This window comes from Marmota flaviventris, chromosome X (assembly GCF_047511675.1).
Source record: "Marmota flaviventris isolate mMarFla1 chromosome X, mMarFla1.hap1, whole genome shotgun sequence".
In the NCBI taxonomy this organism is placed as follows: domain Eukaryota; kingdom Metazoa; phylum Chordata; class Mammalia; order Rodentia; family Sciuridae; genus Marmota; species Marmota flaviventris.
Window position 1 is genome coordinate 46,324,224 of NC_092518.1, and position 144,179 is coordinate 46,468,402.

The following is a 144,179-nucleotide window of genomic DNA, read 5'->3' on the forward strand; positions in this document are numbered from 1 at the left end:
TCCGCAGCGGCGGGCGGGAAGAAGCCCTGGGAAGGGGGATGGGGAGGCGGGGGCCCGTCCCTGAGGCAGCCCAGCCGCAGCCACAGCGGCGCTGGGACCCAGTTACCGGGGCCCGCCCCCTCGCCCGGGATTTGCGCTTGACCACGCCCCCTCGTCGGTCCCGCCTCACTTCTCGCAGCGAATGCCTTCAAGGCCCTCCTCCTACCCCTTAAAATTTCTCCCTCAGTTTGCCTTCTCTATCCCTCAGTGTTTCCACACCGGCAAATCTCCTGGCACCATCCTCTAAATCTGTTCTTCCATCCCATGTCAAGTCTTCTTCCGCTCGCCTATCGCTCTCTTCCAGAAGCCTTTCCACATGTTCCAGAGTTTCCCTAGGGTTTGGTCATAGCTGGCCTGTACTCTTCACTTTGCTCAGACCAGATCTCATGGTCTTTTACTTTTCAGCTCTCTTACCAGTAGCCTCAGTTCCCTGATTTGTCGCATGGGCTTGGCAACATCCCAGTCTTGAATCCGTCCAACTGTCCGCCTTTTCCCAGGCAAGAAAACATTGCTGGCAAAAGCTATTCAACTTTACAGACGTGTGCCATTATAAACCCATATTTCCCAGCTTCTATGACGTCTTCAGTGCTGACCTATAACCCTACTAGTCAGCTCTCATGCGCCCGCCCGTCTCTCTCTCTCTTTCTCATTCTCCTCACCACTCCCTGATCATCCCTCTCTCCCATTCTTCACGACGGCCATTTCAAACCTCCTCTCACCTGGCCCCCTATTTCTCCATCAGCCTTCTAACCCTTAGCAGATGACCCCATCTCCTACTTCACAGAGTAAACAAAAGCCACCAAACATGAAGTTCTTGACTTTTGCCACCAAGCCTAGGAATCTGCCCCTTGCTCCTTCCCGTTTAAGCATACTCAGGTCTCATCCATCTAAAAATTAATAAATGACTACCAAAAATTCTTTCTCTCCAACCATCTCCTTATCTTCTCCTTTCTACAAACTTCTCAAGAGAGTTGCCTACCTCAACTGTCTTCATTTCCCCACTTTCCACGTATCTTTGAACCCACTCCAATCTGCTTCCGCTTCTTGCCTCTTACCAAGGTCTGCCATGGTTTAAGTCACTAACTCCAATAGAATCTTCATTTTCTTTCTTCCTCTCCCTCTCTTTCTCCTTCTCCTTCTCCTTCTTCTTTGTACCAGGAATTGAACCCAGGGGGACTTAACCACTGAGCCCATTTTGTTTTTTTAAATTTTGAGCCAGGGTCTTGCTAAGTTCCTTAGGGCCTCCCTAAATTGCCGAAGCTGGCTTTGAACTTGAGATCTTTCTGTCTCAGCTTCCCAAAATGCTGGGCAATAGAATCTTTTCAGAGGTGATCCTACTTGGCTTTTAGGTAGCATTTGGCACTGGGGACCACTCCCTCTTCCTTAAACCACTTTCATGACATCATATTCTCCTTATATTTCTCCTACTTCCTTGGTAATTCCTTTTTATTTTCTGAGCTCCTCCTTGTCCAACCCCTAATGTTGCTATTCTTTAGGGCTGTGATCTAAGCTCCTGTCTTTCTCTCTTCTTTCCTTCAGTTATCTCATTTGCACTCATGGCTTCAATTATTATCTCTGCTGATTACCCCTAAACTGGTAACCCCAAGTTCAAATGTTTCTTCTGACTCATGCATTCCATTGGCTATTAGACAGCTTTACCTGAATATCCCAGAGACACCTAAAACCTCAGCTTGTTTCCAACCCCAGGTATCCTCCTCCAAACTGTTTGTCCTTCTTGGCACCTTATATTAGTGAATGACCCCAGTGAAAGAAGAAACCTGAGGTATACCCCTGGCTCTGCTTTTTCTTCTAGCCCCCCATGTAATTATTAAATACTTGTCATTTAACTCCTTAATATCTCCCAAGTCTATTTATGTAGACTCTTCATTTTGAAAAAAAAAATTTTAGTTGTAATGGACACATACCTTTATCTTATTTATTTATTTTTTCACGTGGTGCTGAGGATCGAACCCAGTGCCTTACATGTGCTAGGCAAGTGCTTACCACAGAGCTACAACCCCAGCTCTAGGCTCTTAATTTCTGATGACACTATTCTGGTTTAGACCAGCACCATTTCTAACCTGCAATACTTCTGCAGCTGCCCTGGTTCATTTCTGTTCTTTGAAATCTATTCTCTACACTATAGGCAATGTGTATCTTTTGAAAAGGCAAATCAAATCATATTACTCCTATGTTTAGAATCTTTCAGCAAGTCCCAACTGACTCAAAAGAAAATCTACCTTCCTTAACTGGGAAGGTTAAGCTGATCCCTTCATCATCTGGCCCCCTGCCAGCCTTTCCAGACTACATGCTTGAGTCAAAGCTGAAATTCTTAGACTTTCCTTAGCCTTATAGCTTCTGAATCTTTGCATATGCTGTTGCCTCTGTGTGAAACTCTCTCCACATTTCCTTAATTCCCCTTCATTTGTTCTCCAAATCTCAGCTCATTCAATGAATGTCTTTTGAGCACACACTATGGGCCAGGCTCCATGTGAGACACTATGCAGTAGTAAGTCAGAGATGAACAAGACAGTGGTGAACAAACTCTTTCCTCAGAGTTTATAGCCCGGTATTGAAGAGAATGTGAAATATACAAACATAGTTATAACACATAAACACACATAATTACAAAATGTGATAAGGCTATAAAGGGACAAAACAGGGTGATAGGATAGAAAAAAGAATAATGGGGTTGGGTGATTTAGTCTGAGGGGTCAGGCAAGGCCTGATGTTTAAGCTGAGACTGAAGGAATGGGAGTCAGCAGAGGAAGGGTGAAGGCAAAAATGTTCCAGGCAGTGGACGAAACAAGTAGGAAGGCCCTGGGGAGAAAGAGAAATGATATACAATTGCTCCTCTGTTGCATCCACTGATTCAACCAATTTCAGATCAAAAATATTTTGAACTGGGTGTGGTAGCACACACCTGGAATCCCAGTTACTTGGGAGGCTGAGGAAGGAGGATCACAAGTTCTAGGTCAGCCTGGGTAAACTAGTGAGCCCCTATTTCAAAATAAAAATTTAAAAAAGGGCTGCAGATGTATCTCAGTGGTGGAGCACTTGTCTAGCATGTGTGAAGCTCTGGGTTCACACTCCAGTCTCTCTCTCTCTCTCTCTCTCTCTCTCTCTCTCTCTCTCTCTCTCTCTCTGTCTATCTATATATATATATCCTGAGTGTGTGTGTGTATGAATGAAAAAATTGTGCCTGTACCAAATGTGTACAGATTTTTTATTGTTGTTATTCCTTAAACAGTACAGTATAACAATTATTTACATAGCATGATGTTGCATTAGCTGTTATAAGTAATCTAGAGATGATTTAAAGTATATAGGAGGATGTGCATAGGTTATTTGCAAATACTGTGCCATTCTTTTGTGATGGGGTCTGCTTTGTTAACCAGGCTATGCCATTTTGTAATAAGGGACTTGAGCATCTGCAGATTTTGGTATCCATGTGGTGAGGGTCCTGGAACCAATTGTCCAAGTATGCCAGTGGACAACTGTATTTAGGAGCTATAGGAAGGCTAGTATGATTGGAACATAGTCAATGGTGAGAGGGGTGGGATATGAGGTTAAAGGAGTCAAATTATTTAGAGCTTTATAGGACATGGTAAGGAGAATGGATTTGAGTCTACAAGCATTGGAAAGGTATTGAAGCAATGATTTTACATGCGGATCCCACTGAAGAAGGTACTGTAGTCAATTTGAGAAAAGAATAGAAAGTGTTAGAGTTTATCATAGAATTATGTAGGAAGGATAAGTATGTTCCATGAAATTCTTCACTTTGTGTCATATGTAAACAGAATCATAAGAAATTAGAATCCCTTTTGTAGGTATTTCATATCTAAAACCTGATGAGATACACTTAAAAATTAAGTTTTTAACTTGGGGTTGACATCGTTGCTGTGGACTGGATTGATGGTGGACAAGATTAGGAACTCATTGCAAATAAAGATAATGGTGAAAATAGTGGCATTTTAGATAGGGAGAGGTATACAAATTTAAGAGAGATTTAGAATTGAGAGGATATGGTGTAGAGGCTTGGAAAGGGAGGTGGGGAGGGAGAACTCAAGAATGATTCTCAGGGACTGCAGATGGTGGAGCCAGTCCCTCATTGAAGTGAGAAAAATAGAAAGAGGAACAGGTTTTCTGGGGAAGAGCAAGAATTAAGTTTTGGATATGTTAAATGGGACATACTCTTTTGACATCCGCATGGAAAAGTCAAGTATGTGGTGGTATATTCTAGGGAAGTGGTCTGGTTTTTGAATATAAAGGAGAGTCATCAGCATAAAGCCAGGCACAATTGCACACACCTGTAATCTTAGTGACTTGGGAAGCTGAGGCAGGAGGATTGCAAGTTCAAGACCAGCCTCAGCAACTTAGTGATGCCCTAAGCAACTTAGCAAGACTCTGTCTCAAAATTTAAGATAAAACATTCTAGAATATAGCTCAGTGGTAAAGTGCCCTGGGTTAAAACCCCACTATAAACAAGCAAACAAATAAATGCCATGAGAATAAAAAAGATCAGTAAAGATAGAGCAAAGAGTGAAAATGGAAGAGAATTTATGACTGAGCTCTACAGAGTTCCAACTTTACTTGTTGGGTGAAAAAGCAGGAGCTGGCAAAGAGACTGAGAGGTAGGGTCCTAAATAGGAGTGTGTCTGGGATCTTTTAAGAATGTTGAGAAGTCAAATAAGATGAGGAATGAAAAGAGTCCATTGGATATAGCAACATAGTTACTGTTGGTGACCTTGATAAGAGCTGTTTCGGAGTGGTTAGGATGAACACCAGAATGGATGAAGAGTGAATGGATACATCATTCATGGGAGTGTAAATTGATACAACTACTCTAGAAAAAGCTGGGCATTTTCTAGTAAAACTGAATGATACACATACTCTATTACCCAGCAGTTCTAGATATATATCCCAGAGTAGCAGTTCTCACAGTGTGGTCTGGGGATCCTGTGGAGTTGGGGGGAGCCAAAACCATAATACTAGTTATTTGCTTATTTTACTCTCATTCTCTCAAGAATGTAGGAGAGAGTTTTCCAGAGGCTACTTGACATGCGATATCACAACAGATTGAATGTAGAAGTGATATAAGAATCCAGCTGTCTTTTATTAAGCCATACAGTAGAGATTTATAAAAAATGGATAACAGGGTCACTTTTCTCACTAAATTGTTTTTGTTTTGGAAAACATATTCTTCATTAAAACCTTGTGTGAAATTAATATATTTATTATTGTTATTTTGAAATGGATATATTTAAACTTTTCCAGTTTTAATTTCTTTTTCTTTTTTGGTGGTACTAGGGACTGAACACAGGAACTAGCCCATGCTAGGCAAGTGTTCTACCAGTGAGCTACATCCCCAGCTTTTTTTAAAGTTTATTTTTAGACAGAATCTCACTAAGTTACTAGGTTGGCCTCAAACTTGCTATCCTCCTACCTCAGCCTCCTGAGCCCCTGAGCCAATGCACCCTGCTTCCTCAGTTTTAATTTCTAATATAGCAAATATCAATTGATATTTGATATTTAATATCAATTGATATTTGATATTTAATATCAATATTAAATATTGATATTAATATTAATTGATATTTGATAATATTTGATATTAGCCCACATAAACTAATGTTATTTGGGGTCTGCAATGCTTTTTAAGAATGCAATCTGGGCACAGTGGCATGGGTCTATTGTTCTAGCTATTCAGGAGACTGAGGCAGGAGGATTGCTTCAGCCCAGAAATTGGACGCCACCTGGGCAACATAGATGTGTCTCAATTAAAAAGGTGGAGACCTAAAAAAGGGGGACCTAAGACCAAAAAGTTTGGGAACTGCCCTTAGAGCAATCTTTGCATATGTGTACTGAGAAACACGACAAAAATATTCACAAAAGCCTATTTATGATAGCAAGAAACTGAAAACACAAACATAGGATGAATATGTTGAGATATATTTATATAATAGAATACTGTAAGGAAATAAAAAAATGACTGTACTGTAGCTACATGTATCAATGTTGATGAGACTCAGGAAACTAATGCTGATTCAAAATATTCACCAGAAATATATTTCTATAAAGCTGAAAAACATGAAAAAATTAAACAATATATGGATACAGTAATATGTTGTAAAATCATACAGAAAATGAATGAAAAAGGAAAAATTCTGGATAGCAGTTATCTCTTAGGGAGGAGAAAGAGATGTGACTAGGAAGGGTTCCATAGTGGGGGTTGTCACTAATGAATTATCTGTTTTTGAACCTGGGTGTTAGGGGAGTCTATAGGAACTTATTGTTTATTCAAATTTTACAGATAATGTATGTTTTAAATTTTATAATCTATATCATTAAAATCATTAATTTTTAATGTACAGGACTAATTGGTTAGAGTGTGATGGGTATATAGATTGTTACAGGACCCTCACTGACATCAAATGGAAGGGAACACCTACCTCTGCCCCACTGAAGTATGACTAGGTGTGTAGAAAATTCTCTTGAGCAACTTGGCTACAAAGAGGAACAGAGCCCTGGGAGTCAGGGTAATGGTAGTGTTAGGGTCAAAATATGATTTTTTAAAAGATGGGAGTTAGAGGACTATGCTTGCTGCTGGGAATGATCCAGTAGAGAGGGAGAAAGGGAATAATGCAAGGGAAAGGAGAGTTATGGGTCAAGATTTGGGGTACCACACCTCAGAGAGGAGGAGATATATCCTCGAACTTGTCCTGCCATAATTTCTTTATCATAACAGGAAGGAACAAGAAAATGATGAACACTGACACTGGTAGGTTTAGAGATTCAGTGGTGGGAAGATGAAGGACCTGTAACAATTCTCAATGTCTGATGGTTGGCTTCTATTTTGTCACTGAAGCATGAATAAAGGTCATTTTCTATAAAGAGAATAGAAATGTTAGTCTTTCTTAAAAGTATGGTTGATAGAATTTTTTTTTCTATTGATAGCTTAGAAAAGTTTCAGCTTCACAACAATAATATCTTACACTTGTTTGTGGTACTGAGGGTTGAACTCAGGGCCTTTTCCATGCTAGGCAAACACTTAACCACTGAGCTATCTTACCTCAGCCCTATCTTACACATATTTAGGACTGCTGTCAAACTTGGTAGAACCTCTGTTCATTTCTTTCAGATATGAGTTGAAGATTTGGGGACATTTCAATTTTCTTATAAAATGACAAACCTTCAGGATATTTTTGTTGCTCATTAAACAAGGACTTGAAGGGACCTGTGTAAATGAGGGGTCCTGAAACTTAAGCTTCATTGACTTCTATGTAAATCTACCTCTGGCCTCTTAAAACTTCCTCCCCTTCTAAGAATCTTACTTTATTTTCTTTGCTTTTTCCTCAGTTCCCCCACAGGACTTTCCAGTTTCTCTGAAATAGCTAGATTTGTCTCTCCTAGTAGATGGTTAGAGCTCCAGAGAATAAGGAATCTGGATACACTTACCCTAGAGGCTCTGCAGTTCTCCTTTAGCAAGCTGTCATGGAAGTGGTAAGGCATCATGGTCAAACATAAAGGCTTTAGAGACAGGCAGACTAGAATTTTTTGTGCCTCAGGTGCATGGAACAGGATTCATTCCAATCCTTGGTCTATGATATACTCTCACCATTGGTCCTGGCTCCTTTGTGTGACTTTGGACAAGTTACTTATCACTTGAAGTGTCACTTTCCTCATTTGTAAACTGTGGGTGCTAATAATAAAACCCACATTGGAGTTCTGAGGATTTGATGATATAATCCACACAAATGCATGCACAGTCTCCACTAACTAACACTTAATAAACAAGAACCCTCTCCATAAATGGCACTCTATTATGGGTGTAGGCTACAGTAGTGAATAACAAAGGCATGGGCCCTGCCTTTCTAAGTTCATAGTCCAGTGGGCCCCTTGCAGTCCAGTGCTGGCCCTAATATAGCCAAAAGATTTGTGAATAGTTATTGTATTGAACTGAATTTTTTTGTCTATATTTCTCTATCATTTGCCTGTCCCCCAGCCCAAGTTCTCCATCACTGTCACCATCTCTCAAACATTCCCCAATCTCTGTCTCTATTTTATTTTCTCTTGTCATTTTGTTTACATATGTTTGGCTGTTTCTTTTTCCTGTCCCTCCTATTCTCTCAAACTGCCTCCTTGCTCTTGCTTTCTCACTTTCTATATGTTAGTTATGTTGGGGTACACCTTGTCTCCCATCTTGCCCCTAATTCACGGTCCTCATCTTGGTCTTGGTCAATGTCTGTCCTTATATTTGTAACCCTGTTGCTCTATCTCATCTGTTTCTGAATTTCTGTCTTTTCTGTTTCTCTTTCAATTTCCTTGGCTCCTGTCCTCCTGACCCCTATCATTCTGTCCTTACTTATCTTATCTCGGCTGTCTTCCAGTCCTCATTTTTCTAATTGTGTTGCTGCATTCATCTGTCTGTTCTCCACCTGTCTTTCTCTGTTCTCACCTTTCTGTCCCAATTTCTATATCTCTGTCTTCATTTTTCTCTGCCCCCTTCACATTTTTTTTGCTTCTATCTCTTTGTCACTGATGGAATAATTAATCCTAATCCTTGGTTCATGACATATTCTCATTATTGGTCCAGGCTGGGGCTTCACTCCGAGCTCCTGTGTGTGACCTTGGGCAAGTTACTTATCACTTGAAGTGTTGCTTTCCCTATTTGTAAACTGTGGATGATAATAATAAAACCTACATCAGAGTTCTGAGGATTCAATGATATAATCTACACAAATACATTCACTGTCTGGTGCTAAACTGTTTGGATTCCAATGCTAGCAGTGCCACTGACTTGCTGTGCCTCAGTGTCCTCATCTGTAGAATATGAATGAGAATAGTACCTGTGCTTCATAGTATTACTATGAGGATTAAGTGAGTTTTAATATTAAGCACAGCTTGTAGAATGATGCCCCATATAGAACAAATGCTCAAAAATGTTAGCTGCAGTATCAGCATCTTCCTTCTTTTTGTCATCAACGTGTTTATTTCCATCTTTGTCTATCTAATCCCAGTTACTCCCTCACAATCTGTCTGGTTCTGTTATCATCTCTGTGTTTCTCTGTGTCCTCTTTTTGTATGTGTGTGTGGTACTGGGGATTGAACCCAGGGGTGCTCTATTACTGTGATACATCCCCAGTCCTTTTTAATTTTTGAGGCTTTTTAAGTTGCTTAAGACCTTGCCAGCTCAGGCTGGCCTCAAACTTGCAATCCTCCTGACTCAGCATCCGAAGTCACTGGGATTACAGTCCACTGAGCCAGGCATGTGCCCTCACTTTCAATGGAGTTGCTTCTGTGACCCCAATCTCTATCTCCTCCTATATTCTTACCTCATTTCAGTTAGACTCTCTTTCTTCACCCTGCTTACTTCGTTTCTCTGCATATCTTTACCCATCCATCTGTTTCTTTAATCTCCATTTTTTATAGTCTGCTTCTACCTATCAAACCCTATTTCTTGGTCTCTGTCTCTTTGTCTTTATCTATCTATTCCTGTTCCCATATCTATCTACACTTATCAATTTACTTTTAAAAATCTTATATTCTTTGTCCCCATCTCCCTGTGTCTTCCTTTGGCCACTCTGAACAATTAAATTGGAATTGGTCTGGTAGATAATGTAGAGCTATAAAAGGATTCAGAAGGAAGAGGTAGGCCTGGCAAGAGGCAAGTGGCAGGGTGTGGAATTTCATGGCTCTGCCAAAACCTCCTGAAAGATGTGGCCTCCGAGGTCAAGGTTAGCAAAACCCCCCTCAAATCAGCCTCTTGAAGAAAGACAAAGAATGCTGCATTTATTGGGAGGACCAGGAAGGGGTATTTTTCTGAGTGAAATTCCATCCGGAAGCTGGAATCCAGAGCATTTCCTGTTGTAATGTTTCTTCCAGACTTAGAGAGTCTGAACTTGCCACGTAGCATGTGCACTCCATATATATACTTCAACAGTGAAACAGAGATGCATACACCATCTACCACTGTTAGAGACCCAGGCACATGCAGAGACATACAGATACACATATGATCACAGATTCTCACAGATGCAGTCAGAGGCATGGAATAGCACACAGAATGAATCATCCACTTGCAGAGATACAGATGTACACCAGGACATTGAAGGACCCACGAAATTACCCCCTTGCAGCTCAGGGATCCATGTAGATACTGAAGAATAGCTACAGAGCGAATCATCCAGCCAATTTCCCGTAGAAAAACTGTTCTCTTTCAGTCTTATATTTTTGTATAAACAGAAGCACAGCAGAGCATCATGTATAAACACACACATTCATAGAAGAGTACACAATCATATACAGTCCCAAATATTCAAAGCCAGAGAATCACACATAGCCATTTTTTTTCTTTTTGCTCAAAGTGCAAAAGGAGCCAAACTTCCACTGGCCCCCAAATGACAGGCATGCTGCTCCTCTGGCGCTCCCCTCTCTGTGAAGGCACTGCCAAGGACTTGAGCCAGAAACCTGACTGTTAGGAACTAGACAGAAATAATCTGAAAAATCAGATAAGAATTTTTCCCTTGAGAAATAGAAAATGACAAAAATGATATAGAAAAAATACAGAAATTGAATAGACCACTAAGTATTAATGAAATTGAAATGGTAGTCAAGGAACTCCCATCCCACCTCCAATCCAAGCCCAGATGGTTTTATAGGTGCATTGTGCCAGACTCTCCAAGAAACTCTTTTATTTTTTATTTATTTTATAGGATGCTGGGGATCAAACCTAGGATCTCATGTATGCTAGGCAAGCACTAAGCTACATCCTCAGCCAACTCCCTTCTTATGGAAGTTATTCCAGAAAATAGAAGAGGAGAGAAAGCTGCCTGGCTCATTTTATTAGTCTAGTACAATCTTGGAATGTTGATTCTAAAACCAGATAAGGACAATAAAAGAAAATAAAATTATAGGTTCATTTCTCTTATAAATATAAATGTGAAAATCTCAAATGAAATATTAAATTATAGAACCCAACAGTATGTTAAAAATATAAGATGATCAAATGGAATTTAGTTCAAAAATTAAAGGAGAATTAGTTCAATCTTAGAAAATCTATCAGTGTAATTCATCACATTTTTGGTTATCTCAATTAATGTAGAAAAATCATGTCATACACCTATAAACAATAAAAATCATTAGTAAATTAGGAGGCCAATTTCATAAATTGGATAACGTTATGTACTCAAAATTTACATCATACTTCATATTAAATGAAGAAATGTTAGATGTATTTCCTTGAAGATCAAGAAAAAAACTAGATATTTACTTTCACCAGTAAAACTAGATATTTACTTTCAGTTTAATACAGAACTGAAAGTTTTGGTCAAGACTATATGGGGAGAGGTGGGAGGGAAAGGGAGAGAGAAGGGAAAACGCATGGAAATGGAAGGAGACCCTCAGAGTTATACAAAAGTACATACAAGAGGAAGTGAGGGGAAGGGGAAAAATAATACAAGGGGGACAAACGAATGTCAGTAGAGGGGGCAGAGAGAGAAGAGGGGAGGGGAGGGGAGGGGAGGGGGGATAGTAGAGGATAGGAAAGGCAGCAGAATACAACAGACACTAGTATGGCAATATGTAAATCAATGGATGTGTAACTGATGTGATTCTGCAATCTGTATATGGGGTAAAAATGGGAGCTCATAACCCACTTGAATCAAATTGTGAAATATGATATATCAAGAACTATGTAATGTTTTGAACAGCCAACAATAAAAAATTAAAAAAAAAAAAGACTATATGGGGAGAAGGGCTGGGGATGCGGCTCAAGCGATAACGTGCTCACCTGGCATGCACGGGGTGCTGGGTTCGATCCTCAGCACCACATAAAAATAAAATAAAGATGTTGTGTTCACCGAAAACTGAAAAATAAATATTTAAAAAAATTCTCTCTCTCTCTCTAAAAAAAAAAAAAAGACTATATGGGGAGAAAAAGAAATGAGAGATGTGAGGGCTAGAAGAAAATATATTAAAAATGACTCAACAGACATTATTAGAAGGTTGCCAGATATAAAATCAACTTATAAAAATCAATAATATGAGCCAGCATGGTATTGCCTGTAATCCCAGCTACTCAGGAGGCAAAAGCAGGAGAATTGCAAGTTTGAGGCCAGCTTTGGTAGCTTAGTGAGATCCTATCTCAAAATAAAATAAAAAGGTCTGGAGGTATAGCTTAGTTGTAGAGCACCCCTGGATTTAATCTCTAGCACCACCACCACCAAAAAAAAAATCAATAACATTTTTTTACTTTAGTAAAAAACAATTAGGAAAATGTAATAAAAAAGTAATACACTTAAGTAGGGAGTGGTGGTACATGCCTGTAATCTCAGCTACTTGGGAGACTGAAGCAGGATGATGGCAAACTCACAGCCAACTGTTTCAAAATGAAAAAAAAAAAAAGGCATAGTGATATAGCTCAGTGGTAGAGAGGCCCCAATTCAATCCCCAGTACTGCCAAAGGAAAGAAAAAGACACTTAAGATTAATCACGCTGGCATGGTGGCGCATGCCTGTAATCCTAGTGGCTTGGGAAGCTGAGACAGGAGGATCCTGAGTTCAAAGGCAGCCTCAGCAATGGCAAGGTACTAAGCAAGTCAGTGAGACCCTGTCTCTAAATAAAATACAAAGTAGGGCTGGGGATGTGGCTCAGTGGTTGAGTGCCCCTGAGTTCAATCCCTGGTACCAAAAAAAAAAAAAAAAAAGATTGATCACTAGTTCGAAATATGAACTTTTTTTTTTGGTTGTCCTGGGGATCAAATCCAGGCCTCTTACTTTACCACTGAGCCACAATCCTAGTCCTTAACTTTTCTGGATGTCAGGATAACTATAAAAACAAATGTGAGAAGAGGCTATGCAGCAAAAAGCTTTTAATATGTAATATGTATATATAAAGAAAATTTAAAAAAATAATATGACAAATCTTTCCTATCAATAAATACAAATGGTCTTAGCTCATGTTTAAAAATATTTTCTCATTGGATCACCAAGCAAAACCCAACTGCTATATTCAAGCATGTTAACTAGGGCCAAGGATGTGGCTCAATAGTAGACCACTTGCCTAGCATATGCAAGGCTCAGGATTTGATCTCTAGCAATATATCAATATCTATCTATCTATATAGAGATAATCAACTAAAATAAATTGATTCCAAAAGGTTAAAAATACAAGAATGGGTTGATACAATGGTGCACTGTAATCCCGGTTACTCAGGAGGCTGAGGCAGGAATATTGAAAATTTGAGTTCTGGACAAGTTAGCAAGATGCTGTCTCAAAATAAAAAAAAAGGGGGGCTGGAGATGTGGCTCAGTGATATAACACCTCTTGGTTCAATCCTCCATATCAGAAAAAAAAAAAAAAAAAAGAATGGGCACCAGGTACCATGGGGCAAGTACCAGCAGCTCTGGAGGCTGAAGCAGGAGGATTGCTAGTTCAAAGCCAGCCTCAACTACTTAGTGAAGCCCTAAGCAATTCAGTGAGACCCTGTCTCTAAATAAAATATAAAAAGGGATGGGGATGTGGCTTAGTGGTTAAGTGCCCCTGGATTCAGTCTCTGGTTTTAAAAGGGGAAAAAAATAATGGGCAAAGATGTACAAGACAAATGCAAATGAAGAAAGCAAATAATGCAATCTTAATATCAGACAAGTTAGGAACTCAGAAGAAAAAGCACTGATTTATTGTGAAACTCACAAAAAACAAGGAAAGACTGGGAAACTGTCACATATCGAAGCAGACATGATCATTAAATGCAATATGGTATCTTGAATTTGAGCCTGGGATAGAAAAAGAATGCAGTGGAATAACTGATGAAATCTGAAAAAATGTGGACATTTTAGTTAATAGCAATATACCAGTGTCAATATCTTAGTTTTTGACAAATGTAGTTATACGTGATGTTAACAGAAGGGAAAACTAGGTGAAGGGTATATGGAAATTCTGTATTGCCTCTGTAAGTTTCTTATGAATATATTTTTTTAAATAAAAGGTTATTTCAAAAAAACATTAATTGTGACAAAGAAGGCCAAAATTTACAATGAAGATATAAAATTTTGAATATTTTTGAACCAAATAACATAGCAACTGTCAACGAAATTAAAATGATGAGATACAGAGGCCAACAGATAGTAAATTGAAACACACTAAAACCAAGAGAAATTTAACTCACCTTTTTCATTCCAGGACAGATTAAAGGAATAGAAAATCCAGTAACAACATAGAAAACTTAAACAACAAAGTCAATATTAGGCCAAGAATAAAGATCTCAATAAATTCCAAAAAGTAAACAGAAAATATTTTTCTCTAATCACTAGTAGAAAAATAGAAGTTGATATAAATGGATCTTTTTTTTAGAGAGAGAGAGAGACAGAGAGAGAGAGAGAATTTTTAATATTTATTTATTTTTTTTAGTTTTCTGCGGACACATCTTTGTTTGTATCCGTGGTGTTGAGGATGGAACCCGAGCCGCATGCATGCCAGGCGAGCGCGCTACCGCTTGAGCCACATCTCCAGCAAGTGGATCTTATTTTGACTATGCAAAAACTCAAACAACTCTTGGATCAAAGGAGAAACTCAAGCCAAAATTGCTCAATTTTCAGACAATAGTGGTATTGAAAAACTACATATCCAGAATCTATGGTACAGTGAAAGCAGTGATCAGAGGAACGTTTATAGCCTTAAAATACTTATATGAAAAACATAGAAAAAAGTAAATGAAAAAATATTAGACTCAAAGAGTTAGACAAAAAAAAAAAAAACATCCTAGCAGCTTGGGAGGCTGAGGCAGGAGGATCATGAGTTCAAAGCCAGCCTCAGCAAAAGAGAAGTGCTAAGCAACTCAGTGAGACCCTGTCTCTAAATAAAATACAAAATAGGGCTGAGGATGTGGCTCAGTGCTTGATTGGCCCTGAATTCAATCCCTGTACCCAAAATTAATTAATTAATTCAAGGAGAGCAGAAGGAAAGAATTAACCAAGATAAAAACTTGAATCAAAGAGTTAGAAAACATCTAGATAACAGAGGATGAATGAATAAATGTACTGATTCTGTGAAAAAGAAATATATAAGCTCTTAGATAATGTAGTCCAGAAAAGAAAAAGAAAAGCACCAATATACAAAATAAGAAATTAATAGATGAACAGAACTATAGCAAGAGGACTTTTAAACATCAAAAAAGACTTCACACAACTCTATACAAATGGTTTTAAAGACCTAGGAGAAATGGATAATGTAGTAGAAAAATATAACTGACCCTAAAAGAGAAAATTCCAAACAGAACCAGTTCCTTGGAAGAAATAGAGAAAGCTTTAAGGAGCTGTGCACCTCCTAAAAGTATTAGACCAAGATCTTTTCACAAGGGGAAGTTCATTAATATCAAACAACAGATAATCCCAATGCTATTTTTAAATTTTTAGATCTCAATGCTATTTTTATTTTCTGAGCCTAAAGGAACATTTTGTGTAGTGCTGGGGACCAAACCCAGGACCTCATGCATGCTAGGAAAGCAATCTACTAGTGAGCTGCAACCCCAGCCCCCAAACATGTTAAAATCTTTTTATGAAGTGAGTATAATACTGATGCCAAGATCTGACACAGATTCTACAAGAAGCCAGGTACAATGGTACATGCCTGAGATCCCAGTAACTTGGGAGGCTAAATCACAGGTTCAAGGCCAGCTTCAGCAATTTAGCAAGACCCTAAGCTAGGGCTGGGGTTGTGACTCAGTGGTAGAGCGCTTGCCTTGCACATGTGGGGCCCTGGGTTCAATCCTCAGCACCACATAAAAATAATTGAAATAGAGGAATTGTGTCCAATTACAACTGAAAAAAAGACCCTCAGCAACTTAGCAAAAACCTGTCTCAAAATAAAAAGTAAAAAGGACTGGGTATTTAGCTCAGTGATAGAGTGCTCTTGGTTTCAATTACCACTACCAAGAGGAAAAAATAGAATATATCAGAAAAAGAAAACCATTTAAATTAATCCTTACTTATGAATCCTGATGTAAATCACAAAGATTTACATCAGGATTCATAAGTAAGGACTAAGGACTATGTGGAGTTTATTCCAAGAATGTAAGAATCACTCAATATTAGGAAATCCATTAATACATATTATTAAATCTAAGTAGAAAAATAATATCAGCATCTCTAGAGATGTCAAAGACTTGTTTGACAAAACTCAATATTATTATTTTTAAGGAACTTTCAATAAAAGAAATATATCGCTTCTTCTTTATATGATGTTTTATCTCTTTCTTTCTGTTGATAGATTCATAGATTTCCCAAATTCAGCATTTTACTTAAGCAGGAAATACTCCCAGCATTTATATGTTAAAATCAGAATTCAGGTAATGGTATTTACTTACTTTCTCTACTATAAATTTAACATTATATTGGAGATAGTAATCATTGCAATTAGAAAAAGAATAAATTAAAAGTATATAATTGGAATGGAGGAGACAAAGCTATTACTATTTATATGATAAGATTATAGAGCCAGAAAACTCAAATGAACCAATAGAAAAACTATTACAAATGAGAAAAAAAATCAATAAGGTAGCAAGATATAAAATTAATATATAGAAATCATCCATTTAGAAGATGTATAAAAGAAAAGGCTACATTTATTAAAGAAGAAAGATGTAATAACTAGAAACCTTAAAAAGAAATGTCTAGCTGGGTGTGGTAGAACACACCTGTAATCCAAGACTCTTAGGAGGATGAAGCAGGAGGATCACAAGTTTGAGACCAGCCTAGGCAACTTAGTGACACCCTGTCCAAAATAAAAAGGGATGGGGATGTGGCTCAATGGTAGGAGTGCTTGCCTAGTATGTGCAAGGTCCTAGGTTCAATCTCCAGCACTGTCAAAAGAAAAAAATAATGTCTCAAATCTTTGTGAGAAATATTTATATCACCCTAAAGAAAAATGTAGAGGTACTCGATGTTCTTATAAAAATTCAAAATCATAAAGATGTCAAATTAGTTGCTTTTTTTTTTTTTGAGATGGGATCTTACTATGTTGCCCAGGGTAGTCTCAAACTCCTGGGCTCAAGTGATGCTCCTAACTCAGCCTTCCAACTAGCTGGGACTACAGGTACATCACTGTGCCTGTTCAAATTAATTTATAAAATCAGTGTAAGCCCATTAAAAATATTTACTTTTTATGAAATTAGAAAAGCTAATTTTAATGTTGATAAGGGAAAATAATAAGGGGCTGGGGATGTAGCTCAGTGGTGGACTGCTTACTTAGAAATACATTACCCCAGTAATACATAACACACACACAAAGCAAGAATGGTCAGGATATCTCTGAAAGGAAGAACAATGATAGGGGATTCCTGCCATAATAATGATTCATTAAAAAAATAAACCTGTCTCTGTTGATTTCAACTGGGTTAGCTGGCATGTGCCTGCACTTGGTTGGTGGCTTGGCCAGAGTAGATTGCTATACGATGCATCAGCTGGGATGACCAAGTTCATTTTATTTATTTATTTTAGTTTTAGGTAGACACAATATCTTTATTTTTTATGTGGTGCTGAGGATTGAACCCAGTGCCTCATGCATACTAGGTGAGTACTCTACCACTGAGCCACAACCCCACCCCCCAAGTTCATCTTTATAAGTCTCTCACAGTCCTCCAGTAGGCTAGCGTGGGTATATATGGCTGTGGTGGAGGTCCAAGAGAGGAAGCAGAACATGTAAGAAGTTTTTTTCTAAGTCTGTGCTTATAGCAAGTTTTCTACTATCCTGTTAGTTAAAGCAAGTCACATGGCCAGACAGTGTGCAAGGGTACCATGAAAGGTTGTGGATACAGAGATAAATGAAAAACTGGGGTCATTAATGAAATATAAAAACTGTGACTAAAAATCTGGAGGTGGTATATGCCTGTAGCCTAATCTACTTGGGAGGATGAGGAAGGAGGGTTGCTGCTTGAGCCCAGGAGTTCAAGGTCAGCCTGGACTACATAGTAAGACCTAATTTTGAAGGGAGAAAGGAAGGAATGAAGGAAGAAGGAAAGAAGGATGAAAGGAAGGAAAGACTAAGAAAGAAAAAGAGAAAAATAAGAAAGGACAATAGAAAGGAAGAAATAAACTAAAAGAGAAAGAAAAATTGGAAAGGGCAAAAGAAAGAAAACATTTACATTTATTTAGATATAATTTACTTGGAAAAAAATCTATTAGCTAAGTCAAAATAATGACAAACTGGAAAAAATTCCGAAAACTGATACCGCTGACAAAGATGTGCTATCTTTAATTATACAATAAGGTTCTAGACATCAAAGAAAGGCCAACAATCCAACAGAAAAAGGAGAGATGATAAAAAGTTAATTCATAGTAAAAGATATAAAGATAATTCTTAAACAAATGGAAATATATTCAACTTTACTCATAATAAGAGAAATACAAGTTAAAACTACACTGAGATACCATTTCTCACTTATCACATTGTCAAAAACCTCAGTCTAACAATATACCTCGTTACTTGTAAGGCTGTGGTGAAACAGATACACCCACACATTGCTGGTAGAAATGCAAAAGGATACACCACCTATGGAGTTCAAATTTAGCAATATCTACTAAAATTATAAATGTAATTTTGGGGATTTATCCAATGAAATATCTGCATATGTATGCGATATCTATTCACTGTAATACCAAAAACTAAAAACACCCCAACCATGTATCAGTCAGGGACCACAGTCATTAAATAAGAGTGTACATTCACATAATTTAAGACTCTAAGGCAGTCATCTATGTACTGTTATAAGTGGCTTTCAAAATAGTGAAAATGCTCTAACGCTCTGATGTGGAAAAACCTCCAGGTGTATTATTAAGTAAAAAGGCAACATATATAACCATATGGAGAGTATGGTACTTTGTGTAAGGGGGCGGTAGAATAGCTATATACATTTATAGTGTTTGTAACTGAAGAAAGAAACATTGGAAAGAGAAAACAAATGAACAAAACTGATACCAAAGGGTGTTTTTTTTTTTGGGGGGGGTCAACTGAGTGGACAGGTGTAAGTGAAATGTTTCAAAGCACAACTTTATTTTTAATAGCATTCTTTATTGTTTAGACAAAAGCTAATTTTGGCTTCACCATTTATTTATTGCTAAAATAAATTCAAAGCAAGTATGCAGTCTCTTTTATACTAGAGCAAACCAGGAAATCAAGACACAATTGCCATCATGAATTTTTTTTTTTTTTTTGATACTGGGAAATGAAACTAGGGTGGCTTAAGCATTGAGCCACATCCCCAATCCTTCCTTTTGATCTTTTATTTTGAGAGGCAGTCTTGCTAAATACCTATGGCTTCACTAATTTGCTGAGAGAGGTCTCGAATTTACAATCCTCCTGCCTCAGCCTCCTGAGCCACTGGGATTATAGGCATGTGTCACCATACCTGGCTCTCCTATCATCTTCCATCTCTACCATCATCTTCTAGACAACAATATGTCCATAAGTTTGGCCTGAAAAAACTCAGATTCTACCAGTTTTTGAGGCATTCCATATTTAATTAGTGTAGGCACTGCAGGTACTTTCAATTGTTTTCTGAAATCATCATTTGGATCTCTCCAGTAAGATTTTTCTCTTGGCAGTGGGTGAAAATACATCCTTCATTAATATGCTTCAGCCCCTCTTGAACAACTGGTTCAGCCTGCACACAGTAGGGATACTAGCTTTTCCCTTCAGGGTCCTTAGTACTGGTAAAGTAGGAGAAAATGGTCTTGTCTGTTGTGCTGCTTCACAGCCTGATTGAATTCCTCAAAACGCAACATGCTCACTTCCTTGTAGGTAGACATGAGTACTGTGCTTTGCATGGTGCTGGAAGAGCCTTCTCTCAAAGCATAATTTTAAAATACTTTGATATTCAGTCCAGTTACTCAGGAGGCTGAGGCAGAAAGTTCACAAGTTTGAGGTCAGCCTGGGCAGTTTAGCAAGACCTGTCTCAAAATTAAAAAAAAAAAAAAAAAATGAAAACAGGAATGGGAATGTAGCTTAGTAGTAAAGTGCTCCTGAGTTCAAACTTCAGTACCTAAATAAATAAATATTGAATAGTTTTGATATTGAAAATATATGTATATTAGCTATAGAAAATATATAAAAACAAAACACAATAGTAACCAAAACTCTAAAGAAAATATAAATTAATATAAAATAATTCTAAAGAGAAAACCTTAAACTTAAAGAATACAGAAGAAGACATGCTGAACAAATTAGGAGATATTCCATGCTCTTGGATGGAATCAGTTAATTTTACAATGCTGTCAACTTCCCCAAATTAATTTATAAATTCAGTGTGATCCCCATCAAAATCTCACTTGCATTTTTTAAGACCTTGATAGATTTGATTTAAAACTTATGTGATGATATAATGAAGATAATCTTAAAAAAAGACTAAAGAGGAAAAAAAAACACCCTATCAGATGTTAAGATACTTTATAAAACATTAAAACCAATGTGGCATTAGTGCAAGACTAGACATAGACACACTTATACATATCATAATATGGATATGATAAAGTTGGCATGGCAAATCAATGGGAAAAGGAGGGATTTTTAGTATTTGATGATGGAAAATCTTGCTTACTGTGTGAAAAAAAAACTATCTTCACCTATCACCACTTGTAAGAATGAATTCTAGCTGGGTGTGGTGGTGCATGCCTGTAATCCCAGTGGCTTCAAAGGCTGAGGCAGTAGGATCAAGAGTTCAAAGCCAGCCTCAGCAATGGCTAGGCACTAAGAAACTCAGTGATACCTTGTATCTAAATAAAATACAAAAATAGGGATGGGGATGTGGCTCAGTGGTTGAGTGCCCCTGAGTTCAATCCCTGGTACAAAAAAAGTAAAAAAGAATGGATTATGGATTCTAGATGGATTAAGGCCTATATTTGAAAGGTGATACTATGAAATTAATGGAAAAAAAGGAGGAGAATATCTTTTTGAGTTAGGAAGAGTAAGTACTTTAAAAATAAAATCCCCAGGGCTGGTGATATGGCTCAGTAGTAGAGTGCTTGCCTAGCATGTGCAAGGCACTGGGTTCAATCTCCAGTGCCAAATAAATAAATAAATAAATAAAATCTCTAAACCTCAAACTACAAAGTGAAACTTGTAATCCCAGCTACTAAGGAAGCTCAACAGAAAGACTGTAAATTCAAGGCCAGACTAGACAACTTAGTGAGACGTGTCTCAAACTAAAAATTAAAAAAGCACTGGAGACATAGCTCAGTGGTTAAACACTCCTGGAGTCAATGCTCAGTAGTGTAAAAACAAGTAAACAAACAGCCAAACAAAACAAAAGAAAAAGCCCACGAAGAGAAAAAAACCTGATGAATTTTATTTCATCAAAATTAACAATTTCTGTTCAAAGAAGTCTAACATTTTCAAAGTTACAACAGAATATTTACAATGTCTGAATCTGACTAATAGCTAGACTCTGTTAGAAACTCCAGTAAATCAAAAGGAAATCCATAGGAAAGATAGGAACTTCAACATAAAATATGAGCTATTAAGCAAGCAATTTACAGAACAGGTGTTTAACACACATATGAAAGGATGCTAAAAATGCATTAGTATACAAAGAAATATAAGCTAAACCAAAATACTGAGTCACACCTGTTAGACTGGCAAATACTAGAAGGCTGGAAAACATCAAATCTTAATGAGGATGCAGGCATATAGAAATCCTTATATGTGGTCAAAGTATGGGACTGGTACAGCCATCCTGGAGAACCATTTAGAAGAATTGGTGTCCAATGTGAATCTAAATATATATGTACACTTTAGGATACAATCATTCTGCTCTTGGGTGTATGTTCCAAAACAAATTCTCTCTTGGCACAGTGACATTCACCTATAATCCCAGCTATTTATGAGGGTGAGGCAGGAGTATTCCAAGTTCAAGGCCACCTTTGTCAACACAGTGAGTCCTTGTCTCAAAACAAAATGAAAAAAAAAAGGAGAGGGGATTTGGGATGCAGCTTAGTGGTAGAGTGTTTGTCTAGTATGTATTAGGTCCTAGGCTCAAGTAAGCAAACAGACAAAAGAAAAAAAAAACCCTTATTGCAAAACAAATCCTCATACAGGTCAATAAGGGGACATGTACAAGGATGTTCATTGAAGTATTATTTGTACCATTGGGGAGCTAGAGACCATCATGCTGTCCATTGAATATTTATGGGAAATGCATCAAAAGTGCACTAGTTACCATGAGGAGGTAGAAGCAAGGGATTAGAAGTATACATAAAAACAGAAGAATGGATGAAAAAAGCAACAGAATGAGATATCATTACTTAAAATAAAATTACAAACACAAAGCATCATCAAGGAACAACTTGATATTATGTGCCTCCTGAGGTGATACAATATGAAATAAAGGATATTTTCTATGTACTCCTCTTGCTGAAAACATTTAATCTGAATCTAACCATATTGAAAGAAAGCATGATCCCAGAATGTGGGACATTATACATAACAATGAGCCTGCAAGATAATCTCAACTTGAGGCCAGCTTGAGCAACTCAATGAGACCCTCTTTCACAATGCAATAAAAAGGATTGGGGATGTAGTTTGTGGTAGAGCACTTGCATAGAGTGTGTAAGGCCCTGGGTTCAATTCCCATATTGAAGAAAAAGGAAAAGAAAAGTACAACTATCCTGGACTCCTCAAAAATATCAATGTCATTTGAAACACACAAAAAATATAGGGAGGAAAAAGCCAGGTGTGGTAGCACATGCCTGTAATCCCAGCAATTTATGAGTCTGAGGCAGGAGGATCACAAATTTGAGGTCAGCCTCAACAGCTTTAGCAAGATCCTCAGCAACTTGGTGAGACCTTGTCTCAAAATAAAAAATAAAAAGGGCTGAAGATGTAGCTCAATAGTAAAATGCCCATGAGTTCAATCCCCAGTATACTCCCTGAAATAGTGGGGAGGTACAATAAAAAACCCACAAAGATATAGGGGTCTGAGCTAAACTCTGAGCCCTTGGCCATATTTGATATTACTGAATAACTGCTAAATTTTCTTAAGTGTGATAGTGGTATTGTGATTATGTAGAATATTTGGCAAAATAGTATGGGCACATGGGCTTTCATTATACTTTTCTTCTAACTGTCCTGAATTTTGAAAAATTAAAAATTTGAGGAAATATATGCATCTAAAATAATACATCTATTGCAAGGTGGCAAATGTAAAGATATGCATAAAATATCTTAGATTGTGTAGAGGAGGGAAATGAAAGTGGGAAGTAGAGATGAAAGTGATTTTAAGTAAAAACAGAAACCTTTCATTAAAATAATACATATTCATCAAATAAATGGAAAACACAGAAAAGCACAAGGAAGAAAATTAAATTCACTGATAATCTCATTTTCTCCATCAGTAGTTCTCAAAATGTGGTATCTAGACTAGCAATAATAACAGCTTCTTCATCATCATCATCATCATCATCATCACTACCACCATGCTTGGGAACTTGTTAGAAACGCAAATTCCTGGGTCCTAAACCAGACTTACTGAACCAAAACTCTGGGCGTGGGGCCCAGTAATCAGTATTTTAACAAGACCTTCCAGTGATTCTGATTCTAGTCAAAGTTAGAGAAATAGTGATCTAGATTCAAACTATTATTAACACTTTGTTGTAGATCCTTTGAGTCATTTGAAAAAATATTATTTGAGGCATTCAAATAAGTATAGAGAATAATGCAACACACACCCATGTACCTACTACTCAGCTCAGAAGATAAAATATTAGACAAAACAGTTGAAGTCTCCTGTGCATCTCTCTCTCTTTCTGTTCCTATTTTCTTCTCCAGAAGTAATCACCATTGTGTTTTTGGTATTTCTATTTTAAAAATACCGTTTCAACAACTTGGGAGACTGAGGCACCAGAACTCCAAGTTTGAGGTCAGCCGGGGCAACTTAGTGAGACCATGCCTCAAAACAGAAAATAAGGTCTAGGGATGTAGTTCAGTGGTAGAGTACCCCTTGTTCAATCCCCTGTACCGCCCCCCCCGCCCCCCCCCCAAAAAAAATATGTGTCTACATAATCTATAAACAGCATAGTACATTATTTGAGATTTAAAACTCTATGTAAAGTAGTTTCATACTTTGTGTATTCTTCTGCAACTTGTATTTATCCTGGCATTATTTTTGAAATTTATCTGGGTTCATGCATGCAACTCTTACTCATTCTTTGTGTGTGTATGTATTTTTTTGAGACAGATTCTTTCTCTGTTGCCTATGCTGGCCTGGAACTGGTGATCCTCCTGCCTCAACCTGATTCATTCATTTTCAATGTTGTATAGTATTGTGTTATATGGCTATAGTACAATTTCTTTATTCATTCTCCTATTGGTGACATTCAAATTTTTTTCTCCACTACAACAGTTCTGCAAAGATTACTCTTGCACATGCCTTCTTGAGCATATGTATAAGAATTTCTTCAGGATTTAATGTGTAGGGGAGATCTTCTACCTATCTCCAACAGGAGAACTGTTGGATCCCAGAGCCATCTTCAACTATTCACGGCAATTTATAATTGTTTTCTGAAGCAATAGTACCAATTTTTATTCCTATCAAAGATTTGATTACATGTGTTCTCTACTGCATTTTCTGTGTACTAAGGATTTTGTTTAAAAAGTCCTTCCCCAAACCAGGTACAGTAGTGCAGGCCTATAATCACAGCTACTCAGGAGGCTGAAGCAGGAGGACCTATAAATCTGAGGTCAGCTTAGGCAACTTGGTGAGAACTTGGGTCAAAATAAAAATAAAAAGGGTTGGTGGTATTGCTCAGTAGTAGAGTGCCCCTGGGTTCCATTTCTAGTACCACTCCCCTCAAAAAACCCTTCCCCAGTTATAGGCCACAAAGGTATTTTCCTGCATATTTTATATTAGCTTTATAGTTTTACCTTCTTATTTGCAGTCCACATTCTTGTGTAGAATAAGTAGAGATCTAGGTTTTTTTTTTTTTGGTGAGTTAAATTTCCCAATGCTATCTATTAAATTGTTCATTTTCCAATGATTAGAGATATAGGCTTTAAATTCACCCGTTTTGTCAAATTTGCTGAAACCAACCTTGTACCCATTTTGTGCTAGGTATGACTGAGAACTGGAAGACATATGGTCCCTAATCTCAGGGAGTTCACTCTACTGTGGAGATATAGTCACATAAACAACTACAGTACAATATTCAGTGAGGTGTTAACAGTTATATACAAAGTGCTCCGGGTTTTTACTCAACTGTGAAAGTTCATAGCAACTTTACAGAAGTGATAGGAGTTAGGTCTTTCAAAAAACTGAATTTGCAAATGCGGGAGAAATGTGAAGGTGGCCAGGGTTAGTTTGGTGTCCAAAGGAATTTTTATGCCTCTATGGGGAGAGGTTAGAAGTCTTTCATGGATATAGGGCTAGTGAGTGAGATTAGCATGTGCTAAGGGATAGGAGGGCTGAGGAAGTCATTTTCAGCAGATGTGCTTAAAGTGGAGGAACATACCCTCCGGTTAAAGCCCCACCTACCCTCTGCCCCCTCCGGAGGTCTAGATTAGAGGAAGAGGAGGGGCTGGAATTAGATTACCAAGGAAAAGCCATTTTCAGACTATTTACTGTTTTTAGAGGTATACCCACTCTCTAACCACGTCGGGTGCTCCTCGAAATGGTTTCTGAAAAAACAAAACAAAACAAAAAAACCTTACTTGGTCCCACTTCAGAGACACAAATTCATTCCTTCCGCAAACGTTGCTCCGCAATTCAGGGAAGGAGGGAGGAGGGTCAGCATATGGGTGGGAGAAGCTTCCAAGTTATTCCTGGCTCCTTCTCGGGCAGAACCTGGCCACGGATGTGAGCTTCTGCAGAAAGTTCTGGGAGTGGCTGCCTCAGGGTTCATCTGGAGCCCTGTGAACTGGGAAGGTTGTTGGGAATTGCTAACCCAATTCATTTCAGGTGGGAAATTCTCGGCTAGACATGTGACCCAGGCGGCCATTTTCTCACACCCTGCCGGTCGCCATCTTCCAGGCAGACAAAGACAACCCCCTCCCCTGCCTACATCCGAGGCAGGCTGAGTTATTTCCTGATCACTAAGATTTGGGAACATGCTGATTTAATCCTAGAGAGAGTCCGGTATACAAGATTCTGTCTTACAAATAGGTTACATGACCGTAGGAGGAAATCCGATGATTCCCTTTACCATTTCCCCGCCTCCTTCCCCACCCCCGCTATTTCTTAACCTACGAGGCAGTCAGGAGGCGGGGCGGCGTGGGGGCGGGCAAGGCACCGGAAGGTGAGAGTAGATAATTTGAGACCCCGCCTCTGAAAAGGACGCGCAGCGGGTGGAGCCGAGCTCGGCGACGGAATCACGCCTCGCGAGGCTGAGATCCGGAAGTCGGAACCTAGCCGTACAAGCGCATGTCCTCCGTCCTGGTAGTTGTGCTACCCTCTCCTCTGTGATCCCCGCCGGAAGTGTAGGTAAGAGACTATTCTCCTCTTTTCTCTTGGTGAGCGCTCACCCAGCCGGCAGCGCCATAAGGATCGACTATTTGAGGTGAAACCAGAGATGCCTGCCAGCTTGGAATAGAGAGGTAAACGGCTGGCTCTCTTCCAGAGTAGAAAGGCCCGGAAGGAGGACAAGGATAGTTCCGCACGTGGACATGCGCCAAACTGAATTCTCGCGGGGTTGAGGCTTTGCTCCACCCCATCTAGAAAGGTGTAGACCCCGGACGCACGGCGGAGAGGCACAGACCTCACTTGTGTGGAAAATCGTTGATGGCCCTCCGCCCCTCGGGATAGTGAGGCTCCGTTTCGCATTACTCCCTTCGGTGTTTGGTGGACATCAACCCGCCAAAGGTGTGGCGACATCGTCCCCACCATATAGGGACACAGTGGCCAATACAGGGCTGAGTGGCATAGACCTCTCCTGGTTTAAGACACAGATCCTAATTGAGGCACCTCATTCCCCAGGACAGGCTTTGATGTATCTCCCAACCATTATTTCTGAGCTGAGAAACATGTGAAGAGTTAGGGAATCTCTTTTCCTGATGTAGACCCAGTGACCCACGCAAGTCTCCACTTCTGCTGAGTAACAAAAGCCCCGCCCCCACTGCACTGCTGCAGAACTGATAAGATCACCCCTTCCTGGAGTGGTTAGAGGCACAGGCCTCAGCAAAAGGAGAACCTTGCAAATTACTCCTCCTTCCTGTGCTAGAGGGAGTCCTAATTGTGGAGAATTAAACCCAACCTCTGCACCATATAGTAGTGCTGATTTACTGTATTGTAAAGGCCCACCCCAAAGTGCCTCACAGCAAATATGAACAGATGTTAATATATGAGGAGGTCATCAGTGGAGCCCCTCGAGGAATCCCCAGTTAGGAAGACTCAGATTTTTATCCCCTCCTTGTGAAATAGACACAGAGACCTCCTTCCAAGGACTTATAATTAAATGTAGCCAAGGGAGAGACCTCACTAGAGCAGAGGTGCAGTTCCCCCACCCTGTAATTGTAAGAGGTAGTGAAATCACCAATCACCCTATAGTGCAGGGCACATAGGCTTCCTCCTCCTTACCCAAGGTACAGGAACTCAGATTCGTTCTCCTCACCCAGGGTAAAATAACAAGACACCCCCTATCTGTCAATATATGAAGAGATAGATCCACATAAAAGTTCCACCATCCATGGAAGGTTTCAGAACAGCCCCCTGCAGGCAAGGTGTATATCCTACTCATTCAAAGCTGCACATTTTCCCTCTATTAGTTTGGTGCTAATGTCATCTCATGGTGAAATCAGGCATATCAGTGCTGCCCCACAGCCCTTTCCAGGGTAGAAAGACCTAGAACCCCTCCCCTCTCTTCCTAATAATTTGGAGATACATTCAATTGTACTTCTCTCCCATGTAGCAGAAGTGCATTCAGCCACTGATGGTTTCATATTTCTCTGCACCCCAGAGTAGAGGGACAGATGACAGCTCCCCTGAATTGACAAGGTGTACACCCTAGTCACACATGCAGGCACAGATTTCCCTGCTCTAAAATTTTGCACTGACCTCATTCTCATGGACACATAGGTAAGAGGCCCCTTTTCCTCAGAGTAGACTCCTGGAATCTGTCCCCACCATTACTTCTCCCAGGGTAGATGAGGGACAGGGCTTCCTTCTTGGGAAAAGAAATATCACCCCAATTCATGAAAAAAAAAAAAAAAACAGACATGCCTTCTCTCCCCTCAGTGAGAAGGGGTTTACTCTAGTCCCTTATTTAGGGTATAATATTACAAAATGGAGGAATAAGGATCGAGAACCCTATTCAATCCATTGAGATACCAGCTCCACTCAGGAAAAGGGTCTCAGATATACCCCTCCCTTTGGATAATGTGACACTGTGCGTACTCAGCCATATTAGAACCTAGTTCTAGGATAGCCCCTTCTCCCAGCATCTATAGTTGTTAGGGCTTTTAATCATGTTCTCTGACATTTAATTTTACTTTTAGGGGGCTTGGGGCATTGTGGTTCCCAGGTCTGTATAAATTGCTTCTTCTCCCATTCTGATAGGAAAAAAGTGGACATATTTGGAATTACCCATTTTCAAGCTGGACTGATACATCATGATGAAGCACAGACACAGTGAGTTTTTTTTAATTAACCCCTCCCAATCTTATGCTTTTAGTGAATATTCATAGAATTTCATAGTGACTTTTAAAAATTGCTCAGTATTTTCCAGATCATTCAGAATGTGTGTAAAATGTGGTATAATGGCTGCCCTCCTGACTTCCTTATAAGAAATGCTTCCCTTATCCACCATTTCCTTTTTACAGGTGAGAAAACTGAGGTTCAGCAAGGTTAAGTGACTTGAATGGCAGTAAATACTATATGGCACTGCCTAATATGCCTAATATTTTTCTTTATGAGTTATACCTTTAAGTTGGTACCATAAGTTGTACCAGTGGTTAAGAGCATAGACTCTGGAGCTAGACTGGGTTTGAATCTCAGCTTTCTCACTTACTAATTCTGTGACTGTGGGCAAGTTACTTAACTATATTCTCCTTATCTATAAAATAGAAGTAATTAATTATGGCATCTACCTAATTGCAATTATTGTGAGGATTTTTTTTTTTTTGAGACAGGATCTTGCCATGTTACCTAGCTCGCCTCAAACTTCTAGGGTCAAGTGATCCTCCTGCCTCATCCTCCCAAGTAGCTGGAAGCTTAGCATAGTGGCATATGCTTGTAATCCCAGTGACTCAGGAGGTGACTCAATGGTTAAGTGCCCTTTGGTTCAATCCCTAGTACCAAATATAAATAAATAAATAAGCAAATAGATAAATAAAATTTAGTCTTTTTGTTTCTCTTTGGAATTTGGCCTTTCAGAGGATGCATATACTATGTTACCCACAAATTGTTGTCTGGCTTCTCCTGACCTTTGGATTTTTCTTTTTATTTTTTTGGTGCTGGGGATTGAACTCAGGGGCACTTAAACACTGAGCTATATCCCCAATCCTTTTTTGTATTTTTTATTTTGAGATAGGAGTCTTGCTAAATTGCTGAGATTGGCCTTGAATTTGCAGTCTTCCTGCCTCAGCCTCCCCAGCTGATGGGATTACAGGTGTGTGCCACCACGCCTGGCTAGGGTTTTTCTTAACTCTAAAATAAGACATGTGGACAAATTGTTATTCTTTGTGCCTTAGGACTTTCTGCCTCCCCTCCCCTCACTCTTCAACTGAGTAACTATTGCATTTCAGATTTCAGCTTATGCATCACTTCCTCTGGGAATCCCTCTCTGTTAACTTCCTTCCTTGGTTTCCACTCTGTGCACCCAAAGAAACTGGGCCTATTGACCAGGGTTGTCTCCACCACTGTACTGTTGACTTCTCATCCTTGTCTGATTCATCATTGTATCCCAAGGGCCTAGCATGATGAGGCATAGTTTGTATAACACAGTGTATGCCAGGAAGTAGAGTGACTCAGTTTGTAGTGCTCATTCAGTTCCCTCTCCTACCATGATGTATGAAGCCTAGAAGGAGAAGACAAATATGTCACACAGACTCCTGCATAAAAGAGAAGAAAAGGACTTTTGAACAAGTGCACTTCTGGGCTTCTCTGCCTTTATCTTGCCATGGTCCACAAAGAAAATGACAACATTTGGATAACACACTTGGTGGACTGGACAAGAATTGTACAACCATTGTACAGTCTATTGATCCTATGCACCAGTGGTTCTCTATTCTGTGTGAATCATGGCCCTGCCTATGTAGAGCTTGGTGGAAAAAACAAATTTCAATATATTTTCTTTATAAGATAATAAAAATTTTATCAAAAATCAAACTGTTAATATCAAGAACAAATAATATTTATAAGTAGCACAAGAACAGTGAACAAAATTAATTATTCTTTTTTTTATTTTTTTTTTTAAATTTTTTATTGTTGGCTGTTCAAAACATTACATAGTTCTTGATATATCATATTTCACAATTTGATTCAAGTGGGTTATGAGCTCCCATTTTTACCCCATATACAGATTGCAGAATCACATCAGTTACACATCCATTGATTTACATATTGCCATACTAGTGTCTGTTGTATTCTGCTGCCTTTCCTATCCTCTACTATCCCCCCTCCCCTCCCCTCCCCTCTTCTCTCTCTGCCCCCTCTACTGACATTCGTTTACAAAATTAATTATTCTTTATTTAGCAACATCTACTACCAGATAATTAAAATATTGATAATGATGAAAAAAGACAATAATTAGGTGGTTACAATAAAGTCATATCTTATAAAATATGTACATGTAGAAATCTAGGCAGTTTAAAAAATGAGGAAATATTTTATGGAAAAATTATTTGGAACAAGAATGTTGTATGGAAAGACCATTAGATGGAAAGATTTTCAAGATTTGTTAAGTGGAAAAAAAAAAGCAACTTGTTGATAGAATAGAGTGTTAACTATTTTTTTAAAAAATTAACCACTGTTAAATTCTTTTTTTTTAAAGTTTTTAAATTATCAATGGGTCTTTATTTTATTTATTTCTGTGTGGTGCTGAGAATTGAACCCACTGCCTCACACATGTGAGGCAAGCACTCTGTTGCTGAGCTATAATCCCAGCCCCACAGTGTTACCTTTTATGGGAGAAAATAGAAATAAGAATATATGTGTATATTTGCATAAAGAAACTGAATAATGCCCAGTAAGATGGTTTCTTGTGACAGTGAAGGGACTGTAATGGATAGGAGCAAATGTGGGAGAGAAGTCTTTTAAACACATTTTTATTTTTGTGTTGCTGGGGATTGAACCCAGGACTTCATATATGCTAAGCAAATGCTCTACCACTGAGACATACCCCTTATCTGAAAATATACTTTTGATTTTGGAGCTATGTGACTATTGTTAAAAATAAAGAATGATGGGCTGGGATATAGCATGGTGATAGAATGCTTGCCTAACATTCATGATTCCCTGGGTTTGATTTCCAGCTCCAGAGAGAAAGAAAGAAAGAAGAAAAATAAAGCTATACAACTACATTAAATGGTAAAAGTTAAATTGAGTATAAAAATTTTATAGTGAACACAAAACAGGACTTTCACTGGTAAATTGCAACTAAAATTACCAGACTAATTGGGATGATTACTGGGAAAGATGAGGGGGAGGTGCTGTGTTCTGAACTGGGCATACATAGTTAGGACCCAAATAATAATAATAATGATTAAATCTGGAAAGGTAATTGAGGAGTCCTATAAGGAATGTTCAAATACATTTTTTCCCCTCTGGTACTTGGAATTGAACCCAGGGGTGCTCTGCCAATTAGCTACATCCCTGGCCATTTTTATTTTTTATTTTGAGATAGGGTCTTGCTAAGTTGTCATGTCAAGGCTGGCCTAAAACTTGGGATCCCCTGCTTCAGCAGCCTGAGTGACTGGGATTACATTCTTTTTCTGGAATTACATATCAAATCCAGGGTCTTATGTTTGGTAAGCAGGTGTGCTCCTGCTTAGCTACATCCCTAACTCAAATATAATTTTTTGTAGTATTTGAGATTGAACCCAGAGAGTCTATACCACTGAGCCACATCCCAGCCTTTTTTTTTTTTCTTTTTAAATTTTGAGACAGGATCTCACTAAGTTGCCCAGTCTGGCCTTGAACTTAAAATCCTCCTGCCTCAGCCTCTGGAGTAGTTGGGATTACTGGCGTGTACCACCATACACCATGAAATAAAATCATTTTTATTTTATTTTTTCTCTGTACATTTATTATTTTTATTATAGGGGTACATAATGATGGGATTTGTTTTTACCAATTTATACATTGACACAATGTAACAATGACTCGAACAAACTCCCCTCCCCTCCTCTCTCCTCTCCTTGCTCCCCTCCCTCCCCTCTTCGCTCCCCTCCTCCTATCCCCCTGGTCCCTTTCCTCTACTGATATCCCTTAGATTTTCATGAGACCCTTGATCCCCTCCCAGTGCAATTTTTTTTACATCCATCCATCCGTCTGTCTGTCTATCTATCTATCTATTTATTTATTTATTTTTATGTGGTGCTGAGGATCGAACCCAGGGCCTTGCACGTGCTAGCCAAGCACTCTACTGCTGAGCCACAACCCCAGCCCCTCCCAATACAATTATAGGTACATGTTTGAGTGGTTATTTAAAGGGGAAGTATAAACACACACAAACACACACACACACACACACACACACACACGGCATTGAACCTGGGATGCTTTTTGCACACTGAACTGCATTCCAAGTTTCCGATTTTGAGACAGGTTTTTAATATGTTGCTGAGGGTCTCACCAAGTTGCCGATACTGGCCACAAGCTTGAAATCTTCCTGCCTAAACCCTGCCCCCAGTCACCGAGATTACAGTTGTGCACCGCTGTGCCTGGCAAAAGGGGAGTGTTTCATTACGTTAAATGCTTATGACCATCAGTTTTATTACAGGTGTATAATGTTGACAGGTTGTTCAACAAACACTGGCAAATATATCCCAGTGAGGTGATGGAAGGGCAAGGGAATTGAGGCTTTGTGTGAGAGCATGATTATACTGATAGAATGTGGAATGTTAGTTGGACAGAGGTGGGGGTGACTGAAGAATAAAGAGCTAAACAGATGGTTCATTTCTGTAGAAAGTTATATGAATTTGAAGATAGGAGAGAGGGATATCTGTGACTGCTTGTAGAAGTCTGAGCAATTATAGGTGATGCCTCTATAGGTATAACCAAATGGATGGGTGGGTGAGTGACTGAGATGGAGTGGAGGTACCTAGAGGTGAGGATGTCAAGGAAATGGGAAAACCCAGGTTATTGGAATAGTTAATCCTCATCTTCAAAGTTATCCAGGTTGATGGTGACACAAATTGGGTTGAAAGTAAAGCAGTGATCCAGGTACTTTAATAAATCAGGAAAAGTGACAATTAGGTGACAGATACTGCAGCAATGTGGGGTCCTCAAAGAGCAGGGTTTAATCCTACTTTTTTCTTTTCCTTTTTAACAAGAAGTAATAGTTACAGACTGACAATTGTAAGTCTGGAGGACAGGTCTTTTACCTACTGGCCACAAAATAACTGTGTTCCAGACAGAAGCACCACTTTTTGAGAGGCCTGCAAGTGAAGCATTGTTATTGGGAAAGTGAAGTCTCAAGGCAGGAGGTTGAGGAATGTTCCCAAGGACAGGTTGAAGAATTAGGGTAGTGTTGATCCCTCCATGGGATTTTTACTCAATAATTTCCATCTGTCTAACTTCCCTGGAAACTGAGTGCCTGTGCTGGCTGGATACAGGCACACAATGAAAGAAAATACATCACACTGAAAAGAGAAAAGCATCTGCTCCAGAGGGAAGAAGTAAAGGGGGGAACAGTGAAGATGAAAAGGGAGCTGTGCTGTCTCATCACTCCCAGTACTGCAGCACTCATGAGCCTCTGTATATTGGTTTATTTTTATTATAGTGGTACATAATGATGTTTTTATATTGAATCATGTGGCGTTTGATGACAGGGTAGAGGGAGAATGGGATAGATGAAGTCAGTGCAGAGGTGGGTGTACAGGGTATAGGGGAAGTATAGGCACCTAGAGCGTGGGAAATGAGGGATGAGAGATGAATGAAGAGATCAGTTTTAGAATATCCATGTGAGAGTTGGTGGTTTTTGGCCTAGATGTTGGATATAGACATTGAGGCTCAGAGATTTTTTAAAAAAAATCTTCAGCCTGGTGCATTGGTGTACATTTATAGTCCCAGCTCCTTGGGAAGATTGCTTCAGTTCAGGGGTTTGAGACCAGCCTGGGCAACATAGCAGACACTTCATCTCAAAAACAAGCAAATAGAAACAAAATTGTTCAGGGTCATATAGCTATGTAGTTGGTGAGCCAGAATAAGTACTGCCATCTGCCAGCTGCAATATTGTAGCTGTTTTCTTTCTGAAGCTGTTGATAAACCAATATACAGAGGCTCCTGAGAGTGCTGCAGTAGTGGGAGTGATGAGATGGCACCCCTCCCCTTTTCTCTTCACTGTTCCCCCCTTCACTTCTTCCCTCTGAAGCAGATGCTTTTCTCTTTTCAGTGTGATGTATTTTCTTTCGTTGTGTGCCTGTATCCAGCCAGCACAGGCACTCAGTTTCCAGGGAAGTTAGACAGATGGAAATTATTGAGTAAAATGGCCAGACCTGGTTCATTCCAATCCTCACATTCTTTTTTGTTGCAACATGAGTACTTTGTAAGAAAAGCAGACATGGTTTCTGTTTTTGTTGTATATGTTTTTTTAATAGGGAAATTCAACATATATTCATTATGGTAACTAAATTATCTGGTCGAATTTCTACGTGTATTTGATCAAATTTCTACTATTTTATTTTTATTGTTGATTTCCTCTTATTGCTTCATTTGTTTATGTTTTGCTCAATTGATAAAGTTTTAAAATAATCCTTCACCATCAAATTATACAACTTTTGCACAGTAATGGAAATGATTAGGAATGTGAAGAGAGAACCTACAGAATGGGAAACATTTTTGATAACTACTCTTCTGACAGAGGATTAACGTCTATAATATATAAAGAACTCAAAGAGCTTTACAACAAAAAAATCAAATAACTAAAAATGAGCAGATGAATTAAACAGATACTTCTCAAGAGAAATAGTGATGGCCAACTATATATGAAAAAAATGCTCAACATCATTAGCAATTAAGGAAATGAAAATCAAAACTACACTTGAGATTTCATGTCATACCTGTCAGAATGGCAGTCATCAAGAATACAAATAATAATAAATGCTGGAGAGAATGTGGAGAAAAAGGAATACTTTTATGCTGTTGGTGGAATTGTAAATTACAGTCACTATGGAAATCAGTATGAGGTTCCTCCAAAGGCTAGGTATAGAACTGCCATATGACCCAGCTATACCACTCCTCAATATTTATCCTGAGTAATTAAACTTATCATACTATAGTGGTACATGCATATTCATGTTTAAATAGCATAATTCACATTAGCCAAACTGTGGAACCAACTCAGGTGTCCAGTGGTTGAATGAATAAAGAAAATGTGATATATACACACAATGGAAGCAAAATAAGTCAAACTGAGAAGGTTAAGTGTTGAATGTTTTCTTTCATATGTGGAAGCTCAGAAAAATAGCGGCAAATCTCATGAAAATCAAAAGGAGATCAGTAGAGGAAGGGGATTAAAGGATGAGAGGTGGGAAAAAAATAAATAATCCTACCCGAGTAATTAAAGTTATATTAGGAATTAACAAACATAATTAGGGCTGGGATGTGGGTCACTGGTAGAGTGCTTATCTAGCATGCATAAGGCACTGTGTTCAGTTCCCAGTATTGAAAAAAAGACAAAAGCATAATTAAAACTGTATTTCTCTATCATGTTAAAAAGTTAAATAATAGCTTTTTTTTTTTTTTTTTTGGTATTGAGGATTGAACTCAGAGGCACTGAACCACTGAGCCACATCCTCATCCCTATTTTGCATTTTATTTAGAGACAGGGTCTCACTGAGTTGCCTAGGCATCTTGCCATTGCTGAGGCTGGCTTTGAACTCGTGGTCCCCCTGCCTCATCCTCCCCAGCCATTGGGATTATAGGCATGTGCCACTGTGCCCAACAATAATAGCTGTTTTTTTTTTTTTTAAATATTTATTTATTTATTTATTTTTAGTTTTTCGGCAGACACAACATCTTTGTTTGTATGTGGTGCTAAGGATCGAACCCGGGCCGCACGCATGCCAGGCAGGCGTGCTACCGCTTGAGCCACATCCCCAGCCCAATAATAGCTGTTTTGATACTATCTTACAGAGTGAAGCTTTTAGTGTGATTTCATGTTTTTGCTTCTCTAAGCTAACCCCTAATTTTTATTTTCTTCAAGTAGTTTTACCAGAAGGGAAACAGATGGTAATCTTTGCATGTCTGAAAATGTCTTTTATTTTCACATAAGAGTCATCTGTTGGTCAGATAGAGGAATTTGGTTTGATATACAGTCCATTTTCTCAGATCTTTGTACAAATTCAGCATCCCTAATCCAGTATTCCAAAATCTGAAATGTATTTAGTGCTCACATGATGTAACAAATGGAAAATTCCACACTGAAATTTTGTTTCATACATGTTAATTTAAAAATATTGTATAAAATTATTTTCAGGATATGTTGTAAGGTATATGTGAAACATAAATAAATTGCATGTTTAGATTTGGGTCCCATCCCCAAGATATTTTATATGTATATGTAAATACTCCAGAATCCAAAATTCTTATTTATTATTATTTTTTCAGTACTGAGGATTGAACCTGGGGGCAATTTACCACTGAACTATATCCCCAGCTTTTTTATTTTTTGAGAACAAGGTCTCACTAAATTGTTAAGACTGGGCTAGAACCTGAGAGCTGCCTTCCTCAGCCTTCCCAGTAGCTAGGATTACATGCTTCGGGCACCATGTCCAGCTCCAAAACACTTCTGATCCCTTTTATTTTGGATAAGGGATACTCAACTTGAAATAGCTGTTGCAGATTTGGGAATGCTGTTTGCTTCTCTCTTATTTGTTAAAGGCTCCTGTTTGGAAGCTTATATGATTTTTCTCTTTAGCCATGGAGTTCAGAAATTTTATTTGAATATGCCTAGGATATGTTTGTTTGTTTGTTTGTTTGTTTGTTGTTTTGTTTTTGATTAGTCTTTTTTTTTTTAATTTTCTTTTGCCATGCTGGGGATTGAATCCAGGGCTTTACATGTGCTAAGCACATTCTTTGCTACTGAGCTACACTTCTAGCCCCCTTGTTGTAAATTTTATTTTATTTTTTTTTGTGCTGTAGATTGAGCCCAGGGGGTCCTTTACTACTGAGCTATATTCCCAGCCATTTTTATTTATTATTTTGAGACAGGGTCTTAGTAATTTGCTGAGGCTACCTTCAAACTTGCAACCCTCCTGCCTCAGCCCCCTAAGTAACTTAGATTACAGGCATGCACTACCACACTTGGATGCTTTTTTAAAGTATTTTTTAGTTGTTGATATACCTTTATTATTTATTTATTTATATGTGGTGCTGAGGATCGAATCCAGTGCCTTACAAATACTAGGCAAGTGCTTTGCCACTGAGCCACAACCCCAGCCTCAGGATGCTTTTTAATCTTGATCCTCCATGTGCCTTTTCAATCTGGATCCTCAAGCCTGTTTTTGATTTAAGGAACTTTCATATATTATTTAAGAAAGCTATTGTGTCTCCATTTGTACCTTTTTCTCTTCTATCTCCTTTTTTTTTTTTCATTATAATTTCCATTTCTTTTGGATTTTTTGTTTAAAGTAAGCTCTCTCCTTTAGTCCTCTAGCTTAATATTTTTTTCTCCCACATTTCTTATTGGTGTGTTATATATACTGATGGTATTTGTTGTTACATATTTGTGCATGCACACAATATACAATATAACTACATAATTTGGCCAATATCACCCCCAGCACTTCTCCCTTCCTCCCCATTCCCCACCCCTTGGACCCTTTCCTCTATTGATCTCCCTTTGATTTTCATGAGATTCACCCACATCTTTCTTTTCCTTTTCCTCTCTAGCTTCCACATATGAGAGAAAATATGACCCTTAATTTTATGAGTTTGATTTATTTCACCTAACATAATGATCTCTAGTTCCATCTATTTTCCTGCAGATGTAATGATTTCATTTTTATTTATTGCTGAATAAAATCCCATTGTGTATATATACCATGTTTTCTTTATCTGTTCATCCATTGATGGAAACCTAGGTTGGTTCCATAGTTTGGCTATTGTGAGTTGTGCTGCTGTAATCATGGGTATGCTTGTATCACTATAGTATGATGAATTTAATTCTTCAGGATAAATACTGAGGAGTGGTATAGATGGGTGGTTTATGCCTAGCCTTTGGAGGAACCTCATACTGATTTCCATAGTGGTTATAATAATTTATAATCCCACTAACAGTATAAAAATGTTCCTTTTTATCCACATCCTTTCCAGCATTTATCATTGTTTGTATTCTTGATGACTGCCATTCTGATAGGTGTGACATAAAATCTCAGTGTGGTTTTTTTAAAATAACTTTATTTATGTATGTATGTATGTATGTATGTGGTACAGAGGATCGAACTCAGTGCCTTACACATGCTAGACAAATGCCCTACCATTGAGCCACAACTTGAGCCTCTCAGTGTAGTTTTGATTTTCATTTCCCTAATTGCTAATGATTTTGAACGTTTTTTCATATATTTATTGGCCATCTCTATTTCTTCTTTTGAGAAGTCTGTTTAATTCATTTGCCCATTTATTAATTGGGTTATTTGATTTTTTGTTGTAAAGTTTTTGTGTTCTTTATATATTGTAGATATTAATTGTCTGTCAGAAGAGTATTCTAGGTTAATATTAATTTGATGGTTATTGATGTCCATTCTGTTTTCTACTACATCTATTACATTTCTATTCAATATCAACTTTTGGGAATCTTTTTTTCCCCCAAGACTTAGTCCTACATATTCAAGAAACTTCTCTAGTAACAGAAGTTCTTCAGTAATTATAGAAATGATCCCTTAAGTTTTAGGAATCTTTCTCACACAGTTCCTTTGAAGTATCTTCTTGAACTTCCTTACAGATTTGCAGTAATATTTAAGTTCTGTTTCCTGTATTAACTCTGCTTCAGTGTGAACCACCCCATATGATAGTGGAGCCTTTTTTTGTGTGTGGTAATCTCGAACTGCTCATACATTTGTATATATCTTGACCTTCCAGAACCTCCTCCCTCTCTAGGAATTCCTTTGACCCCCTTGAAAGTGGTGAGAATTAAGGGAAAACATTTTTCCCCAGGAGGCCAGCTGTGAAGGGGGTGACAGATGGGACTTCTCTTTGAAGTTGGGGAAAGGCCTCTTAAGTTCCTAAGGCATGGTTGGAGAAGTGGTAGCTCTCTCTTTCTTGGATCCAAGGGAGGCAGCAGTTTAGTGAGTAGGTCAAGTCTCTTAGAGGCGATGGCCAGAGCAGAGCCAGCAGGAAGGGGTAGTTCTCTCCTCACATGCTGAGGCCATTTTTGCAGGATTAGCCTGCTGGGCATCCTCAGATCACCTTACCTTGCTTCTTGCTCCCTGATCTCACCCTGACTCTGAAATTATTAAGGTGCCCCAAACAAGGAGATTGGCACTGGAGGCTTGTAGTCACAAGCACACATTTAGGTAACTACAGAATTCTCTGAAAATTTGTTTGAGTTTACATTGAAATAACTCTCAAAACATTATATCCTATATTTCTTTGATACTGTTGTTACTATCTGCATCTCTGTCTTACGCTGAATCTAGATAGACACAGTGTATGAGGGTTTTTAGGTTTCAGTGTGGCCTGACCTTGATTAAGGTGTGACCAAATTTGGATAGATGTATGATGATTCCTTCCTTTTTTTCTTTTTTTGCAGAAAATAAAAAGCCAGGTAAAGGTTCCAAAGGCTGTAAGAAGGTAAGTTGGCTCCACAATCATATGGGGTGGCTCACACTTAAGGTATGCCCATTATTGGAGATCAGGTCAGTAGATATTGGCTGACTCTGGACAGAGCACCACATTGGAATTAGTAGACCTGGCTTTTGGTAGCTGCAGCAGAGATTCAGCAGCATATATTAAGTTCCCACTATAAGCCATACATTGCTTTTTATGCTTGATTTACGTTGGTCGGGATTATTGTCATTCCCATTTTTAAAAATATAGTTTTAGTTGTAGATAGGCAGAATACCTTTATTTTATTTATTTATTATTGTGTGGTGCTGAGGGTCTCACCCAGTGCCTCACATGTGCTAGGCAAATGCTCTACCACTGAGCTACAACTCCATCTCACTCCCCATTTTTTTAAAAGTGCTGAGGATTAAACTCAGGGCATCAGTTCGTGCTGGGAAAGAGCTGTGTTGCTAAGCTATTATCCCCAGCCCTCACATCTGCTTTCTTTATTTATATTTTATGGTATTGGGGATAGAACCCAGGACCTTGTGCCATGATAGGCAAGAGTTCTACCACTGAGCTATACTGCTACCCCAGTTCCATTTAAAAAAACTTTTAATGTATTTTTTGTGGTACTGGGGATTGAAACCCAGGGACACTATATAACTGAGCCACATCCCAGCCCTTTCTTTTTTTAATATATTTTAGTTGTAGGCAAACACAATATCTTTATTTTATTTTTATGTGGTGCTGGAGATCAAACTCAGTGCCTCAAGCATGGTAGGCTAGCGCTCTACTTCTGAGCCACAACCCCAGCCCCCATCCCAGCCCTTTCTATTTTTTTTTTTTTTAAATTTTGAGACAGGATCTTGCTAAATTGCTGAGGGTTTCTGTAAGTTGTTGGCCTCAAACTTGTTATCTTCTTGCTTTGGCTATCTGAGTAACTGGGATTACAGACATGACCATGCCTGACTACAAACTTTAAACCACCCTCCAGAATCATTTAGGGTGGCTTTAAACAGAATGCTGGGTGCTGCCCCAAAGCTTCTTATTTAGTAGGTCTGGCATGGCATTTAATAATTTGTATTTCTACCAAGTCCCCTGGTGCTGCTGTGGTTGGCCCAGGGACCACATTTTGGGAACTACTTGTCTAGAAATCTTTTCCCTTGGCCTTGGTAAACCTTTCCAGCTGCCCCTGCCCCCACCACTTTCCTGGAGTTTTTAGTTAGTCCTTGCCTGGGTAAGTAAGGGAGGGTCTCTCCTCAGCCAAACAGGCAGTTCTCTAGGGATGAAGCCCTTTGGGCCTACTCCTTTCTTTCCCTCCAGAGCTACAGTCCTCTGAACAAGGTTTAACCTCTGTGGGTGATTTCTTTGGGTTTATTTTCTGTTTGATTTTTTTTTCTTGTGTGGCGACCAGCCTATAAAGCAAAATGGAAAGAAAGCAACTTCAAAAGTGCCCTCCGCTCCCCAGTTTGTTCATTGCAATGATCATGCCAGCCGGGAGGCAGAATTAAAGAAGAAGAGGGTGAGCCCTTCTTTACCTTGGGGGAGGGAGAGGGCCTGTTTTAAATGCTGGATCTGCAGAAGTATTGAGTGGAAGGGTAGAGGTGAGAGATGTTAGGATTCTTGAGGCTGTTTGTGGATGGGGAAAGTGAGGGAGGGAGGTTACCTTGATATAGGATTTAGTGTTTCTGTTTGCTGACTTCCCCCTCATGTCCCGATCCATTACTCTCTGGCTTACATTCCCACTTCTCCATGGAAACCACCCCTGTTGGCTTCTCCAGTGCCAACCTTCATGCCATATTCATGGATAGCTTTTTTCTCTCATCTTAGTAGAATTCTCAGCATTTGAGACCATGCTTTCCTTGAAGCATTCCCGATTTTGACTTTGACATTGCACTCGCCTGAATGTTTCCTTCCTCTTGACCAACCTTTTGCATTTCTCTCTTGCTGCTCTTCTTCCTGCTTTTTTGTTTGCTTGCTTGCTTGTGTGATTTTTGAGACTGGATATCTATGTTGCCCAGAGTATCCTTGAAATCCTGGGCTGAAGGGATCTACCTCCTTTATCCTCCTGAATAGTTGGGAATACAGGCCAGCACCATGGCATCCAGCTTTTACTTCCAACTTTTAAAATGAGGTTATATCCCAGGACCTTGTCCTTTTTTCTTGTCTGGTCTTAAGTGCTTCCTCTCTGCTTATAATGCAGTCTCTTAGCTTCGCATACCCTCTTTTTCTTTTTCTTATTTATTTATTTATTTATTTTTGTGATACTGGGGATTGAACCTAGGGGTATTCTATGCAATGAGCTACATCCTCAGCCCTTTTTATTTATTTTTAAAAGTATTTTTCTAGTTGTAAATGGGCATAATACCTTTATTTTATTTATTTTTATGTGGTGCTTGGGGATTGAGCCTAGTATCTCACGCATGCTAGGCAGGCACTCTACCACTGAGCTACAATCCCAGCCTTAACCCTTTTTATTTTTGAGACAAGGTCTTTCTAAGTCACCTAGGCTGGGTTCAATACTTCTGATCCTCCTGTCAGCCTCATGAGTCTCTGGGATTACATGTGTGTGCCACTGTGTCCACTCTCTTTTTTCTCTACCACTATCTCCTTCCCTTCATTTCTCCAATTTCTTCCTCTCAAGTACTCTATTTCCTGCTGTTCTGTCTGCCCTCACTCTGTATCCCAGTTTCTCTTACCTCTGCCATGTAGCACTATTTACTCTGTCATCCATTTCTTAGTATGTAGATCTAGTCAGCTCTAGTCCTAGCAATCTGTTCACTTGGTAGGTTGAGGAGATGAGGGAGAAGCAGCAGGCTGCCCGGGAGCAAGAGAGACACAGACGCAGGACCATTGAGAGCTACTGTCAGGATGTCCTGAGACGCCAGGAGGAGTTTGAACGCAAGGTAAGAGAGCAGCCTGTGCCCCTGGGTGGGATTAGTGTGGGTTTGCTGTCACACTGCAAAAGGGACAGGAAGGGTGTGAGGTTGTTGGAGGGGAAGAAAGGAATAAGTACAGAGAGGAAAGATTAGGGACGGGGGGGAGGGTAAAGGGGAGATAAGGGGCCATTTTGAACCTTATTTCTGACTAGGTATCTCTGGAGAGCATCTCTCTCCCAAACTTGAGCCCCAAACTGGGAGTGGTGGTAGGGTTGGGGGCTTGGAAAGGTGTGATGAGTGGAGGGGGTACAAAAGAGGGAGTAAGAGTATAAAGGGGAGGGTTGAGAGAGAGAAGCATATGGGGGGATTTCGTTTTCCTTCTGGGCCTTCTCACTGCTTTTCTGGCATCTGTTCTTGATTCAAACACAGAATATGCAATTACCAACTCCTGATATATAGTGCAGATTTTGGCTTCCCAATTCTATATCTACCATAGATTGTTTTCCTCACATCCCTCCCTTACACTCCACTGTGCATGCTCAGGTGTCTGACTGGTGCTCAAGTATATGCATATACATAGCTAAACACATGTACCATGTTGTTCTGTTCATTCTTTTTCCAGTTTTCAACTGTGTGGGTTGGTCAAAGTTACTTTTAGGTGGACTGAGACTGACATGGCTTCCCTAGCCTCCTGTGGTTTCCAAAGCCCTTGAGCATGTACACTTCTGTACTCTGTGTCTTTTCCCCCTTCTCGTCCCTTCTTTCCCCAATCCATTCTCTTTATTTTCTCTTTTAGGAGGAGGTTTTGCAGGAATTAAATATGTTTCCTCAGCTGGATGATGAGGCTACAAGGAAGGCTTATTACAAGGAGTTCCGTAAGGTGCAGGGATCCATTTCTTAAGACCTTTTTGGGAGGGTCCCAATCCATTTTCATTTCTTTTCCATTTCTGATTTTTCCTGACTGAAATGGAGACCTTTTCTTTCATGAGCCTACATGACTACTGTCCACTCTATTCCCTGCCTTCATCCCTCTGTCCTCTGCTGTGCAGGTAGTACAATACTCTGATGTGATTCTGGAAGTCCTGGATGCCAGAGACCCATTGGGGTGTCGGTGTTTCCAAATGGAGGAGGCTGTTTTGCGGGCAGAGGGCAACAAGAAGCTGGTCCTGGTCTTGAACAAGATTGGTAGGTGTTTGGCTGGATTGAGTAAGGCAGGGAAGGGGTCAGCCTTCTTGAAAGACTAGCTCATACCAGATATAGATCGAGCAACACATTGGTACTCATAACTGTCATGCTGGGTAGAAATTCTTGTTCCAGTTTTCAAAGCCAGGAATATTGTCTGAAGGTACACAAATACATACACACACAAATGAGTGTAATGCAAGGTGGACGTGAAGTCAACCTTTCAGGTCACCATTCTTGCCATTTTTGAGCCATTTTTATGACTTGACAGTCCTGGAGAGCTCTTCTCTTCCCCAAACTGGAACTCAAAGATTGGAGTAAAAGAGCATATGAACTGAGGAATCATCAGGTTTGTGTCTCATCCTACCTGTGTTATTTTCTCTTGAGTTATTAGACAAGTCATGTCACTTCTGAGATCTCCTATTTCTCTGTTTATAAAATGGGTCATGAATGTCCCAACCTGACAGGTTTGTTTGAGGGTTAATGTTTGGTACATGGTCAGTACTTCACAAATGATAGTCTTTCTTGTGATAGTTGTTATTTTTCTTTTTACAGTACTGGAGTTTGAATCCAGGAGTGCTCTACCACTGACTACATCCTTAATACTTCTAGAGAGAGAATTTTTGTGCTAGGGGAACACTTTATTAATTTTTGTACCAGGCACTAAACTTATTTTTTAAGGGTACTCTACCACTGAGCTATATCTCCAACCCTTTGAGAGGGAAAACAGTCTTTGGCAGGCCTCTGGCACCTTGGGCACCTTGACTTGGAAGGAGGCCATTTGGGACCAAACAACTAGTTTGCACATTTTTTCCCTGAGCGAACAGTTGCCTTCAGGGAGGGCCAACTGGTCCCGTAGACCAGACTCTCCTTTGTAACTCCCATCTGGAGACTGGGCAGGGACTGACAGAGCCAGTGGAGAGACCTATTGGCAGGAGGTGGCCCTACCCTTCGGTGTTTATGGATATGTCTTTGGAGTGAGCCATGGAGGTGATGTTCTCCTTGCCAACCCCATCTGTTCCTATTTTCCCCAGACTTGGTTCCTAAGGAGATTGTGGAGAAGTGGTTGGATTACCTTCGTAATGAGCTGCCAACTGTGGCTTTTAAGGCCAGCACCCAACATCAGGTCAAAAACCTGGTAAGTCTGGGATCAGGGTATCTATCCTTTTTCAGGGTAGCCTAGGACCAGGGTTAGGGAGTTATGATATGGAATGGGTCCTTTATCCCTTTAGTAATTGAACTGTGCCTTCAATGTTGAGCCTTAATTAGGATCCCATTTTTGTGTTTATACATGAAGTGGAGTTTCATTGGTTGTATATTCATATATGAATATAAGAAAGTTATATTTTACTGTTAATCATATTATTAATATAGAAATACATTTTTTATTATGAAAAAGTATTACAGAAACATTGGTTGCTTCTAGAGAGAGAATTTGGGTGCTAGGGGAACTTTTTTTTTTTCCAGTTTTGCACCAGGCATTAAACTTAGTTTTTTAATACCTTTATTTTATTTATTTTTTATTTTTGTGTGGTGCTGAGGCTTAAATCCAGTACCCCACACATGCTAGGCAAATATTCTACCACTGAGCCACAAACCCAACCCAGGCATTAAACTTAGTATTTTTTGTAGTGCTGGGAATGGCACCCAGGGCCTTAAGAATGCTAGGCAAGCACTTTACTATTGAGCTACATCCCAGGCCCCTAGTTTACCATTTTTCATTGTTATAATCTGTACTTCCACAAATTCCCTTGTACATTCTCCTTGGCATGGAGGCAAGTATTGGTGTGGGTTAGGTACTGAGAAATGGAATCACTGGGTCATACATAGGCTTTGTGCATTTTGCATTTTTCACAACATAGATGGAATTGCTTTCATAATGGCTGTCACAGTTTATCCTCCCACCAGTGGGGTAGATGAATAGGACCCCCTATATCTTTTTTAAATACTGGGTCTTGAACCCAAGATTGTTTCATCCCTAGTCTTCCTATTTTTTTTTTTTTATTTTGAGACAGGGTCTTACTAAGTTGCTGAGGCTGACTTCAAACTTGCAATCCTCCTTAGCCTCCTGAGTCACTGGGATTATAGGCATACACCACCACACCTGGTTCCCTGTCCCCTTGCCAATACTTAATAGTATTAATGTTTTTATTTATTTAAAAATTTTTTTATAGATAGACACAGTACCTTTATTTTATTTGATTTTATTTTTATGTGGTGCCAGGGATTGAACCCAGTGCCTCATTCTTGCTAGGCAAGCGCTCTATCACTGAGCCACAACCCCGGCCCCATGTTTTTATTTTTCTATTGTAGGCATGCCCGTTTTTATTCCCAGGGACATGTGATTCTCAAATCAACATTTCCCAAACAGAAATCCCTATATAAACAGGGTTAATCTATGTTGGATTTATTTAGATAACTTTGAACTTTTATGGCTTTGAGAAATATGTTGTCTCATTTATAGTCTTTTGACCTTTTTTTTTTTTTCTCACATGTGTTTGTGTGCTGTTAGTGATCAAACCCAGAGTCTTGTGCATGCTAGATAAGCAGTCTACTACTGAGCCCAATTTTGTGGCTGTTTTGAAGGCAAAGATGTTTTGAACAGTTGTATTCCAGCTGGGCATGGTGGTGCAAATTTGTAATCCCAGACAATCAGGAGGCTGAGGCAAGAAGATTGCAAGTTTGAGGCCAAGGCCAGCAATTTATTAAGACTCTGTCTCAAAATTTTAAAAGAACAAATAGGACTGAATGTGCTTCTCAGTGGTATAATGCTCCTGGGTTCAATCCCCAGTACCTCAAAAAACAAACAAATGAAAGAAGAAACCTGTTGTGTTACATTTGTATTCTACCTTAAGGATATGCCAGATAGGCTTTTTGAACCTATTTCTTATTGATGGATGTTTAGTTTAATTCTAACTTTGTGGCACTAGAAACAATGTTGAGGTGAGTAAGGGATGAAGAAAAGGAGGAAAGGCATTCTGGGCAGAGGAGGTGGTATTAGGAATAAAGATGTGGAGGCTGGGATGGCCTTGTCTTGTGTGAGGTGTCAAGGGAATGTAGTCTGTGGTTCAGTCACCTCCTCATCCCTGTAGAGGCAAGGAGGGCAGGCATTCTTGTTGTGCACATGAGGCCTAGAGAAGGGAAGCAGGCTTTGCTTGCAATAGGCCTATGAGAGGTAGAACTGGAACTCAAACATGACTTGTCTAGAGCCAGGATGCCACCCTGCCCCCTTCTATGGGAAGCAAGAAACATGTGAAGTCAGAAGCAGAGACAAGAGAAATCTGGAGATGCAAAGACAGTGGAGGGGAGTGGTAAAGAGTAGGTGTTCAGTACCTGTCTGAGAAGCCCTCTGTTTTAGGCTGAGGAGTTTGATGATCACAGGGACTTCCTGAATGTTTCCCTCTAAGTTGAAAATCTGGACTCAGATTTCATCTGCTACCTGATGCCTCTTCTGTAACAGCCCTTATTTTCCAGAATCGGTGTAATGTGCCAGTGGATCAAGCCCCTGAATCGCTGCTAAAAAGCAAAGCTTGCTTTGGAGCTGAAAATCTCATGAGGGTTCTGGGAAACTATTGCCGCCTGGGTGAAGTACGCACCCACATCCGTGTGGGTGTCGTGGGTAAGGCATGGTGAACAGTCTTGGGGTCTAGGTTCCTTCTTTGAAGAGGGATTTCATTGGGGAAAATATGCCTTTTGGGGGAAGAAGGGAGTGGTTCAGAAAGGGTTTTCTGAGCTGTAATTTGGATAGGTGGACATGGAAAAGCACGTTCATAGTCACCACAGTTTATTGAATGTTAGAACCATGGACCACATACATAGTGCCAAGCTTGGAATTGTTATCATCTCATCTTGTCAGAGCTGTGGGAAGGAGGTGTTACTCTCTCTCTTTTATAGATGAGGACACTGAAACCCAGAAAAAGGGGGAAAAAAAAAGACTTGTGGAGTTAGCCCAGTGCAAGACAAGGCAGGGCTGAGTTTTAATCCTGAGCTTTTATGGAACCCAGGGTACTAAGGGAAGGATCATGGGAAGGGACTAGGGAAATCATGAGAGACAAATGAAGACAGATCATCAGGCAGAGAAAGTAAAGCCAAGATAGAGAAATGGAGAGAGAGTTGGACAGTTGAGAATGTATAGATACATATACTTGAATAGACAGAGGAAGATGCAGAAAAATAAAACAGGAAGGCCAGATGGCAGGGTTGGTGGAGAATGAAAGAATTAGACAAATTTAAATGACAGAGGGATGCAGAGAGAGAGGGATATAATGACCAAAAAGAAATACCAAAAGGGACATTGAGTTAAATTTGTGTGTACAGAAACCTACAGAGGGAGGCATAGAAAGGATAAGGACACCCCATGTATATAGAGTGCAGACATCATACCCAAAGAAAGAACATTCAGGGATGAAGGCAGACTCAAAGAGAGATATATAGACACAAAGAAACACACACACACAGACTTGAGTACACATATATATCCGTAAACACACACACACACACATATACCTACATGTGTGGAATCTTGTACACACTCAGCAGATGCACATCTGGAGACAGAGGGGCCAATGCATGCAGACCAAGCCTTTTCCACATGTACTCACCCCAACTCTGTTCTCTTAAAGCAAATAGAGTCATAGGGTAACACTCATGTGCCTAGATACACTATAACCCTCTAACACAATCTAGAGTCATCGGGAGAGAGATACATGAACATGTCTACGATGAGACAGATATATTCATGTATCTCTCTCCCGATGAGACAGATTGTATGTGGAGAGAGAGAAACACACACAAACACACATAGGCTTAGGGAGATACCTGCAGAGATAAAAAGAGTTACAATGAAACACATTCAGGAAGCAAATATGTAGAGGAACTCATAGAGAGGAGGCTTCCATGTCTTTAGCCCCTTCTAATTTTGGACCATCCTCTGATTCTTACTCTGGGCATGGGAGTCTAATAGCCATCATTTACCTGATTCACCTTAGGTATGGTCAGAAGGAGGCTGACAGAAGTTAGCATAGAAGGAATTACAAAGAGGCAGAATTGGTGGGGTGTAGAGAATCAGAAAGAACTATGGCCAGAATGAGAAATAGATGCTTAGATACAAACATACACAGAAAAAGAAAAAGAGATGCTAGAGAAATAGACTGGGAGAGAGACCAAAAAAAAAAAAAAAAAGCACAAAACAGTCATAGTTTGGAATGAGAAAATCACTAAGAGAGGTGTATAGAAACCAAATCACATATATGAGAGAGTAGTCTACATATGTAAATTCATGCACATGCAGAGAGAATGGTGAGAATGAGAGACCCAGGGAGGAAGAAACAAGCTATTCACAGGCTGAGAGCAGTTCACAGGTGCCTAAATACCAAAAAAAAAAAAAAAAAATCACAAGAAAAGACAGCTGCACAAAGAGACTGGTATCTGGAGAGAACCCCCTTATCCCCCGGGGCAATTACACAGCAGAACAGATGGCCCTGTGTTTTACAGACGTTTCTTGATGTCCACCTTCTGTTGCATTGGGCCTGTGAGGCCTTGAATTGAGCTCCTCTCCAGGCTGGTTGTGGGTAGGAGGTGGATGTCACATCTAGAGAGAAGAACACATTTACCGAGCATGTCCACAAAAGGAAGAGAGGAAGAAAGGCCTTGTAAGGGTCTTGATCAGAGCTTAGAGTGGGAAGGCAGGAGGCCAGGCTCTGTTTTTGGCTTCTCCATGGCCTGATCACTGCTCCTGCCAGGCTTCCCTCACAGAGTCTGACTTGATGTTCCTGAGGGTCATTTCTACCCTGAGTCATCTGCTGCTACTTTCTAGGCCTTCCCAATGTTGGGAAGAGCAGCCTGATCAATAGCCTGAAGCGCAGCCGTGCATGCAGCGTGGGAGCCGTTCCTGGGGTTACCAAGTAAGCACCTGCTCCTCTACTTCACAACTTCTTAACACTAAAGTTCCCTCAAACTCCTATTCCTTCAGCCTTATCCCTTTCCTAATTTTGTACAATCCTCTGATTCTTTTCCTGGGCGTGGGAGTCCCTCATTTTCCTAGTACCCCCAGGTGTGGTACAGGCACCCTGCTGGGTCCTTCTCATTAGTTCCTCATAAGAACAATGCAAGATTGGGATAATCATGAGTTGCTCGGGTGCATAGATGGAGCAACTGAAACCCAGAGAGTCAGAAGCATACTTATGGTTCTGCAGCCTGGTCCCCAATGGCAGACGCTGAATTTTAGAATCAGCCCAAGGTCTATAGGGCCCCAGACCCCACCAGCTCTACATTTTTCAGCTTCTGTAAGACACCTTCTCCTTGCTCCTTTATCCCCTCCCCCACCTCTCCAGGCTCAACCTTTATGATTAAATGTCAAGCACATGCAGTTTTTTCTTCTCTCCCACCCCAGATTCATGCAGGAGGTCTACCTAGACAAGTTCATCAGGTTGCTGGATGCTCCAGGCATTGTCCCAGGACCCAACTCCGAGGTGGGCACTATTTTGCGTAACTGCATCCATGTGCAGAAGCTGGCAGATCCTGTGACCCCAGTGGAGACCATTTTACAGCGCTGCAACCTGGAAGAGGTACACAGCAGGTCCCCTGGTGGATGCCCTACCCTACCCACTCCAAGAACTATTTTTTTCTTCCTAATGACTTCTTTTTTTCCTTCCTAAACCAGATTTCCAACTACTATGGAGTTTCTGGGTTCCAGACCACTGAGCACTTTCTGACTGCAGTGGCCCACCGCTTGGGAAAGAAGAAGAAGGGAGGCTTATACAGTCAGGAGCAGGCTGCTAAAGCTGTCCTAGCTGACTGGGTGAGGTGAGGAAGGGACTGAGCATGAGGCCTGCTGGGAGTCTGGCTCTACAATAGCTCATCTGTGTTTATCACAGCTGGTGTGGCTACCTATCCTCTATCCCAAGGCAGGGGAAAACCAAGGCACGAGGGCATGTTGTGCTTGGGACTTTGTGCCAGTGATTATCGAGCAACTCATCCTATTGTTCAGAAGCCACTCTGCGTTTTCTTGTCCCTTACTGTTTCTGGCTTTTGAACTCATCCTCTTTTTGATTGATCATTATTTCTCTCAATGACCATCATCAATTTCCTTCCACCTCTCAATGCAGTGGAAAGATCAGCTTCTATACACCACCACCACCCACCCACACTCTACCAGCCCACTTGAGTGCTGAGATTGTTAAGGAAATGACTGAGGTCTTTGACATTGAAGATACTGAGCAGGCCAATGAAGACACCATGGAATGTAAGTATGGATAACTGGTTGTACTTGGTCTTCTCCTGATGGTGCCACACAGACCTGATGGCAGATCCCACTTACAATCTCCTCTTCCCTGGTTCTGCTACTTGTGTTTTGTACAAGTTTAACAAGCTCAGCCTAATTTCTTTTCCTGCAAGGTAGAGAATTGTAATCTGGGCCAGGTGGTGGTGGTGGTGGTGATGGTTGTGAGCTTTTGTTAGGTGCAAATTCTTATCTCTTGGGACCTGGCCTGGAGTGGGTTTAGATGTTCCTTTCAAAAGCCCTTTGTCTACTGTTGCTATAGGCTTTTCCACCACCATGGCAAATGTATTCCTAGGCTTTCCTTCTTAATGCCCATTGGCTGGTGAGGTGTCTAATTCACAAAATGGTAATGTTTGCCAAAAGGCACATAGACAGTGGCATGCAAAGGTAGCCTTGGAACCAGCTCTACTGCCCTGTTATCTAAGATACCCAGCTCTGAGTAGCTAGGTGGCTGAAAGGTTGAACTGCCTGCATTCAGTCCAAGCTTTGTTTCTTATTAGCTATATGAGGCTGAACAGTTATTTCACTTCTCCCTGTATCAATGATGTCATCTGTAAAATGGTGACAACAGCACCCATGGTAAGTGATTGTAAGGATTTATTTACTGTGTAAAAGATAGCTAGGGAATGTAGCTCAGTGGCTTAGTGTGCTCACAGCCCTGGGTTCAATGCTTAGCACACGAGAAAGGAAAAGACATGTAGAACAGTAATTTGCATATAGTAAATAAATGCTTAGTAAATTTTAGCTATTATTATTATTATTATTTTTAATATTTATTTTTTAATTCTCGGTGGACACAACATCTTTGTTTGTATGTGGTGCTGAGGATCGAACCTGGGCCGCACGCATGCCAGGCGAGCGCGCTACCGCTTGAGCCACATCCCCAGCCCTTTTAGCTATTATTAAGGTGACTTTATTATTAAAGTGTGACTTTCAGAAACTTTTTAAAAAGTTTCTTTTCACAAGACACTACCCTCTGAAGCCCTGGCTTTGTGGCTCTGGCCTCTTTCTGTATCCAGTCCCAAGACTCCCTGGACCCTTGTGTAGACACTGTGAGGTAGTTGAGAATGTCTTGGTAACCTAGCTTCTGGTATCTGTTTCTCTTGGAGGGTCAGATATTTTCTTCTCTGGGTTTTCTAATTTCCTTTTATTACAAATGAGGACAAGAGAACTTGTTTACTTCCTTGTTTATTCTCCCTGTGGCTTTAGGCAGGTCACCCTCCCCCTTTCTGAACTTTAGTTTTCACTTCTCTCCAGGGGAACTTGAGAGGGATGGGAGATCATGTTTTCAGGATGATGCTTGACTCTTGATGGGTATGAGGACAAGTGGGGCTTCATCACTGAGAGTACATTTAGGCAAAAGATTGAAGTCTGGGACATAGAGAAGAGGGTGGGGGAGAGCTTAGTAGTGAAGCATTTTTGGATGAGTTGGTCCTAGTACTGGATCTTAAAGGGTGAGTAGGGACTAGGAAGAATGGAATGGGGGCAGAACTATAGGAGGTATGAGGATAGTGTGGCACAAGGCAGTTGGCACATCTGAGATTACAGTGGAGACCAACTCCAGACAATGGGCCAGAAGAAACAGAGTCCTGGTCCTAGGGAGGTAATCCTGGTAGCTTCCAGTTATAGAGCAACATCATGGTTGGGTTAAACAATAATAGGGCTCCTCTGCCATGTCTCACAGTAGCCCTCTGTGTATAGGGCTTGTGAAATTTCTATTTTTCAGATTAGCAAGCCAAGACTCTGAGGCCAGCCCCCAGTAGGCGAATGTCATATTATAAAACTCATGCTTTTAATCATTTTTCATGTAGCCTTTTAGTAGGACTGAGAAGCTTCTCCCCCACTTGACTCCCCTGAGCAGCGTCCACATGTCCTTTCTGCTAACACCTGACCAAGGGGCTGACAGCAGAGAGGAGCAAGGATCCTGATGATGGTTTTGGTTCTGTTAAAGGCTTGGCCACCGGAGAATCAGATGAGCTGTTGGGCGACACAGACCCACTCGAAATGGAGATTAAGTGGCTTCATTCTCCGATGGTGAAAATAGCAGATGCCATTGAAAATAAAACCACCGTATATAAGGTACTTTTCCTCTTTCTTCATGGCAACCCTTTCCTTTACCCACATTCTAGAAAGGGGTCAGTCTGTCTTGCCTAGCTCCTACAAGGTGGGTGTGAGTGGTTCATATACTCCCTGTGGGTTCCTGGATGCCTGACCTGGTGTGTCTTTTGCCAAATGATAATAGGTCTAAGAAGAAGAAATATAATCTTCCAAGCTTTTTTCCCAGACCTGGTTCTAGTCCATAGAACAGGTATTACTATTTAGTCACTCAATTGTTTTAAGTTGCAAATGACTTTTCTTTCTCCCACTTAGTACCCAAGATGCTATAACTGTCAGTCAGCAAGTCCTATGGTTTTTCCCTTCAAAATCTCTTTGAGAATCTGTCAATTTCCCTTTGTTTCTACCATTTCCATAACTCTAGAGTAAATGTCCAGTCCTCAACTCACCTAGACATATGCCCCAGGTCTGTTTTTTATGGCCTAGTCCGACCATGTTAACCTCCTCTGATTAAATGCCGTTCATGGCTCCCTAGCACCTATAGAATTAGGTTCTTATATCTGAGTTCTGTTATTCAAGACTTGCATGGCATGACTCTAGGTGGTTTTTTCCAGCCTCTTTTTCTTCCAGTTCCCTCATCTCTGCATTTCAGAAAGACATCTTCACTCTGATGAGAGGCACATGGAGTATTGGCAGGGATGGGAAAGGGGGTGGGGTGAAGGTTGAAGACAGCATGGTTCTAAGAGCCCTCATCTATACTGTTTGTGGGTTAGAGAAGAAGGATATAGCTCATTTATAAAGTACCCCAGGGTTTAATCCCCAGTACCACCACTTAAAAAGTTGCTTAAGTCTTTGCTAAATTGCTGAGGCTGGACTTGAACTTGCTATCCTCCTGCCTTAGCCTCTCAAGGTGCTGGGGTTGCTGGGATTACAGGGATGTGCCATTGTTGTGCACAACTGTTTTTTTTTTTTTTTTAATTTTGAGACAGGGTCTTCCCAAGTTGTTGAGGTTGACCTTGACTTTACTATATTCTTGCCTCAACCTCCCGGGTCACTGGGATTAGTGGTGTGCACCACTGCACCTGCCTTCAAAGGGATTTTCACCTCTGTTGTGCTTATTTATTTTTTTCTTTTTTAAAATTTTTAAAATAGGTAATGCAAATCATATTTTAAAATTTAAAAGGTACTAAAAGCTATACAGCAAGAAGTAAATCTTTCTCTTGTTTCTGTGTCTCAGCCACCCTGTTCCTTTCTTGGAGCCAGTCACTATTAGACTTTTGGATGTCTTTTCAGAGCTATTCCATATTTATATGTGCACATATACCCACACAAGCAGTTACAGATAACTATTTTAATGCTGTTCATATAGTTCTGCATTTTACTTGATTCATGTACAAATTCATCTTGGAGATTGTTCCACATGCTTAATTTCAGGAGCTGTCTTTTATTTTTATGGTTATATATCTGGAAGGGTTTCTTAAGCAGGGAAATGACATAGGCAGGTTTGTATATTAGAACATTAATAATAAAAAAAGGGGCCACCATAGGGCATGCAGTCAGTCCAAGGAGGAAACCATAGTCTCTAGTTAGTCTGGAAGAGAATTTGTGGTCTCCAGCTGTGAAGGAATCACACTATTCTTGTTTTCACAGTTTCCCGTTGCTTAAAGGGAAAATCAGTGTAAAGTTGTAATATTTTTCACTGAGTTCCTAAGCTCTAGAACACACCCTTTTTTTCCTCAGAAACCTGAAAGCGTTCCCTGGTATACTGCATCGTGAATAGTGCTTCTGCCCTCAACCCAAGTGGTGCGTGCGGTGTAATAGCTTTACTCAGTCCCATCTCTTGCCTTTTCCTTGCTACAGGGAAGTGGGTGGTCATATGCATGGGCTCTGGAGCTAGTCTGCTTAGGTTCTAATTTACTCCACTGCATGTTAGATGTGTGACCTCATGTGCTTTGTTTGTCATAGCATTGTTAGAAGGATTAAGTTAATTAACACGTATATACAGAGGGGTGAATATAGTCACATATGATGCCTCACAATGGGGAGATGTTCTGAGAGATGCATTGTTAGGTGATTTTTATGGTTGTACAAATATCCAGGAATGTACTTAAACTAAGACACACATACACTCACACACTCACATGTATATTCATATATGAACTTAGAATGGTACTGGGCATATAATAAACTTTCTGTTAATACTGGCTTGTAGTACTTACATACATCTTTCACTCCTGCCACTCCCATTCCCCATTCCCTTTTTGGTGCCCCCCAAGTATGCTCTGTGCTTTTCCAGTGTTTAGTTAGCAATGACCCTTTGGGCATGGTTGTGTATGCCTGTAATCCTAGTGACTCTGGATGCTGAGATAGGAGGACAGTTTTGGTAACCTGGCGAGAACCTGTCTCAAAAAGGTCAGGGATACAGCTCATTTGTAAAGTACCCCAGGGTTCAATCCCCAGTACCACCACCAAAAAAAAAAAAAAAAAAAGAGGGAAAGAAGTGACCCTCCCCATCAGTAGTATGTTGACTGTTATCATCTGTCACTCATCCTTGAATCCCTCATGGGCAGATGCCATGCTTATGAGATAGATTGTTATATGCTCTTTAGCTTGGTTGCTCCCTGAAGGTAGAAATGAGTTTGACTCTTTTTTTTATTTTGTTCCCACACAGAGCTGGGAACAAAATAGGTTCCAAGAATATTTGTTAAATTATAATACAATTGTCATTGATCAAGTAACCTTACATTTTCGTTTTATTCTTTTTGGTGGGATGTTGAACCCAGGGGCACTTAACCACTGAGCCACATCCCCAACCCTTTTTTAAAAATTTTGAGACAGGGTCTTGTTAAGTTCAGAGATTCACTAAGTTGATGAGGCTGGCTTTGAACTTGCAATCCTCTTGCCTTAGCCTCCTGAGCCGCTGGGATTACAGGTATGCACCACCACACCCAGCTCATTTTATTCTGGTAAAAGTCATACAGGCTACCTGTTATTCACTCCCATGTGACAAAGGAGCAAGCTGATGTTGTGAGGCTAACTAAGCACCTGCTAGTATATGGTGAAGCCAGAATTGAAGCCTGGTTTGCATGACTCTAGGCTCCATATTTTCCCTTTATTGGGGATTGAATCCAGGGGCACTCAACCATTGAACTACATACCCAGCCCCCTTTTATTTATTTATTTATCTATCTATCTATTTATTTTTGAGACGGGGTCTAAGTTTCCCAGGCTGTCTTTGAATTTAAGATTCTTCTGCTTCATATTCCAAGTAGTTTGAATTACAGATGTGTGTCATCATACCCAGATAAAGGCTTCCTATTCTTTACCAAGCCTGTTCCTGCCTCCTTTGTAGAAGTCTCTGGAGGTCCTCTGGAGGTCAGGACCTCACCATTATCCTCTTTCTCTCTCCAGATTGGAGACCTCACTGGGTATTGCACCAATCCAAACCGTCATCAGATGGGGTGGGCTAAACGCAATGTGGACTACCCCCTTCCCAAGAACAACAGTGTGGTGGATGTTAGCCCAGTGGACCGCCGTCCGATGCTGCAGAGGATCATGGAGACAGATCCCTTGCAACAGGGTCAGGCTTTGGCATCAGCCTTGAAAAATAAGAAGAAGATGCAGAAGCGTACAGGTGGGGGTACTTGGCTGCCTCTTTGCTCTGAAAAGTTCTAGTTTGTGGCCTGGAATAGAGGCTCCTGAATGAGCATACCCATGTGTCTAGCTCCAGGCTAGGGTTGGGGGGCAGGCATGTGTTAGGGGGCTCAACTACTAGAATAGTGGTTCTCAAACTAGCTTGTACCAGAATCATCTGGAGGGTTTGTTAAGGCAGATATATAGAGCCCTTCCCTAGAGTTTCTAATTGAATGAATCAACTGATACTGGTCCTCTGGGAACTACACTTGGAAAACCAGTGGCCTAGTCTTTGTATAAATATGGCCACATTATCAGGTACTTTCTATGTATTAGGTAGTTAACAGGCTATATAATTTATACTTTATCATTTGGCATTGCACTCAAAATCCTAAAGGATATACAGTAAAATATCTTTCCTATCTGCTAGTCATCTAGGTCTCTCATAGGCAACCAGTTAGTTTCTTGTGTCTCTTTCCTGATACACAAGAAAATACCTATATATTCTTTGTTGTTTTTTCTACTCAAATGCTAGTCTACTGAACCTGTGGTTTTGCTCCATCACTTTTCTGTTCAATAGTCTTAGGGATATTTCCATATCAATACATGAAAGACCTTACCTTCATTTTAATGATGGTCCATTGTGTAGCTGGCCCATTGAGGTTTTCATGCTTTATTGTTGGTCCTCCATATCTGTGGCTTCTGTACTTGCAGATTCAACCAACTACAAATCAGAAATATTTGAAAAAAAATTGCACTTGTATTGAATGTACAAAGACTATATTTTTGTCATTATTTCCTAAACAACATGATATGACAACTATTTACATAGTATCTATCCTGTATTAAGTTTTATCTAAAAATGACTTAAAGCATTCAGGAGGATGTGTGTAGTTTATATGCAGATACTACACCATTTTAATATAAGGGCCTTCAGAATACCAAATCTGGATTTGGTGTCCTCCAAATCTTTCTCTATGGATACTGAAGGATGGTTGCACTTACCCTCACTAACTCATTCTAAAAGATTTATATCGCATGTAGTAAGTGAGGTAACTGAGGCCCAGAGATATTCAGTGACACTTTCAAGGTGAGACAGCTAGTAATAAGTGGAGGCAAAATGTAAACTAGGTAGGGTTGATTGGCCCTGTCAGCCCTATTCTTTGAACTAGGCCATATTTTATAACCAAACATTCATTCTTGGCCTGGCTCTACACTGAGTCCTAGGACTCCAGAAATAAACTGCCCTTGAACTTCTGGTTTTATTAGAGAGTGTGGAAGAGACAAAACAGACATTTGACAGTACAGAGTGATCACTCTGAAGAGACAACAAGTACTGTGAGGAGATCTAACCCATTCTCAGGGAATCCTGAAGAATAATGGGACAAATGAGAGATGTGAGCTGTGAGCATTCAGGCCCAAAGCTACTACTGCTGTGTTGCTCTTTTGCCGTGGGAGCTTTGTTTTTTTGTTTTGTTTTTGTGGTACTGGGGATTGAACCCAGCGGCACTCAGCTACATCCTCAGCCTTTTAATATTTTATTTTGAGACAGGGTCTTGACAAGTTGCCCAGGCTGGCCTCCCACTTGTGATCCACCTGCTTCAGCCTCCCTAGTCATTAGGGTCACAGGTGTGCATGACCATGCCTGGTGAGAGCTTTGTTTTGAGGGTAAGGATGGAGTGCTAAGTTCAACACAATATAAAAAAAAATTACTATTTTGGTTCTTGGAAGAGACAAAAATATTTGGAGCCCTGAGAGTTGAAACTCTGAGATAGAAGTTATATTATGGTGTTCACAGGTTGATAAATGGTTCTACTTGTGAGGTTTAATAGTGGCTTCCAACAGCCCATCAGTTTTTTTTTAATGTTTGGGGATTACGTGAGCCATTTTGGGAGCTTGGTGCAGACCAAGCTTCATTTAGGCCAGCTCGGGTAGGCCTTCTTTTGGCAAGCCAGTCACCAAAAGATTGCATCTATTTCTTCATTTGCAGATAAAATCGCCAGCAAGCTGTCTGATTCCATGATGTCTGTTCTCGACCTCTCGGGCAACGGTGATGACAGTGCTGGTGACTGATCAGTTGATCCCACTCCCCTCCCCCTCTAAGCACTGGTTCCTATAGGATGGGGGAGTACAAATGGAGTTTGGTTCTCTCGGAAGTACCTATATATATAAAAAAAACTTCCCATGCTGTGTGTCCCCTCCCCATACTGTTCCCTCCATTCTCTCTAGAGAGGTTGGAGTTGCCAAATCCAGTGAACTTTACTTAATCCCTGCTGTGTTTTATAAGAGAAAATATCAGCAGAGCCCAGGTGCTAACAATTTATCCCTCACTCTTAATCCCAGGATCCCACCCCGTAGGTTGAGCTGATATTAAGGATGACCTCCCACAAGCCCTCTTAGACCGCTGAATGTACAAATAAAGGCTAGACTGTTAGTAGACCTAGAGCCCCTGCAGGGAAGATGATTTGTTTACCATTCAATGAGAGGTATCACCACCAAGGTATCCCTATAATGGGCTTCTGGCCATGCATCTTTCTTCCAAGTTCATAGGTCCTCACTTGGGTGGCAGTGGGGACAGGGGAATAGTGATGAGCCTTTTTATATCTGTGCAAGGGTCTGGAGATAGGATAAAGGGAAGAAGAAAACAAATAAGCCTGGCTGGTGTTAAAGTGTGTTAGAGACTATATTGTAGGAGGAGAAAACAAGGTACCTGTTGGTAGGGCAGCTGGGTGCTTTAGGGACAAGTCCCATCTTGGCATATGTGAGAATTGGAGAAATTCCGTTAACTGAAGTGCTCTGGCTGATCCCTGCCCTTGTGTGACCTTATCCAGCATCAGCATTTGAATTCCATAATTCTGGAGAGTTCTGATACCAGTTATTCAGAGTGTGTCCTTGAGAGAGTTGCTGTATTTGGGACTGCACCAGCTATCTTCTTTCCCAGTGGCTGGAACCTACCCATTAAAATATAATTAACTATCACCTCTTGGAGGACCTACCCTACTCAGACAAGGGCATCAGGCCCAAGCACTACTAGGGGCCTGGCTTAGTCAGCTTGCTGTCACTATTGTAAAATACTTGAGATATCAGTTTATAAGGAGAAAAGGCTTATTTTGACTTAAAGTTTTAAAAGTTCCAGTCCATGATTGATTGGCTCTATTGCTTTGGCTTTCTGGTGAGATAGCATAGATAAGCTGGTACATGTGGTGACCAAAACCTTTCATCTTATGGCCAGGAAGCAAAAAAAGGAAAAAAAAAAAGTGGGAGTGCCTGAAGTCCCACAATCCCTTTCAATATCCCAATGATTTAAGGATCTCCCACCAGGCCCCACCTCCTAAAAGTTTTACTTTACCCTGAGATCAAGTCTTTTAACATATGGGCCTTTGGGATACATTTAGGATCCAAATTATAACAAGCTCTTGTAAAGGGACTGGGATAGAAGATTACAACTGAAACAATCTCATTTTACTAGGAATTTTTGTTTCTTGTACAGAATTTCAGTTCCTAGCCATTTATCCAGAGTTGATATATTTGTAAGGAGTGGGCATTACATTACTTCAGTCTTTGCTACCTACACTAAACTTCCATACCATCCTTTGACCATGAATATATACCCTTTAGTCTTGCTCTTGCCTCTGCCTCTCAGGCTGGCACCCAAAGTTTACCTAACCAGATCCTAAGAATGGAATCAGGTGACACAGGAGAAAGCTACTGACTATAGGCTCTTCTGTCTGGAAAGTGCGGACTTCTACTGTATTCAGGCACAGCCAAAGGAAGGAGTTAGTTACTAATTGTGCACAAACTGCAACAAGCTCTGGAAATCTGTTAAACCTCCTTAATTCTCAGTATGGCTATACTGGTATGGGATTAATATCATAAGAAAAATAAATAGGCTCAGAAAGTTGACAGGTTATGCCCAAGACAACATTAACTGGTAGCACCAAGTGTGATTAAAACCCTATGCAGGCCCTTTCCTCTGCATTATACTGCCTTCTTAACAAAAGTACATTAATTAAGCACCTACTGTGTGCCAGTCTCTGTTATCAAGTCCTTAAAATGCGTTTTCTTCTTTTTTTTTGCTTTAAAAATCCTGGTATTGTCTAGCTAAAATTTTGTTCTCATAGTCTCCTTGAATGAGGTCCAGTTTAATTCACATCATATTATAAGGCTCTCCTGATAGGTGTTAAAATGAAAAATTGTGTACTGAGACTGCCAAAGCCATTTTACAACCATATAGAATTTTATTTATACATACACACACATACACACATACAAATGCATATACATGCACCCTTTTTTGCAGTACTGGGGATTTAACCCAGGACCTCAGGCAAACTAGGCAAGCACTGAACTACATCCTCATCCCTTTTTATTTTTTATTTGAGACAGAGTTTTGAAAGTTGCCCAGGCTGGCCTCAAGCTTGCAATACCCCCCCTCAGCATCCCGAGTAGCTGTGATTACAGGCATGTGCCACCACATCCAGTTGGAATTTCATAATTTAATATTTAAAATAGTTTTTTTTTAAATTCCTGAATGGTTCTGGTAAACAAGGATGAAAAATAGAAATATCTGGGTGATTGAGAAACATGGGAACATAATTTGGCCAAAATCAAATAGAAGAACTAAAATAGTCATGTTGGGATAAGAATTTTAGATTCTAGATATTCCACCTGTAGCATATCTTAAGTTTTTTAAAAACTCCTGAGTATCTGGGATTACAGATGTGCACCACTGTTTCTGACTTAAAGCTAGTTATTGAATCTTTTTCCTCCTCTTTTTAAAAAAATTAAGATAATTTGTATAAAGTTTACCCTTTCTAGTTTAAGTTCTGTGGACTTGGACACATTAATATATGAGTGAACCACCATCACAGTCCAGATACAGAATATTTGTTTTCACCCCAAAACTCCGCAGTCCTTGTTGTTGTCAACTCTTATCCCTTATCTTCAGTTCCTGGCAACCACTGATCTGTTTTCTGTCCCTGTGTTTTTGCTTTAGCATGAATGCCATATAAATAGAATCAGACAGTATATAGGCTTATTTTACACCATCAAGTTTTAAACCTGTATTCTTAAAATTTACATTGGAGCCAGGCATATCGACATTCACCTATAATCCCAGTTACTCTGGAGGCAGAGGCAGGATAATTATAAATTTGAGGCCAGCCTGGGTAATTTAGCAAGACTGTCTTAAAATAAAAAAAAATAAAAAGTTCTGGGGTTGTATCTCATTGATAGAGTGCCCTGAATTCAGTCCCTATTACTGCAAAAAAAAAAAAAAAAAAAAGTAAAATTTACTCTGGGTTACAGTTATATAAGCTTTGATAAATTATGCATTGAGGTATGTAATAACCATTACAATCAAGGTATGGAACGGTCCTATTAGCCTACCCCCACCAAATTCACTCCTGCTACTTTATAGTTAAAACCAGTCCCCTATAACTAACCTCTAGTAATCATTGATTTGTCTTTGTCCTTATGGTTTATGTTTTGAAGAATGTCATATAAGTGGAATTATACAGATGTAACTTTTTGAGACTCAATTTGCTAATAATAAATTTGAGATTTACCAATGTCATTGGTTGTTAACATTAGTTCTTGTTCCTGAGTCATACGCCATTGTGTGGATGTTCTACCATTTGTTTTATCTATTCCCCATTTGTAGGACATTTTAGATTCTTTGCAGTTTTGGGCAATTATGAATAAAGCTGCTATGTAAACATTTGTATGCGACTTTTTGTGTTTTCATTTCTTTGGAGCAATTTCCCAGAGTTGGATTGCTGGGATATATGGTAAGTTTATGTTTAACATTCTTAGAAACTGCTGAACTGTTTTTTGAAGTGGCTCTACCATTTTGACATTCTCATGAAAGGTTTAGTCCCACATTTTCTCTAGCACTTGGTTTTGCCAGTTTTTTTTTTTTTTTTTTTTCACCCGACATTAGCTATTCTCATAGGTATGTAGTGGTATCTCTTTGTGGTTTCAATCTGTATTTCCCTAATGACTAATGATTTGAACATTTTCATGTTGCCATCTGAATATCCTCTTTGGCAAAATATTCATCTCTTACATGTTTTGTAATGGTTTTATTATTTGTTTAATTTAAAAGATTCTGTTCTGGGTTCATGTTCTTTATTGGATATATGCTTTCTGACAATTTTTTCCCAATTATGGGAAAGCTTTGTTGACAAATTTTATTTAAAAATTGTAGTAAATGATTCATAATAAAAGTTACTGTCAGCCATTTTTTAAAAATATTTATTTTTTAGTCTTAGATGGACACAATATCTTTATTTTATTTTTATGTGATACTGAGGCTCGAACCCAGTGCCCCATGCATGCTAGGTGGGCACTCTACCACTGAACCACAACCCCAGGCAACTGTCATTCCTTTTTAAGTATACAATTCATGCCATTAAGTACATTCACATTATTTTGCAATCATCACCACAGTCCTTCTTCAAAACTCTTCTTATCTTGTGTAACCAAAGCTCTGTACCCACTAATGAATCTTGTTCTGCCATTCCTCCACAATTATTTTTTTTCATTTTTCATTTTTATTTTCCTTTTTATTGGTGCATTGTAATATGTATTAACGTTGTTATATATTTGTACATGCACACAATATATAATTCTGCTTTCCATGAATATTCTTAAGAACATCATATAAATAGAATAATACAATATTTGTCCTTATGTGACTGGCATATTTTGTTTAGCATAATGTCTTCAAGATTCATCCATGTTATAATGTGTCATAATTTCATTTTTAAGAGTTAATTTATTACATGTATCTACCTTTTTCAGCTTTTGGGGTTTAATTGACAAAAATTGTATATATTGCAACATGATTTTTTTTGTTTTTGTGGTGCTGGGGATGGACCCAGGGCCTTGTGCATGCCAGGCACTCTACCACTGAGCTATACCCCTGGCCCTAATGTGATGCTTTGTTATATGTGTACATTGTGAAATGATTGCCACAGTCAAGTTGATTAACATTGATCACTTCACAGAGTTATCTTTTTTGAGTAGTGAAAACTCTTGAGATCTACTCTCAGCCAATTTCAAGTATATAACATTTTATTATTAACTGAAGTCAACATTAGGTCTCCAAAAATCGTACACATGTGCCAGTGCGTGCACACGTGCACACACAGAGAAATACATATGTATACTGGGAATTGAAATATTGAGCTTAACCACTGAGCCATATCCCTAACAATGTTTTATATTTTATTTAGGGACAGGGTCTTGCTAAATTGCTTAGTGCCTTGCTAAGTTGCTGAGGCTGGCTTTGAACTGGCCATCCTCCTGCCTCAGCCACCTGACCCTCTGGGATTACAGGTATAAGCCACCATGCCCAGCTAGTTATTCATATTTTAATTGCAAGTTTGTACATTTTGGCTAACATCTCCCAGTTTCCCTTAGTTCTTACTCATAGCCCCTAATTTTCACCCTACTACTTTCTAAGAGTTTATATTTTTTGGGGGGTAGGGTACCAGCTATTGAACTCATGGGCACTTGACCATTGAGCCACATCCCCAGCCCTATTTTGTATTTTATTTAGAGACATGCTAAGTTGCTTATTAGAGTCACACTAAGTTGCTTAGTGCCTTGCTTTCGCCGAGGCTGGCTTTGAACTAGCAATCCTCCTGCCTCAGCCTCCCTAACCCCTGGGATGATGGGTGTGGACCACTGTGCCCAGCTTGAGTTTACCTTTCTTAGAGATTCTACATGTAAGTGAGATCCTGTAATATTTGTCTTTCTGTGAATGGCCCATTTCACTTAGCACAGAATCCTATGTTGTCACAAATGGCGGAATTTCTTTGTTTAAGGCTGAATAAGTTTATATATATATGCCCATATATTTATATACATAACCCACTATATTTTCTTCATCCATTCATCCATCCATCTTTCCATCTACAAACACTTAGATTATTTCAATATATACCCTATCGTAAATAATGTAATGAACACAGAAGTGCAGCTTTATCTTAGAGGTAGAGATAAATCTTTCCTTTGGATACATCCCCAGATTTGGGATTGCTGAATCCTATTTTAGTTCTTATTTTTAATTTTTTTTTTTTTTTTTTTTTTGGTGCTGAGAATTGAATCCAGTGGTTCCTTCCCACTGAGCTACATCCCCTGTTCCCTTTTTTAAATTTAGAGACAGGGTTTCTAAGTTGTTGAGGGTCTTGCCAAGTTGCTGAGGCTATCCTCAAACTTGTGATCCTCTTGCTTCAGCCTACGTGGTCACTGGTATTACAGACCTGTGCCAGCAGCTAGCTTCTATTCCTAATTTTTTGAGGAATCTCCATTGTTTTCCATAATCGGCATATCAGTTTATATTCCTAAAGGCTCGCTTTCCTCCACCTTGTCTCATTTGTCTCATGCTTACCTTTTGACTTTTTTTTTTTTTTTGTTACCTGGGGATTGAACTCAGGGGCACTTAACCACTGAGCCACATCCCCAGCCCTATTTTGTATTTTGTTTAGAGACAGGGTCTCACTGAGTTGCTTAGCGCCTCGCTGTTGCTTAGGCTGGCTTTGAACTCATGATCCTCCTGCCTCAGCCTCCTGAGCGAGCTGCTGGGATTACAGTTGTGCACCATTGCAATTGCCCTTTTGGCTTTTTGTAGTAGTCATCCTAACACATGTGATATATCAATGTGGTTTGGATTTGCATTTCTCTATGATTAATGATATTGAGTACTTTTTCATATCTGTTAGCCATTTGTATGTCTTCATTGTAAAACTGTCTGTTCATGTACTTTGCCTTTTAAATTTTTATTTCTTTTCCTTCAGTCAACAAACATTTATTGAGCACCTACTGTGATCCTCTTGCTTCAGCCTATGTGGTCACTGGTATTACAGACCTGTGCCAGCACCTAGCTTCTATTCCTAATTTTTTGAGAAATCTTCATTGTTTTCCATATGGAAAACGTGGACTGGACATGTGGAACATAGAAGATGAAAAGATAAAGTCCTTGTCTTCAGGAAGCTCAGTCTAAAAGAGGAGACAAACAGTAAAAATTTAATAAGGTCATTGCTACGAAAGAGGTTTGTACAAATAACTTTGGTAGCCAAGGCTAAGGAAGGCCTAATTTGTTAAGGAAAGGTTTCATAGAGGAGGGAGTTTCTAAGCTGAGACTTGAAGGGTGAAGGAATGTTGTGCCAGGGAAATGGAGAGCAAATGCATCCCAACAGTTTAAGCTTCTTGAGCAAAAGCAAATGTAACACCATTACTTTGAAGAAACTTCTTTTCTCATTGTGTGTACTAGGTAACTTTTGTCAAATCAGTTGGATATAAATGTGTAGATTTGTTTCAGGGCTTTCTATATTGCCTCGTTGTTCTATGTATCTGTTTTTATGAACTATACTTTTTAGATTGGTATCCCTTTGTAATATATTTTTTTTTAATAATTGGAAATCAGGAAATGCTCTTGAGGTATATATGGTGGATGTGTATTCACCTTTTTTGTTTAAATAATATATTCTTTTTAAAAAAATTTAATGTTTTATTTTTTAGTTTTTGGCGGACACAACATCTTTGTTTGTATGTGGTACTGAGGATCAAACCCTTGCTGCACGCATGCCAGGCGAGCGCGCTGCTACCGCTTGAGCCACATCCCCAGCCCAAATAATATATTCTTTAAGGATTAATGAGTATGTAAAAAGATATTTGTCCTTCATACCCAATTAGGGCAATTCTTTAATCATCATCTTGGGCCATCAGAAAATCAAGTTGAGTGTTAGTTACAGCTGGGTAGATAAAATCAGGATCCCTGCCACATATGGCTTAACAGCAATTTTTGTCTTTCATAATTAAATGTGCCTTTTGTAAAAACCTAGGACAAATATTACATCCTATTGATGGGGTAAAAATATCCATTTAATTATATCTAATTTTTTATGAATGTGTTCCAGAGTGGGAGGTTAGGATTAAATCAAGAAAGGGTTTTGTTTTGTTTTTTGTTTTTTTATATAGAACAATACCTGTAAGCTGAATTTTAGTCCTTAATTATCTTGTTTTTAGTGAAGACCCTGAAACAAAGTCATCTTAAGCTTTTAATTTACTAACAATCTATAAAAATACAATAAATTCCCCAAATATATTATTATAGAACTTGAGAAGCCAAGAGTGCTTAAATTTATTTATTTATTTATTTATTTTTTAATTATCGGCGGACACAACATCTTTGTTTGTATGTGGTGCTGAGGATCGAACCTGGGCCGCACGCATGCCAGGCGAGCGCACTACCGCTTGAGCCACATCCCCAGCCCAAGAGTGCTTAAATTTAAAATTAGTAGTTGATGTTATAGTATTTAACTTTGTAAATGAATCAGATATTTTAAACAAACTTATTTATGAAGATTAATTCCATTTATGTTAAATTTATTTGTTGTAAAACATGTTACCCATGAAGATAAAGACATAGGATGTTGTATTTTAAACATTTTATAGATTCTATTTTTTTGATTGGCTGATCACCTAGAAAAACTTGCAGATTAGTAATTTTGAAGACATCTTTTCTTTTATTTTTTATCTTAACTAATTTAAGTCACATGACCTGAAAAGCATTTGGTACTTAAAAAATATTATGTGTGCTCATTTATCTATATGCTAATTTTGGTACCATGTACATGATTTATAGACACAAATGAACAACACACAATACTCAGATGTGCACACATATACATAAAAATCAATAGGAAGAAAAGATTTTATAGCCCTTTGTTAGGTATTAGATGCCCACAGGTAGGAAGCAAAAGAGTTATAGATGTTTAATTAAATAGACTGTCAGACTTAACCCTTTATATATTAAATTAGAGTTTTCACAGATTCTTGTAATATAACTCAGATATAGGATAGTCATGTTCAGTTGGGGATGTTAGGAGTAGAGTCTGTCACCCATGGCAGATGCTGAAATCAGAGGTTCAGGTGGCATCCTTCATGGGGTTAGTTTCATTCCCACCATCACCATTGTTTATTATTATTGTTATTATTTTGTTTAGTATTCTTTTTAAAAATTTTTTAATATTTAGTTTTCAGTTTTCGGTGGACACAACATCTTTATTTTTATGTGGTGCTCAGGATCAAACCCAGCGCCCTGTGCATGCCAGGCGAGCGCGTTACCGCTTGAGCCACATCCCCAGCCCTTGTTTAGTATTCTTTAAAGGAGAAGACTCTTTCCTTTTTTTAGTGTATTTGAAAGTTAACCTCTGAACAATTCACCCTGAATAAAAATAGCAGAAAGAAAAACAGGACTACAAATTCTAGTTAGACAAATTCAGACTAATTGGTGTAGGACCAAATATTAATTTATTAGAAAACCTTGAGTTTAGAATAAGGCAAAGTCCTTGAAAAAAACAAAAAAAAAAATGATATGGCTGCAATTATTTTATTAAAAGAGCATATGGAGCATGTTTAATCAGACCAGAGAACACTTTGGATCAGATTAGAGTCAGCATAGATATTTAAAGAATTTGGAAACTCATGAAGTCCTCCGAAAAAGTGTTTTAAGAAAAAGAAAACTTGCATCTATGGGATCTTTTATCTATCTATCTGTCTGTCTGTCTGTCTATCTATCTATCTATCTATCTATTTTTTATGTGTCTATCTGGTGAAAAGAGAAATCTATTTAGGGAGGAGCTTATTGAAGGGGCAGGAACCCAGAGTGTAAGAAAAGAGAAAACAGTCTTTTATGTCTCATAGCAACTTGGATTATAAAGTGACACTTATTCTTTGGGGGCTGACTTCTTAAACCTAGAGATCTAATGATACACTGCCTTTGTAGGAATGTCTAATATGGGTTTGATTTAATTGATATTTTCTAGTAATCTTTGTAAATCATTTAATGTGTAAAAATTTGGTAAATTAAGTTGAAGCTTCTATGATTTAATGGCTTGATTAGTTACTAAAAATCCTAAGTAATTCCATGGTTCTTTACTTCCTTTTACTTGGGAGCTTGAGGAGGTAGTCTATCTAGAGGGGGAAGATTAGGGCATAATATTTGTAAATTTTGAATAGGTTGAATAGCTAAATGGCATTGATTCCAAGTAATTAAATTCTTACCCAATAGACATTTTGAGGCATTCTCCTATTTGCTCCCAAGTTTCTGCTAGCAGCATCTGGATACCAAGGGCATTGTTTCCTAATAACAGTTAAAAGTTCTAAATAATAAATGATAAAGAACAGTTGGTCCTATTTTCTTTATTAAGGCTCTTAACTGAAAAGCATGCCCTTTAACTTCAGGAGAAATGGAATTCCTCATATTTGCTTGACTTGAGAAAGAGAAAGCAGACTCCATCCCATGCTTAATGGGACAGAACCCAAGACCTGTTGTTGATTTACCACTGGGATGTCCAACCAAGATACACTCTCACTGGATTGTTTCCTCAGTCTGTAGGTGACTAGATAGATCCCTTACAGGGGATCATTGCACTGGGGTCCTCACATGGGGGGCATCAATTGCAAGCACAGTGAAATAAAGAAAAACTAACTCATGGAGTAGTTGAAACCATGGGGGAGCTGAGCTCCCAAGCAGCTGGATTCCTCATACTTTTATGATGGTAGTTATCAGCAATTACATATCAACAAGCAGGAATTTAAACTACAAAAATACAAGATGTTTTTCTCCTGTTAATGTCTAAATTCCCTTTCTGGAGAGTGTCATAATTTTCTTGGAAAAGTTCTGTTTGTAGAACTAAGATACTAATCAGCTGTGTGCAGCACGTGTTGTTTTGTACTTTCCTACATCCTATTTCCTCACAAGATCTATCTTTAGAAAAACATCCACAAGTACAAGATGGAGCCATAATACAAAATGGAGTCACTTGTGGTAATCAATTTGCTTCACTGTGAAGTCCACATTTCTAGTTTTGTTCTCACTCAAGATTGTTTTATCTATTAGGGTCTTTTGTGGTTCCACATGAATTTTAGAAATCTACCCCGTTTCTACAAAAAAAAAAGCTATAGGAATTTTAAGAGATTGCATTGAAACTGTAGATCTCTTTGGGTAGTATGGACAATATTAATTCTTCTGATCCACGAATATGGGATGTCTTTTATTGATTTGTGTCTTTAATTTTTTTCATGAAGTTTTAGTTTCCAGTGTACAAATATTTTACTTCTTTGGTTAAATTTATTCCTAAGTATTTATTTTTTTGATGTATTAAAATGAGATTGTGTTCTTAATTTCTCTTTCAGTAGTTCTTTTTTTAGTATATAGAAAATGCAACTGATTTTTAAATATTGATTTTTTTATTTAGCAATGTTACTGACTTTTCTTATTCTAACAGTTTTTTGGTGGAGTCTTTAGCATGTTCTATATATGAGAACATATCATCTGAGAAGAGTTTAGCAACTTTTCTTATTTGGATGCCTTTTAAGTCTCTATTGACTAGTTTCTTTGTTTAGGACTTGCATTACTATGTTGATTAGAAGTGATGAAAATGGATATTCTTGTCTTATTCCTGAATTTACAGGGAAATTTTTCAGCTTTTCACCTCTAAACATGACGTTAGCTATGGGACTTAATACATAGAACCTTATTATATTGAGGCATATTTCTTCTGTGCCTAATTCATTGAGAATATTTATCATGAGAGGATGTTGAATTTTATCAAATAATTTTTCTACACTTACTGAGACAATTACAATTTTTGTCCTTCATTCTGTCAGTGGGATGTATCATATTTGTTGATTTGCATATCTCAAAACACTCATTGCATTCCAGGGATAAATCTTGCTTGATCTTTCATTGTTGTTTGTTTTGTTTTTGCAGTCCTAGGATCAAACCTAGGGCCTCATACATTATAAGCAATCACTCTACCACTGATCTATACCCCCAGACCAAGAAGTCTTTGTTGTTGTTGTTGCTGGGGATTGAACTCAAGGCCTCATACATTCTATGAAAGCACTCTATCATTGAGCCACACTCTTTGTGCTCAGAAATGGTATTTTAAAATTTTAAATCAGTAGACTTTGAGTAAATGGCTTACCCTTCAGAATGTAGATAGGTCTCATCCAGTCAATGAAAGGCCTAAGTAAAAAGACTACCTTGATAACAATGACTAACTTGTGGAGAAAAATGTGGCTGTTTTGAGTCTGACTGCTTTCAGACTCAGGACAGCAGGATTCATCTCTTCCCTTGGTCTCTAGCCTGCTGTTCCACATTGTATATTTTGCATTTATACCCTCTACAATTATGTAACGCAATTCTTTAACATCTTAACATATGTCTCTTTCTCTTTTCCAATTCTCTCTCTCTCTCTCTCTCTCTCTCTCTCTCTCTCTCTCTTTCTCCATTTATATGGTTGGTAGTTTGCCAATTTTGTTGATTTTCTTCAAAGAGTCACTTTCTTAGTCTTGTAGATTTTCTTTACTGATTTTCTATTTTCAATTTCATTGATTTCTGTTGTTTTTATTCTTTCTTCCTGTATTGGGTTAATTTGTTCCTTTTATTTTTTCTTAAGTAGAAATCTAGATCATTGACTTGAGATACTTGTCTTCATGTGTGGGTGTGTGTTTGTGTGTGTGCACGTGCTTGGTGCTGGGTATCAAACTCACAATCTTGTGTATGCTAGGTAAGCATTCTACCACTGAGCTATATCCCTAGCTGCGTAATATATTTACTTAATGATATGAATTTCTCTCTAATCACTGTTTTACCCATCTCCCATAAATTTTGATAAATTATCCTGTTCACTTTCATTCAATTTGAAGTGTCTTAAAATTCCCCTTTTATTTTTCCTATTAACTTCCTGTTAACTTGTTTTCCTGTTTAGATGTGTATCACTCAATTTTCAATTATTTGGGAGTTTACCAGGTATCTTTCTGTTACTGATTTTGAGTTTAATTTTATTATTGCCAGAGAATATGCTTTGTATAGTTTTTGTTTCAAAATTTGGTAAGTGTATCAGGATTCTCTAGTGAAACAGAACTTAAAGGATACAGATATTAGAGGACATTTATTAGATTGGCCCACATGATCCCAAGCTGAATATTCCCACAATGGCTTTCTATAGGCTAGAGACCCAGAGAAAATAGAAGCTGTTCAGTCCAGGAAGTCAGAAACATTAGAATGAAAGAGACGCCAATAATGCAGCCTCGGCTTGAAGCTGAAGGACTGAAAGTGCCCTGGTAGTGCAAATCTGCATTCAGAGACTAGAAAATCTGGAATCTGATGTCCATGGATGACAGCAGCAGAAAAATGCACCAGCTCAAGAAGGGTCAGGCAACAGTGAGAGATAGATTTTCCTTCCTGCTTTTTCATTCCATTTGAGTCTCTAACCTATTGTATGGTGCTGTCCACATTCCAGGTGGATCTTTCCCACCCAGGCTACTGACCTACACACCAATCTTCTTTGGAAACACCTTCACAGACACACCCAGAAATGTTCTTAACCAATTTTCTAGGACTCTTCCAATCCAATCAAGTTGACAACCAAAATTAGCCATCACGATAAGTGTTTTATTATGACTCTCACTATGTCTATCATGATGAATGTTCCATGTGAACTCTAGCAGAGTTTACCCAGAACTCTTGCTGTTTTGGGGTAAATTCTTCTGTAAATGTCAATTAATAGGTCATATTGGTTGATAGTGTTATTCAAGTCTTATATATACTTAGTGATTTTACATTTAAACATTCTGTCAATTACTAAGGTAGGAATACTGAAGTCTCCATCTGAGTAGAGTGATGGTTTTGTTGATTTTTCCTTTCTGGTCCTTCAATTTTAGCTGCTATTTATTTTGAATTTCTGTTTTTTGGTACATTCAAGGTTGTTATATCTTTTTGGAGAATTGACCACACTATTACTGTGAAATAAGCTTGTTTACCTGTGGTAATATTTCTTGTTCCATAGTCTACTTTATGTGATATTAATATAACTAATCCAGTGTCCTTTTTAAAAATATATTTTTAGTTGTAGATGGACACAATACTTTTTATTTATTTTTATGTGGTGCTGAGTATCAAACCCAGTGTCTCACATGTGCCAGGCAAGTGCTCTACCACTGAGCTACATCTCCAGTCCCTCCAGTGTCCTTTTGATTATTGCTTTCACCACACACACGGGTGTGTGTGCACGCGCATGCACGCATGTGTGCGTGCGCGCACACACACACTCTCTTTTAGTCTTTTAACCTTTTTATGTCTTGATATTTAAAGTGGATTTCTTTTAAACAGCTGGGTTTCACATTTTAGTCTAATCTCACATTATTTGTTTTCTATTTGGTATATCTAGAGTATTTTTATTTAATATAATCATTGAAATGGTTGTATTAAAATCATCTTATAGCTATTTCCTGTTTGTTTCATCTGTCCTCTTTTTTGGATTGTTTTTCATGTTTTTATTTTATTCCACTATTGGCTTATTATTTATACTTTATGATACATCTTTGTTTTAATTTTTTAAGTTGTAGATGGACACAATACCTTTATTTTATTTATTTATTTTTATGTAGTGCTGAGGATCGAACCCAGTGCTTCACACATACTAGGCAAGTGCTCTACCAATGAGCCACAACCTCAGCCCTATAATACATCTTTAGTTTAAGTCAACATTAAAATTATCTTATTTGCATGAAGTATAAAGATCTTATGACAGTATTATCCCAATTATTCCCCCATGCCATTGTGATATTAGTATTATTTAATTTTACATATTCTCTGAACACACAATACCTGGGTACTCTTGTGTTGTGTTTTTTATTTTTGTGTGTGTATACAAGTATTTTTCTGAAGTTCTGCTTTGGAAATCTTTATTTATTCTTCAATTGATTTTATTTTATAAAAAAATTTGTGCCGGGTGCAGTGTCCCATGCCTGTAACCCCAGCAGCTGGGGAGTCTGAGGCCAGGAGAATGGTGGTTCAAAGTCAGCTTCTGCAAAAGTGAGATGCCAAGCAACTCAGTGAGACCCTGTCTCTAAATAAAATATAAAATAGGACTGGGATGTGGCTCAGTGGTCAAGTGCCCCTGAGTTCAATCTTCAGTACCAAAAGAAAAAAAAATTGTTTCTTGTGGTATTAGGCTTGCACGTGCTAGAGCTACATCCCCAGCCATTTTCTTTATTTTATTTTGAGACAGAGTCTCACTAAATTGTCCAGACTGGCCTTGAACTTTGAATCCTCCAGCCTCAGACTTCAGCTGGCATTACAGGCATGTGTCACCATTGGTCAATAATTGTTTTTATTTTTTATTATCATAGTAAAATTCACCCTTTTTGCATGACAAATACATACAGTTATTTAATCAACACCAGAATTAGGATGAAGTTAAAAACTTCATCACTTTCAGAATTTCCTTGTTCTTCCATTTTTCAGTGAAATCTTTGGCTACCCCAAAATCTGATTTGTTCTCCCATGCTAATTATTTTGCATTTTTTAGAATGTCATATAAAGTATATAGGCTTTCAATCTAGCTTCTTTCACACAGCATAATGCATTTGAGATTTATCTAGTTTGTTTCATGTATGAATCATGTTGTTTTAAATTGCTGATTAGTATTCCATTGTATGAACATATCACAGTTTATTCATAAATTCAGGTTTTTTCCAACTCTTAGCAGTTGTGAAGAAAGCTGCTATCAATATTTTTAAGCACATGTTTGTGTGAAACTAGGTTTTCATTTCTTTTGGTAAATATATAGAATATATATTTCTAGGTTGCATATTAAATGTTTAATATTATTGGAAACTGAAAAAAATGTGGGAGAGTACTATTTAGTCTATATCCTTACTGGCATTCAGTAATGTTTTTTAATATTTATTTATTTAGTGCCAGGGGTTGGCGGGGGGCACTCGATCACTGAAGCCACATCCCCAGCCTTATTTTGTATTTTATTTAGAGACAGGGTCTCACTGAGTTGCTTAGTGTTACTTTTACTGAGGCTGGCTTTAACCTCTTGATCCTCCTGCATCAGCTTCCCGAGCTGCTGAGATTATAGGCATGTGCCATCGCACCTGGCCTCAGCAGTGTTATTTTTTTTTTTAACTTAAAAAAATCCATTCTAGTAGTTCTGTAATGCTATATCATTGTGGTTTAAGTATGCAATTCTCTGATGATTAATGTTGTTGGGAATCTTTTCATGTACTTATTTGATACCTATACATCTTCTGTAAAGAAGTGTCTATTCAAATATTTGGCTTGTTTTTAAAAATTGAGGTATTTTCTTATGATTTAATTTTATGAATTCTTTATATATTCTTCTGTAAAGAAGTGTCTATTCAAATATTTGGCTTGTTTTTAAAAATTGAGGTATTTTCTTATTATTTAATTTTATGAATTCTTTATATATTCTATACATATGTCCTTTATACTACATGTGATTTGCATATATTCTCTCTCAGTCTTTGGCTTCCTTTTTATTAAAAGTGTTTTTCACAGAGGAAAAGTTTTAAATTTTGTTGAACTTTATTTTTTTTCTTTTATGGATTGTACTTTTGATGTCTTTGAAATTATTGCTTTACCTTGTTACAAAGTTATTCTATTTTTATAAAGTTCTGTAAAATGTTCTATAATGTTGTTTTAAAGGTATCTATTGTCCATTTTGATTTTCCCTTTCCTTTTCTTTTTTTCCTTCTTTCTTTGATTGAACCCAGGGTCTAAAACATGCTATGCATGCTCTCTACTATTGAGCTCTACCCCCATCTTGATTTCTTATATAAATTGTGAGATTTAGGTAAAAGTTTTGTTTGTTTGTGATCTAACTTTTCACTCATCATTTTAATTAAATTAATTAATTAATTATTGTGGTAGTGGGGATTGAACCCAGGATGCTCTACCAGTGAACTACATACCTATCCCTTTTAAAAATTTTATTTTAAGACAGGGTCTTGCTAAGTTGCTGAAGCTGGCCTCAAACTTACAATCTTCCTGCCTTAGTTTCTCCCATTGATGAGATTACAGATGTGTGCCACTGTGCCCAACTCTAGAACTTTTTTTTAATAAAACAATACTTTCTTCATTGAATTGCCTTTGTACCTTTCTCAAAAAAAATTGACTATATTCATGCCAGTGTATTCTGCACCCTTTATTTTATTTCATTAATCAGTGCATATATTCTTTCACCAGTATCACACTGTATAGATGATTTATTTTTCAGTCTTGACATCAGATAGTATGAATTCTACAAATTTGCTATTTTGACTTAAAATTGTTTTGGTTGTTTTATTTAATTGCCTTTTCACATAAGCTTTAGAATCAGCTTGAGGATATCTACAAAAAAGTCCTACTGGAAGTTTTATTAGGATTATGTTGAAACTACAAAACATATTAGAAAGAAATGATAACAACATAGTCTTTTAACCCATGAACATGTTGTATCACTCCATTTTAAAAACTCTTGGTTTTCTTTCATCAGTGTTTTATAATGTTTGATCAAAATAATGACTAGTTTATGTGCTATTGCAAATTGTTTTTAAATTTTTTTTAGTTTCTGGGGCTGGGGTTGTGGCTCAGCAGTAGAGCGCTCACCTAGCATGTGAGAGGCACCTGGGTTTGATACTCAGCACCACATAAAAAATAGATAACTATAAAAAGGTATTGTGTCCAACTACAACTAAAAATTTTTTAAAAATTTAAAATTTCCAATTTTTTTTTCATTACTGGAGATTGAACCCAGGGCCTCACAACATTCTAGGTAAGAGCTCTACCACACCATGGTATTTTCTTCCATTTACAATTTTTCACTGTAGTACTGTTTTAAAAAATGTACATCCTTTTAGATCTTGTCCCTTTCAATTAGCAAAAAGTATTTAAGATTTATCTGTATTGTTGTATGAATTGACATCCTTTTTAAACTTTTTATTTTAAAATAATTATAGGATCACAATAAATAAATTATAAAAATAGTACAAAGTGCCATTTTAGGATATTTGTGTATATGCCATTTTATCATACATGTAGATTGGTTTAATTACTACTACAATCAAATTATAAGACTATTAATTGCCATAAAGTTATCCCTTATGCTGCCCCTTTTACTCCTCTCCTACTTCCCCAACAATACGTACCCTTGGGAACCACTAATCTGTTTTCCATCTTTATAATTTTGTGATTTGAAGAGTTATAAAATGGTAATATTTGGTGTATGACTTTTTAGTAAATAAAGCAATCAGCATTTATTTAGCTTGTGGAGGTATAGCTCAGTGGCTCATGTATACATTAAGACCAGGGGGGTGGCTGGGGTTGTGGCTCAGTGGTAGAGCACTTGCCTAGCATGTGTAAGGCACTGGGTTCTATCCTCAGCACCACATAAAAATATAAAAAATAAAATTATGAAAAGCAAGTTACTGCTGTGTGTGCTGGCTCACACCTGTAATCCCAGCAGCTCGGGAGGCAGAAACAGGAGGATCTTGTTCAAAGCCAGCCTCAGGAATGGTATGTAACTAAGCAACTCAGTGAGACCCTATCTCTAAATAAAAAACAAAATAGGGCTGGGATGTGGCTCAGTGGTTGAGTGCCCCTGAGTTCAATCCCTGATACCAAAAAAAGTAAGTTACTGTTGAAAAAACCAAACCTAAAACCATAGGTTCCATTCCCAGGACCACAAAAAATGTTACATAGTTAAGACTCATACAGTGATCTTTCAGGATAGGATTTTTATAGTTAGCATATTTCTTTGGAGAGTCATCCAAAGTGTTGAATGTGTCAATAATTTGTTCTTTTTATTATTGAATAGTCTTCCATGGTATGGTTGTACTAGTTTAACAATTCATCTGTTGAAGGATTGGGGGGTGATTCCAATTTTGACTATTATAAATATAGCTGCTGTAAAATTTTTTCATGCAGATTTTTGTGTGAATGTGTTTTAGTTTCTCTGGGATAAATACCCAGGAGTGCAATTTCTGGGGCATATAGTAGAACTTTAATATTTTTTATATTTATTTTTTAGTTATAGGTGGACACAGTATCTTTTTTTATATTATTGCTTTTTTAATGTAGTGTTGAGGATTGAACCCAGTGCCTCACGCATGCTAGGCAAGCGTTCTGCCTCTGAGCCACAACCCCAGCCCCAGAAGTTTAATATTTTTTAAGAATCTGCCAAACTGCTTTCTAGAGTAGGTATACCTTTTTTACATTTACCTCAACAATATATGAGTAGTACAATTTCTCTGTATTCCCACCAACATTTGATATTGTCACTATTTATTAATTTAAGGTTCTGATGGGTTTGTAGTAATACCTCATTGTGACCCTAGTTTGCATTTCTCTAATGGCTAATGATGCTGAATACTTTGTTTTTATTTTTTATGTGTATTTAGTTGCCACTTGTATTTTCTCTTTAGTGAAATGTCTTTTCCCATCTTTTGCCCATTTTCTAATTGGATTACTTATTTTTCTTTCTCTGGAATCTAGAGAATTCTTTCTATATTCTGTATTCTAGTCCTTTGTACAGTGTGTGATTTGCAAATATTTTCTTTCAGTCTGTAGCTTGTCTTTTTGATAGCTTGTTCTATCAGGAGTTCCAGAGCAAGAGTTTTTAAATATGATGAGATCCTATTTATTGATCTTTTTTTCTTTATAGATTGTGTTTTTGGTGTCAAGTCTAAGAATTCTTTGCTGAGTCCTAGATCGTGATGGTTTTCTCCTATTTTTTTCTATATGTTTTATAGTTTTAAACTTAGGTTTGCAATCATTTTGGGTTGGTATTTGTATAAAGTGTGAGACATCTATTGAAGTTCATTTTTGTGATACCTGGGGTTGAACCCAAGGGTGCTTAGCCATTGAGCCACATCCCCTGTTGTTGTTCTTCTTCTTATTATTATTATTATTTGGAGGCAGGGTCTCACTAAGTTGCTTAGGGCCTCACTAAGTTGCTGAGGCTGGCCTCAAACTTGAGATCTTCCTATCTCAGCCTCCTGAGTTGCTGTGAATACAGGTGTGCACGACCATACCAGGTTGAAGGTCATTTCTGATTAAGTTAAAATTCACATAAAATTAGCCATTTAAAAATGTACAGTTCAGTGGTATTTAGTATATTTACAGTGCTGTAAAACCATTTGTTCCAAAATATTTTCATCACCCATAGAGCAAACCATATACCCATTAAAGAGTGGAAAATTGAAGTCTCCAACTTTTATTGTTGAATTGTCTGTTTCTCAGTTAAGTTCTAGCAGTTTTTGCTTTATGTATTTTGGGATTCTCTTAAGTACATATATATAATTGTTATACATTGACTTTTTGGGCTCTAGTAATAATTTTTGTCTTGAGTGTGTTTTGTCTGTTTAAAAATTAAATGTTTTGGGGGGCTTGGGGTTATGGCTCAGAGGTACAGTGCTTGCCTAGCATGCATGAGGCACTGGGTTCGATCCTCAGCACCACATAAAAATAAAATAAAGATATTGTGTCCACCTATAAGTAAAATATCAATGTTAAAAAAATTAAATTTTTTGACTGACAAAAATTTGTACATATTTATATCATGTACATATTATAATGTAATATTTCATTCATATATACCTTGGGCAGTGATCATTTTAGGGATATAGACACCTCATCTCTCTTTTTTTAAAAAAATATTTTTTAGTTGTAAATGGACATAATATCTTATTATGTATTCATTTTTATGTGGTGCTGAGGATCGAACCCAGTGCCTCACATGAGTGAGGCAAGCACTCTACCACTGAGCTATAGCCCCAGCTCCTCAGCTTTCTTTTGATTACTCTTGGCATAGTATTTTCTACAATTTATTCTTTTTTGGTACTGGGGATTGGCTCCATGGGTACTTTACTACTGAGTTATATCCTGAGCCCTTTTCAATTTTTATTTTGAGACAGGATCTAACTAAGTTGCTGAGGCTGGCTTTGAACTTGCAATCTTCCTGCCTCAGCCTCCCAAGCTGCTGGTTATTTGGTAGTGGGCATATCTTAGGTTTGGATTTGCTGGATCCTATAGTAACTCCATGTTTAATCTTTTTTTTTTTTTTTTTGGCACTTGGTATTGAACCCAGAGGCTCTTAACCACTGAGAAACACTGCCTGTCCTTTTAAAAATATTTTATTTTATGGGCTGAGGTTGTGGCTCAGCGGTAGAGCACTCACCTAGCATGTGCGCGGCCCGGGTTCGATCCTCAGCACCACATAAAAATAAATAAATAAAACAAAGATATTGTGTTCAACTACAACTAAAAAATAAAAAAAAAAAAAAAAAAATATTTTATTTTGAGTCAGGGTCTCAAAAAGTTGCTTAGGGCTTCATTAAGTTGCTGAGGCTGGCTTTGAACTCATGATCCTCCTGCATCAGTGTCCTGAGTGGCTGGGATTATATGTATACACTACTGCACCTGTCAAGTTTGATCTTAGGAATTGTAAGACTGTTTTTCCAAACTGGTTGCACTACTTTTTTATTTTAAAGTTTAATTTTAATTTTTATAGTGTTGGGAATTGAACACAAGGCCTTGTGCATGCTAGGCAAGTGCTCTAACATTGAGTTACACCTCCATCTTGGCTATACCAATTTATATATACTATATATCAATAATGTACATTTTTTTTTTAATTCTTATATATACATATTATTGACTGTCCTTTTTTTTGTACTGGAGATTAAACCCAGGGCATTTAACCATTGTATTTAGAGACAGGTGAGAGAGATATAGAAGGGCTTAGGCAGCCAAGGCAAAATGTTGAGTGAGTGGGCAGGGCCAGAACAAAGGAGCATGGAGAGGGTCTTCTGATGAGGTCAACTACCTGTGGACATAAGCAGGGGACCCAATCTGACAGACACTTCTGTATTGCTGCTCTTAAGTGGGGGATCCAATAGAAAAACAAAAAACAGACACATGGACACAGTGGGGCACCAGCCGATAATACTGAGGAGTACGTGGACAGGGGAGGAGATAAGGAAAGGAGGAAATTCCAGAGACCATAAAAAGAACAGGCCAAAATTCCCCCATTGGATTCCAAGCTCTGGGGCCCCTTCTCTTCAGAGAAGTCTATGTCTATATTTCTGTCACCTTTGCAATAAACCTACTTCTTTCTTGCTATCTCTTTGTCCTGTTCTTCAATTCTTTGCTGAATGGAGATGACAAAATCAGCACCTCTACATGGTAACACAGGGTCTCACTGTGTTGTTTAAGGCCTCACTAATTTGCTGAGGCTGACTTTGAATTCCTGATCCCCCTGCCTCAGCCTTCCTAGCTACTGGGATGATAGGCATGTGCCACTGCACCTGGTCTTGATTGTCTTTTTGTTTATGGCCACACTGTGGTTTTTATTTCCATTTTTATATCAGCTAATGATATTAAACATTTTTTTCTTGTACTTATTGGTAATTTGCTTATCTTTTTTGAGAAATGTTATTTAGATCCTTTGCCCACTAATTCACTGGGTTGTTTTTTTTCTTAATGTTAAATTGTGAGACTCCTTTATATAGTCTAGATATAGCATGTGAACAAACTCATGATTTATAAATATTTCAACTGTATTCCTTTGGTTTGTTTTATCACATTTTTTGTACTAAGGATTGAAGCCAGGGACACTTAACCACTGAGCCACACCCTCATCCCATTTTTTATTTTTTATTTTGAGACAGGGCAAGTTGCTCAGGGCCACACTAAATTGCTGAGGCTTGAGATTACAGGCATGCACTTCCACACCCAGATTATTTTATCACTTTATTAATGGTGTTTTTTGAAGCTCAAACCCTTTAAGTTTTGATGAAGTCCAACTTGACTATGTTTTTTTTGTTTGTGATTTTGATGTTATAGCTGATAATAACAGATATGAACCCAAGATCATGAAGTTTTAAACATTTTCTCTACATATTATATAGTTTTAGCTCTTATAGTTTGTTGGTGCATTTTGAGTTTTTTTTTTTTTTTGCATAGAGTTTGAAACAGGCATCCAACTTTATTCTTTTGCATGTGGATATCTAGTTGTTCCAGTAACACTTGTTGAAAAGATCACCTGTTCCCAACAGAATGATCTTGTCAAAAATTAATTGGCCATAAGTGTCAGAGTTTACTTCTGGAGTTTCAATTTATTCCACTTATCTAGATATATATTCTTATGCCAAGTACCATGATGTATTATTTACTATAACTGTTGTTGACAGCCACAGTTTAGTCGGAATGACCCTGGCATTTTGCTAGAGGGAATGGTTGAAAGGTGACCCTGCTTGGGGGATTAGGGCGGATCCTCTGGGAATAGGGCGCCTCTGGGATTAGGGCGGATCCTGCTGGGATTAGGGCAGATCCTGCTGCCCGCTACTTTTTGAGTTCTCCCGGTTCCGGTTCCGGGAGAATTGGCGCGGAGCCGGTGGAGGGAGTGTGTTCCCGGGAAGTGTGTGGAGAGTGCCGGTGAGAGTTCGGGAATAAAGAGTTGCTGTTTGAACCTACAAGGCTGTGTGGCGGCTCGGTTATTTTGTGCCCAGCCAGACTGCGGCAACTGTAGTAAGCATTGGAATCAGGAACTTCAAATCCTCTATCTTCATTCCTCTTCCTCAAGTTTTAAAAAATTCCAAGTCCTTGAATTTCCATAAAATTTAGGTTAAGCTTATTAATTTCTGCATTAAAAAAAATCATGGCAAAGCCCACCTAACATAAAATATACTATTTTAACCATTTAGAAGTGTAAATTCAGTAGCATTAAGTACATTCACAATGTTGTACAACTCTCATCACTGTCATGTTCCAGAAATTTTTCATCATAACAAAAGGTAATCCTGTATGCATTAAGTATTTATTTCTAGTTGCCCATTCCCTCTGCTCCTAACAATCACTAATCTGCTTTTCATCTCTAAGAATTTTCGTATTCTGTAGTATTTCATATAAATGTAATCGTGATTTTTGTCTGACTTCTTTCACATAGCCAAATATTTTGGGGATTCATTCATGTTTTAGAATCATTACTTCATCCCTTTTTATGTTTGAATGATATTCCCTTATATAGATACACCACATTTTATTTATCCATTAATTAATTTATCCATTAATTGTTGGATACTAGTGAATAGTGCTGTTCTAAACATTTATGTATAAGTTTTTCTCTGAACATGTGTTTTTCATTTTCATGGATCTATACCTAGAAGTGTAATTCCTGGGTGATATGGCACCTTTATGTTTAACTTTTTGAGGAACTGACAGTTTTCAAAGTACCTGTATTTCCATTTCCATTGACAATGTCTGAGAGTTCCATTGTCTCCACATCCTTGCCCTTGCTTGTTATCTATCTACGTATCTATTGATATTTATGGGTACTGGAGATTGAACTCAGGGGCACTGGACCACTGAGCCACATCCCTAGCCCTATTTTGTATTTTATTTAGTGACAGGGTCTCACTGAGTTTTGCTTAGTGCCTCGCTTTTGCTGAGGCTGGCTTTGAACTCGCAATCCTCCTGCCTCAGTCTCCCAAGCCATAGGGGTATCAGGCATGCTCCACTGTGCCTGACAAGGAAATTACTTTTGATTTATTTGATTCTATTATTTTGTCTACTCTCTATTTCTTTTATCTCCACTATAATCTTTATTTTTTTCCTTTCTGCTAACTTTAAATTTAGTTTACTTTTGTTTTTCTGGTTCCTTAGAGTATATAGTTGGGTCATTGCTTTGAGATATTTATCCTTTTTAAGTAAGTGATTTACAGTTAAACATTTTTCTCTTAGCATTGTTTTTGCTATATTCCATTGGTTTTGATATGTTGTGGTTTACTTTTTAGTGTGTCAAAGTGTTTCCTAATTTACCTTGTGAGTTTTTCTTTGATCCATTGGTTGTTCAAAATTCTGTTGTAAATTTGCACATTTGTGAAAATATTCCATTTTTTTTTCTCTGACTGATGTTCAATTGTTCCATTATGATCAGAGAAGGTACTTTGTATGATATAATGTTTTAAATTTTATTAAGCCTTCTTATGTGGTCTTACACATGTTATTTACTGGAACATGTTCAGTAAGTATTCAATCTTTACCTCCCAAAGTCCTTGATTGTGGAGTCTCCATTCTACCTCATATTCTTGAACAGCAGCTCATGAAGGGAAGTCTAAGTATACATGGTCCTAGTTTATTAGTTTTGAAATGTTTTTCAGGCTTATTGAGTTATAATTGATAAATAAAATTGTATGTATTTTTAGTGCACAATGCAATGATTAGGTGTATGTATACATCATGAAATTATTACCCCAATACTGTTATAACACATTGATCAAATCACATAGCTACTTTTATGGGAGAGAAAGATTAAGATCTCTACTCGCAGTACATTTCAAGTGCACAATACAGTATTATTAACTATAGTCACCATGCTGTATATTATATCTTCAGAATTTCTTCATCTTATAGATGAAAAGTTCATACCCTTTGACCAACAGTCTTCTTTGCTCCTAGTCATTTCCAGTCTACTCTGGTAAGCCAATCTCCTCAGCAATTCTTTCAGTGTGGTTATTTTTTTTTCTCTACTATTTTGCTGTAGGTTCTTAATTGGACTCTTGAGCCCCCTCAAGGCTATTTTTGTCCATGGATAGGTGTTTAATTTTATGTTGTTTTGAGGGAGGAGGAAGGCTGGTTTCTCCTACTCCACCATCTTAATTATGTCACTGTCACAGATTTCCTTTTACTTTCAATCTGTTTGTATCTTGGATTTAAAGTTTTTTTTTTTGTATACAGCATATATTTGGGTCAGACTTTTGCCATTTTACTTTTTTATATTATTTGTGTTTTATGACATTTTTGTTCTTCAATTCCTCCATTACTGTTTTCTTTTGTGTTTCATTGAGTTTTTGTTGTGTACTATTTTTATTACCTTATCATTTCCTCTGAATTTTCAAATTGTAGTGGCAATTACAATTAACATCTCAATCATTTAACAATTTAGTTTTAATTATTATCAACTTAGCTTTAATAGTATAGAGTATTCTGGTCCTGTACAACTCTGTTCTTCCCCCTTTTTGTTGCTGTGACCAAAAATAATATCTATACATTATGTGCCCATTATTATATAATTATAAATAATAATAATTATTGTTCTATGCATTTGTTTTTTTTTAAATCATTTAGGAAAAATAAAAGAGTTACAAATCAAAATTCAGTAATGTTAGTTTAAAAAAAATTTTTTAGTTGTAAATGAACACAATACCTTTATTTTATTTATTTATTTTTATGTGGTGCTGAGGATCAAACCCAGTGCCTCACACATGCCAGGCAAGTGCTCTACCACTGAGGCACAACACCAGCCCAAAATGTTAGTTTTTATGTTTATCTTTCTAGTTATCTTTTCCAGTGTTTTTTATTTCTTCATTTAGCCTTAAGTTTCTATTTACTATTCTTTCTCTACCTCTTGGAGAACAACTTTTAGCATAACTTCTGTGGCAGATTCTTATACTTACAAATTCCCTCAGATTTTGTTATGTATGATTTTCTTCTTATTCTACATATTATTTAGTACTGGGGATTGAACCCAGGGATGCTTAACAACTGAGCCACATCCCCAGCACTTTTTTGTGTTTTATTTAGAGACAGGGTATTGCTGAGTTGCTTAGGGCCTTGCTAAGTTGCTGAAGCTGGCTTTGAACTCATGATCCTCCTTCCTCAGACTCCCAAGACACTGGGATTACATGTGTTGCCATTGTGTCTGGTTTATTCTACGTTTTTTGAAGAAAAGTTTTTCCAGGTAGAGAAATTTTGATTAACATTTTTCAATTCAGTGATTTTAATATTTTGTCCCACTGCTTTACAGCCTCTGTTGTTTCTGATGAGAAATTGGGTGTTAAATTTAATGAAGAACTTTTGTATATGATAATTCACTTTTCTCTTATTGCTTTCAGAATTTTCTCTTTCTCTTTTAAACATTTGATTATAGTGTTTTAGTGTGGATATCTTTGAATTCATCCAGTTGAAGTTCCTTAAAATTCTTAGATTTCTATTTGTGTCTTTCTTCAAATTGAAAAGATTTTGGCCATTATTTTTCAAATATTCTTTCTGTCCCATTTCTTTCTCTTCTCTTTTTCTTTGATTCCTAGTGTATACATCTTGATATGCTTATTCCTTCCCACAGGTCCTTTAGGTGCTGTTCATTTTTCATTATGTTTTCTTTGTGTTCCTTAGACTGAATACTTTAATTTACTTGTTTTCACATCCATTGATTGTTTCCTGTGCCTGCAAAAAAAAATCTGCTATTGAATTTCTCCAGTAAATTTTCATTTCAGTTATTTTATTTCACAGTTCCAGAATTTTTATTTGTCTACTTTCTATAATTTCTCTGCCTTTGTGTATTTTGTTTATTTGTTGAGACTTTATTCTCCCCTTTTGTTAGCTTTTTGAATATACTTAAGGTAATTGACAATAAATTATAAGTTGAACCTTTGGACATCCCAAGGGACTGGGATGCTTCTACTGGTTGCCATTTTTTTTTTCTGTGAACCGTACTTTCTTATTTCTTTGTATGCCTATAACTTTTTGTTGAAACCAAGAAATTTTAAATATATAATGTGACAATCCTGATACTATTATCTTTCTTTGTAATATGTTGTTTCCTTGTAATATGTTGTTTACTGTCTTTAATGACCTAATTTTGTAAGGTCCTTATTATTTGTCATGTGTGACCACTGAAGGATCTCCCTGGTGAGCAAAATGATCAAGTAATGATTGGACATAGATTTCCTTAAATATCTGGAACCAGTAGCTCTGTCTTTTCTGATGGTTTCCTTGTTGTTGGGGGCACATCTTCATCACAGAGTCCTGTAGTTTACAACTGTACCATATCTTCACTTACATGAACAGATCCTCACTGTCAGCTACAGATGAGAGTTTATGATGTTCTCATGTCTTTCATCAGTGTGCACACTGTCTTAGTCATGAACATAGCTCTATGTAGTATGTGGTATTCTGAATTTTCAGGAATATGTTGAAGCATTTCAAAGACCCCATGGACATTTCATTTCTCAGATTTTTCATCTAAAATTTTTGAATTTGCTTGCTTTCATCTTTAAAAATTTACAGGATTTTAGCATTAATTCCATTAAGCCCCTGTATTAGTTTGAGATAAATGCCTTTTATAAAACTATAATTTGAATCTAATATATGAAATATGATATGTCAAGAGCTTTGTAATGTTTTGAACAACCAATAAAAAAAACTATAATAAGGTTTTCAAAACCTGAACATGATGCATCTCCATTTATTTAGATCTTTGATTTCATTCTTCAGCATTTTGTAGTTTAAAGCATAAAATTCCTGTACATGTTTAGTTATATTTATTTCTAGTTATTTAATTTCTTTGATCTGAAATAGGGATTGTATTTTTATTTTCAGTTTCCATGTTGTCATTTTTGCTATGTAGAAATATTATTGATTTCTATATGTGTATCTTGTATTCTGTGATCTTGCTGAACTCATTTACTTGTATTAGGAGGGTTTAATGGTTGTCTTGATATTTTTATGTATGTTATCATTTTGTCTGCAAATGTATACAGTTTTATTTGTTGCTTTTCAGTTTGTATGCCTCTTCTTTTTCTTGCCAATTGCACAGCTAGATTTTCTAGTACAATGTTGATGTCGTGTGAGTGGACATCTTTGCTTTCTTCATATCTTAGGGAAAAGCATTTGGTCTTTCACCATTTTGTGTAATGTTAGTTGTGGGTTTGTTTGTCAAATCAAGAAAATAATTTATTACTATTTTGCTGTTTAAAAATCATCAATGGATGTTAAATTTTGTCAAGTGCTTTTCTGCATCAGTTGATATGATTATATCATATTTAGTCTATCAAAATGGTGGATTCTGTGAGTTGATTACAAATATGAAGCTTGCCATGTTGGAAATGCTTTGCTTTGCTCCTCAATTTTTATGCTTTATATTATTTTTCATTCAGCTGTTTCTTTTTAAAATCTTTTTTTGTTCTGTTTATTTTTTATGTGGTGCTGGGTATTGAACCTAGGGCCTCTTGCATGCTAGACAAGTGCTTTACCACTGAGCTATCTCCCCAGTCCATTTAAATGTATTTTTGATGACCTTTTTGTTTTATTCTTTGGCCCATGGTTATTTGGAAATGTGTTGTTTAGTTTGCAAGTATTTGAAGATTTTCCTATGATCTTTCTGATTTGATTTCTTTGGTTCTTTTGTGGTTGGAGAACACACTGTGTATTCAATTCTTCCAAATTTATTGAGTTTTGTTTCATAGCCCATGTCTTGGTAAATGTTTCACTGATACTTGAAAATAATATGTATTCTACTGTTGTATGTCTTTTCCCATACTTTTTTGTCTTTCCACATTTTTATCAGTGCATTATTTTAGTTGTACAATAATGATGGGATTTGTTGTTACATATTTATACATGCACACAATAGCACCATATAATTTGTACAATACCACTCCCCAACACTTTCCCCTCTCTTCCCTCCTTCACCTCCTGATCCCTTTCCTCTACTGATCTCCCTTTGATTTTTATGAGATCCCTGCCCACAGCCACCTTCTTTTCCTTTTTCTCTCTAGATTCCACCTATGAAAGAAAATATATGATCTTTGACCTTCTGAGTTTGGCTTGTTTATAATGCTCTCTATTTGCATCCATTTTCTTGCAAATGACAATTTTATTTTTCTTTATGGCTGAATAAAACTCCATTGTGACTATATGCCACATTTTATTTATCCATTCATTTTTTAAATAATTTTTTAGTTGTTGATAGACCTTTATTTTATTTATTTATATATAGTGCTGAGAATCGAACCCAGAGCCTCACATATGCTAGGCAACTGAGCCCCAGCCCTTATCCATTCATCTTTTAAATTCAACTTCCTTATATCATTATCTTTGAAGTATTTTTGTAGAAAGCTTGTAGTTTTTTGTAGAATGCATGTGTTCTGCTTTTAACTCCTCTACACCAATCTTTTTTCTCAGTTATATACATTGATACTCTCTCTATATATCTTTTTTAAAAATATTTCATTGTAGATGGACACAATACCTTTTTATTTTGTTTATTTAGTTTTTTTAATGTGGTGCTGGGGATGGAACCCAGTGCCTCACATGTGCTAGGTATGTGCTCTACCACTGAGCCACAACCCCAGCCCTCTATATATCTTTTAACAAGAAATTACAAGACACATGAAAAAAAGGCAAGAAAAAGCATTCTGAAAAGACAAATTATGTACCATAACCAGACTCAGATAATATATAGATGTTGTAATTATCAGTCAGGAACTTAAAATAATTATGAACAATATGTTAAAGGCTTTAATGAAAACAATTAGAAAACAAGAAAGAACATATTGACTAAGTAAGGATGTGTAAATTATTGAAAAACATAAAAATGAAATGCTAAAAATTAATAATACTCTACCAGAAACAAAGAACATTTTAGGGGCTGGAGTTGTGGCTCAGTGGCAGAGCACTTGCCTCACACATGTGAGGCACTGGGTTTAATCCTCAGAATCATACAAAAATAAATAAACAATAAAGATATTTTAAAAAGAACATTTTAGGTAGGCTCATCAATAGACTCAGTATGGCTGAGGTAGGACTCTGAGTCAGAAGAAATATCAATATATGCAAATTGCAAGAAGAATGAATGAAGAAAAAACATAATATCCATTAATTGTGGAAATTTTTAAAAATATAGCATAAAACATAATTGAGATAACCAGTAGTAGAAGAAGGAAAGAAAGGAGCAAAATAAATATTGGAGTCAACTAGCCAAGAACTTTTCAAAATTAATGACACCAAACCACAAATCCAGGAATCTCAGGGAACATGAAATACAATAAATATCAAAACATTTACCCTGGTGTATCATATTCAAGCTACAGAAAACAAAATCAAAGAGAAAATCTTGAAAGAAGTCAGAGGACAAAAACACCTTCCCTATAGGGAAAAAGGATAAAAATTATGGTAGTTTTTTTTTTTTTGTTTTGTATTAGGAATTGAAAGAGGTGCTTACTTACCATTGAGCCACTTCCCCAGAACCCCCCCCCCGCCCTTTTAATTTTTTTTTATTTTGAGATAGAGTCTTGCTAATTTGCTTAGGCCTTGCTAAGTTTCTGAGGCTGGTCTTGATCTTATGATCCTTCTGCATCCGCCTCCTGAGTTACAGGCATTATAGGCATGCACTGGCATGCCCGGCTATGGCAGACTTCTTGTGAGTAAAAATGCAAGCAAGAAGTGAGTGGAGTGAAATATTTAAAGTATTGAAATTAAAACCCATCTATATAGAATGTTATATCTAGATAAGTTATCTTTCAAAAATGAAGAAGATATACATTCAATGAGAAACCAAAATAAGGAAATATATCAGCAATAGACATGCCCTTCAAGAAATGCTTAAGTAGTCTGGGAATGTAAATCAGTGGTAGAGCACTTGCCTAGCATGTGCTAGGTCCTGGGTTCAATCCCCAGTCACTACCCCCCCAAAAAAACCCAGAAAAATATAAACATAAATACATATTAAAATATTTTCTCCATACATAAGGAAAATGAAGGTAAATCAATATAGCTTTGGAATATTTTTCTTCTATAAGTAAGGCCTGGTTTCTCTCTCCCTCTCTCCCTGCCTTCAAGACTTTTCTATTGTCTTTCATTTTTAGCAGTTTGACTATGATATGTCTTGCTGTGAATTTCTTTGGGATACTATGTATTAGATTTGGGGTTCACACAACTTCTTGAATCTGTTAGTTTAAGTATTGCCAAATTTGAGAAATATTTATCCATAATTCTGAGTACATTTTTAGCACTACTTGTTTCCTTGGTCCTTTCTTTCTAGACTCTGATGATGGTATTGCTATATATTATTGTCTCTATATTAATGTATCTTGGTATAGTCCCATAGGTCCCTGAGATTCACTTCATTTTTCACGGTGTTTTCTCTCTTTTTTTCCAGTTGGATAATTTCTCCTATTTTATGCTTAAATGCACTGATTCTTTCTTCTGTTCTTTCCATTTTTATGTTGAAACTATTGTTTAGTTTTATAATTTTGGTTAAAGTATTTTTTTTCAATTCTCAAATTTCCTCTTGTTTTTGCTTCATGTCTTCTATATCTTTATAGAGTCTTTATGACTTTGATGAAACTTTCTATTTTTTTCTTTTGTTTCAAGCCATTCATAATCACTTGTTGAAGCAACTTTATGATGGCCGATTAAAAGTATTTCTCAGACAATTCTAAAATCTGACTTCTCAGTGTTGGAATCTAATAATTGTCTTTTTTCCTTTGGTTTGATTTTTTTTCTCATTCTTGGTATGATAAATGATGAAAATCTGGACATTTAGGGTATATGTTATAAAACTCTGGATATTGTTACTTTTTTTGGTGGTACTAGGAACTGAACCCAGGGCCTTGTGCATTTGAGACAAGCACTCTACTGAGCTATATCCCCAGCCCACTCTGGGTTTAAACTTCTGTTTTAGCTGGGTTTCTATGATACTGGTCTGTCAGTTGAAGTAGTTGGGGATGTACCACTTCATCATTTCCAGTTGTATGTAGATTTCCAGATTCCTTACTTGCCCCCATTGATACCCAAGGAAAGCCTTTTTATTTTTGCTGGGAAAAGGTAGGACTTCTGTCTCCACACTTAGGCTTTCACTTATACCTCCCTTGCTGGAAGGAGTTAGAGTTTTGTGTTACTGCTACCTACATGTACTGCTTTGGAAAACAGTCTGACAGTCTTCAAAAAGTTAAAAATAGAGGTACTATAGACCTAGCAACTCTACTCAGGTATAATCACAAGAAAAATTAAAACATGCCCACACAATAGCTAATACACAAATGTTTGCAACAGCTTATTTATAATAGCTAAAAAGTTGAAATAACTCAGGGCTGGGGTTGTGGCTCAGTGGTAGAGTGCTCGCCTAGCACGTGCGAGGCCCTGGGTTCGATCCTCAGCACCACATATAAATAAATAAAAGATATTGTGCCCAACTACAACTAAAAAATAAATATTAAAAAGAAAAAGTTGAGACAACTCAGGTGTTCATCAAGTGATGATGGATAAACCAAATGTGGTATATCCATCCAATGGAGTCTTATTGAGCAATAATAGGAAATGATGTACTGAACATCTTACAACATGGGCTAGCCTTGAGTCATTATGCTAAGTGAAAGAAGTTAGTTATGAAACCTAAATATTGTAAGATTCCATTTATATAAATCTATATATACCGAAAATTGATAGCTGTGTAGAGTATGGCTTGTGGGCAAATGGGAATGAATACTAAAAGGTTTCCTTTTTGAGTAAATGACAATGTTTTAAAATTGTGATAGTAGTTGCATCACCCAGTAAATGAACTAAAACCCATTGAATTTTATACTTAAAATAGATGAATTGTATGCACTGTGAAAAATATCTCACTAAAGGTTTACAAAAAAAAAAAAAACACAAGGAAATTTTCATCTTACATTTCCTCAGGCTCAAAGGTCTTCAGCTATTCTGCTTTCTTCTGTCCAACTTTCAGCATCTTCTTATGTTTGTTTTATTCATATGTTTATGTTTGTACTGCTAACTAAAATTTGTTTTCTTTTTGTGGGGGGAGTGTTTGGGATTGAACCCAGGGGTGCTTTACCACTGATCTATATCCTCATCTCTTTTTATTTTGAAACAGGTTCTTGCTAAGTTGCTGAGGGTTTTATTAAATTGTGGAGGCTGTCATTGAACTTGCAATCCTCCTGCCTTCCACGTCCCAGGGATAACAAGTGTGCCGCTGCTCCTGGCTGAATTCATTCGTTTTTAAATTTACCTTTCATCTTTCATTTTAAAAATTAGCTTGTCATGCTGGATGCAGTGGGGCACACCTGTAATCCCAATGGCTTGGGAGGCTGAGGCAGGAAGATTCCATGTTCAAAGCCAGCCTCAGAAAAGCAAGGCGATAAGTAACTCACTGAGACCCTGTCTCTAAATAAAATACAAAAAAAGGGTTATGGTTCAGAGGTTAAGTGCACCTGAGTTCAATCCTTGGTACCAAAAAAAAATTGCTTGTCATAACATTTTAGTTTTTGTGTGTACTCTCCAAATTTAACACATATATATTGGTTGGTAACAACAGTGGGATACAGAAAAGTTCTACTACTCCTCAAACTGTTGTGTGCTATCCCTTTGTAGTCATACCCTTTCCCCATTCTTAAATCCTGATAACCACTGATCTGTTTTCTGTTATGATAGTATTGAACTGATGGAATAGAATATGGGACTTTGGAGAATAGCTTATTTTACTCAGTTTAATGTTTTTAAGATTCATTGTAGCTGGGTGTAGTGGTGCATGCCTGTAATCCCAGTGACTTGGAAGGCTAAGGCAAGAGGATTGATTGCAAGTTCCATGCCAACCTCAGCAACTTAGTAAGGACCTAAACAACTTAGCTAGATCCTGTCTCAAAAAAAGGGGGGGGGGGCTGGGGATGAGATTCAGTGTTTAAAAGTGCCCCTGGGTTCAATCCCTAATACAAAAAAAAAAAAAAAAAAAAAAATTGAAGTTGGTCCATGTGTCAGTAGTTTGTTGCTTTCTATTCTGATGTAATATTCCATGGAGGATGCCAAGAGTTTATACATTCACTCACTCATTGAAAGGCATTTGTGTTGTTTCCAGTTTTTGATGACTGTGGGGATTTTAATAAACATTTGTACAGTTTTTTGTGTACATTGTTTTTATTTCTCTAGGTTAAATCCTTTGTGCAGTATTTCTGTTAAGCGTATGTGTAACTTTATAAGGATCTGCCAAATTGTGTTCTAGAATGAATCTACCATTTTGAATATCCACCATCAATATATGAAAGTTCTAGTTCTCTTGCATCCTTACCAGTACTGGTATTGTCAACATTTATAATTTTAGTTATTGCAATAATATTTAGTAGTGCTTATTGTACTTTTAATCTTTATTTCCTTGGTGGATAATTATAGTGAACATATTTTCATGTTGCCATCCTATATCCTCTTTGGTCAAATGTCTGCTCATGTCTTTTGCCCATATTTAAATTGGGTCATTTTCTTTTTATTGACTTGTGTAAGTTCTGGCTACAAGTATTTTGTTGGATACTTTAGAGAATCAATCTTAGGTAGTATCAAGAATATAGTTTATATCAGGAATCTAGTCTACACTAAATAGGAATATAGGAATACAGGTTATATCAGGAATCTAGACTAGACTAAATAAAATGTTCTATTAAGGACAACACCTGGTTTAATATAAAGTACTCATAAAATGTTTTGTGAAATCAAAATTCACATATTTGTTAACTACTGTGTTCTCAAAATGGGAGTTACTATTTAATCTTTGTTCCACATAAGTATTCAGAATATATTATTTAACCCTTTTACTAACACCAATTTGAGGTGAACAAAATGACTCAGTAATTTAGTAATCTGATCCCAGGAAATTCAATCCAAAATCCTCTTCTAACCATTGCTTTATAACAGCTGTTTTCTTGTGAATCATTGATTTTTTTTTTCATGTTGTCCTTGTACCCTGAAAATTAGCTTTACTCACAAATTAGTTTTAGTAGGTTTTTTGTGGACTCTATGGGATATTAATTTAAATAGAACATCATATAACCTGTAAATAGACCTAATTTCATTTATTCTTTTCCAACATGTATGCCTTTTATTTATTTTATTGTTTTGTTTCATTGACTAAAGCTACCAGTTAGATGTTGAGGACGTGTAGTGAGAGCAAATATTCTTATCTTGCTACTGATCTTAGGAGAAAGCACCTAGTCTTTCACTATTGTGATGTTAACTGTAGGTTTTAAAATAAATATTCTTTATCAAGTTGAGGAAGTATCTACCCTGTCTATTTTCATTTGCTGAGATTTAACAAAATCATGAATGGATGTTGATATTTTTCAGTCTATTCTCTGTATCAATTGATATGATAACATTGAGTTTTCTTTTTAGTCTGTAAATATGGTAGATTTCATTTTTGATTGAACCAGCTCTGCATTCCTAAGACAAACTTAACTTGCTTGTGAAGTTTTATTCTTTCTATATATTGCTGGATTTAATTAAAGAGAGATGGAAGGACTGTTAGAGTAATGTCTTGGATGAAAAATGTGGGGATGAGATTAGATGTCAAAGTGAAAGTATACCTATTACCACAGTAAGAGTTTTGACATGGACATCAATAGGTGGGCAGATGTAGTGAAAAGACTGTGAGAGTTTACTTCTGATTATTTCTATTGTTTTATGTATTAACCAGGCTATCCCAAGCATAGGGAATGTAGAGGAGGATGCCAAGAGTGCCAGGTCTTGGAAGGTGTGTCACATTTCTCTAGTGGGCTTTGGTCAGCTCTGGAGTAGAAGAATGGAATATGAGAAGGGCTGGAATTTGGATTTGATTTGATTGACTAGATGGATAAGAGGGATAAAGGTGGTAGGTGGGTAGTAATCCAGGTTGGAAATGATGGAACATAAACTAGGCTGCAAAGGTGGAGATGATTTTCTATTGGCAGAGCTAGAATTGAATAGAGTTGTCAGCTGTGTGGCTGAGGTGGCAAAGATAACATACTTTATTCATTTTTTATATATATATATATATATATATATATATATATATATATATATATATATATAGAGAGAGAGAGAGAGAGAGAGAGAGAGAGAGAGAGAGAGATTAGTGGCAACTCATTGTGGATTAGGACCTGAGTGAGGAAGGCTTCAGAGTGGGCTGGAAATCTAGGAAGCATTGGAGTCCAAGCAAAGAAAATAATTATAGGAACACAGTAGGACTTGGGACACAACTGAGGGACTAGAGCCTCTTGTCCTACCAGAAAGCAAGGAGGGGCTCAGATAAGTGTGGATCATGACTAAAGGATACTATAGTCATTTTGAAAGTTCTATCATCAGCCAAATCTAGAAAAGCTACCAGTTAGATGTTGAGGAAGTGTAGTGAGATGACTGTGGGGATTTTAATAAACATTTGTACATTGTGAAAATAAAAATAAATAACAATTGTAATAAGAGCCATTGAATTCAATGGGAAAATTTGAGTTCACATTTATATAAATAAATAACCTAATAAATAAATAGAAGAGAAAGCTCTTCCTTACAGTATGAAGATAACTAATTAATATAGATGGAATAATAGAACACAGAAAAGGGCCTTGGACAAAACCCTGAAGAATGTGAAAATCAAAACTGGACTTTGGAGTTTTCCAGAGCTATCATTCTACCTCTTTCTCTCTTTTTTTAATATTTATTTTTTAGTGGTAGGTGGACACAATACCTTTATTTATTTTATTTATTTTTATGTGGTGCTGAGGATCAAACCCAGGACCTTACATGTGCATGGCCAGTGCTCTACCGCTGAGCCACAACCCCAGCCCCTCTACCTCTTTCTTAAATGTCCCATCCAAGACAACTCCATCCATACATCTCCACAGAGCTTCCTTGGTCTCCTCAAGATGATATTGGTATGGGTAGGAAAGGCATTTTTTTCTTAGGTGATGGATTTATAGTTAAGGCAGGAAGTTTCACTCCAAGTTACCTGAAATGCATTATATTCATTAATTCATCAACCCAACATATATTCACCGATATCTACTTTGTATCAGGCCCAGTACTGATATGACAATGAAAATGGCAAAGGTCCCTGACCAAATAAGACCTTAAAAAATGAGATTTGTACAACAACTGGAAGGACTGTCCCATGTACCAAACCAAACCTTTCTATCCTGTGCATCTTCAAGTTCCAAACCTTTCTTCACCTTGGGAATGTGAACCCCAGCAGATACCCACACTTCCCTGGCCTCCAGACCAGTAAGTACAGGAACTTCTACTTTTGCTGTGATTAATGTAAAGGGTGCACAAAAGACAAATTGATGCTTCTAACAGGAAAACTAAAATTTATTTGTGAAGTAAGACTAAAATAAAAGAGGCAGCATTTAGTCTAAAAAAAGAAATTATTTATGTGCAACCATCATAGTAATAATGTTAATAGTTATTTCAGGAAAATATCAATAATTGCTGAAACTAAATACAAAGCTAAAACTAGTGGGTGCAAGTGGGATGATAAATGGGATATTTGCATAGCCTCAAAGTAGTCCCACAAATCAATTACAAAGGTAAAATAATAACTTTATAGTAGAAAACCTGGCAAATACCAGCAAGTAATCAAACAACATTCTCAGCAATTAGACATACCAATGTCATGTACTTCCTATTATAATGCACTGCGAAGAGTACAGCACCACTTTCATAATATTACTGTAAAACCTGCATCTGATCATCAGGAAACATCAGGTTAACCTTAAACTTTTGTCATAATACCATTATTGTGATGGTTGGTAAAACTTGAATGGGCTCTCTGGGTGAAGAGTACATAGGAATCTTTGTATTTATTTTGATATTTTTCCTCTGTAAGTTTAAAATTATTTCCAAATAAAAAATTAAAAAAGAAGATATTTATGAGTACCTACTCACCAGTCTATGTACTTGGATGCTTCAGCCAAAAAAACAGACAAAAATCTCTGCTCTCCATGGACTTTATATTTTGTGGGGGAAATGAACACTCAATAAATCATTATATCATGTTGCTGGGAATAAGAACAATGATTAAGAATAAACCAGGGGAAGAGAGTCACTCTAGAGCCCAGATATATGGATTGGTAGGGGCTCTATTTAAATTAGACTCATCAGCAAAAGTCTCTTTGAAAGGTAACATTTGAGTAGAGATCTAAAAAATGAAGATTTAGCATGTGAAGATCTAGGGAGAGAACATTCAAGGTAGAGGAAATAGTAAGTTCAAAGGACCCACGGAGGAAGTAATCTTGGAATTTTTAGGAGATCCCCCCCACCCCAAACTAGTGAAATAGGAGAATAATAGGTTAGGCATGGCAGGAGGTAGAGCAAGTGTGTGTATGTGTGTGGGGGTGGTATGGTGGTAGTTTAACATTAACCCCAAATTTTTTTAACATGTGTGGAGAATTTAAAGCTGCATAGTATAAATCGAAGAACTTGGGAATATGACTTCTGGGTTAAAATCCAGTTTCTGTCACACATTTTGTGGCTCTGAGGAAATTCCTTAATTTTTCTATGTCTCAGTTCCGTCATCTTAAAAATGAGACTTAAAAATAGTCCCACCTTAATAGGTTATTTAAAAATATTTTAATTTTTGTTTTCATTAATGCATTGTAATTATACATAATAGTGATTCATTATGACATATTCACTTAGGTACATAAATAATTTGCTCCAATTAATTCCCCAGTACCTTCCTTCCCCCCACCCCATTCCCCTTCTATTACTCTCCTGATCATCCTTCTATTTATTTACACATATTTTTCAGAATTGCATTATAATTATAAATAAAAGTTAGATTCATTGTGGTAAATTACTGCAAATATATAGCATAATTTGGTTGATTTTATTCTCCTTTTCCAACTTTCTTTTTTTTCTCCCTTCCTCCCCCTTGATCCTCTACCTCTACTCTTCTGATCTCCCTTCTACTTTTGTGAGATTCCCTTTTCCTTTTTTCTCTTTAGTTTCCACATATGAGAGGAAACATTTGATATTCTCCAGTTCCATCCATTTAACAGTAAATTATATAATTTTATTTTTCTTTATGGTTGAGTAGAACTCCATTGTGTTTATATGCTATATTTTCTTTATGCATTCATCTGGCTACTGTGAATTGCACTGCTGTAAACTTTGGAATGCATATATTGCTATAGTATGCTGATTTAAAATATTCTGGATAAACACTGAGGAGTAACTGGGTCATATGGTGATTCCATTCCAAGTCTTTTGAGTAATGTTTGTACTGATTTCCACAGTGGTTGTACTAATTTGCAGTCCTACCAACAATGTGTAAGTAGTCCTTTCTCCTTGCCTTTTTGCTAGTGTTTATTGTGTGTGTGTGTGTGTGTGCGCGCGCGCTGGGGATTGGACTTAGGGCTGCTCAGTCACTGAATTATATTTAGCCCTTTTTAAAAATTTTATTGTATTTTGAGATAATGTCATGCCAGTTCACCAGGCTGTCCTCAGACTTGAAATCTTGCCTCAGCCAGTGGAATCACTAGGATTAAAGTCATGTGCCACCAGGCCTGGATATTATTTATATTCTATTATTGATAGTTGCAATTCTAACTAGGGTCAATACTCAACAAATAAGCAAAGGCACAGACTTCTTTAATAAAAATCACTAAAGCACAATAAAAAACCCCAAAAATCAATATGTGGGATGGTATCAAATTTAAAAACTTCTGACAGCAAAGGAAACAAGAGCATGAAGAGAGCCTACAAGAATGGGAGGAAAAAATCTTTGCCAGTTACTGTTCTGTTGAGGATTAATATCTTGAATATAAAAATAACTAAAAAACTTAACCCTGAAAATCAGAAAGCCCAATAAATAAATAGCAAAGGACGAAACAGACATTTCTCAAAAGAAGAAATGCAAATGGTCAACAATATATGAAAAAAAATTTCAACAGCATTAGCCATCAGGGAAATGTAAATCAAAACTATACTGAGATTTCATTTAAATATATTATTTTAAGAATTAAATGAGTGAGTTCATGTAAAATGTTTAACATGGTTCTAGCATGAGGTGCATATACTCAATAAATGTTAGTATTATCTTAACTTTATTGGCCTAGGCTCATTCACTGCCTGCATGGTGTATATGGCAAGATCTCAGTAAGTATGCTTTTTTTTTGGGGGGGGGGCTATATTTGCCCGGGAAGGGATAGGGGAGCCCAGGCTCAGAGGAGACCCTGGGAAATGTGATCCAGCACAAAAAGGGATAGAGACCACCTTCTCCTTATTCCCACTCTTACCAAAACCAAGTCCTATAGAAGTGATTGTAGCAGGTTGACCACACAGTCAAAATTCCTAATTGAAATCACAGGACATTGAAAGAAAAAGAAACCCTTTCACTTTTTTACATTAATCTGAATCTAGATTCAACTCTTGTTTTTGCCTTTGTAAATAAAAGCCAATCCTAATTCCTGTCCCAAATACCATTGGCCCAGCCAAATCTGACCACTCCCCCCAATCTGAAATCTGTTTCTGACCCCAAATCTGGCCCAGTTCTGAATTTCATTCAAAGAAGCCCAAACTTGGCCTCTGTTTTGGGCTCTGTATCCTCACCTCATTTGTTCTTGGTCTTGACTCAGACCCTATTACAGTTCCAGTCTCAGTCAGTCTTAGTGACATCCTGGGTAAATATGCTGATCTCAGAAGCATTTCCTATGAGGCATTCAGATTCCTATCTTTTTATCTCTAACATCTCATAGGGGAACCATAATTTTAGGATGAATTAAATTATCTTAGGTGATTAGAGAATCTATTTCCACAATTTATTCTGACCTGATTCCTCGTTTATTATTATCTCCAATTATTCCCTCAATGTGATGTTCCTTTTTGCTGTCCATTGTGTGCTTATCTTTAACTACAATTCCTCCTTGCTCCTGAGTATTTCCACAAATCCTTTAGTGTCATGAGCCATTCATGGGTTGCATGTGGGTCACCACTCACTGAAGCCTAATGGATAGAAATATCTGGTGTCTGGGAATGAGCAGTGGATATTTTCTCTGGTCAATTGCCCAGGGACATTGTAAATTTTTATCCCATTCTGCCATGTCCTACACAGCACCTGAGATGGGTGTGACCTGCCAAGATGCCAATCAACCTGCTGACTGCAAGACATCTGCCTTGAAACCTTGTCCCTGCCTTTGATGTATTCCCTTAAATAAACCACCAGAGCCATCGTTCCTTTGTCTAGTTCCAGCTCTTGTGTGGCCTGGATGTCTCAGGGGCTCCACTTTTGTAAATATTTTTCTGACTCTTTGTCTTTTATTCTTCACTAATTATTTTAGACTTTAAGTTTTCAGGTGGCTTACACCCTCTTCGGCAGGAAGAAGAACCCCCCAGTGATCAATAAATAGTGATCAATAAATATCACTGGGCCAATGTATTCCATTCCAATGTCTTTTGGACTTGCACCCACAACTTTGTTTTATGTCTTTTCCAGTGGACGATTTCTATAAAGGAGGGGTCAGCATTGGCATTGTGTCTGAATGGATCTTGAAATTACATTTTCAAAGCAATTTACATTACAGTAAGAAGAAAAATTGAAGGGTAGGCTTCCATTTTGATATGGTATGATAACCCACTTGGCCTTCCTGATTTAAATAAGTAAAATCTGGATAGAAAATAAAGAAAATCAGTTAAACATGCTCAGTTGAACTAGCATCAGAATAAGCAATAGATAAATCTTCAAAACAAGATGGAGTACATTCAGACAATGAGATACTACTGAGAATTTAAAATGGACAAATTATGGGAATGTACTACAATATGGATGAATTTCAGAAGCATAATACTAAGTGAAAGAGGACATGTACAAAAGAGTATATACTTTATGGTTCCATTTAAATAAAGTACATATTCTTTTGTACATGCCTTCTTTCACTTAGCATTATAAATGAACAGGCAAAATTAACCTATGGTATTAGAAGTCAGGGTAGTATCTACACTTAATGGATAATACTAGGAAGGGTCATTATGGAAACTACTTCTGGGAAGATGGAAATGTTCTATATCTTGATCTGAACACACACACACACACACACACAAACTTTTGTAGAGTTGTTCCTATATGTGCTTAGAGTCTATCCAAAATGGGACATCTACTTGGAGAATCCCTGGCTGGGAAAAAGCTGACATTTCAAAAGGCTGAATCTTAGTGTAAGGTAAAGGAGAAATGAACCCTACTAAACAGAAGGGCACAAAGAAAATTTGTTCATCTTGACTTTGTTGATGAAAAAATCACCCATGATATCAATGAATACACCTAGGACCCTGATTGTGGATTCTAAGTATCATTTCCTACTGAAAAGGAACCCAGGGAACATTGGAGTAATAGCAGGTTCCAGGGCTGGGTCATGGAATTTATAAGTTGGAACGCCTTGGGCCAAGAAAAGAAAGTGATGGAACTGAAAGATCATATTATGTACTTACATCAGTAAAGACAAGAACAATCTATGGGTTCTTAATCCAGTGGGAAAAGTTTGATGAAGAGCAATATCTTTGCATGCTTTCAAAGGGTCTTCCCATAAATGGCTTATTAATCATAGAAGACATAGTGGTAACAAAGCAATAGTGAAAAAGGACAATACTTTGACAAAAAAATTAACACCACCAAGAAAGGGGAGACAAACACTGTAAGCCTCTGGATGTGCCATCCTAAGGACACAATGTCATATCCAATCAAGGATGAATTATTTGAATTTAATAAGGAGGAAACATCCAACAAACCCAAGAGAGATATTCTATAATATTACTGACATGTACTTGTCAAAAAGGTTAATGTCATGACAAAGAAGAAAAGCAGAGAAACAGATATTAAAGTATTATGGGCCAGAGGGACAAATAAAAATGTAAAAGAGAGCCAGGTACAGTGGTGCATGCATATAATTTATCTACTCAGGAGGTTGAGGCAGAAGAATCACAAGTTAGAGGCCAACCTGGCCAACTTAATGATATTCTATTTCAAGATAAAATAAAAAAAGTTGGGGATTAACTCAGTTGTAAAGTCTTTGCCTAGCATGCATGAAGCCCTGTGTTAAATCTATATATGATTATTAATAATAGTGTGGGAAAGTCTAATAAACATGTTGCATTGGAATTTCAGAAGAAGATAATGGAGGAGTTTCACTTTTAGTCTTAGATGAATAGCTCTTACAAAATTAATTTTCCTGCACATAATAATGGTCAATTCTTGACAATATAAAGCTGGAGAGTAAAAGAAGGAAAATTCTGGATCTCTCCAACAACTAGAAGAGTGGTGTCAAGTGAGTTTCCCATTCTTAATGGCTTTTAGCATGAAAGTAACAATGTGTACCCATAGGGGTGGCTATAACTGGGATAGAAACTTGCAGTCCTACTGGCTTACAGAATCAGAAGACAGACTTCAGAGCAAGCACAACAATTGGAAAGTGAAGTAGGAAATCCATGAAAGGAGAAAGCTAGAGGTGGGGAATTCCCAGTTTTACGAATAAATTCTGCCAGAATCTCTAGATGACCCCTGAATTACGAACAGGAGAAGCAGACTTCCTGAAATCCAGCTAAGGTTAAAACTACCTGAAATTTCAGCTATTATTCACCAACAGGGTAGACAGAATATTTAGTTTGAAGTTATCTAACTTAAATGATAGCTTAAACAAACAAACAATACTCTTGGGGGAACATATCTGCTCTGGTTTGGATATGGTTTGCATTCCAAGAGTTTATAGGTTGGAGTGTGGCAATATTGAGATGGTGGAAACTTTAGGAGATGAGGTCTCATGTGAGGTGGTTGCTTGGAAAAAATTGATAGTTGTTATGGAATCCTGGTGAGTTCCTACAACAATGAGTTGTTATAAAAAGAGCAAGCCTGATTCCTTCCTGGTCTCTGGCTTCCTTTCCTGTCATATAATCCTTTTCACATATGCTGCCATGATGGTATCTGCCATGATGTGATGCAGCCAAGGGTGCTCTCACCAGAAGCTAAATCTATAAATTCACCTGATCTTGGGCTTTCAGTCTCCAAAACTTTGAGATAAACAAATGCCAAATGTTTTCTCTGATATAAGGAGGCTGACTCATAGTGGGGTAGGGAGGGGGAGCATGGGAGGAATAGATGAATTCTAGATAGGGAAGAGGGGTGGGAGGGAAAAGGAGGGGGCAGGGGATTAGCAAGGATGGTGGAATGTGATGGACATCATTATACAAAGTACATGTATGAAGACTCGAATTGGGTATCAATATACTTTATATACAACCAGAGATATGAAAAATTGTGGTATATATGTGTAATAAGAATTGTAATACAAAAAAACACAAAGTACATGTATAAAGACATAAATTGGCATAAACATACTTTATATACAAAGATAGGAAAAATTGTGCTCTATATGTGTAATAAGAATTGTAAAGCATTCCACTGTTGTGTATTAAAAAAATAAAATCAATTAAAAAATTCAGTTAACCGAGGAACAGATAGAAAAAAGATTTTAAAAATAAACAGATCCTTGGAGACTTGTGTAATAATTCAAAAAGATCTGGTGTATGTATAGTTGGACTATCAGGAGAGGAGACAAAAAATGGAACAGAAAAAATATTTGAATGGTCAAAAGTTTTATAAGTCTGTAGAAAGACAAAGGTTTATGTGTTCAAGAAGTTTACTGAAGGTAGATGTGATGGCTCATGCCTATAACTCCAGCTACTTGAGAGGCTGAGGCAGGGAGATTGCTCAAGGCCAGCTTCAACAACTTAGTGAGACCTTGTCTCAAAATAAAATAAAAAGGGGCTGGATATGTAGCTTAGTGGTAAAGTGCCCCTGGGTTCAGTCCCCAATTCTGCAAAGAAGAAAAAGGAAAAAAGCTGCAGTTTAGTGAATTAAAAACAGGATTAAAACAAAGAGAAACCATATATTGTCACATTATAGTCAATATGAAAACCAGAAATAAGGAGAAAATTCTGAAAGCAGCCAGAGAAAAATGATACATTTAACATAGTATAAAGACAATTTGAAACTTCATCAGAGACAGTGGAAGTGGAATACAATGTAACAATATCTGTAAAGAGCTATGTGTGTATGGGGGACACTCATTAAATCAAAATTCTATACTCAGAAATTTAAAGTGAAGACAAATTGAAGACATTTCCATAAGAGAGCTAAGAGCATTCATAGTAGCAGGATATCTGCTACTAATAGCCAAATCAAAACAGGTATAAATAAACAGCTGAGAAATATCAGTAGAGCAGAGGGAAGGGAACAGAGGAAGGGATAAAGGGAGGGAAAGGTAAGTACTGGGGACTTAATTAGAACAAATTATATTCCATGCTTTTTAAATTATGTCAAATGAATCCTAATGTTATGTATAACTAAAAGGAAACAATAAAACAGCTGAAGCTAATATTAATGATGTTTTATTTAATTCAGTGTATCAAAACCATTATCATTTCAATGTGCCATTGATATACAAATTATTAATGAAGTATTTTATATTCTTTTTTTCATACCCGGTCTCCAAATTTAGAAATGCATTTCACATTTACATCTTATTTTACACTTAGCCACAATTCAAATTCTCAATAGTCACATGTGACTTGTGGTTACTATGTTGAACAGCACAGCTCTGGAGAATTTCTCACACATTTACATGAGGAATCATGTACAAAAATGTTCATTGTAGCATTATTTTATAATAGCAGAAAATTAGAAAGTGACCTAAATGTTCATTAGAAGTAGAATGGATAAATGTTGGCTTATTAATACATTCAGCAATGAAATGAATGATTTATTGTTACATGAAACAACATGGATGAATCTTTTTCCAATATGCAACATCACTGTTACGATAATAAACAGCTCTCTTCAGTGGAAAAAGCAGAATGACTTGCCCTTTGGAAGATTATGTTACTTGACCTACAAGTTCACTTTGGCTTCTTGGTCAGCCAGACCTCCAACCCTAGTCATGTGCATGGCCTAAAGTTGGTGACAGAGAAACAATTATGTGGATGAAGAAGAAAACAACAAAAAAGGGCTCCTTTGGGGGATTCATTTGAAGACCTCCTCTTGGAATCTTGCCCTCAGTCTGGAGCACAGTGGAGATCTAACTAGTTCTGATGTAGTTGTACTTGTTGAATTCAAGGCACTACTGAGACCACTGTAGTTTCATCTCAGACTGTAGAGAAAAACTTTACCATTTCCTGCTGCTCCTGGGAGAAGGTTGGCATGGAGCTGGAGCTCAGTATTGACACTGGAATGGAGAAAGAGCCCTGAATCCTATCAGGGCCAGCATTGCTCACAATCAGCTCATCATTCATGATGTATACACTGGAAGTGTCGGTAGTGGTAGTGATGAAGGTCTGGGTGAAGACATAAACACTTTCCTTCTACTTCCCTGAACACCCTGTTCACAGAAAAGCAGAGCATCGCTTCCATCTGGAACTAATGTCTACCATAAGGCAAATGAAGTCATGCTAAATTTTGGGCAACACACTGAGGTAATCCACAATGTCACGTTTTATGTGTTTCTGAAGCTACCTCTGCATGTTGGAATCTTGGAAAGTCTCCATATTCCTATTATATTTGAAGTATTCACACAAGCTATTTAGGGCTGGGTCCTTGTGATTGAAAAGAATGCTTGGGAAAAGCAGGTCACATAATGGTAAACACTGAGAAGACCCTGTCCATCTTCATAATCATAGATAAGTAATTCTCCTGTAGCTTGCCCTCCCTTCTCCCTGCCTCCTCACCCTGATCCATTTTCCCTTCCCTAATAGTCCCTCTTCTACTTTCAGTGTATATGTATGTATGTATGTATGTATGTATATATATATGTGTGTGTGTGTGTGTGTGTATGTATATATATATATATATATATATATATATATATATAGTTTCCATATGAGAAAAAGAAACATGCTACTTGCCATTCTGTGTCACGCTTATTATGCTGCTTAATATGATGGCCTGCTGTTCCATCCATTTTTCTGCAAATGACATGATCTCCTTCTTTATGGTTGAATAATACTGCATTGTGTATATACCTTGTTTTCTTTATCGATTCATCTGTTGACCAGCATGTAGGCTGATTCCATATCTTGGCTATTGAGACTCATGCTGCAATAAACATGGGTATGCAGGTATCTATTTTCTATGCTGACCTCATTTCCTTAGGGTAAATACCCTGCATTTATATAGCTGGCTCATATAGTAGCTCCATTTTTAGTTTTTTTTTTTTTTTTTGAGGAAACCTCCATACTGTTTTCCATAATGGTTATTTTAATTTATGTTCCTAGCAATAGTATATAAGCTATCCTTTTTCTCCACAACTTTGTGCACCACTTGTTATTTTTTTGTGTGTGTGTTTTTGAAAATAGACATTCTGACTGGGGTGAGATTTTAATCTCAATGAAGTTTTGAGCATTTTTTCATTTGTTTGTTGGTCATTTACACTTCATTTGAGAAGTGTCTGTTCAGATAATTTCCCCACATTTTCCCCCCTGTAGCACTAGGAATGTGCATGCTAGGCAAGCACTCTACCACTGAGCTATATCTCTGGCCCTTTTTATTTTTTATTTTGAAACAGTGTCTCACTAAGTTTTTCAGGTTGGCCTTGCACTTGTGATCCTCCTGCCTCAGCTTCCAAGTTGCTGGGATTACAGCTGTGTGCCACTGTACCTAGGTATTTTCCCATTTAAAAAATTGGATTACTTGTTTTTTTTTTTTGTTTTTTTCTGAGTTCTTTATATATTCTGAAAATTATTCCTTTTTCATATAGATAGTGTGCAAATATGTTTCCCTGTCACATTGGTTGTCTCCTTTACTTTGTTGCTTGTTTGCTGTGTAGAAGCTTTTTTAATTTGATGTAATCCCATTCATCAGTTCTTCCTTTTGTTTTCTTGGTTATTGGAGTCCTATTCAGGACATCGTTGTCTATGCCAATCTTTTTAAGTGTTTCCCCTATGTTTTCTTCCAGCAGTTTCAAACACCTTACATTAAGGTGTTTGATCTATTTTGAATTGATTTTTGTACAGGTGAGAGATAGGGGTCTAGTTTCAATCTTCTTAATGTGGATATCTGGTTTTCATAGTACATTTGTTGAAGAAGCTGTCTTTTTTCCAACATATGTTTTTGATGCCTCTGTAGAGAATCAGTTAGTTGTAGATGTTTGAGTTTATTTTTGAGTTCTCTGTTCCATTGATCTGTGTGTCTGTTTTTATGCCAATATCATATTGGTTTTGTTATTATATCTCTGTGGTACATTTTGAAACCAGGTATTGTGATGTTTCCAGCATTGATCTTTTCGCTCAGGATTGCTTTTGTGTTACCATATGAATTTTGGGATTTTTTTCTAGTTCTATGAAGAATGTCATTGGCATTTTGATGGTAATTGCATTGAATCTGTAGATCATTTTTGGTAGTATGGCCATTTTAACAATTCTTCTAATTTACGAGCATGGGAGGTCTTTCTATCTTGTAGTATTTTCTTCAATTTCTTTCTGCAGTGTTTTTTCACTTTCATTGTAGAGGTCTTTAACCTCCTTAGTTAGGTTTATTCCTAGGTATTTTATTTTGTGAATGGGATATTGTGAATGGGATTGCTTTATAGATCGCTTTCTCACTGAGTTCATTATTGGTATATAGAAATGCTACTGTCTCGATGGATTTATCAATTTTAAATACTGGAATCAGTATATACAGTATATACACAATGCAGTATTATTCAACCATAAAATTTAAATAAATGGAATCATGAAATGTGTGACCTTCAGTATTTGGCTTCTTAGCATGATGATTTTGAGGTTCATCCATGTTATGACATGTATTAATTTTCATTCCTTTTAGTGGTTAACATTCCAAATTATGCATCATAATTTGTTTTCCTATTTCTATGTGTATGAACATTTGGGCTTTTACCTTTTGGCTATTGTGAATATTCCTGCTATGAATATACATGGACATGTATTTGAATTCTAGTTGTCACTTACTTTTGGTAAATATCTAGGAGTGTAATTTCTGTGTCTTATTAAAATTCCCTGTTTAACTTTTATGGGAACTATCAAACTATTTTCTGAAGCAGTATATATGTATAATACTTCATAATAAAAAATCAAAAACCTAACAAAAGGCTGGAGATATTAATGGAGTTAGATATTAATGTTATGTGCCAGACAGTCTGTTAGCTGTTTCATGGATTTCATCACTTTGAAACTTCTCATTTCTCCTGTAATTTCAACATTATCATGGAGACTAAACCTTCACCTTAACTTCTTCATTAATAATTTTCATCTAGACTCTTTATTTCCTATAGGTAATGATTTGGTTGTTTTCCTATAAGAGAAAAATCCTTTACCTTGGAAAGATGAAGGGAGTTTTCCTGGAAGCCAATAGTTTTGAATCTTAGGAAAAAGCTGTGTTAACACCTTTTCTGAATCCTGGAGGATATAACTGAAAAAACAAAACAAAAATTCCAGTAAGCATTTTGTTATGTGCCAGACAGTTTGTTAGCTATTTCATCACTTTGAAACTTCTCATTTCTCCTGTAATTTCAACATTATCATGGTCTCAGCTTGTATTTCTTGTGGTATCTAGCACAGAGCTGGGAACACTGAGAAGTTCATTGACTACAAGGGAAGAAAGTGGGGAATAAGGGGTTCAGTGTGCTCTGGGCACAAGGAGAAGGCCTGGCAAGGATAATGCCCGCCGTGTGGGCGCCACAAGCAGGCTACAGAAAAGCTTATGCCTCAAACTGATATTCTTTAAATATTTGTTCAGTATTTATTTGGTGAGGGCAAGGAAAAATCAATTTTTCTTTAATAAAAATTGCACACTTTTCTGGAGCTTCAAAATAAGGAATGTATTATATGCACTGAACTTAATATTTTAAACTTATTTAGAACTGCCTTTCATTTCCCAGTTTTTCCATTGCCTGTAATTGGAGTGCATTAGTCACTCACACACTCTTAGGGATGCTGGGAGCCATTAGCCAAGTAGGTATGACAATTTCCTTGCCAGCGTACCCCATGTTGCTGACATGTTGCAGCGACATTGAATGTAGGTGACCTTGCTCAAGGACCAAGGCAGATTAGGGTGTTCCCGGTTTTAAGATAATCCTGTTTAGGGCGTTCCCAGTTTAGGTTCCAGGTTTAAGGTTTAAGATTATTCCTGCTGGGAATAGGGCGTATCCTGCTGCCTGAGTTCCCCTTGAGTTCTCACGGGATTCAGACAGTATATTTTGGAGATAGAAGCCCAGTGGAGGTGGATTTGGGCAGAGAACGTGGAGTTGGGCAGAGAACGTGAATTTGGGCAGAGAACGTGGATTTGGGCAGAGAACGTGGATTTCCCCAGAACGTGATTGTAGACGGCTGGTGTGAGTTCGGGAATAAAGAGTTGCTGTTTGAATCTACAAGCTGTGTGGTGGCTCGTGATTGTGTGCCCAGCCAGACTGCGGCATTTGTGCCCAGCCAGACTGTGGCAAGGGGAGAAATAACTGTCCATAGAGACTGAAAGTCTTGTTTAAATACTTTTGGAAAGTCTTTTAGCAAAATTATTTCTATTTTGGAGTAGTTCTTGTTCTCACTTCACTTTTTTAACCCCTAAACCTAGAAAACTTTAACAAACCCATTAAAAGATTTTAAAAAATAACAATCTCAATGATTTGTTATAGACAGTTTTACACTATGCATTATGGTAGTCTCCCCTTCTCTACAAAGAATATGTTCCAAGATCATCAGTGGATGCCTGAAACCATGGATAGTACTGAACCCTATGTTTTTTTCCCCTATATGACCACATATAGGGAAACATATATGCTGCCACATAGTATCAGAGTTAATCAGTCCTTCTATGTCTTATATCTTGGTGCCTCCTTTACATCATTATTACTCTTGTGTTTTGGGGACATAATTAAGGGCTACTTGAACATAAGCACTGAAATACTGCAATGTCATTCTGATAAATGAAACTGCTATTGGATAATTAATAGGTGGGTAGCATAATACAGAGTGGATATACTGGACAAAACGAAGATTCATGGCTCAGGAAGGATGGAGCAAGACAGCACAAGATTTCATCACTCTACTGAGAATGGTGCACAATTTAAAACTTATGTATTGTTCCCCAGCACTGCAACAATAAGTAAACAAAAGAAAGTATCTAAATTGCATATTTCTGGAATTTTCCATTTAATATCATTTGACTACTGTTGAACATGGATAATTGAAACTACAAAAAGTGAAACTGAGGATAAAGGGGGAGATTACTGTAGTCAGTTTTAGACTTTAGAGTAAGGCTACTGCTCATTTTAGTTCTTTCCCCAGTGTTAGCCTCAGGATTTGGAGGGTGCAGGTATGCACAATTGCAAAATTATCTCATAGATAGTATGGGATTGCATGGGGGATTGTTACTATTGTGTTTATTTTCTTTCCAGGGTACTGCTAACTTTAGTTGGGAGGTTGGAACTGACTTTTATTTCACCAGTTAGTTGAGAAGTTTCATATGGTAATATAAATTCAATAGCATAGATTTAATCCTTTAACATTTTAGTTTTCCTTTGTATTGGCGTCCCAAGCAACTTGATAACTGTTCTACCACTTAACCTAGCTTGTTATCAGTGTAGAAAACGTAAAAGGCCATTCCAAACCAAGAAGGAGGTTGGTTTTCAGATCTAAATTCAAGTGCCCAGAATCTTGGGAATCTTGGGAAGATAACTTTTTCATCCATGCCTGCATCTCATTTTTTTTTCTGCTTCTCTAGGTACTTCACTCCATCAATTATCCCTTTCTCTGCAGAAGTTTCAACCTTACTCTCTTTCTCAGCAACTGTCCATTAGCATTGGAAGATGTTTAAGATTTTCCCAGGTGGGGAAAGTAAACCCACATTCATTTGGTTACTTCTCCATGCCATAAAACACTTTCTTTTTCTGCCATTCTGGGGATTGAATCCAGGGCCTTACACATGCTAGGCAATCACTCTACCACTGAGCCACATCCCCAGCTCACAAAACTATTTCCTGAATGAGTTATCTATACTTGTATTTCCTCATATTTTACCCACTCACAACTTCCTGTGATTTTGCTTCCCCTCATACCTTTCTACTATAATTGCTTCTACCAACATCAACCAACTAGCTATTCCTCACTTGTTAAGCCCAGGGGCTTCTTACTGTTTTTTTTTTCTCTCCTTAATCTCAGTGAGATTAATTTCATCATATCTTTAAAGGCACTCTCTAAATATAGTAACATTCTGAGGTACTGAGGGTTAGAGTGTCAATATGAATTTTGGAGGGGCACAATTCGGTCTGTAACACCAATCTAGGATGTTTATTTCTTGAAGGAGAAAATATGATATAGGTATGGGGTTAGGTGGGAGATAGGACTAGGGATATGGATGTTACCTGATGCCAATCATAGTCTAGGAGGTCCACTGAAAGACTGATGTAGCCATAGAATTGTTAGAAGATGAAGCAGGTCAGAGTGAACCAGGCATTGTACAAAGAGGCTGGATTATTTGTGATGCTGTTGGCTGACAGAAACAGAATACTCTGACACATCTGGGTTTAACAATAAACACATTATTTCACAAAACAAGAAATTAGAGACAGCAAAGCTTCAGGATTAGTTCAGCTAGAGGGTTAATGGTGCCATTAATCCCAGATATTTTCCACATTTCCACTTGGTGATCTGGAGTGTGTCTGCCTTTTTTTAAAGTGGGCTTCCTCATGGTCTTTCAATGGTTGTGACAGTACCGGGAAAACATGCAGAAAATTGTGTCTAAAGATATAAAATGGACCTTCTTTTATTTATGCAGAACTCTGATAGAATGGCTCAGCTGAGCTCTTAGCTGACATAAGCATCAACTGCCTGTCTTGAGAATGAACCATCTTGAATATCTAGCATGGTAAAGTATTCAGAGGACTGCAGTCCCAGCTGACATATAAGTACAACTGCATGAAAAGCCCACAGAAAACACTTTGTGACTGAGTCCTTCCCCAATTCCTAACTTGAAAATTGTGAGGAAAATAAAGTGATTGTTTAAAGACACTAAGTTTGGGCTGGGGATGTGGCTCAAGCGGTAGCGCGCTTGCCTGGCATGCGTGCGGCCCGGGTTTGATCCTCAGCACCACATACAAACAAAGATGTTGTGTCCGCCGAAAAACTAAAAATAAATATTAAAAGTTCTCTCTCACTTTCTCTTAAAAAAAAATAAAGACACTAAGTTTTGGGTGTTACACACTGTTAGTAATTGAAACACACACTAAAACAGGATGGCTAAGGAGAGTTTAATGAAGAGTATATAGATAAGTTAGGAACAAGGTTTATTATGGTTTAGGTATGAGGGATCCACCAAAAGCTCCTGTGTTAATGCAGTAATGTTCAGAGGTGAAATGATTGAATTGTGAGAACTGTAACCTAATCAGTCCATCCTAGTTTGACTGGACTAACTGCATGGTAACTGTAGGAAGATGGGGCATGGCTGGAGAAGGAGCATCACTAGGGACATGCCCTGGAAGGGCTCATCTCCCTTGTGGCTGATTTCCCTTGCTCTCTCTACTTCATGACTGTAATGAATTGCACAGCTATCCTCTGCCATTGATGTTTTGCCTCACCTCAAGCCCAAAACAATGGAACCTGCTGATCATGAACTGAACCTCTGAAACAATAAACTGAAATAGACTTTTTCTCCTCTAAGTTATTCTGGTCAGATATTTTGGTTAGAGCAATGAAAAGTAGACTAACAAAAGATTAAAGGAAGCCAACGAAAGATGGCGCAGTACTCCAGCACTAAACACTGGAGAGCAGTTTATAGGACTAAACAGGAAAGAGGAAGGAGGAGATATAGGGACCCAGAAGGAGTCATTGTAGGCACTCCACCTAGCAGAAGTTCTTATTTACAGATAAGAATCCAAACCATGTTGACTTGGCAGGAAAGGAGTTGGGGAAATAAAAACTCTGACTTCTGATTCCCTGCTAGTACCTGCCATTGACCAAATCCAGATGCCAGAATATAACATAGCTTGTTAATACAGTCGAAAAGGTTTGGTCTCCTCAGGGACAAGAAAGAACAGAGAAGGGCCAAATGGAATATATCCGGCAAACTCTCAATTAAAATTTCTTCATACATAATCGACCAGAATTGGGTCATATAGTAGGTAGTCCATCATTAACATAGGGAATGGAACCATCATCATTAACTGAGTGTAATCAGTACTCACTCTCTGAGGAGGGATTGTGATCTGCCTCCATGAAGATCATGACTGGGAACAGGAGGTTGACTAACAAAGTCAGGATTCTGTTAGCAAGAAAGAAGCAAAAGGCTGTTGGAAAGATGACAAATGTTGTCTATCAAAGAGGCTGGAAGCCTTGTTTATTGAGTGCTAGCTGCTTACCTTTGGCTAATCATTAAATCTCTTGGGCTTCCTGCCTGGCAGATAGTTTTTGGTTGGCTCTGCCAGCATAGAGGACAGATGATATAGATGATGCCACCAAATTATGAAAATTTGATTCTTCTGTCTTGTAAAACATTAAAGATTTATTTCATCGTCAACTCCCTGACTTAAATATTTGGTCAAAGCAGTAGAATGAATCAGATCTATCTTTCCTATGTTCATATGTGAATATACCACATCATGTTCAACCACAAGAATGGGATCTTAATTAGGATGAGTTATATTCCATGTATGTATAATATGTCAAAATACACTCTACTGTCATGTATATCTAAAAAGAACAAATAAAAAAACAGATTTGGTTAAAGGTGATGGTATAGTTTATTAAAGCAATGGCACACATTGAAGTTTTGGGTATTTCTTGAGGAAGATGTTCTCTGAAGACTTTCAGGAGCAGACTGAAAATTATTGTGCTCATTCATATTTTTTATTTCTAATATTTTAATATGCATTGAGTGTTTTACATTATCAACTGAGAAAAGTTTTTCTTAAACTTTGGATCTAGAAATGTGGCAATGGAACACTGCAATTAGGCTTCAAGAAAAAAATAGGAAAATCATCTGTGGATTTTCATCCACATTTCAGCTTTTATAACATGCACACCAATTATAGAATCTGCCTGGAGTAAGTTGACAGGAGCCTTGTAAGAAATTCTTGCATTGCCGTCTGATTCCCTTTTCAGCAGTTTCTCTTGTGGACATGCATATATATTTGTAATTCAAAGGACCTATAGAATTTCAACATAATACAACATACAAGATGGGCTAAGGCTGTAACTCAATGGTAAAGTTCTTGCCTAGCATGCAAAAGGACCTGGGTTTGATCCTAAGTACCACAACCAAACAAAACAAAACAATAAACAAACAAAACCCAACAAAACATATAGGGATTTCAGAATGCTTTTCTATATTAGAAATTGAATAATTTTCTATCTTGTACTAATGATATTGTTATGTGATTAATCACAAGACCCCTGATCACTTACAGGCTCAGAGACGACAGACATGATCTTGAAGTCCCTATTTGGTTGTTCAGCCTTCCAAAGTATGAGCTAAAGCCTATCATCTCTAGTGCTTCCTATATGCCAGCTACTAATCTGAGCACTGAAGATAAAATGGTAAACAAAATAGATGGATTGCCTGTCCTCGAGGAGTTTACATTCTAGTGGGAACAACAGCCACTACACAAATACAGTGGTCTCTCTGTATTCATGGGGAATTTGTTCTAGTATTCCAGTGGATGCCTAAATCAGCAGATCTGCAATCCTTTATATAAAATGATGTGGTATTAGCATATAATGTATGCAATCTTCTCACATCCTCACTATGCTCACTATGTTGCCTAGGTCAGTTTCTAATTCATGAACTCTCCTACTTCAGCCTCCTAAGTAGCTTGAACTACATGTGTGTGCAACCTTGCCTGGCTCTTGCATATGCTTTTAAATCATTTCTAGATTATTTATAATTCCTAATAAAATGTAAACACTAAGCAAATAGTTGTTACACTGCATTGATAAAAAGAATAATGACAGGAAAAAAGACTATACATATTACTATAGATGCAATTTTTTTTCAACCAATTTGTGATTGGTTGAATCTGTGGATGCAGAATCTACAGGTACAGAAGGCTGACTATATGTATATAATTTAGTGTCAGTCAGTGGTGAGTGCTATGGAGAAAAATAGAGCAGGGTAAGGGGATTGAAGGTGATATGTGTACTATTTTAAATAGGTATTTGAATGAATGTGCTGAATGAATAAAAGACATATCACTAAACATTCACATCTAACTATCACCAAGTCTGGCCCATAATACCTACTAAAGATTTTGCCAACGGATCCCTTTTCATCCATCCTCATAATCTTCCCAGTTTAGGCCACATCCTTTATCTCTAAATTGGATCTCCAGTCCACCATCCATATTAACTCTCAGGATGTCTGACATCCAGATATGATGGAGTTCCTTCTCTGCTTAGAATTCTTCTGTAATTCCCTGTTGCCTATCAGATACAGGTCAAACTTCTGGGATTGGTATTTAAAATGTCTGTCAAGACCTGATACCTATTAACTTCTCCAATCTCATCTCTTCCATTACCCCACCTCTGCTCTGAACTCAGCAATAGTCAACTAAAGTACATGCAGCCTTGGCTTTTTTTTAAAATTAGTTGCTCATGACAATACAAGGATCTTGACATATCATACATTTGAATCAAATGGGGTATAATTTCTCATTTTTCCAAGTGTACAGGTCGCAGGATCACATTGGTTATACAGCCACGTATATACATACAGCAATACTAGTGAGCCTTTGCTTTTAAAAAAAATATTTTTTTTTTAGTTGTAGTTGTTATTTTTATGTGGTGCTGAGGATCGAACTCAGTGCCTCACACGTGCAAGGCAAGTGGTCTACCACTGAGCTACAGCCCCAGTCCCACCCGTGGCTTTATTATTATTATTTATATATAACAGTGGAATGCATCACAATTCTTATTACATATATAGAGCACAATTTTCCATATCTCTGGTTGTATACATAGTATATTCACACCAATTCATGTCTTCATACATGTACTTTGGATAATAATGTCCATCACATTCCACTATCTTTTATTACCCCACACCTCCCCCTTCCCCTCCCACCCCTCTGTCCTATCTAGAGTTGTCTATTCCTCCCATGCTCCACCTCCCTATCCCACTGTGAGTCAGCCTCCTTATATCAGAGAAAACATTCGGCATTTGTTTTTTTGAAATTGGCTTACTTCACTTAGCATTATCTTCTCTGACTCCATTCATTTACCTGCAAATGCTATGATTTTATTCTTTTATTGCTGAGTGATATTCCATTGTATATATATGCCACATTTTTTTTTTATCCTGAAACTGATCTGTAATAGCTGTAATACTACAGTGCTGGAATTCAGATAGGGATTGTGTTGAATCTGTAGATCTCTTTGGATAATGTTGGCATCTTAACAATAGCAAGTTTTCCTACCCATTAACCTGGGATTTTTTTTTTCATTTCTTTTGGTAATCCTTTGTAGTTTTAAGTATACAAGCCTTTCATGTCCTTGGTTAAATTTATTCCTAAGTATTTTATTCTTTTAGATGTTGTTATAAATGAAATTTTCTTAATTTTATTTCTGAATTGTTCATTAAAAGAATATAGGAACCAAACAGTTTTTATGTTAATTTCATACTCAGTAACTTTGCCATATTTGTTTATTCACTCCAGTAGCTTTCTTGTGGATTCTTTGGGATTTCTGTACAGAGGATCATGCCATCTGCAAATAGAAATAGTTTTATTAACTTTCTACGTTAGTTTCCTAGGACTGCAATGACAAAGTACCATAGGCTATGTAAATTAAACAAGAAAAATGTATTTTTTTTTTTTTTACAATTTGGAAGGCTAGAAGTCCATGATCAATGTGTCAGCAGGGGTAGTTTCTACTGAGGCTTCTCTCTTTGACTTGTAGATGGCCATCTTTTACCTTATCTACATGGTTTTTCCTCTGTGTGTGTCTGTGTTTTATCTTTTCTGATAAGTACATCAGTCATATTAGATTAGTGCTTATGCTAGTGACTTCATTTAAATTTTATTGCCTTTTTAATGGAGCCACTTTCTAAGGTTCTGGGGTTTGTAATTCAACATATGAATTTGAGGGCCACACAACTGAGCCCTTGCCACTTTTCAGTTTGGATGCCTTTTATTTCTTGTTCTTTTCAGATTGCTTTTACTAGGACTTCAGTACAATGTTGAAGAGCAATAGTTAAAGAGGGTGTTCTTGTCTTGTTATTCATCTTTGGGAGGAAGTGGTCAGTCTTTCACCATTGAGTCCAATGTTAGCCCTAGGATTTTCTTAAATGCCCTTTATAATGTTTCTAGTTTGCTGAATGCTTTTTATCATGAAAGGGTGTTGGATTTTGTCAAAAGCTTTTTCTGCATCATTTGAGATGATTGTGTGGGTTTTTTGCTTTGTTCTATTAATGTGGTGCATTATGTTGATTGATTTTATGTTCAATCTCCTTTGCATTCCTGGGATAAATTCCACTTGGATATGGTGTTTAATCCTTTCATGGCTTTGGTTTGCTAATGTTTTGCTGAGTGCTTTTGTGTCTACATTCATAAAAGATATTGATCTGTATTTTCTTTTTAAAAATTTCTATATGTGGCTTTGATAACAGGTTAATGCTAACCATATAGGATGACTTAACACACTCCCCTTCTATTTTTGGAAGGCTTTGAGAAGGATTTCATGTGAATTTTACCTTGAATGCTTTTGTAGAACCCACCATTGAAGTCTTTTCTTTGTTGGAATGTTATAGTTTACATATTTAATCTATTTGTTATAGTTCTATTAAAATTTTTTATATCTTATTGAGACACTTCATGTAATTTGTGCTTCCAGGAGTTTTCCATTTCATCTACATTATCTAATTTGACACATAATTGTTCATAATAATCTTTTGTAATGCTTTTTATTTTATTTTTCAATATTGGAAATTGAGTCTTGGACCTCCAGCATAACAGGAAAGCACTCTACCACTGAGCTACATTTTTATTTTTTGTAGGGTCCACAGTGATTTCCATTTTTATTACTGATCTTAGTTATTTGTGTCTTTTTTTCCTCGATGAGTCTAGTTAAATATCAATTTTGTTGATTATTCAAACAAAACAAAACAACAATAACAAAACTGAACAAAAATACCCCAGCTCTTGGTTCTGATTATATGTTGTTTTTCTATTCCCTATTTCATTTATATATGTTCTATTTTTGCTATTTCCTTACTTCTTCTAGTTTTAGATTTGTTGTACTGGGGACTTAACTTAGAGGCTCTTTTCCACTGAGTCACATCCCAGTCCTTTTTATTTTGAGGCAGGATCTCACTAAGTTGTATAGGGACTCGCTAAGTTGTTTAGATTGGCCTTGAACTTGTGGTCCTCCTGCCTCCGCCTCTCTAATTGCTGGGGTTAAAGGCATGCACCCACTGTGCTTGGCTTTAGTTTTGGATTTGATATTCTTTTCATTTATAGTATTTCAAGATGTAAAGTTAGGTTATTGATTTGAGAACTTTCTTTTTTATATAATTTAGGCATTACAGCTATAAATTTCCTCCTTAGCCCTGTCTTCAATGTATCTCATAAATTTTAATGGATTGCATTTTCATTTTTATGTCTTTCTAAATATTTTCTAATTTCTCTTGTGATTTTTTTCTTTGACCAATTTGTTGTTTAAGGACATTTAAAAAAATTTGGTTTATTATAACTATAAAAAATAGTGGGGTACAAATTCATTCCTACTCTTCTTTCCTTCCCCGGTCTTCTTCCTCTACTCTCCTGGTCTCCCTTCTATTTTCATGAGATCGTTCTAAGGGCGTGTTTTAAAAACTCAACATATTTCTGAATTTTCTAGTTTTTCTTCCATTTTTACTTTCTAGCTTCATTTTATTATGGTCAGAAAAAATACTTTGAATGATTTCAATCTTTTAAAAGTTGTTGAGTCTTGTTTTGTGGCCTAAAGTGGTTTATCCTGGAGAGTGTTCCATGGGCACTTACAAAGAATGTGAATTTTCTTGTTGTTGGGTGGAGTGCTTTATGTATTTTTTAAAAATAAATGTTATTGTATATAATTAATCCACATGAAATGATGGAATAAGATATATACTAAAATGATTGGAATAGTGAACAAACTAACACCCATCATTTCAGTCATCCATTTCTCCCCATACCCCATGGCAGGAACAACTATAACCTACTCATTTAGCAAAAATCCTAAATCCAATATACTATTATTAACTATAGTCCTCACATTGAATACCAGATCTGTAGAGTTGTTCCTCTCACCTATCTACTACTTTGTATCCTGTGACCTACATCTCCCCATTTCCTTACCTCTCCTGAGACTCTGGTAACCACTTTTGTCCCCCCCTCTATCACTGTGTATTTAACTTTGTTTTCTTAAGATTCACATAGAAGTGAGATCACACAATATTTTTCTTTCTGTGTCTGGTGTATTTCAGTTAGCATAAGGCCCTCTAGCTTGATTCATTTTGTGGCAAATGACAGGATCTCTTCATTTTTTTTAAAAAAAATATTCCATTAGTTGTTGGTGGCCCCTTTTTTTTATTTTTATGGTGCTGAGAATTGAACGCAGTGCCTCCCACATGCTAGGCAAGCACTCTACCACTGAGCCACAACCCCAGCCCTGGATCTCTTCATTTTTAAGTTGAATAAAATCCTATTGTGTGTGTGTGTGTATACACTACACAGTTGCTTTATTCATTTGTCCATTGATAGACCCCTATGTCGTTTTAATATCTTGGTTTTTGTAAAAAATGTGGCAATAAACATGGGAGTAATCATATCTTTTACTCAACTGTGATTTAAATATTTTTGGATATATACCCAGAAGAGGAATTACTGTCATATGGCAGTCCTATTTTTAACTTCTTTAGGAGCCTCAATACTGTTTACAATTATGGCTGCACCTATTTACATTCCCACCAATAGTGTACAAGTATTCCTTCTTCTCCACACCCTCACCAATACTTGCTATCTCTTGTTTTTTTTTTTTTTTTTTTTTTAATATCTATGCCAGGGGCTGGGGCTATAGCCCCAGTAGCCTTAGTGGCAGAGTGCTTGCCTTGCCATGTGAAGCACTGGGTTTGATCCTCAGCAGCACATAAAAATAAATAAATAAATTGTGTCCAGCTACAACTAAAAAAATATTTAAAAAAAGAAAGTATCTATCCTAACAGGTGTTAGGTATGAGGCCCTCATAGTGGGTTTGATTTGCAGTTCCCTGATTATCAATGATGTTGAGCACCTTTTTATGTACCTTTTGGCCATTTTTATGTCATGACTGCAGAAATATATATTCAAGACCTTTGCCCTTTTAAAAGCTGGGTTACATGGCAACTGAGTTGTATCAATTTTTGATAAATTTTAGATATTGATCCCTTATCTGATATGTGGTTTGAAAATACTTTTGCCCAATCAGTAGATTGTCTTCTCATTTTTTTTATTGTTTCCTTTGCTGTGCAAAAGCTTTTAGGTTTGAAATAGCCTCATTTATTTATTTTCACTTTTGTAGCTTGAGCTTTTGATGTGATAAATAAGAAATCATTGGCAGGGCCAACATTAGGTATCTTTCCCCTTATGTTTTCTTCTAGTTTTATGATTTCAGGTCTTAAATTTAGGTCTTTTACCCATATTGAGTTGGTTTTTGTGTATGAGGTAAAGTAAAAGTCTAATTTCATTCTTATGCATGTGGAAAACCAGTTTCTCCAGCATCATTTATCGAAGGTATTATCTTTGTCCCATGTGGCTTTTTAGTGTCCTTGTCAAAAATTAGTTGACTATATATGTTTGGATTTATTTCTAAGCTATTTATTCTATTTCACTGGCCCATATGTCTGTTTTTATGCCAGCACCATGCTGTTTTGATTACTATCATTTTGTAACACAATCTTAAGTCAGAAAGTATCATGCCTCCAACTTTCTTCTTATAATCTTAGATATTCAAGATCTTTTGTAGTTCTATATGAATTTCAACCATTCTAGCTGGAGTGAGATATAAACTCATTGTAGGTTTGACTTGCATTGAGCTAATGATATTGAGCATTTTTTTTCATATATTTGTTGGCCATCTGAATTTCTTCGTTTGGGAAATGTCTGTTCAGATAATTTGCCCATTATTTAAATTGAGTTACTTGTTTATTTGTTGTTACTTTTTGTGGAGTTCCTTCTATATTCTGGATATTAAACCTTTGTCAGATGAATAGTTGACAAGTATGTTTTCCCATTATGGAGGTTGTCTCTTCACTGTTTTGTTTCTGGAATATTATTCAGACATAAAGAAGAATGAAATTGTCATTTGCAACAAAAATGGATGGAACTGGAGGATAATTGTGTGAAGTGAAATATATCAGAAATTGAAAGACAAGGACCACATGTTATCTCTCATATGTGGAAGCTTAAAAAGTCCACCTGAATATAGAATAGTGATTAGGAAAGGTTGCAAAAGGTTCTTTGAGGGAAAGACAGATATAAGGAGGTTGAATTTAATCAGTGCATGCTGTGTGCATGTTTGGAAGTGTCACATTGAAACCCATTACTATGCACAATTAATAAAAAAGACATTTTTTTCCCTGTGAAGGATGCCATTGGGATTGGGTGATGGTACTTGGTGATTCATTAGCTCTTCTACTTTTGTGTATGTTAGAACATTTTCATCATAAATGTAAAATAAACAGTTTGGTCCTTTACTCTGCTATTATGTGTAATCATTATTCTTCAAAATGATGGCAATAGGAGGCAGTTGTTTGTTTTTAGTGTCCTTTGAGTGGCAATAATTTATCCAATGATCACATGTTTAAAAAATGTTGTTTAGCTCAGGAAGTCCTAAAGTCTGAGAGTTGGGTGTTTTGCTATTCAATCATTTTGCCTGAGATGCCCGCTTTTTAAGGCAAATTTTAACCTAACTTTCAGGTCGTATTTCCTCCTGTGAGTCTGCCCAATCTCCTCCTCTTATCTCCTACAGCCAACCTACCTGTGCCTGCATTTTTGTATGCTTCACCAGATTGGGATTGGTTCTGACCATATGGGGCCACAAACCTTTACTGACTAGAACCTGTGTGTTAAATCCTGTTCTGGATGGGAAATACAGGGTGAATTAGGCATGGCCCAGACTCCTGTGCATTGTTATAGAAAATGATATAATGAATATAAAGTCCTAAGTGCAGTCCCTGGCACAAGTGCTCAATAAATGTTAACTATCACCAGCATCGTCACCATCATAGATCATCTATTTATGTCAGTTTGTAAAGATATGGCCTATTTTAATTGATAAAGCCATATACTTATCAATCATCCCCCTACACTGGCCAGAGATGTTTTCAATTTTTCATTAATGCAAACACATTAGCAAGGTCTATACTTGTTCTTACAGGCTCCATAAAGTTTTTTTTTTTTTCCTCCAGATCAAAGGCTCTTAAAGTAGAGTCCCTCAAGCTGTTAACATAGCGTTTCTCTGGAACTTGTTACAAATGAAAATTCTCAGTCCTATTTTAAACCTTCTGAATCAGAATCTGATAATATTAGAGTCCCAACAATGTTTTAACAAGCCCTTTAGGTGATTCTGATGCACTGTTCTAGAAGTCCTGGTATACGAATATATCTACAGAAATGGGATTGCTAAACCAACAGGGTAAATACATTCTTAAATTTTATTTATTTATTTATTTTTTTACATTCTTAAATTTTAAAAGGTTGCTGCAACAACTAGCTTCCCTCCCAGTAACCGCTTAATCCTACGTTCCCCGCCCGCCTTGATTGCATCAGCTTTGCCTTAGTCCCACCCTGGTGTGCAAGCACACGCAAGCGCAGCCGGGTATCTTGGGAGGAGTAAGACTCACAGGGGGTGGGGTTTTAATTCGCGCGCTTGGAGGAGGGATGCCGAGGGAGTCGGAAAGGGGTGTCTTCTCTTTTGGAAGTGGGTGGGACAATGGCGAACCCGGGAGGGGGAGTGAGCTTTGAGGTTTGCAGCATTTCTGGGATGCTACTGTCTTAAAACCGCGAGTTTGCCTGTATCTCTATTCATTAGTAGGGTTTTGTCAAATTTTTAAAGCATGAGAGAAATCAGTGGGGGGAAATCCTCGAATCCAAAGCTCTACTCCTTCGGCGACTGGGGTGTGCTCATTGGCCAATGGTGAGGGCACTTGCGAACCAGTGGCAATGACGTAATCTTGCAGTTCCGAGCGGGAAGGAGGCTTTGGGTTGGGAGGAGGTCGGGAGGTTGGGAGGTTGAGAGTAGCCCGGTGGGATAAGTCCAGGCCAGGCCAGGGCTGAAACTCCTGCTAAAAGATAAGGGGCCCCAGAAGGAGGGAGAGGGAGGAGACTTGGACTTTTGGAGAACGAAGTTGGGGCTGGGTCCCCGAGAGTGGAAACTGCTGTGAAGGCTGAGGTTAGAGCCACCCAAGGGCAGGTAGTCCGGGTGGCCGCCAGGGGGTGACCGTGCCTGCACACATCTGCAAGTGGTGCCTCACAGTCTCTCCCATATGTTTTTGAAACAGTTTATTTTTGTATCCGTTACCTTTCCTGCCCTAACATCCCAGAGAAAAAGGTAGGTGACTCATTTTTGAATCCCTGGCACCTAGTGGAGTGTGGGGTACAAAAACACCAAGTAATCAAGATGATTGAAGAAGACAAAAAGACAAGAAAAAAGCTCAGAGATATTCATACATGACATAAAGAATGCTTTGGTCCTTTATTTCCCTCTGTACAAAAGAAAAAATAAATGTCCGCTAGCAGATTGTGAGCCTACGCGGTTTTTACATTGTTGCAATCTGAGTATACACATAACCCTGTATCCTTAGTTACAGAATAATAATTTTCCCTGTTGCTATAGAATCTCCACAGCCGTCATCCCTCGGTAATAGTTGTAGAATGTTCCATCAGACAGCTGTGCCACGATTCACTTAACCCTTCTCTTGTTGGATATTGAGACTACTTCTCAGTGCTTGACCATCAAAAATGGCCTTGCAAAGAATAATTTAGTGCTTAGAACATTTTCTGTTTTGGGGTGGTGGCAGGTTGATACTGATTTGGGAGCAGAATTACTGGAAAATGGCATGAACATTTTTAGGCTCTTGTCAACTGGCTTTCCTGACAGGGATCATACCCGTTGACATCAGAGGCCAAATCCGAAATCAACCCTCGTGACTCTGGGTCTTGTCTGTCTCCAAGCTGGTTTTAATTTCCCTGTCCTGCAGCAATGCTTAAGTTTATTATTAGTTCTGACCTTTGGGGCAAGGCAAACACACACCAAAGGTTCAGGGACAACTTTAGCAACTGCAACAGCTGACACTGTGAGCGGCTGCAGCTCAGGTTTCAAGCTTGAGCAACTGGGGTGGATGAAGTTGCTTGCTGAGACAGGGAATCTGAGAAGAGGAACAGGTTTGGGAGGGAGCAGATGAGATCAGTTTTAAATATGTTTAGTTTGAAGTGCCTTTGGGACATCTAAGGGGAGGTATCCAGGAGACAGGCATACATATGGATAAACAACAATCTTTGCCCTTCTCTGAACTCTCAAGCTCCCTATCTGTGGATCTCTCATGACTCAGGTTGATTTTTACCTTGCACTATCCTGGGAGCTCCTTGAGGCCAGGATAAGGGCCTGATTCATTTGTGTATCTCTCTCCTAGTACCCAGCACAGTTCTTCCCACCTAAAAAGCCTTAGAAGTTTGTTTTGTATGAAGAAATTTCTTTGATTCCTTAATTGGATGATTCCTGTAGTTGGGGTTCTGATCTGGGGGAAAAAGTGTGGGAAGCCTGAGTTCTGGGAGGGCTTCCTGTAAGAGGTGGCATGTTATTGTTAATAATCATGACCATTTATTGAACATTTACCATCTGCCAGTTACTCTGTTGCACACATGCATCAGAAATGCCACTTCTTGTCTGCCATCCCTACAACCCCTTGGGGAAGGGGATCCACTCTATTTACAGCTTCTGCCAAATGGTCAAGCAAGGAGTAACTACCTCTTCCCTCATCCTAATTTAGGGTACAGCATCTGACCCAAGGCCAGTCCCACAACCTGTGAGTTGTATGGCCCAGCTTTAGTAGATGAGGTGGGCCAATCAGATTGCTCTCTTGGGAATGTGAAATAAGAGATCCAAAGGGGAGTTGCCGGTTAGTTGTGGGGAGCTAAGCTGACAGGTCCAGTACACCAGGATGCTGGTTGGTGTGAGGACATTATGGACCAGATCAAGTGCTCGTTGCAATTCTAGGGGAGTAGTTAAAGGCAGTTGGCTGTGCAAGGAGCATGGGGCAGATGTTCAGAGAGAAGTAGACATGTAGTGTAGATAAGTTTTATTAAGTTATATTAACAACAAATCTCTAGAGCAGAGGTCCATGGCTCATCCAGAAATTTCTTGCAGCTCCAGGCATAATGAGCTCTGTACTTGACTTCCTGCCCTTGGATTTATGATACGTGATCTAACTTCACTTGGTTTCTTCTCCTTGCATCCAAAAGAGCCCTAACCAAAACAGTCCTTTACATAGATTTAATTTAATTTGCACTTCTGTCCTCTGAGGTGAGTGTACTTTTCCTCATTTTACAAATGAAGAAACTGAAGTTTAGTGAGATTATCTTGACTAAGTGATGGAGCCAGTCTGATTCTCTTAATCTCTTTTTAAAGCATGGATATATTATTGTTATTTTAAAAATTACCACAAGCTTATTATTTTAAAAAAAGATAGAAAGTTAATTCAGACATGATCTGATGTGATCTGTCAATAAGATCCTCTGACTCTCGCCTTCATTTTCTAAGCTCCAGCTACACTGGCCTCTATTTCTGGAATACACCAAAGTTGTCCTTACCCTTGGTCCTTTGCATTGAGTGTTCCTTCTCTTTAGAATGCTTTTCCCCTTGATTTTGTAGTGTCCAGCTCTTTCATCTCAATTGCCACCTCCTCAGAGAGGCCTTTGCCCAATCACAATATGAAGTCACTCACTGGACTTGTTCCCCCCACTGCTTTCTGTCATACCACCCTATTTTTTCTTTTCTTCATAGACCTTCTCATGGTATGAAATTGTGTTGTTCATTCATGTAATTGCTTATTGTCTGGATCCCCTTCAAATATGAGAGCGCCTCATCTGTATCCCAGGACCTAAGACAGTGCTGTTGCATATATGTTGAATGAATGAATATATAAACTAAAAAAGAAGTTTTCATTCAGCCCTCTTCTCTCCTAATATCAATTCCCACAGAAGGGAACTGTTAAAACATTTATCTACATATTCCCAGATATTTCTTATACATATGCAAATAAATGTATCTCTTTATAAAGATAAATATGAATATGTGCTTTTAAATACCAATGGTAATTCTACAACTTGTTGTTTTCACATAATGCATAACAGTTTATTATTAACATCTATCTGTGTGGCAAAACAAATTTATAGCATTGCATTGTGTATATGTAGATATATCAGAACTTACATAATCAGGCCTCTCCTAATGACTATTATTTTCCCCAGTTTTCATTATTGTAAGAAGTAATGTTAAAATAAATATTCTTATCATATATGTATTTCCACAAACATACTCTACACTAACTTGTCCTTTGTCTTTGTTTGTCATATATACAAATATTAATTTTGTTTGAATTTAAGTGATCAGTTTTGCCATTTCCTTTACTGCCTCTGGGTTTCATTTTATACTTTACAAAGACCTTCCTCATTTCAAAATTATATATTAAAATGTTTCATATATATTTTCTGGTAGTACCTTCATGGCTTTAGTTTTACAGTTAAATTTTTGATCTATATGAAATTTTTTAGGAGATAGAGTTTAGGAAAGGGCTCTAGCTTCTTTTCCTTTCAAATAACAAGGTCTGCTGTCTCATTACTATCTAGTGAGTAATAATTTTGACCCATTGTGTTGAAATGTTATCTTTTTCATATATGGAGTTTTCATATGTGCTTATTTCTGCATTTTCTGTTCTATTCCATTTGGTCAGAATGTCTGCTTGCACCAGCACTGCCCTGTTTTAATTAATGTAACTTTAAAATATATTTTCATATTTGGTGGGGCTAAAATATTCTTTCATCTTCTTTTTCAGAAAGTTTCTATGTATTCTCATGTTTATTTTCCCAGTTGAACCTTAGCATAATTATAAAATAACATATTGTTATTTTGATAGGGATTGTTTTAAATTTATAGGTTAATTTTGAAAAAACAATATTGTCTTTATTGTAAAATTTGACTTTCTACTTATTAAAATCTTTTATATTACTCAGTAGAATTTTAAAGTTTTCTTTATATATGTTCTGAATATTCTCTGTTATATTTCTGTTTTGGGTTGCTATTGTGAAGGAGAAATTACCCCTCATCTTTTTGAAGTGGTTATAGGAAAGCAATTACCAACACTTCACTAAATTTTATTATTGTTTCTAATAGGATTTTCATAGTTTGCCTCAGGTTTTCAAATTATGTAGCCATGTCATCAACAAATAGAGATGATTTTGCTCCTAGGTATCCAAAGTTTATGCTTCATTTAATTCTCTTTTCTAGCTATATTATGTAGTGCCTTTAGCATAGTAATAGTGGTAATAATGGAGATTTACATGTTTTCCCTCACTTTAATGGAATTTTCACATTTCTTTATTCAGCATGACATTTGTTTTTGCTTAGCAACAAACATGTAGTATAAAAATTATGTCAAGGAAATATTCTTTCCTGGATAACTAAATCAGGAATACATGTAGAATTTTCTTAAATTAACCTTTTTGGGCACCTATAAGATGATAATGTGGAATTTCTTACTTGGCTTACTAATAGTGATGTCTGTCTGTTTGTCTATTTATCTATCTATCCATCCATCCTAATATTGAATAGCTTGCATCCTTAGAATGGCTCTTACCTTTTTATTCCTAATTTATTACTGGATTCTATTTATTAATATTTTATTTATTTTGCATCAACATAAGTGAGATTGGTCCGTAGTTTTTATGTATGTGAGTCTTTTGGGAGCCCATGCATTTCCAAAATTGTTTTATGAAGTCCTTAACCACTGAATGACTGAAGATGTACTAATATTAGGAGAGGGTTTCAATGAATGCCAATCATTCCTTCCATGCTTCCTTGCTGCATTTGATGGTTTTTGAGAGATTTTATATACTTTGCAGTCTGTGCAAATAAACACTATTAATTTTAAATGTGGAGATAATAGCAGAGTGTTTATCCCAAGTTGACCATTTAAATTAGACTGTAGTGGAATTTACTAGGAAATGATAAACAATGGCCATTCTGTGATTTCACATTTTTCTTAAAAATAAAATGATAAAAGCAATTAAGTATTACTTTGTATTAAGTAATTAATGCAGAAATAAAATGCATGATAACAGATCCTCCATTCTATCTATCCACATACGCTGTGTCTCCCTCCACTTTCAACAATTGCAGTTTCCCTCATATTATGTCATATTATGTCCATATTTTTTGTAATGTGCTTATGTTGCTATTTATTTATTTTAAAATGCTTTAATTTTTTTCTTGTAGATACTTTTATTTTATTTATTCATTTTTATGTGATGCTAAGGATTGAACCCAGTGCCTTGCATGTGCTAGGTGAGCACTCTTCCAGTGAGCCACAACCTCAGCTGTTGCTATTTATTTTTAAATTAATAAAATTTATATTTTTGAGCAATATGAAGTTTTGGATAAATTTAATGTGAAATACAGGAGGCTACAATTTCCTCTATTATTAAAATCTTGCACTGGTGTGTCATATTTGTCACAATTATAAGCCAATATTTATTCAGTAATCTTAGCTGAAGTCCATAGTTTACATAAGGGTTCAATCTTTGTGTTGTATATTCTGTGGTTTTTGATAAAGGTATAATGATATGTATTTGCCATTACAGTATCATACAAAACAGTTTCACTGCCCTAAAATCTGTTGGGATCCATGTATTCATTCCTTCCTCTATCCCCTAGAAATGCTGGCAACCATTGTTCATTTTACTGTCTCCAAAGTTTTGTCATTTTTTGAATGTCATATAGTTGTTAGCCACTGGTGCTTTCACATAGCAATGTTCATTTAAGATTCATCCATGTCTTTTGTGGTTTGAGAGTTCATTTCTTTTTATTGATGAATAACATTCCATTCTATGGATGTACCAGAATTTGTTTATCTATTCACTTATTGAAGGACATCTTGGTTACTTCCAAGTTTTAGCAATTATGAATAAAGCCTCTATAAACATTACTGTGAAGATTTTTCCATAAACATAAGTTTCAGTTCATTTGAGTAAATACCAAAGAGTGCAATTGCTGGATCATATGGTAAGAATATGTTTAGTTTTGCAAAAAACTGCAAACTGTCTTCCAAAATGGCTGTTCCATTTTGCATTCTTACCAGCAGCAAATGAGAGTTTTGTTGTTTTATGTCTTTACCAGCATTTGGTGTATCCAGTATTTTGGATTTTGGCCATGCTAACAGATGTGTAGTAGTATCTGATTGCCATTTGAATTTGTAATTCCTTAATGAAATAAGTGAAATAAGCCAGGCACAGAAAGTCAAACACCACACCTTCTTTCATGTGTGGAAGCTAAAAGAAGTGGATCTGAATGTAGTATAGTAATTCTAGAGGCAAGGAATTGGGGGAGGAGAGATAAGGGAATATGGATTATAGGTATTGAAACAGACATAAGTTTGCCACCTGTATATCTTCTCTGATGAGGTATTTTTTAGGTGTTTTGTCTATTTTTTAAAGGTTGAGTTGTTTATTTTCTTGTAAAAAAGTGTTGAATTTTTTGTTTATTATGAATAAAAGTCAAATATGTCTTTTGCAACTATTTTTCATAGTCCACGGCATGCCTTTTCATTCTTTTGACAGTGTCTTTCCATGGAACAGATGTTTTTTAGTTTGAATGAAGTCAAGCTTATCAATCATTTCTTTCATGTATTGTGCTTTTGATGTTGTATTTAAAAAGTCATTGATATACCCATGTTCACTGGGATTTTCTGTTATGTTATCTTCTAGAAGTTTTATAGTTTTACATTTAGGTTCATGATCTATTTTAAGTTTTTAAATTTACATTTTAATATTTCATGAACACATTGTGCATATCTCTGGGGTAGAGTATGACATTTCAACATATACATGACATGTCTTGATTAAATCAGGGTGATTAGAATTTCTTTCTCTTTGTCATTTCTTTATATTTGGAATTTTCAAGCTCCCCTCTTCCAGTTCTTCACTAAATATATAATAGGTTTTTGTAAACTATAATCATCTCACTGTAATTTAGACTACCAAAACTTATCTTTCTGTCTAGCTATATTTCAATACCCATTATCCAATTTCCTTTTACCCTCCTCATCCACTTCCTATTCCCTAGGAACCACTATTCTACATTCAGATTGACTTATTTTAGATTCCAAAAGAGAGACAACGTGCAGTACTTGTTTTTCTGTGTCTGTCTCATTTCATTTAACATAATGTCCTCCAATTCCATATATTTTTGCGCAAATGACAAGATTTCATTCTTCTTCATGGCTGAATAATGTGCCATTTTATTTAAATTTTCTTTATCCATTCATCTATCAATAACCACCAAAGTTGATTCCATATCTATGCTATTGTGAATAGTGCCACAGTAAACATGGGAATGCAGGTATCTATATGTGGAAGATAGTAACTTGACTCCTATCTCTCACTCTGTATATAAATCAATTTAAAATGGATCAAAGACCTGAGTGTAAGACCTGAAACTATGAAACGGCTAAAAGGACACATTAGGGAAAACACTTCTCCAGACAGTGCCAAAATTCAAATGGAAATAATTTTTTGAATATGACCTCAAAAGCCCAAGGAAACAAAAGCAAAAGAGACTAATATCTAACTTAAAACTTCATGGTAAAGAAAACTCTCAATAGAATGAAGGACAACCTACAGAATGGGAGAATATATTTGCCAACTCTTCATCTAACAAAGGATTAATATCCAGATATATAAGGAACTAAAAACCTTAACACCACCAACAAGAAGTAATCCATACCCATGGCCCTGGATTGGATCCCTGGCACCCCCCCCAAAAAAAAAAGTAATACAATTAAAAATGGGCAAAAGTTCTGAATAAATATTTCTCAAAAGAATAAATAGAAGGCAATGAAAACTACAAGATACCATCTCATCCCACTTAGAATCACTAGTATCAAAAAGACAAGTGCTGGTGAGGACAAAGAGAAAGGGGGAATCTATACATGGTTGATGAGAATGTAAATTTGAATGACCATTATGGGGAACAGATGGAGTCCCCCCACCAAACTAAGTATAGATCTACCATATGATCCTGCTATCTCACTTCTGGATATATATCCAAAGGAAATATTTTGAATTGATTTTTGTGAAGGGTGGAAGGTCTATGTATAAATTCATTTTTTCTTTTTTTTAACATGTGATATCCTGTTGCTTCAGGATAATATTTGCCCCACCGTATTGCCTTTGCTCGTTTGTATTGAGGCCATTTTTAAATTAAACTAATTGTTGATGTATTATTTTGTTATTTTTTTCTGTTTGTACATTCAGATTTTCATTCCTCTGTTTCCCTTTACTTGCATTTATGTCTGTTACTTGAATGCTTTCAAAACATTTCATTTTGATGTATCTGTAATTTTAAAATTTCAATTGACATGTAATAATTATATATATTTATAATGCAATTGTATCAATCCAATGTAATTTTTTGATACATGTGTATATTATGTAATAATTAAATAGGGTATTTGTATATATTTCACCTTAATCATATCATTTTTTGTGATGAGAACATTCAAAATTCTCTTGTTTAGTTATTGTGAAATACATGATGCATTATTGTTAACTCTAGTCACCCCACTGTGTAATAAAATAATAGAACTTATTCAGACTATCTAACACTAACATTTTATCCATTAACCAGCCTTCCCCTTTTTAAAGTTGTTGCTCTAAAAAGAGCAAAGCTAGCTGGGTATGGTAGCAGAAGACTGAAATCCCAGCAACTCGGGAGGCTGAAGTAGGGTTAGGGTTAGGGTTAGGGTTAGGATTGCAAGTTTGAGGTCAGACTCAGCGACTTAATGAGGCCCTAAGCAATTTAGTGAGACCCTATCTCAAAATAAAAAACAAAAAGTTTTAGGGATGAACTGCAGTGGTAGCACACACCTGGGTCAAAATAAATAAATAAATAAATAAATAAAGTATAAAGCTGGAGGCATCACAATTATTGATTTCAAAACATATCACAGAACCAAAATGGCATGGAATAGAATGGAGAATCTAGAAATAAATCCATGCACCTGCAGCCAACTGATTCTCAACAATGTTATCAAAAACATACTCTAGAAAAAGGTTGGCCTCTTTAACAAAGAGTGCTTGGAAAACTGGATCTCCCCATTCAGAAGATTGAAACTTGACCTCTATCTCTCACCCTATACAAAAATAAACTTTTTTTGTGTGTGTGTGTCAAATCATTTTATTGAGAAGGTTGGAGATTAAGGAGTGCGGAAGCGCTGAAATTAATGATTAAATCCGACGTCCTCCGCAAGGCCAGACCTTGCCGCCGCCGAAAGCCAAAAATAAACTTAAAATGGATCAAATACTTTAATGGAAGACCTGAAACTCTGCAACTACTAGAAGCAAACAGGGGAAACACCTCAAGATATTGGTATTGCAATGATTTTCTGACTAGGACTCCAAGAACACAGGAAAGAAAAGCAAATATTAACAAATGGGATTACATTCAACTAAAAAGCTTCTGCACAACAAAGGAAACAATTAACAGAATGAAGAGACAGCCTACAGAATTAAAATAAAATTTTGTTAGTTACTCTTCTGAAAGAGGGTTAATATCCAGGATATGTAAAGAACTCAAACTTAACCACAAAAATACAAGTGTTCCAATTAAAAGATGAACAAATAATCTAAATAGACACTTCTCAGAAGAAGTACAAATGGCCAATAAATACATGAAAATGCTCAATATCTTTAGCTATCAAGGAAATAAAAAACTATAGTAAGATACCATCTCATCCCGGTTTGAATGGCTATTTTAAAAATAATAATAACAAAAGTTGGTGAGGATATGGAGAAGAAGGAGCTCTTATATACACATTTGGTGTGAATGTAAATTAGTACAACCATTATGGTGGAGACAGATTGTTACTACTGTGAGTTTGTAAATCTATGCTAATTGGCGTTTTGGAGCTTCTCCAGTGTATATTCAAGAGATATAATAGGCAAAAAGCAAATCCAGGAAACTGTCTGCCATGACATCCCTTGAGACTTGAGATTCCTTAGACAGTCTACCAACTTTCCTCCAAGTAACAGAGTCTTACATTTACTTTATGTATTATTTGCAGGGTTTATAGTTATAGTTAGTTGGCAGACTAAAGAGAAGTGCATCTATTCTATCTGGTCTGGAAATAGAAGTGCCCATATATTTTTAATTTTTTTTAGTTGTTAATAGACCTTTATTTTATTTATTTATACGTGGTGCTGAGAATCAAACCCAGTGCCTCACACATGCCAGGCAAGTATGCTACCGCTGAGCCACAACCCTAGCCCCGAATTGTCCGTATTTTAATTGGGTTGTTTGTGCTTTTCTTATTCTTTGAACAATTCATTGGTTTTTAGTATATTCCCAAAGTATGTAACCATCATCCCTATCTAAATACTGAACATTTTCATCATCCTAGACATAAACCCTATACCCATTAACAGTCTATTTTCCCCTAGTAACCACTAGTTTGGTTTTTATATCTGTGGATTTCCCTATTATTGACATTTAATATACACATCATATAGTGTCATATAACTCATGAACTTTTGTGTCTGCCTTCTTCTTATTTGCATGAAGTTTTCCAGGTTCATCCACATTGCAGCATGTATTTCATTCCTTTTTTAATGTCTGAATGATATTCCACTGTATGTATATACCACATTTTGTTTATCCACTCATCAGTCAAAAACATTTGGCTCTTTTCTCTGCCCTCTGCTCTCCTCCTCTTCTTTTTCTCCTCTCTCTTCTCTCTTCCCTCTTCCTCTCTCTCTCTCTCTTTCTTTGCCCTCCTCCTCTCCTCTCTCTGCTCTTTGCCTCTCCTTCGGGCAACCCCCCCCCCAAAAAAAAATCTTTTTGTTGAATCTCCATCTCGGGTTCCTTATAGTGGCAAATGCATGGAGACTACAGGGTTCACGAAAGTACAACAGAGGATCCAAAATCTGAATATGACTCAGGGAAGAAAAAAAATATCTAAATTGTATCTAGATTGCTATTAAATCAACTAAAAGTTTCCTCAAGCATGTCAGGTGTGAGGATGGCTTAGGCCTGAGCCTAAGAACTCCATTTTAAAACCTCCAGTTTGAAACCTGAAGTTTTACCAGGCACAACCACAGAGTCCTCCAGTATAGTTACTTCCCTTCACCCTGATAAACAGAGTGAAGTCTCTGGCAGGCTGTCCTCACCTGATAAGAGAAAAAGATCAGGGTGGAGACGACCAAACCAGATGTTTCTGACCCCAGAGTAAATGATGTCACTGAGAAATCCAGTGGTAGCTGATAAGGATTGAAGGGGGGTCAAAGGCCCCAAAATTTAGTATAAATAATACAGCAAATGAACAGGGATTCAGCCAGCTGAAACAAGGATGCAATCAAGCTGGAGAGCCTGATGAAGACCTGACATCCCATCAATTCTCATCATTCCTGATCCTCTGCAAAATCCTCACTGATTTCAAACTCTACTGTCTCCTCTGGACCTTGTTGAGAGCCTCAACTTCTCCCTATAATCCTCTCCTCACCTGATCATCCACTCCACACCAGGAAAAGCCTGCTTTGTTTCTGGACCTGCTAACCGCAGTATGAGTGAGTGTGCATCTGTTGGACATAAAGCCTAAGGCTTAAGCCTGCAGAAGGAATGTCTGTCATTAGCCTGTTATGATTAAGTGTGTTTTGCAGTGCTTAGAATCAATCTAGAATTGTTTGCTGTGAATTAATTAATCTCGAATTGATTATGTCTATTTCAGTGCCTAGCATTAAGGACTGTCGTTTTCTTGATTAAGAACCTATAGAGTGAAATAAAACACCTATAGAATGAAATTGTATTGAGTGAATAAAGCATTGAAAGGGGCAGGAAAAAACATTTGGGTCCACTTTTTGGTTGTTATGAATAAGACTTCCATGAATATTTATGTATAAATATTTGTTTTTAATTCTTTTTACTATATATCTAGTATTGGAAATGCTTGATCTTGTGGTAACTCGATCTTTGTTTTTTGACAACTGCCAAACTTTTCCAAAATGTTTGCACTAATTCACATTCCCACCAGTATGGTGTGAGAATTGCAATTTCTCACAGCCTCAACAATGTTAGTTAATGTTTGTCCTTTTCACTAGATATCTTAGTGAAAATGTGTCTCTTTGTTGGTTTTATTTGAATCTCCCTGATGTCTAATGATGTGGAGTGTTTTTTCATATGCCTATAGGCCCTTTGGATATCTTTTGTAATTAAAATATCTATTCAAATCCTTTGTGTTTTATATATTCCATGCACAATTTTCAAATATTTCCCCCATTCTGTGCATTGCCATTTAATTTTTTTTTCCTTTTGGTACTGGGAATTCAACCCTGGGTCATTTTACCACTTAGTTATATCCACAGTCCTTTTTATATTTTGTTTTAAGACAGGGTCTTGCTAAGTTGCTGAGGCTGGTCCCCAACTTGTGATCCTCCTGCTTCAGCTTCCCAAGTCACTGGGAGTACAGGCATATGCTACTATGCCTGGCTTTAATTTTTTTTTTCCTTTTGCAGTACTGGGAATTGAACCCAGGGCCTTGTGCATGCCGAGCAAGCACTTTACCATTGAGCCACACTCCCAGCCCCACATTCTTTAAGGTGTATTTGAATCATAAACATTTAATTAAATTAATAATCTATCTATCTATCTATCTATCTATCTATCTATATATATATTTTGCAATGTGGTCTTGCTATGTTATCTAGGCTGGTCTCTACCTTGCTGTCTTCCTGCCTCAGCCTCTGAGTAGCTGGGATTAAAGTTGTATGCCATTGTGCCTGGCAAGAATCACAAATATTTTAAGATATGATGAAGTCCGATCAATTTACATCTTTATTAGTCATTTTTGCTTTTGGTGTCTTAGGTAAGAAAACATTACCTAATTCAAGGTCATGAAGATTTTTTCCAATGTTTTCAAGGAGTTTTAGATTTTCCATTTAAGTCTTTGATCCATATTGACTTAATTTTTGTATATGATGTGAGAGATACAACTTCATTCTTTGTGTATGGATATCCAATGGCCCCAACACAATTTGTTAGAATCACCACTCTTTCCAATTGTATTGTCTTGGAACCCTTGTTGAAAATCAATTGATCATAAATATATCAGTTAATTTCTGAACACACACTTTTATTTTTCTGCAGTACTAGGGATTGAACTCAGGGACGCTCTGTCACTGAGCTACATCACCAGCCCATTTTTATTTTGAGTCTCACTAAATTGCTGAGGCTAATCTTGAATTGTGACCTCTTGCCTCAGCCTCTTGAGTCACTAGGATTTATAGGCATGTGCCACTGTACCCAGCATTAGACTCACAAATTTTTATTTATTTATATTTTTTAGTTTTCCCCACATTTTTTATTGGTGCATTTGTACATACTGATGGGATTTATGATTACATATTTGTACATGCATGCAATACATAACATAACAATATAATTTCGCCAATATCACTCTGGACTCACATTTTTTATTCCATTGATCTATATGCATATTATGTCTGTAACACACTTTTTAAAAATTTTTTAATATTTATTTTTTAGTTTTCGGCGGACACGACATCTTTGTATGTGGTGCTGAGGATCGAACCCGGGCCGCACGCATGCCAGGCGAGCGTGCTACCGCTTGAGCCACATCCCCAGCCCCAACACACTGTCTTAATTATTGTAGATGTTTAATAAAGTTTTAAAATTGGGAAGTATCATTTCCCTAACATTGATCTTCTTTTTAAAAGTTATTTTGCTTATATTAGGTTCCTTTTATTTCCATGTGAGTTTTAGAGTCAGCTTGTAAATCTCCCCCAAAAAAACATGTAGTAGGTATTTTTATATGCATTTCAGTGAATCTGTAGATTAGTTTTGGGAATATGCTTCTAATTTTGATTTATCAAGTTTAGGCTTTACCATAAATAAGAGCTTGTATATTCCACTCATTCATAATTTCTAGTTCTCCCATCCCTCCAAAAAAGTTGTATTTTGAATTTTCATTGAGTCAATAACTTGCATTCTTATAAGCATGTAAATAATGTTTATTGCTGAGTTAGATAAGTATAGCATGACTATTCTTTTCTTGTAGAGCTTTTCATTTTCCCGTCATTTATAATTATCTGTTTTTTTTTCCATTTACCTAGCTAGTTTTCTGTGTGCCTATTTTAACATTTTACCCTAAATGCTCCGAAATCTATGCCAAATGTCTATCTATATACTCAAACACATCAGTTACATTTTCATTAGAGCCCACTCCCAGAGCTATTTTCTTGCTCCATTTTGACCAGTTGTTCACAGTTATTCTGGAAATTCTCTTCATTTTACTTCTTTATTGGGCTCTCCTTTTTTCCCCCTGCATCTAATTTCTTCCTCTTTTTTTTTTGTTTATGCCTTTAATTTCATGGAGTACATGCTTCAGTATCTTCATGAGAAGGAGAATACAGTAGGTGGAAGAATGACCCTCCAAAGTTGTCCATGTGCTAATCCCAGGAACCTGTAAATATTTTACCTTACATTGTAAAGGGACTTTGTAGATCTAGTGATTAAGTTAAGCATTTTAAGATGGGGAGATAATCCTGGATTATCCATGTGGACACAGTGTACTTACAGTGTTTGTACAAGGGAGAGTCAGGAGGTCAGAGAGGAGAGAAGATCCTATATTCCTGGCTTTGAAGATGGAAGAAGAGGACATAAGTTGCAGAATGTAGGAAGTCTCTATAAGCTAGAAAAGCAAGGAAACAGATTCTCTTCTAGAAGCACCAGAAGGAACACAGCCCTGATGAACTATCATAGACTTCTGACTTCTAGAACTGAAAGATAATAAATTTGTGTTGTTTTAAGCTGTGAAGTTTCTAGCTATTTGTTACATCAGCAATAGAAAAGTAATTAAGGGTCATGGGGTGGTGGTGCACTCTTGTAATCCCAGCAATTTGGGAGGCTGAGGCAGGAGAAGTTGCCTCCTGAGTTGGTAGAATGCTCCTTGGTTCAATCCCTAGTCCCACCAAATAAATGAATGAATAAACAAACAAATGAATAAATATTTAAAATAAAGTTAATTAAAGGGACATGGAAAAAATTATTCAAGTTTTTATCTGAAGTAAATATTTTCTACACTCTCATTTCATTGATACTTTGAATTCTAGATCGGTAATTAAGTTTCCTTTAGAGTTTTGATGATATTGCTCCATCATCTTGCTTCCATTGTTGTTTTGAAGAAGTGGATGGCATCCTGATTTATAATATTTCTTATATGACCTGAAGCTTTTACCATCTTCTCTTTACCCCTGTTGTTCAAAAATAGCATGATGACATACCTCAATTCAATTGTTTTAACATTAATTGTTTTGGAATCTTGGTCTGTCAATCTGGAAACCCATGTCTTCCATTTCACTTATTATTATTATTATTATTATTATTATTATTCTGGAGATTGAACCTAGGGCCTTGTGCATGCAAGGCAAGAACTCTACCAACTGAGCTATCTCCTCAGCCCTCATTTATTGCTTTTAAAAGTGTATTTTGATCCAGTTTCATAAGTTCAATGTCTTTTCTTATCTCTATGAAGATATTTGTTAATGTCTTGGAACATTTTCTTCTGCTCTCTGAACTAACTCTGTTTCCTTTTTTTTTTTTTTTCTAGTTATCTGTATTAGTTTGTCTCTCATTTCAGGAGAGCTGTAACATGCCATTATTGCAGGAAGATGCACTGAAAAGCTGAGTAAAAACTTTTGTGTCGATGAATGGAATTGCTAACTATTGGTTTTTTTTGTTTTTTTTTTACAAAGGTTGCTATGTTGGCAAGACAACTTTTGCACTAAGGAAGTATTCAAATCTTTGTATACAGAGGTCTTTTCTGTGAGGTCTTTAATTTTACCATATAAAAATCTTCTGGATTCCTACATGAAGGATTTAAACCAGATGCAAACATTCTGGAAAGAGGCCAATGGAAGGAGGCTTTGATTCCACTGTTCCAGATGCTGATTTTTATTTTATCTCTGCAGCTCTGTGTCTCCACTGTGCTTGATGTCTCCATGTCTAAAACCTATTAGCTTCCATTCCTTCTGAGAATAAACCTCATGAGTGTTATGGAGTGGGGGAACAGTAGTCATTAATTTGCAAAGCAGGAGGAGAAATTGAATGTTTAATTGCTATGTATACAGACTTTTAACCATTTCCTCTATTTTTAGTCCTGCATCATACTTTCGCCTTCCAAAGTGCTTTGTACCTCCAGTTTCTAAATCTTTCCCAGTTCTATGGTGGAGATGATGGTTTATTTCTTGGAGGAATTCAAACTATTGCTGCTTTTCCTGTTTCAGGTAAATTTCTGCCTATACATCTGCTTCTCATTTTTCCCGAATTAGCTGACATATCTCATCTACTACTTTATTTCCTCCCATACTCTTTGCTCTATTAGGTTTATATGATTTCGTTCATTTAGTAGGTTTAGGGATTGTGACAAAGATGCATGTGGATTGATATTTAACCATAGTTAAAAACCTAAATGTAATATAAATATGAAATTGTGATTGAGAAAATATTCTGTAGATATATTTAGGCTGAGGTCATATCAATGAATAATCATTTTTAAAGGACTTTAGTTGCTTTGCTGATATCATAAATCCATGGCTTTTTTTTTTTTTTTTTTGGTATTGGTGATTAAATCCAAAGGTGCTTTACCACTCAGTGACATCCTCAGCCCTGTTAATTTTTAATTTTGAGATGGGGTCTCAAAAATTGCTAAGTTATTGAGGGACACTCAAGGATCTTTATATATATTTCACATTTTTTACTAAAATAATTTATTTTAATTTTCAAACTGTTGCTGGGCATGTAGCTCAGTGGTAGAGTGCTTGCCTAGCATGTGAGGCCCTGGATTCACAATGAATGAACAAAAAAACAAAAACAGATCCACTTAATATTCACATTGCTACTGCTTGACTATTGGAAAATACATGGGGATTAGTGTATATGACATGAAAAATCCTTGATTTAATTTTATCTTTTTTTATTGGTTGTTCAAAACATTACATAGCTCTTGACATCTCATATTTCATACTTTAAATTCAAGTGGGTTATGAACTCCCATTATTACCCCATATACAGATTGCAGAATCACATCGGTTACACATCCACATTTTTACATAATGCCATATTAGTAACTGTTGTATTCTGCTACCTCTCCTATCCTCTACTATCATTGTACATAGCAATAAAAATGTCAAACAGCACAAAAAGGAATTCACTCTCCAATCCCCCAGCTACCCAATTCCTTTTCTTGGAGGAAACCACTATTGCCTATTTCTTGTGCATTCTTTCAGAGATATGGGTACATGCAAGCTTATATACCGCCACTCTCACAGAGATGGCAACATTCTATACAGACTGATATGCATTTTACTTTTTTTCAATACTGAGGATTGAACCCAGTGCTTGACACATACTAGGAAAGTGCTCTATCACTAAGCTACACACCCACCCCTTTTTATTTTATTTTTGAGACAAGGTCTTGCTAAGTTGCTCACACAGGCCTCAGACTTGTGATCCTCCTGGCTCAGTTCCCCAATATTTGGGAAAAATAAGCATGTTCCAACATGCCTGGCTTTGCATTTTGCTCTTTTAATTTAACAGTATATTTTGAAGATTTTTTCATTCTATGTTCATAGAAGTTTTAAATATTACCTGATGGCTTTATAGTATTCCAATGTATGAATATAATTATGTGCCACCTAATGATGGACTGTATTTATGATGGTGATCCCATATAATTATAACAAAATTGGAAAATTTCTTGTTATCTAGTGATATCATAGTCATCATAATGTCATGGTGCAATAACATTACTCATGTGTTTGTGGTGATGCTGGTGTAAACAAACATACTATGTTTCCAGTCATATAAAAAAGAGCACATACAATTATGTTTAATGCATAATACTTGATGATGATGATAAATGACTGTTTACATGTTTTATGTATTTACTATACATTTTATCATTATTCTAGAGTGTACTCTGCTTACTTATAAAAATGTTTAGGGCTGGGGTTGTACCTCAGTGGTAGAACATGTGCTTTTTATGCACAGTCCCTGTGTTCAATCCCCAGCACTGTAAAAAAAAAAGTTGACCATAGATTGGTATGCTGTGTTATGCCGATGGCAGCTTCATACATCACGTGTCTCTTGATTGCATTAAGTGGACACATCAGGCAATGGACTTATATCCCTTAGGTTTGTGTACATACACTCTATGATGCTTGCACAATAATGAAATTGTCCAATAACACATTTTCCCAAACATATCCCCATCTTAAGCAACACATGAATTTATACCACAATTTATTTAGCCAGTCCTGAGTTCATGGACATTGAAGTTGTTTCCAACATTCTTTACTGAAAAATTGCTGCAGGCATTTTTTTTTTGCCTTTTGTACATATTTTGAGAGTATTCATGAAATAAATTTCTGTAAGTAGAATTATTAGGTCAACTGTTCATATTAAAGACAGTGAAATGAATCTTTTTGATAGCCAAAAACTGGGGATGACAAAAACATCTTTCAACAGGTGAATAAATAAGCAAACTGTGGTGTACTCATTCAGTGAAATACTACTCAGAAAATTTTTGATTTTACAATGAACCACTTGGATGAATCCCAAAGATGTTGTGCTATGTAAATTAGCCAATCACATGAGGTTGCATGTTGTATGATTCTGTTTATAAGACAATTCTTGTAGAACCAAAACTATAATGATGGATATGGTGATGTTTGCCAAGATTAACTAATGAGAGGATGACATTACTATAATAGACCTATACAAATTATTTTTGAATAGATGGAAATGGGAATGAAAATTATATGCTTTATTCCTCAATAGTAGATGGGGAGGGTAAAAAGGAAAGAAAGTTAAGGGATTAGGAAAAATTATTTTTCTTCAGGCTTTGATCATGGCAATGGGCAAGGTGACAAGAGAATTAAACCACAAGCAAAAGGGTTGCTTCGAAGACCCAGCAAATTACCACTGTAAACTCTGAACAGGTCATACTGGAGGTAGAAACAGAAGAGCAGCAGCCAAGTTGGCTAAGGGAGAGCCATGGATCACTGCAGAGAGGTCCACGAAGACAGAAAGATAAATGGACATCCTGGTCTCTGCTGCTCCAAACAGTGTGCAGGAAAAAAAGGGAATTCTTCAGTTGGGTATGATTATGGCAATAACTCATATATTTGAAGAGTTAGAGTGGGTCCAGTATGCTAACAGGGTCATACCTAGATGCTCCTTTTACACTCCATCACAGGAACAATCTGCTAGGTAAATTCCTCATTATTATTTACTAACTCCTCACCCTCATACCTGGATGGTGGCCCTAGGTAATGAGGAAAGATGTGCCAGGTCAAATAATCTGCACTCCAAATGGAATTTTCCAGTTGAAAGACTAACTTGAATATGTGGTGGGCCTTTCAAGAACCCCTTAGGAACCAGTTTCAAAGGGAAACAAAAAAATGAGGATAAGGTGAAAATTGCCTGGCCTTTTTATAAATGAACTCCATGCTCTAGAGAGTAGAAGAAATTCCTGAAATCTGTTGATAATATAGAGCCCACAAAGCAAAGAGAACCAGATGAATAGCCAATAACTATGTAAAGGTACAATAAGAAGTGATAAAAATAAAAGATGTTCCAACTTTTCTGATCCTTCTTTGAAGAAGTAGCTAGTTTCTTAAACTGTGATTATTTTGAGCACTAATAATCATTATAAACATTTTTATTGATAATAAATATTTCTAAAGTGTGTGTACTTAGTCTTTCTCTGCTTACAAGCAAGGAGATAGATCTTCTAAATGTAACAGCTCTAACACTGAGTTTGGGCCATTTACAAAAGCACTGTAAACTTATTGGATTAAAAATTGGTGCTCACAGGCTTCAAAGTATCTAAATTAATCCTATGGTTGAGAAATCACTTCTTAAACAAACAAACTGGGAACACATTTCCATTGCTAATATTATTTAAGAAACTTTTTGAAATATGTATGCTTGACCTAAAAGTGTTCTATGGATTGAAAGTTACAAAGATATGAACACTATCAATTCTGCTATAATCCACAAATACCAAAGTTGAATGAGCCTGTGACAGTTAAAGTAAAGTATTACTAAAAATCTGGTTGTGGGCCAGTGTTGTGGCTCAGTGGTAGAGCACTTGCCTAGCATGCATGAGGCACTGGGTTTGATCCCTGGCACCACATAAAAATACACAAATAAAATAAACATATTTTGTCCATCTACAACTTAAAGAATATTAAAAAAATGTTTTAAAAATATGGTTGTGATATTTTATATTTTTATCATACATTTTTCTTTCAGAAAGATCTGGCTTTTCTGATACCAGAGTTAGCAATGTGCCAACAAGTTGTGTAATCTTCATATTTCAGTCACAAAATTTCTTTTGAAGAAAGATATGACCTTGTTGTACTGAAGTTCATAATACTTCAATAACAGATAAAAGGGAAAAATCCATAAGTGATAACATGCTCAGAGCTGAAACTTTTAACA

General features: G+C 37.2%; 1 protein-coding gene, 1 long non-coding RNA gene and 1 pseudogene across 2 annotated transcripts; 2 read left to right on the forward strand and 1 right to left on the reverse strand.

Annotated features, from left to right (window-relative positions):
• Window positions 1–19,067: 19,067 nt before the first annotated feature.
• Window positions 19,068–26,285, reverse strand: LOC114104178 (thioredoxin domain-containing protein 17 pseudogene; annotated as a pseudogene).
• A 107-nt stretch (window positions 26,286–26,392) lies between these two features.
• Window positions 26,393–62,692, forward strand: Gnl3l (G protein nucleolar 3 like). The gene is made up of 16 exons (XM_027950181.2): window positions 26,393–26,500; window positions 28,571–28,642; window positions 39,927–39,967; window positions 41,358–41,465; window positions 42,733–42,849; window positions 43,619–43,702; window positions 43,872–44,007; window positions 45,039–45,142; window positions 47,479–47,623; window positions 49,820–49,907; window positions 50,396–50,570; window positions 50,666–50,808; window positions 51,111–51,247; window positions 53,235–53,362; window positions 56,750–56,972; window positions 58,962–62,692. The coding sequence occupies exons 2-16, from the start codon at window positions 28,624–28,626 to the stop codon at window positions 59,042–59,044; spliced, it is 1,731 nt and encodes a 576-aa protein (XP_027805982.1). The 5' UTR covers window positions 26,393–26,500; window positions 28,571–28,623; the 3' UTR covers window positions 59,045–62,692.
• Window positions 62,693–134,917: 72,225 nt separating this feature from the next.
• Window positions 134,918–137,374, forward strand: LOC139703274 (uncharacterized). Its single transcript, XR_011705680.1, has 2 exons — window positions 134,918–135,223; window positions 137,199–137,374. It is a non-coding gene; the product is annotated as an uncharacterized lncRNA (long non-coding RNA).
• Window positions 137,375–144,179: the final 6,805 nt, after the last annotated feature.

Bases quoted from the DNA above. Each gene is read 5' to 3' on its own strand.
- Gnl3l (XM_027950181.2), top strand. The intron at 45,143-47,478 runs GTAAGTCTGGGA...CTTATTTTCCAG, and splicing joins AACATCAGGTCAAAAACCTG to AATCGGTGTAATGTGCCAGT. The intron at 47,624-49,819 runs GTAAGGCATGGT...GCTACTTTCTAG, and splicing joins CATCCGTGTGGGTGTCGTGG to GCCTTCCCAATGTTGGGAAG.